Source organism: Crassostrea angulata, chromosome 1 (genome assembly GCF_025612915.1).
Source record: "Crassostrea angulata isolate pt1a10 chromosome 1, ASM2561291v2, whole genome shotgun sequence".
Taxonomy (NCBI): domain Eukaryota; kingdom Metazoa; phylum Mollusca; class Bivalvia; order Ostreida; family Ostreidae; genus Magallana; species Magallana angulata.
In genome coordinates, this window is record NC_069111.1 from 47988192 (window position 1) to 48089666 (window position 101475).

At 33.6% G+C, this 101475-nt stretch overlaps 10 protein-coding genes, 1 long non-coding RNA gene and 1 pseudogene across 18 annotated transcripts; 10 read left to right on the forward strand and 2 right to left on the reverse strand.

Moving 5' to 3' along the window:
• The first annotated feature begins 898 nt into the window (after positions 1-898).
• On the forward strand, positions 899-14917 carry LOC128180832 (pyruvate dehydrogenase (acetyl-transferring) kinase isozyme 2, mitochondrial-like). Of its 4 annotated transcripts, none has more exons than XM_052848999.1 (13): positions 899-1206; positions 2777-2915; positions 4738-4809; positions 5174-5237; positions 6710-6830; positions 7082-7165; positions 7459-7536; positions 7891-7958; positions 8100-8198; positions 8688-8795; positions 10759-10815; positions 12644-12757; positions 12983-14917. In XM_052848999.1, exons 1-13 carry the CDS (start codon positions 1104-1106, stop codon positions 13172-13174), a joined length of 1299 nt encoding a protein of 432 aa, XP_052704959.1. In that variant the 5' UTR covers positions 899-1103; the 3' UTR covers positions 13175-14917. The 4 variants fall into 4 exon arrangements, with proteins under 4 accessions (XP_052704959.1, XP_052704974.1, XP_052704952.1 ...); XM_052848992.1 differs by lacking the exon at positions 899-1206 and adding an exon at positions 1775-2050; XM_052849014.1 differs by lacking the exon at positions 10759-10815 and having other exon boundaries at positions 908-1206.
• Positions 14918-15059: 142 nt separating this feature from the next.
• Positions 15060-18578, forward strand: LOC128180816 (toll-like receptor 4). Of its 2 annotated transcripts, none has more exons than XM_052848979.1 (2): positions 15060-15135; positions 15750-18578. In XM_052848979.1, exon 2 carries the CDS (start codon positions 15758-15760, stop codon positions 18257-18259), a length of 2502 nt encoding a protein of 833 aa, XP_052704939.1. In that variant the 5' UTR covers positions 15060-15135; positions 15750-15757; the 3' UTR covers positions 18260-18578. The 2 variants fall into 2 exon arrangements, with proteins under 2 accessions (XP_052704939.1, XP_052704931.1); XM_052848971.1 differs by lacking the exon at positions 15060-15135 and adding an exon at positions 15485-15588.
• Positions 18579-19886: 1308 nt separating this feature from the next.
• Positions 19887-22572, forward strand: LOC128159708 (uncharacterized). The gene is made up of 3 exons (XM_052822893.1): positions 19887-21085; positions 21241-21499; positions 21855-22572. Exons 1-3 carry the CDS (start codon positions 20813-20815, stop codon positions 22256-22258), a joined length of 936 nt encoding a protein of 311 aa, XP_052678853.1. The 5' UTR covers positions 19887-20812; the 3' UTR covers positions 22259-22572.
• A 2087-nt stretch (positions 22573-24659) lies between these two features.
• On the forward strand, positions 24660-28925 carry LOC128159678 (toll-like receptor 4). The gene is made up of 2 exons (XM_052822852.1): positions 24660-25303; positions 25804-28925. The coding sequence occupies exon 2, from the start codon at positions 25852-25854 to the stop codon at positions 28453-28455; it is 2604 nt and encodes an 867-aa protein (XP_052678812.1). The 5' UTR covers positions 24660-25303; positions 25804-25851; the 3' UTR covers positions 28456-28925.
• Positions 28926-30083: 1158 nt separating this feature from the next.
• Positions 30084-40897, forward strand: LOC128159685 (toll-like receptor 4). Of its 4 annotated transcripts, none has more exons than XM_052822870.1 (2): positions 30084-30222; positions 37772-40897. In XM_052822870.1, the coding sequence occupies exon 2, from the start codon at positions 37837-37839 to the stop codon at positions 40411-40413; it is 2577 nt and encodes an 858-aa protein (XP_052678830.1). In that variant the 5' UTR covers positions 30084-30222; positions 37772-37836; the 3' UTR covers positions 40414-40897. The 4 variants fall into 4 exon arrangements, 3 of the variants coding, with proteins under 3 accessions (XP_052678830.1, XP_052678822.1, XP_052678837.1); XR_008240173.1 differs by lacking the exon at positions 37772-40897 and adding an exon at positions 31734-32089 and having other exon boundaries at positions 30085-30307; XM_052822862.1 differs by having other exon boundaries at positions 30085-30307.
• Positions 40898-43849: 2952 nt separating this feature from the next.
• LOC128162680 (toll-like receptor 4) lies at positions 43850-49000 on the forward strand. Its single transcript, XM_052825943.1, has 2 exons — positions 43850-44907; positions 46273-49000. Exon 2 carries the CDS (start codon positions 46341-46343, stop codon positions 48933-48935), a length of 2595 nt encoding a protein of 864 aa, XP_052681903.1. The 5' UTR covers positions 43850-44907; positions 46273-46340; the 3' UTR covers positions 48936-49000.
• Positions 49001-51566: 2566 nt separating this feature from the next.
• On the forward strand, positions 51567-58386 carry LOC128162674 (toll-like receptor 4). Its single transcript, XM_052825929.1, has 4 exons — positions 51567-51818; positions 53672-57828; positions 58060-58155; positions 58338-58386. Exon 2 carries the CDS (start codon positions 53742-53744, stop codon positions 56346-56348), a length of 2607 nt encoding a protein of 868 aa, XP_052681889.1. The 5' UTR covers positions 51567-51818; positions 53672-53741; the 3' UTR covers positions 56349-57828; positions 58060-58155; positions 58338-58386.
• LOC128162691 (complement C1q-like protein 3) lies at positions 58217-63357 on the forward strand. Its single transcript, XM_052825955.1, has 3 exons — positions 58217-58643; positions 62392-62612; positions 62827-63357. The coding sequence occupies exons 1-3, from the start codon at positions 58385-58387 to the stop codon at positions 63112-63114; spliced, it is 768 nt and encodes a 255-aa protein (XP_052681915.1). The 5' UTR covers positions 58217-58384; the 3' UTR covers positions 63115-63357.
• A 1593-nt stretch (positions 63358-64950) lies between these two features.
• LOC128161559 (carbohydrate sulfotransferase 1-like) lies at positions 64951-67787 on the forward strand. The gene is made up of 4 exons (XM_052824872.1): positions 64951-65207; positions 65444-65531; positions 65865-66069; positions 67004-67787. Exons 1-4 carry the CDS (start codon positions 65205-65207, stop codon positions 67770-67772), a joined length of 1065 nt encoding a protein of 354 aa, XP_052680832.1. The 5' UTR covers positions 64951-65204; the 3' UTR covers positions 67773-67787.
• Positions 67788-69991: 2204 nt separating this feature from the next.
• Positions 69992-88051, reverse strand: LOC128188459 (uncharacterized; annotated as a pseudogene).
• LOC128188462 (uncharacterized) lies at positions 78698-79524 on the reverse strand. The gene is made up of 2 exons (XR_008244158.1): positions 79239-79524; positions 78698-79007 (listed from the first exon to the last, which is right to left on the reverse strand). It is a non-coding gene; the product is annotated as an uncharacterized LOC128188462 (long non-coding RNA).
• Positions 88052-90102: 2051 nt separating the features above from the next.
• On the forward strand, positions 90103-97555 carry LOC128193231 (uncharacterized). The gene is made up of 3 exons (XM_052866575.1): positions 90103-90467; positions 95333-95482; positions 97007-97555. Exons 1-3 carry the CDS (start codon positions 90224-90226, stop codon positions 97186-97188), a joined length of 576 nt encoding a protein of 191 aa, XP_052722535.1. The 5' UTR covers positions 90103-90223; the 3' UTR covers positions 97189-97555.
• The last annotated feature ends 3920 nt before the right edge of the window (positions 97556-101475 follow it).

The window sequence follows — 101475 nt, forward strand, 5'->3', positions numbered from 1 at the left end:
TATAGCTTCTCCATTATGAAACGAACAATTCAAACAAACTGAAAACAATCTTTTGCAGTAAAAAAACTCAGGTGATGAGTAACGGTGTCACGATTAATAAACTGGAGATAACAATCTGATACATATATTGCATATACTTTTACGATTCATGAAACTTTAAGATCTATACGTGAATTGTAGTTTACAGATTTATCAATAAAATCTATTTGTATATGCATATTGCAAATAAAACAAATATAGTTTCAATCATAACGGTCTGTAAACGATATAGATTAAAACCAATAAACCTAGTTTATCGACTGAAACTACGTGTATTTTTAGCTCTTTTTTGTGAATTTGGCGTGCCAGGGTTGTCAGTTATTTTTTTTTCTTCGAAATTACATCAAATTGATGATCAATATGTGACATCTGTAATAACTTTAGTTCTCTGTTGTTTAAATTTTGTATAGAAGAGTATATATATCTATAAAGAACACCAGTAAGTTAAAATGAATCACGTGGTTAAGGATAACACATACATGTATACATGTATTCTGTTATATATCGATTTGATTCGATATCGATTTAATTATATAATACTTTGTTAAATTAATGGTCGCCACCTGAAAAATACGAATTAAAATGGTAACGTTTAAAAAATTACGACTATTGCCTTGTTAATTATTTCCCAATAGAATTGGAGGTTGTTATAATTAACTTTTCTATGATAGAATAAAACGTTAGACAAAGGCCTATTTTAGTTGTATGAGCACCCCTCCATACAATAGCGCTGTCATTCCTCATTTCAAAATAAATGCTCCTCCTTGTGGACTTTGAACTCGACAGTTTAGGAAATTTAAGGCGAAGAAAAAAATCGTTTCCCATTTTCTGATTTCTTTACTAATAAGTAAATCGAATAATTCAGAATGTATCTTCTAGGAAAATAATTAACGACTATTCAATTCCATACGACATCAAGTTTAATGCGGTTAAAAACGGTGTACAAACTAGATTTTTCCACTCTGGAATCCAATGAATCACGTGACTTCTTGATCGGGGGTCATGACATGTTGGTTTATTCTTAGTTCATTTTCATTGAGGAAAGCTTGTGAGACGGCATTTATATGATGATGAAGTTTCGGAAATTCCGATGTCTACTCCATGCAAGGCATCTTCATTCCAAATATGTGCCTGTGCCGTTGTCAATGCAACAGTATTTGGAATTCGGTAAGTTTTTATTTAGGTTTATAACCCTTATCTGATTATTATGAAAACACAGCTGGTTGAGACGTTCTATTTAGGTCGTTATAGGAACAACAATTCTTGAATGAGAGTTGGATTGTGTTTATTTGGATTTTTATTTCAGTTTTGTCCTCCGTATCAAATTGAATCTTGATTGCGAAACAAAGAAGAAGTTGCATCGCATCGGCGAAATAAAAATGTTGACCTCGGTCTGACGCCGGGAGGTGTGTTCTAAAAAGCCAATCGCATGCTTTATTCGGTTTATTTTCTCCATGACGTAATATCTTGCAGAGGACTGGGGAAATTTTCAAAAAAAAAAACCTATTGAACATTTCATGTTCTTCTGTACTTACAACGGGTCTCCAAGAACCAGTACAACTTTGGGTATCAATAAGATCTGGCGATGACCGGTTTTTTACTGACCGGAATAGACGAATGTTTACACACAACAATAAAATATTATAAAATAATTCAGGTTATACACATGTATATATAATTAAATTTGGGAAAGGTCTATAAGAACAAATAACTGATACATGTATACAAGAAATGAAAAAAAGAAGAATACGACAGTCGTTGAATCCATGCACCCATTGCTGTCATTAGCCGTGTCGTATATTTGTTATTATTTGGCCTTCAGTCAAGCGAAACGCTGAACAAATCTAATATTAACTGTGCATGTTTATACTGCATAAGAATAGTGTAGTAATGTTAAGAGCAGGAGTTTTTAGGAAAATATTTGAAGGGGTCAGGTGGATGAGCCATGTTGGGTCATCCAAACCCATGTACAGACCATCTCCTATGTCTCTCTCTGAACTCCTGCACTTTGGTGAGTTTTACAGCTGTTTTGGGCTGTTTTGTTAATCTATGCATCTTTTTGCACACGATTATTTGGAAAGTATTGTTGAGGCATCTGTTCACTTATCCATGTAGGCTGTTTTCTGTTTTATGAAGTCCAATTTGTTACTACATGTATTAAGGCAATATTTTTTTCAGTTTTATGTCCATAGCATGATTGCTTTTGATTTAAATTGTAAAAATTATTTATAGATAGAAAATGTTTATGCTATGTCAAAACAAGTATAATAAAAATAAAATGAAAGTAGAAAATTGTACTGTATTGTGCATCATAATTATTCAAGTTCTTAAAATATGAAAGTTCCATACACTACATGTACCATATATCATAGACCAGCTGTCAGTTGAAATGATAAATATAAATGATGGATCAGACTGGGATTGAACCTGGTCCCCTAAAATCTCTAGACTAGTCAGTGCTAGGTGCACCTGTACTAGCAGCACTGTCTGGTCATAAGCGATAAGTTCATCTGGCCATCACAAATTTGGAAATTAATATTAATTCCATTTTATCCCTTTCTTAAAATATTGAACTCGAGACATGATCACATAGCATTGTTATTTATTGCAGACTCATTAAACTGAGAGAATCTTGATGTTATCAAGGAATGACCACCAAGATAATGATCGATAGACTAGTCACTACAGTGTAAGATTTTCCTTAATCATGTTAATGTTTTCATCATAATACTTGCAGGGCAAAAGAAGTGTGAGAGGAAATCTTTTCAATTCTTGAACGATGAGATCCCTATCCGATTGGCCCACATTATGAGGGAGTTTGAAGATCTCCCAAAGGAACTACTGACCATGAAATCGGTCAAGCTTGTACGTAGCTGGTAAGTTGTTTGTTATTCAGCCCGAGGACAACTGAGATAGCTGGTGTCATTGTAAAAATATGGGTACATGTACTTGTTATACTCGTTCAAATTTATAAAGTTTCTTATTCAGGTACTAAGCTGGCAAGTTATTCGCACTGGACGCTGATATAGAGTGTCATTGTAAAATGTAAATATACTTGAATTAACTGGTAAATAGATGTGATGGGTAACGACCTAAAAACTAATACGAGTTGAATAAACTTGGCAAAACCCCTAGAATTTGTTGTTTTGCCAAGTAAAGGTATCCTAGCTATCTGGATATCAGACGTACAAGACATGCAAGTACAGCAATGAGGGGGCATTGTAAGAGCAACTCTATGTTTTGATGAGTTCATCTGTCACAATATAAAGATACCTCAAATCTGTTTACCCATCACAATATAAAGATACCTCAAATCTGTTTTGTTCTTCAATAAGTACTATATTTACATTTGAGAAAAGATTTTTATATTAAGTAAAAAGTTTATGATATTAATTAATAGACTTTTTAATTTAATGATGGTAATTTTAGATTTGACAGTGCTTTGTTAAAAATAAACTTTACACAGAACTTGAGCATTATACTAGTACACACATATTCAACAAGAACATTTCTCTATGTATACGCCAGCACTGTAAACAGATTCTTGTAAATGTGCTGATTCTGAAGCGTAGGCAGGTACGATAACAAACACTGCTACATATCTCTGCCTTATCATGATTTTCCTTGCCACGTTTTATATTTAGAAAATGTGAGAAGAAAATGTAAGGGTAAAAAAAGAAAATTGAGCTAAATCTTTAATAACACTTTTCACTCAGCCTCAATTAAGATCAAAATTTTAGGTTTAAATATAGAGCAGAGATTATAAGACTGCATGATTGAATAATGGCACACCAGCAATTTTTTCTTGAAATGCATACATCTGATACATGCTCACACAGACAGTTGTCAAGAAATTTTTGGGATGTGTTTGTGTGGTCACTGAAGATTGAAGGTACTTTAATTTTACAAAATATCAAGAAAAATGCACACACTCTCTAAACTTATAGTATATACAATTCCACTTTTAAGTAAAGTTCGACTAGCGGAAAGATTATTCTGATAAAAAAATTAAGTTACAAGAATTATGGATGGAAATTCTTCCCTTTCATTATCATTCTTTAATGCGTAGTATTGACAAAGGCATCGGTTGCATAATTTGAATGTCACATTGGGTTTATTTGGCAAGCTTTCAATTCTTACATGTCTCTTAAATAACTATCTCTGGTACATTTGTTATTCAGTGCTCGTTTGGTCAAAATTGATTCTCTCCTGCGTGAGCAAGAATATTGATTTTTCTATATTGGTATTCATGTAAACTTGAATTTAATTTGTATAATATAATTATGCAATGTGTGTTTTTTGTTCTTAAACTTTTGAGAAGCATCGAAACTGTTCTCATCTAGCTTGTACTAATTTCTCTTTTATAATGCAAAATATCTCATTACCTCTGAACAATTTACATGTATAAAGAAAAGACTTGTTTCAGTTGTGCTTTATTATTCTGCATTAAATTAAGATAAGGATCAAATACAATAAAATTTGATTCAAATTCTCAAAATAAGGTTGTTTTGTGTTAAACATAAGATGTACTTTACAAAATGCATAAACAGACTTGAACCTATTGGATTATTTCTTTTTTGGTAAATTTGATTAAAATGCTGCGAGTGAGGTCTTTTGTTGCACATACCAGTACATTACATGTATATAAGGAGATGAATGAAGCAACTCTATATAAACTTATTGGAGATTTCTTTGTAGGTATGACTTGAGCTTCAAAGAAGTACAAGCATTTCAAGACAAGGATCCTGATGATAAAAAAGTCTTAGCTGAGTAAGCAAACTTTGTTCTTAATGATGGAAATGAAAAGAAAGATTTATTAATCAACTTATAAATTAAAAGGAGTATTTCAATATTCCATATTTTTGAACTGTGCTGTATGTAGCTTTAAAAGTATCTGGAAGAGTCCTGGTTATCTTGGTATAGTAAACATTTATTGAATGATTGTAATTAGAATAGTCTCTCTCAGTTCTTTGTTATTGTTAAATCATTTTCATGTGTTGATGAGATAGTTTTGGCACTGAATCAACAAATGAGGGGTGTATTTTCTGAAAAATGCTTTAAAAATGCCATTACACAAACAGCAATTATTGATGAAGAAGTAAATTGTATCATGTGAAATTTTGTTACTTTACAGTTTCTCAAAAACCATCCAAGACATTCTAAATCGTCATTCCTATGTAGTGGAAACAATGGCTCAGGTAAACTTGTTTACTATTTTATAAAAGTAGGTCATTTTTGATGAGATCAAAATGAGAGGTGATAACCTGCCCTCAGAGTAACCCTTTAAGCCTATAGAATATTTGTTTATTATGTCCAGTAAACAGACAAAAACTTGAGGAAGAAGATAGCAGGCTTTATTTTAGGATTCTTTAAGCTGATCAAGGAAAAATGTCCTTGATTTCCAGCTGAAATGATGGATTAGATAAAAATGCTTAAAAAATTTGTACGTCAAATATCACATGTACTTAAAACCAATGCTGGTATTTGAACAAAATCTTAGGAAAATGCTATACCGATTAGTCAAGTTGAGCAGGAAGAAAAATTTTTAAACTAGCGTTATATACAACAATTTGCTGGTTGAGTGTTAGCCCCAATTATGTATATACTGTCTGATTAAACATTTAAAGATTAGTAGCTGTGTAGAAAGTAAATAAATTGTACAGTATTTAAATATAATGTAAAGTTAGAGAATGATCTCCCTGAAGCTTGTCAAGTTAATAGAAAATGTGATTGATCTGAGCTTCATTTTGGTATGGGCTCATTTTATCAAAATGTCCCTCTTTCCTAACAGTTGAAATACAGTGTTCATGCAATATCTCACACAGTTAATTGTGTATCTCACACACATATTTCATTGTATTGATGAATCATTTATGGTTGCTTGTAATACCAATCTGGACATCCTATGCCATTATTTCATTCATTAATTGTTATAATCATGATATTATTTTGTTTTAAAGTATGCAATATCTCGCACAGTTAAATGCATAAATCCCATACATATATTTCATTGTATTGATGAATCATTTTGCATATGGTTGCGTGTAATTCAAACCTGGACATCCTAGGTAATTTAATATTTCATTCATTATTTGTTATAATCATGATATTATTTTGTTTTAAAGTATATATGCCCCCTGGGGACCCTTGATTAAATAAATATACCCGGCAATACATATCAAGATAGATTAAATGAAGTCTTCGTTAAATAAAATGTGACAGACCTCTGTGTGTCAATCTTATCATTTATAAGATATCACAAAAATATTTTCATTCAACGAAAAGCATGTGTATGGGCTAGCACACAGTATCACCCACATGTATTAAGCTGCTGTAGTGAATTCATCATCATTACCCTACAATACGGGTCGCAGCAGTAAAAAGCAAATGCGTTGTATCATTTTAATTGTGGACAACTGTAAATCAACTTTTATTTGCAACAACTTTATTTTGCCATTTAGCAGACATCAACTGTTTTTCGCAACCAAGCCTTATCTATAACCTTGATGTTATTACTCCCATAGGGCAAAGATTGGTTCCCACCAAGAAATATTTGAAATGATGATGCTCTCATGAATGTCTTTTTCCTGTACATGAATAACAGTTGGTTTACAGTACCGGTATTTGGCATAGCTTTTATCATGCTTATTGGATGGATTTTAATCTACAGGGTGTTATAGAAATGGAGGATACTTATGGAATGGATGATAAAATTTCAGAGAGGATACAGTATTTCTTGGACAGATTTTACATGAACCGAATCAGTATACGCATGCTTCTAACTCAGCATGGTAGGTAGCCAAAGAGTGCCCAACAAGTTTTTAACATTGCGCCACAGTCTTTGATATTTTCAATCTCGCAGAAAGATCCTCACCACACTTTATTTTATTCATGGTTATCCATTTTGATATTTTTATGTATGAAGCCAGTCAACATTTTTAAACCTGAAGATAGTTAATTTACTATTTTTTAAAGAAGAAATATGCTGATAAATGTATTCAAGTAGTACTGTTGACAACCTATTATCATTTTGTACCTTTAGCTGCATTGTTTGGAAACATTTCAAACCATCCTCGACGTATAGGGCATATTGATCCCAACTGTGATGTCATAGAATGTGTGTCAAGTAAGTACAAAGATTTACTTAGATGTGTTGTAATGAAATGTTTTATCTTAATGAACCTATCTATCTATAAAGAACACATAATTATATACACACACACATTAGCAAAAACTGGTGATTTTTTTTCCCATTAAGAGAATACATGTAATAAAAATTGATTCAGAAGTGTATTAAGGTGCCAATCCTAAAGAAAAAAAAACCCAGCTGTTAAGAGAAGTTCTAAAGCTAATATCTGATGTTGCATGTTTGTATGATGTTTGTTGCTGTAATTGGATGGCCACCTGTTTTACTTGCAGATGCTTTCAAAGCGGCAAGACATATCTGTGAACATTATCACATGCAGGCACCAGATCTGGACATTGTCACAGCTGAAGGTATACCAATCCTCAAAACATTTCTATGTATTATAAACTTATAGAGGTTAAATGTCCCCAAAGACTGTATGTCAAGGGTGACAATAGTTTTGATTCGCTATGGGCAAAAAAAGCATAGTACATGTACATGTAAATATTTCACGTTACCTAGGTTAATAAGCAAGTTTATTTGTCATAATATAACATAGTAAAAATGCACAAGTACATTATAATAAACATGTTTAGATTTTTAATTAGTTTCTAGAAAAAAGAGATTTTTTTAATATTTTTTTTTCTTTGAGAATGTTTGAATGTTTTAATTTTGTTTGTAAAACTGGTACACTGTAGTAGTCTTTGAATATTTTGATATTTCAGGTTCCAAAATCGTTGACTTTGTATATGTACCCAGTCATATAGAACATATATTATTTGAAGTTTTTAAGGTATGTAAATTTTTTAATAAATATTAGCATGATTAGCGACTGCATTAATAATTCTCAAATATATTTTATAGCAAAATATCAATTTGTTCTTGAACAAGTTTGGCTGCTAACACCTTAATAAAATTGTTTGCATCTCTTCAGAATGCCATGAGAGCTGTTGTAGAGTTTCACCGAGACAAAATGGAGCTGCCAAAACTAAAGATTATTGTAGCAAAAGGACAGCAAGATCTTACTATCAAGGTATTTCAAAATTCTTAAACAGAGAAAACAACTACTGATATTTCCTCACTTATTGCCTGAAATGTTTATGTTCAATCCAGATGAACTTAATGAAAAATGTTTGTATTTTATTATATGTGAAAAATGAAGCAGTAGGATCCAAAAACTGAGGATCCATTAAATCATCCTAAAAATTGTGATATGTAGATGGTTTAGCTTCATGATTCTGTGTGAGAAATGAATTGTTATGGTTCTGTATGATATAGAAGCATGGTTTTTTTCATGGATCTGTGAGATATCTAAATACTTTTTAATCCACAGTTCTAAGTTATATGTCAAAAGGGGTTGATTCCAATTTTAGTTTTTTACATGAATGGTTATGATATATGATACACTTTTCTGTGTGATTTATGAATGGTTTTGATACACTTTTCTGTGTGATATATATGCATTGTTTTGATACATGGTTCTCTGTGATACATGGTTTTGATACACTGTTCTGTGTTGTAGCTGTGTGATCAAGGAGGAGGAGTTCCGTACAAGGTTCAAGACAAGCTGTTCCAGTACATGTACTCTACCGCGCCCCGCCCCCAGTACACAGGTCACGACTCACCATTGGTAAGTCATCAGGGACATGGTGGTAAAGCCAGGCACCCACCCGCTAGTATGCAGGGGCAAATCCCCTTACCTGATCCAATCACTAACAACAAGCTTTAAAGCTTCAAAAGCTTTGACAAGCTTAAAAAACATACAACCTTGTATGATTTCATATATCATGTAGGAGAGCATGCAAAATGGTAAATGCATGAAAAGAGCCAGTAGTCTGATTTGTTCCTTGCCCATTGTCAAATACAATAAGTTTTTCAGCTCCTGGTAAATATTTATGTACATGAAACTATGACCATGCAACACATATCTTTACCTACAATGGAATGATGACCCACCTCTTATCTCCTAATGGAATGATAGTCCTGACACTGACTTTGATTTCCTACATATCCGCTGTGATCTGTACAGGTGGGGCTGTGATTGTGGAATCAGATCAGTTTATATAGTAACCCAGTCTCTGCTATGAACTACTTTGCTTCATATACCAAAGTTAAAGACAATATTGATTTACAATCCAAACTATCACTTTCTCTAATTAGTTGGCAGTGGACAGAAATTTGATATACCAAATTCAAATGAATCAACTAGAACGGTAATACCTGACATTGTAATCTCAAAATCCTTGACACATAAATGTATGTCTCTGTCACACAGTGAATTTAGCATAATGACATAAGTGACCTGGCAAATACAAGCACTTTCATGGGAAATTGGATACTTTTGAACTGTTCATCTTCTGAATATTACATTATTAATTTTTTTGCTGAACTACGCAATCAAATTGATATTGAACCGAGAGCAGGTCTATTTTGGGGCTAACAAAATTAATTGTTATTCCAAATTTTGTAAGTTCATGAAAATATGTTGATAAGTTGTCTTAAAGAGATGAAAATGTTGTATATAAATCATATATTAATTCAGTTGTCCTATTTAACAGCTAGGCTACACAATTTTGACATTGCATAAAGTGTTTGGGAATATATCAAAATATTATATAAATTTGAAAATATATAAATGTGCTTTACACTGCATTTTAATTAATTGACATCTTTTGTTAGAGCAATTTTCTGAAATTTGATGATAGAAAATTTAAACTGAACTTGGAAACTTTAAGATTAAATCATAACCTTTGTTCAATGTGGCATTTTATGCTTGTTAAACTGTCTATAAATACCAGAATATGAACTGTTCTAGCTAAGTTACTGGGTATGCTTCAAAGACAAAGAATGTGTTAAATAAAAAAGTAAAAAGCATTCGTGTATAGAATTTTAATAAAATGCATGTGGTCTGAATGTTGCTGCATTTTGAGCAGCTGCCATTGCATTGTCATTAATTGGTGAGCATGATGGCTACCAAGCAAGTTATGTCATTGATAGAGTCCATGTGTCCAACACTGTCATGTGTAACAGTTGCTATAGTACACACAATGCACACCCACAAAATGTTTGGTCCACAGTCAGGGTACGTCTTTAGGGGAAGGGGTAGAGCACTCTGTCTGTCTGATAGATCTTGGTTTCTGTCCTTTTGTCTGAGTTATGTAACCTTATTGGTTTGTTAGGTCCCACTAAGGTCCACTTCATCAATAGTCAGATGTTCCTTGATAGCTGAAATAAAACCTGTAGTATACATTAGTAGAATGGATTTAGTTTTTAAAATAAGTAGATTTATATTATAAGTGGACAGACTAGTTATCATTTTATAAATTATTTCTGTTGAATATAGATTGTCTTGTTTTATAGGCTAGATATTGCCCCATATATTTCAAGTGGACAGACTAGTTTGGCTTTATCAATAATTATAATTGTGAATTGTCTTCTTTAGGGTAGATATCACTCAATTGTATGAAGTTTCTTGTTGAGGCTAGATATCTCCTCAATTGGTTTTGGTTCTGTTTTACCATGTATTTATTGGTCCATTTGTTATCTTAGACGGGTTGTTATGCAAATCTCAGTCTTATTTCATGTTGTTATAGGTAGGCTATATGGATATAGACCGATTTGCACATGATAATGGACCAGCAAGCTTAATGGTAAATGCAATCATTTCAAATTGAAGCTTTTTTCACTTCAAATGTAGCAGTCATATAAGCCTGGATCTGCTTTTATCACAAATCTTCCCTCTTATTCTAAACACTTGGACTTTAGAAATGAACATCCCTCAGTGCTGTTTGATTAAAAGATATATTATTACAATTACATACATTAATAGCTGAATTTAAACAAGTTTAAAAAAGCTGAAGAGAAATTAAACGTATTAAAGTCAGTGGTACATTTGCTATGATTTAAAGGTGCTATCACCCTTTTACCCCATAACTTTCAATAAGGGGTTATGTATAGTCATTTAAAATTATTTGTAAAAAATAAAATGAAATGAAATTGACAGGTATAGAAAGCCATGAAAAAAATACACAGTTACTTGAGAAGAAATGACTTTTGTTTTTTGCTGAGGGGTGTCGCATTTTTGAGTTTCTGTATTTTGATATCTACATTGACATCGCTATTTATTTGGGTTGATTTGATCTTACAATCATACAAGTGTAGTGTGAATGTTTGTGTGCTGTTTATAACTTGTACACTCTAAATTGCTTACAACTGCAGAAAATTTTCATACTTCCATAATTTAATTCTAGTTGTAATACCTCATTTGCATTTGCACTAAAAAAAATATATCAATATACCTGATTTTACATTAAATTATATGTATACATCTAGAAAACATTTTGCTATGCATGTCATGATTTAATCTTTTTCTCAAAATAAGAGCATTTGTTTAGTTTTGATTTATTAAGGTGGTATGGGACATCTATTAATATTGATGTGGATTAAAGTACCGGTACATTATAATTAGATTATTTTCACCAGTTTAGATTTTTCAAATTTTACAATTTTTAGTAAAAAATAGCTTTTAAAATATTTGGAGAGTTAAAAATTGTAAAACCCGGAGTGGGATTTGAACTCATGGCTTACAGATTTAAAGTAAGCCCTCTAATCCACTGTACTACGCTGTTAGGTGAACAATATTTGGAAAGAAACTACTTATATTAGTTACCCTTCATTTTATTGTTTATCTCAATAAATAATAAGTCACACCATGGAGGTGTCCCATACCACCTTAATCAATTCATGAATAACTGTTGTGTATGGTACTGCAGGTTGTTAATTGAATAATGGAAAATCCACTGTAAAACTGAATGCTTTGTATTTGAATGTATTGCATATTTTGTGACACCTATATTTGAACTAAAGGAAAAAGCTGATGTTTCTTCATGTTAAATGCACTTGAAATATTAAGCAAAAAAGAGTCATCATTAGAAAAGGTAAAGATTTCAAGAATGCTGACAATCCAATTATTAAGGAGGAAATTTTAATCTTCAGCTTTTAAAAGCATAAAACAAGCAGGAAATAGAAAACTGTACACAAGTTATCCACCAAGGCCTATGCTTGTACAGAATGGTTCTTTAATGTGTGTTTCCTGGTGATTTTCCCCATATCATAGAGGAAAACTTCCCTATCTGTTATTCACACCTTGACACGGTCTTATTTACCCTGCACCTTTTGACATCTGTCAGAAGTGAGGCCAAACTGGGGGAATGGGTCCATTGTTTGTGTATAGATGGCAATGCACATTTAGATAGTGCTTTATGGTGGCTTTATATATATGGAGGAGGATACACTGTACTTATTGCTATAAATCAGACATTTCTCATTATCAAAAGTTGATTAAGTTTGACTCATTTAGTATAGAATAAGATTCCATATTCTTTTCATACGTTCACCGGTATAAAAGTCAGATACTATAGTAACTACAGTGTTATTAGTCAACTGTTTGGCACTGACATTCTCTGTGCTTTGTTGTAGGCTGGGTATGGGTATGGACTTCCTTTGTCCCGTCTATATGCCCGGTACTTCCAGGGGGATCTAGTGGTCAGCTCAATGGAAGGCTACGGGACAGATGTCTACCTGTACCTCAAGGTGAGTCTACTAAAAATCAACCATAGCTTTATGTACTTATTGGAAATTTTTAAAACTGCGATTTATTTTTTTTTTTATTTTTTAAATCTTTAATCTAGGATTGCACAAGATTTGTTTCAATGATGAATAAATTTTTTAAATAGCATTTATTTCAGAGTCACTTGAAGAACAGACACATTTGTATATATATCATATAATTACTTTTACATATTTTCATTTATACAGGTTAATTCATCAGAGGCTAATGAATGTTTACCTATTTACAACACAACTACCTCAAGAATGTATGAGGCAGAAAAAGTTGTTTCCGATTGGTCAAGCAGCACCACTTGGAACCAATCAATTCGCACGTACTGTACAGCAGTGAAATCAAAGCAACCAATGATAACAGACAAGAGTATTATATCAATCCAGTGATATGTTTGATATGTTATAATATATGATGATGTTTAACCTCAATGAAGACAACTCTTGAGTGTGTTGTACAGTTTTCCAAATTCAGAATTTATCACTAGTACATGTAAATGTGTTTGTTCAATAGTATGACCATGACCTTGCTCTTGGAGCAGTATCTGTATTAATCTGAGATTTAAAATGTTACTGTACATTAAAACATAAAACATTTCTAGTCATCCTATCCTATCTGTCACAAAAAAGCCCAATAAAACGTTGTAATGAAGTGTTGACAATTCCATTAGAGAAGCAAACTACACTATAGATTGGTATATGTTTTGCAGATAGATACTTGTATATATACATATAGAATGATTGTTAAGCTGCCAATGACTATTTGGACAAATAGTACATATAACTGGTACTATAACAAATGATACTATGTACCTCAGGTATAACTGATGGCTCAGTAACAGGTGCCATACATGTTTCTTTGGGTGCATACATTGGATGCTTATATCTACTACACAAAATGTGTTGTGTAATGGTGTCCTTTATATTGCGTTTGTGTAATTAATTTTATGCCATATCCCTTTCATTTTGACTATATTTTGAGTTCTGTTATTTATTGATGTTAACAAGGAGAGGTCAGCTTTGTTGATAAATTATATTGTTTTTATGATGTTTATTAGATAGATACATGTACATGTTCTTGCAAGTTGAAGTCAATCGTGGTAATATATCATTTAAGCTGTTTTTATTATGTCAAGGCAAATCCAGTTTACATTCAATGTGCAAACTTTGTCAAGAAGGAAATATTTTTATCATGTTTGCGAGAGCCTAATCTTTACTCATGGTATGAGTGAAGTTTCTGACTCTTGCAGTGTATGCTTTATGACTGACAATGGTACGTACAGAATTGTTGAAAATTAAAGCATTTTGTGTAATTGGCTTGTTAAATGACGCCCTTTTCTTGTCCTGCTAGATTTACTTGAAAGGTATTTTAATTAGATGTTTTATAAAGAAGGCAGTTCTTGTCATGCTAAATGAACAAAGATAGCATGTTATTAAAAAAGGTATTTATGTATAACACTTTTATTGAAATTGTTATTGTGTTTCAAATGGTGCATTGCTTGAAGAAAGTAGTTGTTACCCGATCTCATATATCCTATATTGTAAATGTATTGATGCAGACACATCATGAGTACATGGAAGTGCAATTCCTCATGTAATAATATTGTAGACACTTTTTCAAAAGAAACATGCTGCTAAATCAGTTATTGTCACAAGTCCTTCAGATTACAATAATGTGGAGTATCAAAGGAGCAGACAGTAATTACTAAATTCCTCCTAAAATAGAAGATGGTTTATGCTAAAAAAAATTCTTGTTGCCAGTTTATTTCACAATTTCTCCTTCAATTATTGCATTTGTATTTATTTAAGAACAATTCTTCAAAGCATCAAACTAAAAAATCATAACTTATAGTTTTTATTTTTTAATAAATGCAGCTATTCATTATGGTTGGAAAAGAAGTTGACTGTCATTTTATATCTAGAAGTTAATGTGTCAATTGGTCCTCGATCAAGTTATTAATGACATCGTGTGACTAGTGCGTCCAACTGATGGTGATTTTGCAATCATTTTATTTTAAACCTGAAAGGTATAGAAATAATTTAGTACACATTTTTTGTGTATCTGCTTTATCTGGTTTTGTTGTTTTTAATTTGATTGTTGATTCTACAGAAATAAATGATATATTATATTTTTTTTACGTTTGTGTTTCCTGGTAATAAATATAGAACTCATTAGGAAACATAATCATTTCATTGCACAGTCGCCAGCTGAACAATTTAGGAACTTGTTTAAATTTGTCATCAAATAATCTGCGTTCATACTTCCCTCTTTGATATTGTTAGAAATGAAATGCATGCCATTTAGAGAGCTGTTTTCAGTCAAACTGAGATAAGTAGAATGATGAAATAAGGTAATTTTTTTATATAAACCACTTCACTATATGGAAATTGAATTTTATTTATACTTTATCAATAACAGACTGACCCAACATAGGGTGTATGCTAAAGAAAATCATTTTTGATCCCTGTCCCCATAGTTGTAGTACAGTCACCTTACTCTTAAAGACTTGATCGTGTGTAATGAAGTGAAAAAACAACGTAACTTATTGTAATCACCGATTTTAAGAGATGAATACGTTCATCAAATACCCGAGTTTGCTTTATCATATCTTGATAACTGACCGCCTGCAGTTGAGCTGTAAAATTTTTTACCATTTCTTCCTGCTTCATTGATTAAAACAACATTTCCATAACTTGAGTTATTTACAAGTGTAGCTTCATCTCTTCCGTGATACACGTGTTTGTTTAGTTGTTTTTTTGTCTGTACATGATAACTGTACCCGAGGTGTTAAGCCATGCAATAGGTTAAGTATTCACTGATGAATGCATTTATTAATTTGAACCTTGCTTGATCATAAACCGAGTTTGGGCTTCTCTTTGTTGGTTAACAAAGGAAATCATTTCCTTTTTTCATCACAGTGATTCATTAGGATTTTTATAATACACTCTATTTCTTGTTTAATAGATGTCTGAATGCCAGTTTTAAGTATGGATTATTTACTTCCAACATTGATCGTGCTGTATTGGACAATATCAATTGCTCATGGACATAAACAAAAAAGTTGTTCTTCCGAGAAAAGATGCAAATGCATTCAACTTGCTGATCAAACCTGGAAAGCTATTTGCTCGGGTTTAGCCCTATATCAATTCCCAACATTCCAAGAAGATGTTTCGGAGATAAACCTCAACAATAATTCCATTCGTCATTGGAATGCGACTCGCCAATTTCCATTCTACCTCCGAGAGCTTTCGATGCAGAAAAACACCTTATTCTTCTATGGTATTTCAGATCTTTCTTTCATTAAAGATCTTGTCAATCTTAGAGTTTTGGACGTTTCCGATAATGTGGATTATGAACGGGACATGGGATACCCTGCAAAAGACTTTCGGCTTCTAAAAGATCTGACAGCACTGTACATTGATGGACTAAGGCTTGGAAATTTCAATGCCAACGAATGGAATTTAACTAGTTTAACCAATCTTACCATTGTTGACCATTGCTTCTTTGTTAGACTCGACGAAGGTTTTTTCAGCGGGTTGCAAAATCTAGAATATTTGGTGATTAATGGTTGTCCCTTGTTAAAGACAATCGACGAGGGCGTGTTTAGTTGGCTCCCCTTTTTGCATACCTTGGACTTATCCTTCAATGAACACCTGAAGTTCGCTCCCTTTAAAAACGTGTCTCTCGATTTGCAATCTACCAAAATTCAAATTCTGAAGGCCAAGAAAGTGCATTGTACTTTTGGTATAGGAAATCTCTTGCGAAGAGATCATATTATAAACTTTCAGAACACCTCTATCACTGAATTGGACTTGTCAAGCAATCGTATAGAGATGATGGAGAAGGATGTTCCCAAATATCTACCTTCTAATCTTACAATACTAAACGTGTCGGACAATCAGTTTACCTGGGGACTGTACATGTTATCTTACACGTTTCTGAGAAATCTTCGAATCGCAGATGTCAGTTTACAGTATTCCTACAGTTTTAAAAATATAAATGAGATGGGCTGTGAAAATTCTTTAGACTGTGGCGACACGACGTCCGAATCGTTATTATTTTCTGAAGATGCCTCAAACCACCACCAAGCATCCTTATCCAGAAAAATTAATATTTCTGTGTATGTACCCTGCAAACTCGAAAAGATATTTTTTCATTCAAGCAAGTTTTATTTCAACATAGGAGAAGTTCATGTCAGGCATAATCATATCAAGGAATATCATGTGAAGAACAATTTTTTCTACAGTTTAATTGGGCCTATGTATGGAATGGAATATGCAGAGTATGTAGATTTCTCTAGAAATTTCGTGAAAAACATCTCTAAATCTTTCTTTGACACTTTTCCAAATCTTACGTATTTAGATTTGAGTAAAAATTTATTAGGAAACTGTTTAAACGAGAACGTTCAATATGACCACTTTAAGTCCCTACAAAAACTCGTAGAAATAAGACTTTCATCGAACGAAATATCAACGCTTCCGAGCAAACTACTTTCAAATGCTGTCTCTTTGGAGATATTGGACTTAAGCTACAACCTGATATCAAATTTTACTTTCACATTAAGCGTCAAGAGTCCACTAAAAATTCTCGATCTATCGAACAACCGACTGCGGGAAATTTCTCGGGAAAATATCAACAGTCTGGAGGACAAACACAGGCGCTTCAACCTAACATTGGATCTCTCGGGCAATCTGCTAGACTGTACCTGTGACACAATTCCTTTCATACATTGGATCAGAGATTCGGAAATAAATTTCCCAAATAAAAACTCTTATCAGTGCAAAATGTCTCACAACAGAAAGCGTACTTTCAGCGAACTAACCAGTATATTGAATGAACTTGGAAATGAATGCTCCTCCAACGCAGCGTCGATGACAATCGGGATAACGATGACCGTGATGGCAGTTATAATCGTCGGTATAACCACCCTACTTTATAGATTTCGATGGACTATTCGATATTTTTTCTATCTTACCAAATGGGAATTTCAAGAAATTATCAGCCCAAAGGAACAGAAAAGACAGAAAGATTTCGAATACTCTGCTTTTGTGACGTACTCGGAGAACGATTCGAACTTCGCAGAAATTGAGATGGTGCATCACTTAGAGGAAGAAGGGACACTCAAAATCTGCTTACCAAATCGAGACTTTAGCCCAAATGTTCGTACTTATGGCAGCATAACCCGTGCTATTCACAATAGCAAGAAAATAATCTGTATCGTTACAGATGCGTTTCTTGAAGACAGATGGTGTATGTACCAGTTACAGATGGCCGAAGAGGACAGGGTACATCGGGAAGACAGCGACTGCATCGTTTTCATTTTCTTTTCACCTCCATCGGAAGAAGATATGAGAGGAGTTGACCGATCTCTCTTTCTTGTATCACTCATTGAGCAGAGATCGTATGCGCTATTTCCAAAAATTGAAGCGGAGCGCGCCCTATTCTGGCAAAAGTTGGTTGATGTTCTTAAATGACAGTAACTTATCCCTGAAGTGTAAACTATTGCAACTTATTGTTTTCCCTTTACTTACGCTGCAATGGTTAAAAGACGTACGAAGCACAGACTTATTGATAACAAACCCTTACACACCTCCTAATGACCATAAAAATGAAATATATTATGATGTATATGGCTAATGAAATTTAATGTTTTGATTAAATGTACATGTATGCATAGTGCAATTATTTGTTGAAGATACTATCGATTTGTTTTCTTTACCAGCGGCAAATTGAATCTTTCAGAAGAATCAGCTTTATTAGTTAATATATAGTTTATTAGTGTATGAGACATATCATATCATACGGAAGCCCATTGGTGCCACGTAAGAAAAATATTTTATCTGGCGGCCGCCAGATAATTATTTGGCGGCCGCCACTTATTATCTGGCGGCCGCCACATAATTTTCTGGCGGCCGCCATATAATTATCTGGCGGCCGCCACATAATTTTCTGGCGGCCGCCACTTATTATCTGGCGGCCGCCACATAATTATCTGGCGGCCGCCACATAATTATCTGGCGGCCGCCACATAATTATTTGGCGGCCGCCAGATAAAACCTGGCTTCCTGATGCGTGCGCATGTTTTAATGGGAGCTTTTTAGGGAGTTGTGGATACACTCTAATTTATTAGTTTTAATTAATTATTTCTGAAACTTGACATTAAATATCAATTGCAGAGCTTAGGATTTTGAAAAACTGGTTGAGTTGAATGTATAGAAGACTTTGTTGATAGAATCTAGAATGAATTTTATATTACTTTGTGCCTTGTATTATATACGGAAGCCCGTTGGTGCCACGTAGGAAAAATATTTTATCTTGCGGCCGCCAGATAATTATTTGGCGGCCGCCACTTATTATCTGGCGGCCGCCACATAATTTTCTGGCGGCCGCCATTTAATTATCTGGCGGCCGCCACATAATTATCTGGCGGCCGCCACATAATTATTTGGCGGCCGCCAGATAATTATTTGGCGGCCGCCAGATAAATCCTAACTTCCTGATGCGCGCGCATGTTTTAATGGGAGCTTTTTAGGGAGTTGAGGAAACACTCTAATTTATTAGTTTTATTAATTATTTCTGAAACTTGACATTAAATATCAATTGCAGAGCGTAGGATTTTGAAAAACTGGTTGAGTTGAATGTATAGAAGACTTTGTTGTTAGAATCTAGAATGAATTTTATATTACTTTGTGCCTTGTATTATACATGTATGTTGTAAAAAATGGTATTCTAGAGTTGATTCTGAACTTTTAAAACTGAACTTGACACCAGTTCAGGAAATCTTAACATTAAAAAACCATAACTTGAGAGGAATTTTATGTAAACATGTATAAGTAAAGGAACACACTGCTTTCTATGTGTTTTAATTTTGGTTCAAGTATTTACCAACGCAGATTAAAGCCAGCTTTATTGACCACGACAGCTAGTACATGCAATATTATCACGAGAGCAGATCCATCTATGACTTAATAAGGATAAACTAGGATAAGTGTGTACTAGCATTCGTGGCCATAAAAACGAAACTATTTAACTGACTGTGTTGTTAAACTCATGAAAGGTAGTACAATAAAAAGACCGTGATCGGCCACGGTCTCTCTGGGTAAATCAAAGTACTGAGAGTACTGAAAGGCGGGGTCTTGGAAGTTTGAATTTGTGATTGTTCACGTTTTCCTCCATTATGTTCGAAAAATTATGAGTTTGAATTAGTTGTTTCAATCTACATGTAGTACTGGTATTGTACCAGTTATCGACTAAGACCAGTTATCGGCTAAACTGAGAGTTCGGGATTATAGTGCGCGACTATCCGAGATTTTTTTAATTTGGTCGTCTGCTCCGAATAAAGAAACGTAAGTTTGCTTGAAAACTTTCTTGAATATCCTGTGAACATTAGCTTAAACGATCATTGTTTACCTGTTGATTTACATCTTTGCACTTTCAGCAGTGGGGGAAGTGACGTAATAAGTTGAAAATAGACTATGACTTCTGTAATACGTTGTTATATATCCCTTCTTTGATTTGACATGCAATATCGATGCATACAAACAAAAGGAAATCGCTGAATTATGTAAGATTCATATCGCAGTTAAACGCCTGATTCGACAACCATGTTTGAATATTCAGTACGATTTTGTGTATTACCGCATGATACCAAAGTATTAATTTTATTTAGAGTTTTGTTTATGTGTCATAACCCTTACGACCTTTAGTCTGACCCCACAAAGGGACATAATTCAAATTACAATTTGCAGAGAACATAAAATTAATTGCATCGATAAAATCAACAAACCAGTACATGCATGCCACTCTATTTAATTAACTTGAACCTGCATAAAATGCACAGTTATCAAACTGTTTTAAAGGTAATGAAAGACAATAGATATTTTTTTTAAAATTGTAATTATATAAACAAAAATAAGAAAAATATATTAAGTCCCATATCCAATTCTCCGCCATCTGTATTGCCCCCGTAAAATAACGTTGCATTCATATATTTTAATATTTATTTGTGTATAAAAAAAAAGAGAAACATGAACAAAAGAAAAAGACACCAGTACCAAGAGGAATGCTTCCATCGGGCTGTGAGTGATGTAAGAACAAAAAAGTTAAATACTTATCAGGCTGCTCGAGAATACCAAGTGCCTACGTCAACTGTGTTTGACCACATAAAAGAAGAAAACAAGATAGAGAGATCAACGCCAGGTCCACCACGTATGCTTACCGAGGACGAAGAAGTGTCTCTATTAAATTACATTAAACATATGGGAACAAGAGGTTTCCCCGTGTCGAGAAAACTATTGAAGGTCTCTCTTTTATTCATAAAATTATGTTGCTAAAACATAAGTACACGATTTCTTAAAATTATACATTATTTTATACACCAATTTCTACTTTTGAATATTTTGAAGGGATCAGTCCAGTAAATTTTCTTCAATGTTTTTTTCTTAATTCAATTTAGTCGTTCGTGGTTGCAATAGTTAAAGAAAGTGGACGAAAAACATTGTTCAACCTAGAAAATGGTCCTTCAAAATGGTTTTTCAAAAGACATCCCGACATTTCGGAAAGAGTTCCCGAGGTGCTAGATAATTCTAGAGCTAGAATGTCCAACTGGACTGTCACGAACCAGTACTTCAATCTTTTGAATAAAACTGTTGAAGACTTGGGCCTTAAGGACAAACCTGCACAGATATTCAACTGTGATGAAAGCGGATTCAGCGGTACTTTAAAAATGCTGACTCATATTGCATGACTATTAAAATACAATTCCATGGACTAAAGAACTGAAGATAATTATACAATATATATTTAAAAGAAAAAGAAAAACTAGGGTCACACCAATTTAATTTCATATTTGTAGGACATCAGATGAAAACAAGTACTTAACATGGAAGGGGAAATTAAATAGAATTTTCAATTAATTAACATGATTTTTTAAATATTACTTTATTTTGTTTTCTTTAAATATGAGCGCGTGAGTCCGACGCATGAAATTAAATTGGTATTGCCGAGTGGATGAAATAGCGGTATTTACACATGTGATATTAAAAAATACAAAATTTCCCTCAATTACAGGTAAAGAAAAATGTCGAAAGAAGGTTTTGGTTGGTAAAGGCACACATGCGTACCAGCAGTCAAATCTTGGACACTCGCATTGTACAGCGTATGTTTGTGTCGCAGCTGACGGCACGGTGCTTCCAACTTGCATAATCTTTGAAGGAGGTCTGCCCCACAGGAATTTTACGGACGGGATTCTTCCAAGCTGGTTGGCGAGATTTTCGAGTTGTGGTTCAATAATATTTTTCTGCCGCACTGCGGAAGTAGGAGACCAGTTCTTCTCATCTTCGACAACCACGATTCCCATATCTCACTGTCCCTTCTTAAAAAGGCAATGGCTAACGACGTCCATGCCATGGGTTTGCTGCCACACACAACCCATATTCTGCAACCCCTCGACGTTTCCATTTTTGGCCCTTTGAAACAAAAGGTAGCATCACTTGCGGCTTCTGTTGGATACGTTAATCAAAATGCCATAATAGGAAAGGCTATGTTCCCAATGCTTCTGAGGTACAGAATCACGAATATATGAAGCAATGTAGATATTGTTTCTAATACCGGTACAATATATAACAGACACGTAGCATCGATTTTGAAAAGGAGGGGGGGGGGGGCGCAGACTCGCCAAAACAATATTGACAAATAATAAAAGAATGAATTTACAACATCTATAAACCATGAAAATCCTTATCCGTGGGGCGGGGGGGGGGGGGGTGATCAAAGGGAAAATCTATAAGTCGGACGGTATCTGTTATACAAGGTTTATGGAAACTCCGAAAAATCTCAAATTGTTGATTTGTCTACCGATCACAAAATAAATAAATATAACGATTTAAATTATATACCTAAATATAGTTCTTTTGATTTTCCCGGTTAGTTGTAGTTTTTTAAAAATTTTCTTGGGGTCTTATTTTACATAATATACTGGTACCGTACCAGTTATCGGCTAAGACCAGTTATCGGCTAAACTGAGAGTTCGGGTTTATAGCAGGGGACAATCCAAGATTTTTTAATTCAGTCGTCTTTTTCGGATAAAGAAAAGTATGTTTGCTTGAAAACTTTCTTGAATATGTTTTATACATGAGCTTAAACGATCATTGTTTACCGCTGATTTTACATCTTTGCACTTTCAGCAGTGGGGAAAATGACGTAATAAGTTAAAAACAGAATATTACCTCTTTGTGATACGTTATTATATCCCTTCTTTGATTTGACAAATAATATCAATACATATAACATGTATAAACAAAAGGAATTCATTAATTTCCGAGAGATTCGTAGCGCAGTTGAACGCCTGATTGCATAATTATGTATTGAATAGTGTACGATTTGGTGAATTACCGTATGATAATAAACGAATAATTTTATGAGTTTTGTTTATAATGTATCACAACCCCGACTACTTTAGCCTGACCCACAAGGGACATAATTCAAATTTCATTTAGCAGAGTATAGAATCAACATGTACAGGGATTTTTCTATGTCATTATCACGAAGCCGATAACAATACAGTAGATCGTAAAAACTAGGCAAATTCGGGGCCTGATAAAAATCACAAAACAAGATGTTTGCGGTTCTAAAAAATGATATAAACTAACAGATTGATAAATAAGGAGTTCAGTATTTAAAATATGGCAAGTTTTATCCAAAGATATCACGAAATAAGAAAATACGAAAAGAAAACATTAAATTTTAGCCGATAACTGGTACAGTGCCAGTACCGTTGTGTCAATTTTCTACAATTATGAAGAACAGTCCCGGTCGGGATTTAGCAAAATTATGACAAATTATCAGGCAATTGCAAAAAGCCGAACTTTAGCATACTACATGTAGATTAAAACAACTAATTCAAACTCATAATTTTTGGAACATAATGGAGGAAAACGTGAACAATTACAAATTCAAACTTTCAAGACCCCGCCTTTTAGTACTCTCAGTACTTTGATTTACCCAGAGAGAATGTGGCCGATCACGGTCTTTTTATTGTACTGCCTTTCATGTGATTTGGAATAAGAGTTTAACAACACAGTCAGTTAAATAGTTTCATTTTTATGGCCACGAATGCTAGTACACACTTATCCTAGTTTATCCTTATTAAGTCATAGATGGATCTGCTCTCGTGATAATATTGCATGTACTAGCTGTCGTGGTCAATAAAGCTGGCTTTAATCTGCGTTGGTAAATTCTTGTACCAAAATTAAAACACATAGAAGGCAGTGCGTTCCTTTACTTATACATGTTTACATAAAATTCCTCTCAAGTTAAGGTTTTTTAATGTTAAGATTTCCTGAACTGGTGTCAAGTTCAGTTTTAAAAGTTCAGAATCAACTCTAGAATACCATTTTTTACAACATACATGTATAATACAAGGCACAAAGTAATATAAAATTCATTCTAGATTCTAACAACAAAGTCTTCTATACATTCAACTCAACCAGTTTTTCAAAATCCTACGCTCTGCAATTGATATTTAATGTCAAGTTTCAGAAATAATTAATAAAACTAATCAATTAGAGTGTTTCCTCAACTCCCTAAAAAGCTCCCATTAAAACATGCGCGCGCATCAGGAAGTTAGGATTTATCTGGCGGCCGCCAAATAATTATCTGGCGGCCGCCAAATAATTATGTGGCGGCCGCCAGATAATTATGTGGCGGCCGCCAGATAATTATATGGCGGCCGCCAGAAAATTATGTGGCGGCCGCCAGATAATAAGTGGCGGCCGCCAGATAATAAGTGGCGGCCGCCAAATAATTATCTGGCGGCCGCCAGATAAAATATTTTTCCTACGTGGCACCAACGGGCTTCCGTAATATCATATATAAAATATGGGTTTTTAAAAAAAATCATTACCTCATATACATGTATTGACTTTAATGAGACAGTTCAACTTGAAATTATATCTATGCTGAAATAATATACTCAGATTACAAAATACTGTTATCTGTCGGGTATATTTGGAGGCGTGTAATAATTAATGCATCTGTGTTGACCTACAACATTATCCGCCACTTGTATATACCTAATTGGTTTAGGTGATTTTTGATCACAACTACATTGTCTACATTTACATTTAATTTGATTAAAAAAGAAAAGAAAAATACAATTACAACCAGTGAGGTATTAGATTGGCATATATATCATAACATTACGCTTTTGTACGTTGCATTAAAATGATGGTGTCAATTAAAACCAAGTTGACAGTATCATATTTTGATTGAAGGAATAAATTTATTTTAATTGGAGAGTGATACCTTTATTCGTCCTTGTTCCGCATCAAATATGATAATTATTTTTTTACATTCATGTTTGAAGAGGAAACCTAAGCCATCTTCTTCCGGGAAGAAAGATACAAAACTCAATCAAGGCAGAAACTGATGTACATAACCACGAAATGACAGTGACTATTGAAATTAATATAAGAAACAGCAGAGCAAAAGAAACGTTGGACTTTTGATCATATTTAAAGGTAAGACAAAGAGAAATTGAAAAGAGACCTGAGAGATCGTTGACTATATATACATTGTATTGATATAATTTTATTTTGCAAGATTCTAAAAGTTCACCTTTCACGCCAGCTTCACACGGAAATTGATTTGATTTAATGGAACTAGTATATAAACTTAATTTTTCACCAATTCAAGAGTTCCACCAATCTTGTTCAATTTGACATTTCTGATGTTAATGATCCCTATAAAATTTGAAAACCAACTCATAATCCAATTATCAAGGGTTTTTTGTCCATATAAGAAGCCTTCCTTTCCATACCAAGATTTTTAAAAATTGTCAGAGTATTTGCTTTTTCATGATGATTACAATGTCTCAACAATTTTTCGTAAATGACTAAGACAAAAGTGGGTTTTGTCAAAACTTTTAAATACTAGTAGATCAACGGCCTATGAACAAAGATGATTCCTTTTCATTGCATATAACTTAGTTTCAAATTATCTTACGTAAATGTATTTTCAGATCAACATCAAGAATTCGTCATGATAAACATACAACGACGTCAGTGAAATGGAAAATTTCACAATATTTTGCATAATCCTTTTATTCGCTACTGAAACGGTTCAAGGACTTATTTGCTCCAACGAGGAGAAATGCAATTGTACTCGAATAAAGAATTTCTTCTTTGAATTATATCACGTGGATTGTTCCAACAAGGGACTGACTGAGATGCCATTCAATTTCACTGATAAAGACATATATAGCATTGATTTATCACAGAACAATATACGGAAGGTTACAACGACTAAATATTATTCTAGAACGTTAAAACAAATGAACTTATCTCACAATGCATTAAGGAATCTATCGAAATACAGTTTTAACTGGATTCCATACCTTGAGGTGTTAGATTTGTCCTATAATAATCTCACAATGTCCAACACAAGTCTACCCAATTTAGTATTCCAATATCTGAATAACCTAAAGGTCCTCAACTTGTCTCACAATGACGTCATCGATACAGACCATTACAATGCAGAAATATTCCGGCACACTGAATCTCTGGAGACGCTAGTCATTGACGGCTTGCGAAATGGCAACTTTGATTTAACCACATATTCTAATAGGTTTGCTCCATCATTTCATCCACCTGATGATATAAAGTTGAAAAATTTGACGACTCTCGTAGTGTCTGGACGAAGTGACCGCAGCAAGTGCCTAATCAAGCATCTGTCAAAAGGCTTTTTCAAGAGCGTTCCTTATCTGAAGTACTTGGACATGTCTGCTTGCGCAATCCGATCAGTCGATAATGAAAGCTTGTTGCTGCCAGAGCTAGAATATCTAGATTTGTCCTACAATGAACAGTTATCTTTTCACCCACTTCAAAATATTTCTATACCGCAAACACTGAAAACAATGAAATTGGACAAAGTTCATTGTACATTTGGAATTGGTACCTATGTGACGTCCGATATGGTAAAAAATTTTCTGATCAGTTCTATAGAGAATTTATCTTTTAAAAGCAATAGACTGGAGACGGCTGTAGGCAATGTTTTTAATTATCTACCTCAAAATCTAACCAGTTTGGACGTGTCGGACAACAGACTGACCTTTGGTACTTATGGTTTTTCAATCCCTGTTTTGAAAAAATTGAAATGTTTGAATGTACAAAATCAATTTTATCCACATTTTACAGACAGGAATGGTGAGAATCTGGAGGAGTGTGACGATACCTTCCTATGCTCAACTTCTCATCCAGGTGAAAAATACCTTGCCGCTGGTGCGGGTTTTGCGAATTATCACTCAAAAGACTACGTGTTTTACGTACCTCCAAGTCTGGAAACAATTAATTACTCTAATTCTTCACTAAATACAGTTATCCGTCAGCTTAATATAGACCCGAACAACAGTGTAAAAACCATCGATTTCAGTCATAACTTTTTTGAATGTCTTGATGGGCCGATTTACGGACTACACGAAATTGAAAAAGTTGATTTTTCCCATAATTATATATCTTTTTTATCGCCCATTTTCTTTGAAAATAGTACAACTTTAAAGAACTTGAACTTAAGAAACAACTTGTTAGGAAACTGTATGAGCAAACCAAACTCGACCTATTTCGGAAATCTCTGGAATTTGACATTGTTGGACCTTTCATCCAATGTTATCCGCTTTGCAGCTCCTGATATTTTTGAAGGTCTGGAATCCCTGGAGATATTGAATCTAAGTTTTAATTTACTCCGAAATGTTTCATTTAGAATGCACCAGATGCCTTCTCTGAAAACATTAGATCTTTCTTCTAATGAACTTTTGCCATTTTCTGACGCTACAATTCAAATTCTGGAATCGAGACAACAAACTAGTCGACTGAAAATTATCCTTACAGGAAATGAATTTCAGTGTACGTGCGACTCTCTTAATTTCCTCAAGTGGATGCTACGAAACAAAAACACTGTCATTGTAGATTATTCATACCTTTGTCGAAATATGAACCATGCCATCAACAACAATGATGGGTTGGACTTGATAAGTAAGATGCTAGATAAGAAATGCGACGATTACGAAGAAATCATTGGTGTAGTATCTGGACTTTTTGTTGTTTTCTTTGCGTTCATTGTTGGTGGAGTTATTCATCGCTACCGGTGGAAACTTCGATACTTCTATTACATGTCAAAATGGAGCGCTACCATGTCACACAAATCCTATGGTAGAGTATACGACTATGACGCATTTGTTTCTTATGCTGATGAGGAGAAGGATTTTGTCATACAGGAAATGACGTCAGAGCTAGAGGAAGTGTCAGACTTGAGACTGTGTCTCCACGAGCGAGATTTTACACCAGGTATATCAATCGGCGAGAACATAACCAAGGCAATATGTAACAGCAGAAAGGTTTTGTGTGTCGTAACAGAGAACTTTTTATGCTCTCAGTGGTGTATGTATGAACTAGAGATGGCCCTCACAGACAACAGGTACTCCAGAGACGATCAATCGGTTTTCCTTATCATGTACGGAGGACTGCCGACTGATAGCTGTAAAATTCGTTCATCGATCCGACTTATGTCTTTAGTGAAGGAGAACGCCTATCTAGAATATCCTAATGATGAGAGCAATAGAGCAGAATTCTGGAATTCACTTAGAATCATAATGAAAAAAATACGAAATCCTGTGTAATTAGGAGAGTATTGTTAAATTAAGTAGTAGCCAGTTCATGAGGATATGATCAACAAAATACCAACATGCTCCGTCAAAAAATTATCAGTAACAAAGTGTCGGTTTTTTCATATGTCGAAGCAGTTTAAAACAAATATATTTAATTCACTATAATGAACAATTGCACAGAGAATATAAGCATAAAAAGTGATTATTTACCATAAAGATTGTGACAGCTATTATTTTTGATAGGAAAACAATCCGAATGGAGTTTTATGTTTTTATTTTTAAATTTACAAATTAATGCATCTTAGAACTTACAATATGCCATTTTCAATACTAAAGTGAAAGAAAATTACATTTGTTGTTTAAAAAGCACTACGGAAAAAGTTACGCATTACAAGTTTATATGCACATTGTAAATACCGTATATATGAATAAAAATGGTAACATGAAAAACTCAATTTTAAGATGAATTGTTCTATGTTTTTAAGTAGGTATTGGTCATTAAAGATTCAGCGGAAAAAGAGATTTGTAGGTTATGTTTCCAAAAAAGAAATAGAATCAAATCGTTCTCTCTCCTTCTTTTGTACCGTGTGTACTGTAGAGTATACAATATCATCAAATCTTAAGATTGAACCTCTCAAAACGGTAAATCAAATTGTATAGATCTGAGTGTATTTGTTGTGAAAACTTCCGTGTTTCCAAGTAGGGCTGTCATAATTGGTATCAAATAGACAGATATTGATATGGCCCCTCTCTGTTTTAAATGATATATGTAGCTATGTATTTATAGATACTCATTAGATATATGAATATTGTTTCCTCTTTTGCTTTTAGTATAAATCAACGATGCCATATATAAACAGCTGTGTTTTGTGGGAAAAAAATCCTTTGTTAACTATGATTTAACATCTGCGAGAAAGGGGTATGGTCACCAGTTGAGCTGGCAATTTACTCTTCTGATCATGATTTCCATTTCTGATGACAATAATGCTTCATAAGGATGTTTCTAAGAATCAACCTAAATTTGAATATACATCATCAAGATATAAGCAATATCGAGAGCTCACAACTCTATTTCTTTCATGTAAGCCGACAACTTCAAGTCGAAGTTTAACTAATTATTAAAAACTACCCTAGAAACATTTTAAACATTATGAATAAAAAAACTTAAGTTTCAGCTAAAATCGTAACCGTAGCCCCTCTAAGGAGGCGAATTATATTGCTAAAAGAATTAGCCAGTCAGGTTCCGCTTTTAATTAATTAATTTTATCATAATGGTCCAACTTATAAAAAAGAGACTAGTAATTTTTCAACCAACAAAAAGTTGAGGTAAAATGCAAGAAAACACCGTTTAATTATCATTTATTATGACCTATAACTCTTTAATTAAAAAAACATGAATTCATACTGAAATTCCTAGGGTAATATTTAAATCGACACAAAGCTTTATAGGCGACTTTTTAATCTACATCTATTCTTTGTCTTATACTTATTACGTGAGCGTGACGCTTGCATTTCCATTTTAACGTACATTTACCACATTTCCTATTTGACCAATCTATGAGAGTATTGCCAAAATTGACAATATCGCCGCTTAGTAAATCTTCCTTCTATATACAACTACGTATTTCCTGGTATGATAGATACAGACATCAGATTTTAGTTTTGTTTAGAATTTCAATCAAAAGAAACATTTGAATGGAAGCCTAATTTGTTAACCAATTTAATGCCATGTGTGAGGAGGACATTCTTTGAAAAGGAAGAAACAAAATACAAAAACAGGTATAAATCTGCCTTCATGATTTTAAACTGTAATTGCAAAAGAAGAGGCGTTACATAAACCAACACTTTTATAGTTAAATAAAAGGTAAGAAAAAGAGTAAGAAAGAGATTTTTAAAGTCATTATTGTACATGATTATTAAAAACGCAATGTAAACTTTTTTTGGGTGAACGGCTGAATATCAATTCCTACTCTAAAAGTCTACAAATGCATGAATGTAGTGGGACATATTTGGATCTCCCGTTATCACCTTTTCTATTTCTTTATAAAGAACAGGGGCATGTTGGTTTGTTTTCTTTGCCATCCTTTCCAACTTCTTTCACAGTCTTCGCTAGCCAAGGGTTTCTGATCCGCACCGCTTCTCACGAACGCGGTGCGGATCAAAAACTCTTGGCAAACGAAGATGACTTCTTTCGATCTGTCATAACTTTTATATTGTACTTTTTGAACTTAAATAATTAATACTACCTTTAAATGTGGCTTTCACTTATGCTCTATTCTTAAGTGTATTTCAAATGAACTTAAATCATTAAACGTTTGATCAATTGTGCTAGTTAGGGATACGCGGATATATTTGGTATGTAAGTATTATCAGAAGAACAAATATTTGATCAACCTATCGACATGAATTCATTATACATAACCACTTCCTCATTCCGTATAACCAGGAAGTTAATGACCTCGTCCATGATGAATAAGTCTGAAAGGATCTATTGCAAATAACAAAAAAATTGACCTTTAGGGGAGATGAGTTTCCCATAAGAAATCGATCTTGAAAATAAAAATTTTTTTTGGTTATTTAAGACACCGTTATTTACTATCGAACATATTTCTAAACTTTTCGAATTTGCATTTTGAACCTATCATATTGCTCTTGCAATTCTATTATTAATCTTTAAAGTTGGCTAAAATAGCATTTTCTCGGCGGAATGGTATACTTCTGCATGGTTTTTGAGCTAGATAGGACCGGCCTGCTCCTAGATATTTTGATAGGTTTTGTTCAAAGAAATAAATTAAGATAGAATTTTCTTAGAGGCATCCTGGTCCTGGGTTCGAATTTTGAAAATAAAAAACCGACAAATTTCGGAAACTGATTCTCATCGTAGTGGTCTTTATTTTCATCCAAAGATGTACGTCTTGGATAGCACAGGAGTTTAAAGCGCTGGCTATGCCACACATGATATTATTTGTGCCCTGGTTCGATTCCATCTGTCGGCATACTTTTTCTTTTTTAACATTTACGGCATTTATTAACACCGTTTTATTTTTTTATGCAGAATTGTGCATTTTGTAAATTAAACTTTGAGCTACTTCCTTAAATGCATATTTTTGAATGAAAGATATTGATGGAAAAAGTATATACTTTACTACATTTAAAAGTAATCAAGCGGAACTATACACTAGTGTAAGCATGCTTTATTTGAGAACCAGAATAATTCACTCTGTGTAACTTGAAACAGGTGCCAGGAAAAAAAATCATGCCTAGCAAGAATTGTTGCATTTGCCTTTTAGGAACATCTATAGGAAATGGTACAATTGTGGGAGAAGTGCTGCAAAGTAGATGCAGTTCGTACTTTGCATTTGGGATAATGCAGGAGGAAGACTTTATAATTTAAAAAGGGATGGGTCAGTTGGAAACTCATGTAAAAATAGAAAAGCCTCAGCAGGATTTGAACTCTCTACTTACAGACACGTAGTTAACGCTCTTACCCATTGTGCTTCACTGTTGGGTGACATATTTTGGGGGAAATATTATATTAATACTTTATTTTATATTTGAATAGGGAGTAAATCACAATATGCAGGTGTTCTGTACCACCTTAAGACTGAAATGTGTGCTTTTCATAGTTATTTACCTAATAAAATAGTGTAAGGGGTTTTTAAGAATAAAGTTGTGAAAATACATGCATGTTACAAATAACTGATTTTTGTTTGAAGTTACGTACACAACACAGGTCTAGTTTTCCCCAGCTCTTCAGTTAGATGGGTTTCATGTGATATACATCATAACCGGTTTGTGTTTTCCATATGCAGAATGAAATAAATTAACATGCATAAATGTTTCTTTTGTGATGATCAGCTAAAGGGATTCATATTGTGCTCTAATTGGATTATCATTATCACCCCTGCGATTGTTATTGTCATTTAAAATTTAGACCACGTGGTTTTATTTGACCCTTTCAGTTTTGCAGTAAAAATCATGCCTAGTGTTTATTGTCTAGTTCATAGAATCTAGGTACTATAGTAGTCAATTATTAAATCTAGAGGTTTATTGATTTTAAACATTATCTTCATTAATTGGTGGATAAAATGTGTTCTAGAAATAAATGTAAAAATACAAAAAAAAATTGTTGTCTGCTGTTGCAACAATTAACATGCTAAGTAGAGATCCCCCTGAGGATTAGTTTTCGATCCGCGCCAGACCTAGTAATAGCATCAATAGTGAAACAGACTATACTATTTTATGCAGGATGTTTCTTGAAAATGACCCGATATACTAAGTTTTTATGCCAAACAGACATCCATTATTTTTTTAACAAACATGGTATTGCACACCACAAACATCAAACATGGGATATGATTTTATTAAGCCACGCAATGTTTATATTTTCAACCACTCATCACGTGGTTGAACACGAACGATAACTCTGTTCTGAATAGTATCGTTTAATATAAAAACCGCTAAATGGTGAAATAAGACAAACATATTAAAAGAGTTTCATTTTTTAACAAAAACCAAAGTAGAATACGATATGAAAAACGACCAGTACTTATGTAGTTTGAGAATATTATCGGAGCACTTATACTTCCGCTCGAAATTTCTCAGGAACTGAACAAACTTCGATGAAGTCTCGTGAACTTTCATTCGAGCTTCTCTGGATTTATTACATACTTAGCAACGATTAAGGAAACATTCCGAACACATTCGCAGGGGTGATTATGATGTTGACCAATATAGGTAAGCATAATACATGTAGTAGCACAATTTTAAGAAACACCGGTATACATTAGCATTACTTTCACTTTCCAAATAAGTGATCTTCCTTAGCTAGTATACTGTATCATCATCTTTTAATATTTGAATAAGCTTATCATCGTTACCTATCCTATTGCATGGCATTTTAATTGCAAAAGTTTTTTTTTTCATTTGTCAGACTTAACCTAAGTTGACCCCATATTGACCCTGAGACAATTTGTGTATTACATGTAAGTAAGTGTACAGACTTATCATGTTTATATAAGTTATTATAGGAAGGAAGGAGTAATTCTTTCTTAATGCATTATGATGTATCAAATACAATGTAGGTCACGACACTATGGGATTGTCCGAATCACATGAAACAGGAAAATACCAAATATCTTCAAAAATATTGAGTTCCCAAACACTAAACAATATATGTTGTTTCTAATGCCATTATGATGCACCAAATGGTGTATTTACATGACTCTCAGGAGTTATCTTTCCACCACACTCACACCTCTGTAATACAAAATGATAATATACTTCGCCTCTGAAATATGAAATTATAATATATTTTGATAACTTTTGAGATCCCCATCCCTATATATTATTTATTATTGCCCCTTTACATGTAAAATTTAGTTTATCTTAAAGATAAATTAGTTTATCTTAAAGATAAAAAAAACCAATTTCCAAAATCTTATTGTTCATCTACAGAAAAATACCAATAAAGAAATGGTTTAAAAATTGCTCCTGTACAAATGTAAGAATTAAGAGACACCAAATCTTTGGAACCAGGTTTAATGGGGGTTGGGGTGGAGACTAAAAATTTAATTTTAACCATTTATTGTGACCTGTAACTAGTTTATCTTGAATATTAGTTATTGGTCCCCAGGTAGAAAATAAGACTTCTGATCATATCTCAACATATCATTTGTCATTTATGAAAAGTGTAAATGTGACTTTTTTATAAACTTTTTTTATAAGTTTATAATAACTTATAGACCCCAAATTATATTTTGATTTTAATAGACCACTTAACAATCATATAGATTTTTTTATTTAAAGAAAAAAAATGTCAGTTTATTTACAGTTAACGAGAGATAAAAAAAATAATATCCAAAGTTAAGGTGTGGCTATTCATTAGTTCTGGGATCTAGGTTTTTTTTTATACTGATAAACGTCAATTTTCTGCAACTATTTGACTCCCTGAATGAAATTTAAATTTTCAAAACCGTACTGCACATTTATAGGACAGCCCTTTTAATATCCAAAGAAATGACATAGCTACTGCATAAGTTGTAATAGAAATTCCGAGATACATACCTTTTTACGAAAAAATCATTTTTTGTTGCCAACTGATCCCCTTGATAAAAATAATTCATGACACAACATGACACCCCAAATCAAACTCCAAGACTTCAGTTTGCTGGTTTATAAGATGTAAGAGCACTTTAAGAAATAAAAAGTGATAGACGGACTAACCGACAAACGGACCGGGGTAACAACAATATTACCGAACTCTCTATAGATAGTGTGGGCGTAATGAATTGTTTACGCAGAATACAAAAGTATTAAGTTCTACTGAACAACTATGTGATTGTCTGCACCAATCATATTTAACCCGTTTTTGAAGATACAATATGAATTGTTCAGGTTAGAGAGACAAGAAAAGAATGAAATAAAATTGGTATTCAGTAGATGCGAATACATATGAATGAATTTGTTCTTAAAGTTTATTTAGGCTTTATTTAGTATCTAACTTGATATTGTAATTTGAATACACAATTTAAACAGTATCAAATTCAAATGCTTTAGAGACTATTGTCTCTCCCGTGTAAGTGTATCCATAACTTTTTTACGAATTTTAACGAGAATACACATACCTTTCAAAAAAAGTACAATTAAAATCGATACAAGAGAAAAAAAGCATCCCACTCCGGTATACTTTTAATTTTTGGTTGTGTTTTAAAACTTAAAGAGGGGCGTTTTAAAACAAAAATCAGGACTTTTTTCATTCCAACGAAGGTTGTTGTGGTACAAATGTATCTATTGTTTTCGAAACATTTATCAACAAGTGGCGGAAGCAGAAACTTGGGACAGAGAATAGAATCAGATATACATGTTTAAAAATGTAACTCTCTGCATATTTGAACAATTTATTGCGCTTCGGTTTCAACATGCTGAAAAGCAGAAATCAAATGTTTAATATGTTTTATCAAAGTACAAGGTGTGAGAATCTTTTTTGGGTATATCTATTAGTGGTTGTCGTGTTCGTTAAAGAAAGATGCGCATAAATTGAGTCCTTTGCATTCGTACAATACATACTGAAAGGAAAAATAGTCATTTACGTAGTTGTCTTTATTTGTATAGATGACTATTCAGCTGTTGCGAGTATTTCCATCTCGGTGTACGGATTTTCTGCATTCTGTATATTTACATCACTTACTTTTGCATGAATGTAATGCCGTTTTTGGAAGTAAAATTAGGAATCAACATCAACATTTAATACGTTTATTGTTTATTTAACTTGTCACAAAATATTCTTGAATAATATTGAGAAAGATATACAGTAGAATCATTTTATTTCTTGGGGGCCAATTTTCGTGAATTGTGGTTTTTTTTGCATATTCGTTGGTATGTAATTTCGTGGATGCGTCAGCTTTTAGTTTCAGATGGTAAATTAAATCTTTTATAACTAGTTTTCGTTAAGGATGTAAATTCATGGGCGAGGGCTACCCACGAAAACAACGAAAATTGAGCCACTACAAATTCTAATGATTCCACAGTACATATACATACTGTATATGGTTGAATAGTTAGAATATATTCTTTCTTTTAAAACTCATATTGATAAGCAAAACCTCATTTTTCTGTGTCACTCATACGAGGGCCAATCAAAAAATACGAAGACTTTTGTCATAGCTATGTTACTTAACGTCATATCATTACTAAATTTGGTAGACATACTTAAGCAATAGTTTCAAACAATTTGCAAGAAAAAAAGTTAACAAATTTCTTTATTTCTAAGAATTATTTAGAATTTAATCCTACAAAAATGAGGTCACGGCGCACGGTCAAAATTTGTGTTATGTCAACAATAAACCATATAATGTTGAAAGTAATTTCTCTATAAATTTGGCTTAAAACCAAATTATATTGAAACTTCAAATTTAGTATAGTAATGGTTTTCTATGTACCAAATAATGACGGGATATATTGTTTTGTCGAACAGATATTAGTAACTTAAGTCAGAGAGCCCTCTTTAGAATTGACTAAAAACATCGACGTCGCCGGACGTCACGGCGCAACAAGAAGTACAAATAAAATGGATTTAACTCAGGAAAAAGCCGATACAAGCTGTGAAAATGCTTAATGGTGCAAAAAATAAGTCAACAATTATTTGCAAGTTTGTGGTTAACTGTAATAAATGTTGTGGGGGTGGTGGTCATTGTATTTTGCATATAAAACAGTCCGAAAGAGAGTAGAATATCTGTAAATATTTGGTCAAAAACGAAGTAACGTCAACCGACGTTCAGGGTTATCCTTACTGTAAACTAAGATCTACACGGTTAGAAAATGAAAACATTGAAGAACTAACTTATGATTCTCGAGCAAATGTGTGCAAATAAGATGTTAAGTGGTTCAGTGCCATTTTAAATTGTCAGAAGAAAGGCACAAGAGATTAAGCGTGATATAAAGAAGGGGTTTATCTATAAACTGTGTGTGTTTAGCTTTGACGTCATGTTTTGAACGTTACCGTGCGCCGTGGTGACAAAACATGTTGTTTTTAAAAAGGGGTAACAAAAATACCGTTTCATCAAATGGAATAAAACTTCGCATATCAATAACAAAAGTGTTGGTGCACAGATAAATCTGTTAAGTATGACTTTCATGAAAAATATATGATAGACAGCCACATTGTCTTCGTATTTTTTGATTGACCCTCGTATTTACAAACAATTGACTTTGGCCCATTAAGCCCTAAAAACTGTAAATATATATCGTACAAATGATTTTTAGACATTTTACCATACTATGTTTCTCTTACTAATCTAAACTTATTCTTAGACAAGTCAGTAAGTGGAGGAATTGAAGAATGCTAACGTGTGGCATACATTTATAAACGTTTTCAACACGTTTAATCATATCAAATGTTTTTTTTTTCTCAGTATTTGGTTTTATTAAGGAATAAAGAATCATTCTTTGAGTATTATGAGGTGATAATTTTGGTCGGGGCGTGATCAAATCCAATCAAGTCCGAAGAGCTTTTTGATAGATTTGATCACGTCCCGACCGAAATTATCACCTCATAATATTCAAAGAATGATTCCTTATTACTTATATTTATATAGTTTTAAGCCATCGTACGATTGAATATTTAAATATAAATAAGCAAACCCCGCTGGCGCCTCAATTTGGCGTCATTTTAAGTTATGGGTTATATAATAAAAAAATCGATACGTAGTGTTATTACAGGCTAAGAAACTGGAAAATGTAAATATTAGCAGATAAAACCAACGTTATGATTATTATTGTCTACATTTGCTACCTTCTTTCATTTACCATGTCTTTTTTTTATTTTTAGATCATGGAAAATATTGCACAGAAATAATTTTTACAAGAATAAAGAAAAATTAGTTCGAGTGACAAATGGCACACAACATACATTATTTGACAATTTTCGTTTGCATTGTTAAGTTCTTGAAAGGACCAAAATGTACGAATGAAGAAAAATGTAACTGTACAAAATTACCGAATTTTAAAGAACTGTTTCACATGGACTGTTCCAATAAAGGATTGACTGAAATGCCAATTCCTTCCATAGACTTTGAAGTTTATAGCATTGATTTATCTCAAAACAAGTTACGGAACGTTTTAATTACTGAAAATTATTCTAGGACATTAAAACAATTGAATTTATCTCACAATGCATTAAGAAATCTATCGAATAACAGTTTTAACTGGATTCCATATCTTGAAGTGTTAGATTTGTCATATAATAATCTCACATTATCCAATACAAGACTTCCCAATCTGGTATTCCAATATCTGAGTAACCTTAAGGTTCTGAACTTGTCTCACAATGACGTCATTGGTACAGACCATTACAATGCAGAAGTATTCCGGCACACTGAATCTCTGGAGACGCTAGTCATTGACGGCCTCCGAAATGGCAACTTTGATTTTACAAAACATGACAAAAGGTGTGATCGTCCACATAAAGATACAAGCATATATTTGAAAAAGTTGACAACACTTGTAGTTTCAGGACGTAGAGAGCGCAAAAAATGTTTGGTAAAACATCTGTCCGCCGACTTTTTTCAGAGTGTCTTTAATCTAAAGTATTTAGACATGTCTGTTTGCGCAATCCAATCAGTGGATAAAAAAAGTTTGTTGCTGTCAGAGCTACAATATTTAGATTTGTCCTACAACGAACATTTATCTTTTAAATCTTTTCAAAATTTGTCTATACCGCAAACTTTGAAAACACTGAAATTGGACAAAATTTGTTGCACATTTGGAATTGGTACCTACATCACACAAGATATGGCCGAATTATTCTGGAAGAGTTCAGTAGAATATCTTTCACTTAAAAGCAATAGACTGGAGACGGCAGTAAGCAATGGGTTTAATTATTTACCTCAAAATCTAACCCGTTTGGATGTATCAGACAACAGACTCACTTTTGGGGCCTATGGCTTTCCCATTCCTTTTTTGAAAAAATTGCAAGTTGTGAATATGCAAAATCAATTCTATCCACATTTTAATGAAAGGTATAACAATTTGGAAGAGTGTAAAGAAGGCTTCGTGTGCTCCTCTCGTCCAGATGGAAATAACTCTACCTCTGGTTGGAATTTTGCGAGTTACCATTCAAAAGACTTCGTGTTTTACGCACCTCCCAGCCTGGAAACAATCAATTACTCTAATTCTTCACTAAATACAGTTATCCGTCAGATTAATGTAGACCCGAACAACAATGTAAAAAACGTCGTTTTAAGTCATAATTTTTTTGAAACTCTTGAAGGGCCGATTTACGGACTACACAAAATTGAAAAAGTTGATTTTTCCCATAATTATATTTCTTATTTATCACCAGTTTTCTTTGGAAATGGTTCAACTTTAAAGAACTTGATCTTAAAAAACAACTTATTAGGAAACTGCATGAGCAAACCTAACTTGACATATTTCGGAAACCTCTGGAATTTAACATTGTTAGATCTTTCATCCAATATAATCCGCTTTGCAGCTCCTGACATTTTTGAAGGTCTAGAATCACTGCGGATATTGAATCTTAGTTTTAATTTACTGCGAAATGTTTCATTCAGAATGCACCAGATGCCTTCTCTGAGAACATTAGATCTTTCTTTTAATGCACTTTTGCCATTTTCCGACTCTACAATTCAAATTCTGGAATCGAGACAACAAACTCGTCAACTGGAAATTATCCTTTCAGGGAACGAATTTCAGTGTACGTGCGACTCTCTTAATTTCCTAAAGTGGATGCTACGAAACAAAAACACTGTCATTGTAGATTATTCATACCTTTGTCGAAATATGTACCATGCCATCGACAACAATGATGAGTTGGACATGGTAAGTAAGATGCTAGATAAGAAATGCGACGATTACAAAGAAATCATTGGTATTGTATCTGGACTGTTTATTGTTTTCTTTGCGTTTATTATTGGTGGAATTATTCATCGCTACCGGTGGAAACTTCGCTATTTCTATTACATGTCGAAATGGAGCGCTACCATATCACACATATCCTATGGTAGAGTATACGACTATGACGTATTTGTTTCTTATGCCGATGAGGAGAAGGATTTTGTCATACAGGAAATGACGTCAGAGCTAGAGGAAGCGTCAGATTTGAAACTGTGTCTACATGAGCGAGATTTTACACTAGGTTTATCAATCGGCGAGAACATAACCAAGGCAATATGTAACAGCAGAAAGGTTTTGTGCGTCGTAACAGAGAACTTTTTGTGCTCTCAGTGGTGTATGTATGAACTAGAGATGGCCCTCACAGACAACAGGTACTCCAGAGTCGATCAGTCTGTTTTCCTCATCATGTATGGGGGATTGCCGACCGATAGCTGTAAAATTCGTTCATCGAAACAACTTACCTCATTAGTAAAGAAGCACGCCTATCTTGAATATCCTAATGATGAGAGTGGTAGAGCTGAGTTCTGGAATTCACTCAAAATTAAGCTAGGGGAGTAACCGTTTTCAGAGTTTTGGTAAACTTTATTTATAATTTTTGTAAAATCTAAAATTGAGTAATGGCTAAAACCCCGATCCCCACATATAAACTTTGCGGTTTTTACTCTTTGTTTATGAACAAGATGTTAACTTTAACAATCATTCGAAAGGCTATTTGTTGACAGGTTGTGTGTGGTTTAACTGATTTAACTTCGTCATTAGATGTAATGGCAAATTCATAAGCAATTTAAGAAAGGTGCAAAGGTTGCTTAGGTATTTGTGTAACAATCGAACCACTCAACAAACCATGGCATATTTGAGAAGCTTGGTAACCCCTGAAAATATATTTTGCGTTGACGTGTGTGAGAACAGATATTTGGCACTTCTTTTAACAGTAAATGATGTGTTTTTCTGTGGATTTTCGAGATCATCAAACTTTGCAGACTAACCTCTACACTATGACATTATACAGATGTTTTGTAATAACTGATTTATATTAATAAAATATGTATAGGTAATTTCAATTTTTTTGTTTACAGAATTTTGTCTCGACGACATCGGGAAAGCTTCAATATGTGTATATATAAAAATATACTTGTAAAAATATCATATTATCCAACCCAAGCATTTACATTCTGGTATTTTAAAAACAACTTAAGTATTGCTGGGTTGATGAAGATTTCATTCAAACTCATAAGATATATTTACATTGCAAAATTAATATATTAATATAATGTATTCCTGCAAGCTTTTGCACAGTAAACATTGACCTACTTAACATTTGCAAAACAGTGTCATACTAATTAGTCATTAGTACACACTTCCTTATTGTTGATAATACTGTACAGGTACATAAATATATTTACTTCCATCAAATACAAAGGAAACTAAATTAAACACTCATAAAATATCTTATATTTTTGTTGTTTTCATGACAACAAAGGAAATAATATAAATAAAACTAAGAACTGTTCATACCAAACACTTTATTAAGTTTAAAACAAACAATTAACTTTTTTGTCTTGATTTGTTATTCAAGATTTCCCAAACAAACCCTTTTGAGTCCTCGTCCTTCTCCCCAGAATGAATGCGCCTGATTTTATATGATATTATATTAATATTATATTTAAAAAAAAAATCTAACTTCAAGGATACTTTTTTGTCATTTCCTTTTACAAACAGAAATTCAAAACATAAATATTAACTTTAAAACAAAATTTATAAGATATACCTTTCAGAAAGTTGAAGACACTGGGTCATTTGTTTTATTTAAAAAGACGGCCTATGAATATAAGATGATTTTTAACTGAATAAATCTTGTGTTTGAAAAAAACAACATCATGCCCAATAGGAATTTTTTCACAATCATTATTTTCTTCCTGAGACGACGGGGGTTACAACTTTTATTTATATCAATAACCCTTTACCTAAAGGTTTATATTGCATAGTGGTTTCAGAGAAGACGAATGTACAAGAATACATATAGAAAAACGTTGGGTCAAAGGCATAGACGGCACGCTTGAACAAATGGTTTAGTTTTTCCTCAATGGTCTTTGGGCACTGTTTTAAGGTATATACATTTATGCCGATTTTAACGTTGTTTTGGTATGTTAGAGACTTGACCCAAACTTTGTCAATTTGATGATCTACATAAGTTAAAATTTCTGCTATTTATACAATTCAGTTCAAACGCATTTAAAAGTATTGATGATAATTTCCAATTAATTTATTCACTGACCCGTCCGGTAAGTAAATACTCCAGTTTTAATACTCATTATCACCTAAACATGTAATGTTGCAAGCATATTCAGTTTTACTATGTGAACAAGAAGGCGACACAAAAGCGTGGTCGGCATGCACGTTTGTTGAGTTGAACTTACTTTATTGACTAATAATGCCAAAAGGATTGGACACAAGTTCTAAAAACTTTGATAGACCTTTCGAATTCATAATCGAGTTATTCTTGAGTCGAGGGGCCACCAAAAGGGATGATATTGACGTTTTGTTTAATTTATTCTGTGATCAGCTATGAATTCAAATGGTGGTATATTGGTTTATCGATAAAAGTTATTTTTTTGTAACGAAAGTTTTGAAGGAATAATTTTTTGAGCGTCAAAAAAGTAATTTCACTATCTAATTATGTAAACAAAATTACTGTGAATCCTCCCCCTAATCACGGGATTGTTCTCTCGATTACTTTTTTGCGGTCATACGCAGATTTACACTTCCGTGATTTGCTTATGAATATGCATTTGAACATTCTCATATCTTCTTACATAAAAAACCAGAATATTTAATTAGTAACAATGCATAACATTGCACATCCATCACTGTCTCCTTTTAATACAGATCATCACACTGACACAGTTTAGATCGGGTTTCCAACACAGAAAAACAGCGCTAAAAACTGCAAACATATCTTTAAGTGTATGCATTTGAGACTATTATTAAAGAATATTTACATCTACCAAGTATTATTCCCTCTTTTTCTTACGGAAACGTATAGTTAATTCATTTAAATTTTAGACCACGTGGTTTTATTTGACCCTTTCAGTTTTGCAGTAATAATCACGCCTCATGTTTATAGTCTATTTCTAGAATCTAGGTATTTTTAATCAAATATAAAATCTAGAGGTTTATTGATTTTCAACTTTATCTTTATTAATGGGTGGATAAAATATGTCCTAAAAATAAAGTGATTGTGATAATACCAAAAAAAGTAGGTTTTGTCTGCTGTTGCAACAATTGATATGCTTCCCCCGTGGGATTAATTTTCGATCCGCGCCTGACCTAGTAATAGCATCAATAGTGAAACAGATTATATTACATGTATTTTATGCAGAATGTTTCTTGGAAATGGTTCGATATACTAGGTTTTTGTGCAAAACAGACACCCATTATTTTTCTAAAAACATGGTATTGCACACCACAGGCATAAAACATGGCTATGATTTTATTAAGCAACCCAATGTTTATATTTTCAACCACTCTACATGTGGTTGAACACGAACGATAACTCTGTTCTGAATATCATCGTTTAATATAAATAACCGCTAGATGGTGAAAGAAGACATACATTTTTCATGTTTCAACATAAATCGAAGTAGGATATGATATAAAAAACGACCAGTACTTGTACGTATTTTGAGAATATTATCTGAACACTCATACTTTCGCTCGAAATTTCACAGGAACTGAACCAATCTCAGTGAATACTCGTGAACTTTCAATAAAATGCTTTCTTTAATGATTCATGCAGGTTATGAATGTAGCGATCATTGCAGAAAAAAATACATATTTTTCTGCAATGTCGCTACCTTCATATCCCGAATAAATCACCACAGAAAGCATTTTATTGTTTAACTAATGTCAATCACAAATTTGCAATGAATAAGCAGAACGTGCTGAAAAAAACTAGTTCTTGTTTTTATGTTACAGCACGGGTAAGTGTTTTCAATTAGTGCCGTCATATGTGCTGTTGTTGAAAGACGTTACGAAATCTTGAAAATTTCATTTCATTTTTTTTCCCATAATTTTCCAATTATTCCATTAATCAGTATAAACACGTTTTTGTTAAGTGTATGTTGGTAATTTTCATAAGAAACATGATTCCCAGATATACTATGCTCTTCAAAAAAAGGCCTCGACTTTAGATATCAATATACATGTATCTGCATAATTGCAGAAACATCCGCTGTTTATTTTTAACTATACCTTACAGTATTAATTAAAACACAATAATGATATATAGAAAAGGAGTATTTGTTTGTTTGTTTGTTTGGTTTTTCTACTTTTGATGACAATATCAAAAGTCAGGTTTGATGAGAAATATTCACTACAAGAACAGTATTGGCAGCAATGATAATTTTAACTAGGGAGAAAGAAATAGAAATTAGCATTGTGATTTATATAATTTGACATCTTTTTTATATTTAATAGTAAACTTAATATTGAATTACGATTAACGATTACTTTTTATTACAAAACTTTTCATAATAATTCTGAATTCTATGCACTCAACCTCTCTAACACAACATTCTTTTCCTACCCCGGGCATCTTCCAAATTACAGTGTAACCGAATTAAACATGCTGTGTTTTTTGTGCATGTGTGTGTTAGTGCGTGTGTGTGGTGAATTTATATTTCCGTGTTAGCATACGGTACTTCCCATTTGATTTAGGAGCGAATTCGATCGACAATTAACAAATCAATTTTGCTCCTGATACGCTCATTACAATACTATATCCTTATGTACCGTACTAAGTATTTTCCTGTATAAAATGATTCCAATAGGCAATAATCTTAGGTTTTTTTAAAATGCTCAAAATTCAGTTTTGAATTTCAAGGAAAAAACATCAATCAAAGGAAAAACCTTTAATTTTAGCACATGCAATAACCGTTTGAGAAAAGGGAAACCTTCCTTAAGGAAGGAACGAAATAAAATAAAAAAGAGAGGTGAAAAGTTTTTTCTACGTTTACAAAGGCAGTGGTTTAAAGACGTAACTAGATGCCGAAGGTAAGAAATTGATACCTCGTGTTTTTCTTATTATCAATGAACATGAATCAATATACATGTATGTTTTGGATTTGAATTTCAAAGTCTCATGCCCACATCACACGGCACTAACTTAATGGAAATTTCATTTCCAAAAATCCAACTATTTTAATAATGTTTTGTAAATATAAATAATGGTTAAGTCATGCTTGTAAAACCCACATCTGCGAGGACCGGGTTAAAATCTGATATGAGCTGTAGGCTATATTCATAGATATGCTACAGCATACAAAGAAGAAGTTGGTGCATAAAGTATCAAAGATATCATGAACGTAAATAAACAAGGAATTAGAAGTATATCTATGAACATGCGCGGATCTAGAGGGGGGGGGGGGGGGTCGGGGGGGTCCCGACCCCCCCTGGAAAATGAAAATTTATTAAATTTACATAGTAAAATTATCGCGAAAATATGCCTCGGACCCCCCCTGGCAAACACAATTATCCTTCGGACCCCCCCTGGAAAAATTTTCTGGATCCGCGCATGATGAAGAGATGTCGTTATAAAGTATATATGAATAGATATATTGTTTTCAATTTTCAACCCAATATGAAATTCATATCAAGTCAATAAATAATACAATTTCTTTTTATTCAATATCAACTTAATTGATATCAAATTATATGTTGCATGTAACATTGCACGGTATTTGTGGGAACACATTAAAAGAAAAGAAAAGATTCGGATAAAAAAATTCCACTAACTTTAATGTTTCAGTTAAAGAAACATGGCAATAATTTTTGTCAAAACTTATTTTTCTGTTTAAATGTTTACAATGCTTCTGTGACGCATTTCTAATAGTCAACCAAAATTTGAGTGTCAGTCGTCGAGTTTTAAGCGGGATAGAGAGCTCACACTTCTTTGTTATGTGAACAAATCAAATTCATGTTTTCGTTTACATTTTGAATGTTGACGAAAAAACACACTTTTTTAACTAAATTAAATGTCACCGAAACTCAAAAGTGCTTTTTTTTGTTCAAGACAAATTAGCATGAAGAAAAACCAACTTAGAAAATAACTTTTATTTGTATATATTGAACCAATGTAAATAAGGACATGGCTCGAGCCTTGTTTACATAACATTACATAACTCTACGACTGACACTCAAATCTTTGTTGATTATTAGAACTGCATTACTAAAGCATCGTAAACACCAAAAATAGAAAAAAATAACTAAGATCGTGAACCAGCCTCCTTAAATCAACCCGCTTAGGTAGTTTTTGTTCCCAAACATTAAATTTCATTCGCAGAAAGATCTTTACTTTATTTTTGTACTATATAATAATAGTGAAAAATATGAATAAATCGTTGTAACAATTTTTTTTAGATCAACAAAGAGAGCAAATACTTCATGAAATGATACAAGATTAAGACAATTCAAGTATTGAGTGACAAATGGCACATTGCATTCAGTATTTTATTATCTTTTTCTGCTTTGAGGAGTTCGCGCGAGGAAGATCTTGTTGCAATGAACAGAAATGTGTTTGTGCTCAATTAGAACACTTTAAAGAACTTTATCACATGGACTGTTCCAATAGAGGATTGACTGAGATACCAATTCCTTCCAAAGACACCGAAGTTTATAGCATTGATTTATCACGAAACAAGTTACGAAACGTTACAATAACTAATCATTTTTCTAGAACTTTGAAACAATTAAATTTATCTCACAATGAACTAAGCATCCTTTCGAATAACAGTTTTAACTGGATTCCATACCTTGAAGTTTTAGATTTGTCCTATAATATTCTCAGATTGTCCAACACAAGTCTTCCCAATCTGGTATTCCAATACCTGAGTAACCTAAAGGTCCTGAACTTGTCTCACAATGACGTCATCGGTACAGACCATTACAATGCAGAAATATTTCGTCATACTGAATCTTTGGAGACGCTAGTCATTGACGGCTTGCGAAATGGCAACTTCGACTTTAAAACAAAAAATAAAAGGTGCGCTCCATCATATGTAACAAACCATGACACAATAGAATTAACCAAACTTACAACACTGATAGTGTCCGGACGAAGAAATCGCTCCAAGTGCTTAGTTACGGATCTGTCAGCAGGCTTTTTCGACAGTGTATCTAATATCACGTATTTAGACATGTCTGGTTGCGCAATCCAATCAATCGGCAGAGAAAGCTTGTCGCCTTTATCACATTTAACATACTTGGACGTGTCCTATAATGAACAACTTTCTTTTCATTCCATTCGAAATATTTCAACCCTCAAAGGTCTAAAGACACTAAAACTGGACAAAATCCATTGCACATTTGGCAGGGGTATATACATAACAGAAGATATGGTACATGCTCTCCGAGATACTTCCATAGAAAATATTTCCCTTAAAAGCAATAGAATAGAGATGGCTGCACGCAGTGTGTATTACTATTTACCTCCAAATTTGACAAATGCAGATATCTCCGACAATAGATTGACTTTTGGAGCATATGTTCTTACGGCTTATGCTTTGAGGAATCTTAAGTTTGCTAATCTAAGCGGTCAATCATCATCCCATTTTACCGGTAAAACTGATGATTTTATGATCTGTAAACACGCGACGGTGTGCTCTTCATTAAGTACGCAGCATACTCACCCGGTCCTTAATCGGGAAATTTCATTGTTTCGTTCGAAAGAAGGCGTAAAACTCTACCTACCTCCCCATCTAGAAACAATAGACATTTCTAGTTCATCACTGAGTTCGAATATTCATGTACTCTATATTGACCCGAATAACAATTTGAAAACAATAAATTTTAGCCATAACTTTTTTCAACATCTCGGGGGACCAGTCTATGGACTACAAAAAATTGAAACATGCGATTTTTCAAATAACTTTATTTCTTATCTATCGCCAGATTTCTTTATATATTGTACCACGTTAAAATATATTAATTTCAAAGGTAACTTGTTAGGGAATTCGATGAGCAAATCAAACGCGACTTATTTTGTACATCTCAGAAATTTGACATTTTTGGACCTTTCATCAAATGTTATTCGCTTTGTTTCCCCTGACATTTTTGAAGGTTTGGAATCTCTGAAAACACTGAATCTTAGTTTCAATTTACTTAGAAATTTTTCATTTAGAACGCACCAGATGCCTTTTTTAAGAACACTAGATCTTTCGTTTAATGAACTTGTGCCATTTTCCGATTTTACAATTAAGTTCCTAGAATCAAGACAACGTTTGCAGTCACTGAAAATAATACTGACAGGAAATGTGATTCCATGTACTTGCGACTCCCTTGATTTTTTTAAGTGGATGCTTAGTCACGAAAAAACTGTCGAAGTAGATTATTCATATATTTGTCAAAATATGCATTCTGTAGAAAACAGCAACGACTTGGAATTGATCAGAAAGATTCTTATGAAAAAATGTGACGATTACGATGAAATTATTGGGGTTGTGTCTGCACTTTTTGTTGTGTTCTTTGCGTTTATTGTTAGCGGAATTATTCATCGCTACCGGTGGAAGCTTCGATATATCTATTACATGTCAATATGGAGCACTACCACGTCACACAAATCATATGGTAAAGTATACGACTATGACGCTTTTGTTTCTTATGCCGACGAGGAGAATGATTTTGTCATACAGGAAATGACGCCAGAGCTAGAGGAAGTGTCAGACTTGAGACTGTGTCTCCACGAGCGAGATTTTACACCAGGTATATCAATCGGCGAGAACATAACCAAGGCAATATGTAACAGCAGAAAGGTTTTGTGTGTCGTAACAGAGAACTTTTTGTGCTCTCAGTGGTGTATGTATGAACTAGAGATGGCCCTCACAGACAACAGGTACTCCAGAGACGATCAATCGGTTTTCCTTATCATGTATGGAGGATTGCCGACTGATAGCTGTAAAATTCGTTCATCGATTCGACTTATGTCTTTAGTAAAGGAACACGCCTATCTAGAATATCCTAATGATGAGAGTAACAGAGCTGAATTCTGGAATTCACTAAGACTAATAGCTGGGAAAAAACCTTAATGATGATATTAAAAACTGGTTTTTATTAAAAATTAATTACTATTTAGAATATCAGACTTAATTCGTTAATTAGTTTTATGCAAATTATTGAACATTCTTAAAATTCTATGTTTATGATATCTTGAAAATCATTTGGGTGGGGGGGGGGGGGGCAGCCCCCCTCAAACTTTTTTGCGCAGGAAAGATTTTTTCTTAAATTTACATACAAAAAATTGTATTGTATTGACATTGAATTCCCCCCCCCCTCTTTTATGGGCCCATGTAAAAAAATTGAATCGAATAACCAGTGAAATGGAGGTTATAAAGTTAAAGGTATACTTCCCCCCCCCCCCCCCCCCCCGGATTAGGATTTTGGAAAGTCATCTTTTTGTTTGCTTGTCAAATTTTTTTGGATGAGTTTCCCCCCTCACCACTTTCAAAAACGAGGCAACGTGCCTGTATACACAATGTTACTTTTTTATTATAGAGATTTCACGGTTTATTTTTCTTTAGAATTTCTCTATTTACAATTAATGAAGTGATTAAATTGTTCATGTTATGGTGTTAAAATTCCCACTTCTGATTTGTTGGCATGTAGTTCTCTATTGTCCCAGTCCACCTGGCTGAACTTAGGTACCGAATTAGGCTGGGGGTTATCCTGTGATAGACAGAAATCCCAACCAGATGTGAAGGGATGCCAATAGGTCACATCTACTATGCACCATGAAAACCGCAGAAAACTAGAAAAAATGATTTAATTTTAACGTCTTCATGTTTACCAATTGAAGCATCTAACTCCATGTCAAAAATGAGGAAGATTAATTTCCGGCTAAATTGAGATTTCAACATTAAGTGGGTAAAGCTTGTGCCATCAGATAGCTGATGAACGAAAATCGATCATTAAGAAATGAATACAAGAAGATAAAATGCAACTGAAATTTATAAAACCAAGCGGAACGTTTTTGTTGATGTATTTAATAAATCTAACACCATTGTTTGGGCTTCACTTCCAGATAAAGCATAATTTTTCCCCAAATGATTAATGCTTTCTTTCTTGTTACAATTAAAAGGACTTTTGTATACTTGAATAGGACTAAAGCTTGCAACTATATTGAATAGCATGAGTTAATATGATAATTGTTTGACATAAAAAACAAAAACATTTCAGCAGCCCACATATGTTTCTACAAGCCTTTTTTTTCAAGCATTTGATCCTCATTTAAATTTTGTATTTCAGACTAATAACTTAGAGATACTCTGCTAATTAAAATATTTTTCACCCATATCCTTTAATTTTTTGTCATTTAATAAAGTGAGGTATAGTTTCAAAATATATCTTTTGTCATTTTACCACATAAAAGGCGAACAATTTAAAAATAATTATTGGTGAAAATCAAATTTACCTGCATTAAAGAGGGTCCCGATTAATATAACACCCAAATATATATATATTTTTTTACTAATGTAGATTTTTAAAAGTATTTATTAATTTATTATTGTATATTTCATCGTTTTTTGTCAAAGTTGATCCTCATAATACATTATTTCAAATCACATTTGACAAGAATGTTGTTGAAAAGGTGAGTTCTCGGTGATTATGACATATATATATATGACATATATATATTCAAATACAAGTCACAACATCTTTTACAGCCAAAAAAGTAATAATCCCGAAAATATTAATAAGAAGTAGATAATGAGACCATTCTAAGCTTATACTTTCTTAAGTTCTGGAATGCGTTTAAGATCGTACCTGCTACGCAGGGCTTCCACCGTAGCAGCTTCAATGATGAACGATCCTCTCCGCCACTGAGATATTCGTAGCCTAAATTTTAAATGCTAAATTCAAGATTGGTACATTTGTTTGTTCATTCAGTAAGTTATATATATTTTCGCTTAAAACTAACAAATTATGTCGATGTAATAAGTGTGTATTTGAATATTTCCAAATTCAAATCAGAGACATAGCGGCTAAATTAGCAATCCGTTCAACAGACCTATATATCCACGACTTAGCGGCTATAGGCTAGCTCCTACGATCTTGAACGCAGCCTTGTAGACACAACCACAGCGTGTACGTAGAGCAGCAAATTACTTCCTATAACTTAAAATCATCCATCTCGGTCAAACGCAAACATTCAAACATTTTGTTCATGTTTTACAGAAAAGATGTACTCTTCCACTTCGTATGTCTCACTATAGTTCTGTATCTGAACATCATATAACGTATATACATGTATTTATGTTTTCCAGACTGTACATATTATGTTTTAGATTGCTATTATTATCAGAATGAAATGATGCGTTTTAAAGTGCTGAATACTGAATAAATTCCAAACGTGGGAAATTTCTCCTCTGTAATTTTCCTGCACACTTCATGATGTCTCTCAGGTTACAGTGTACCTCTATTTATCCAACACTTCTTCCGTGTTTGTTTGCGTTATCACCAACTTTATCAAATTAGCACAGTATTCAAATAAAAAATACTAAATGTTTTTATTGCTCCTAGTACACTACTTTAAAAAATTATCTCAATCCTTGTTCATAGCATTTCCCTGTATTTTGATACCAATATTTATATAAACTCCATAGGTCGGTAATTTAAATCTATGATTAGACATTAATCAACAGCTGGAGAGAACCCTCCCTCATATTACATGATGAATCAAGTCAAAAACTTGTTTGTTGAGTGATCTCTTCAAGAGGGAAGAAATAAAGTCCAGACAAGAGAGGTGATGTTACGAATTATCAAGTCACCGTGTGTTTGTTGGGCTATCTCTTCAAGAAGGAAGAGAAGATATGGAATGCTGTCAAACAATATCCTGAAAAGTAGTAAAGATATTAAAAACGGTGCAACAACATCATATGAAGCAGACAGCTGGATCTAGTTAAAGACTGAAGGTGAGAGACAGAAATGGAGAAAAAATCCGTGAAATTTATTTATTTATAAGAATATTAACATTTCTATTGTGTTATACAGTAGATGTTGGTCTTCACTTTGTCATATCAAGTGGAGAAGGCACTCGGACAAGGTCATGTCAATGCAGAGAACAAACTATTGTTTTACATGAAACAATAATTTTCTAAAAAATAATCTAAGATCGCTGTAAAAAATTCATTGCAATTAAACATTTGAAACATTATTCTGATACCGGTCTCTGAAATGCAACCTAAGTTGATATTATTCAGTAATTGTATTATCATATCGTTTGTAAAGAATTAGTAAAATTTGAACAGCTTTTACATCTTGTTGGTAACTGGATAGTACGTAATATACACCAGAATTAACATCTAAAAAATCATTTAATACTTCATCTACACGTAACCAGATCGGCAAAATATAATCAATAATATAAATGTACAAGGAAAGAAAACAAACCATGAAAACTAGAATAGCACGGACTCTGACTCTCCCGCCTGATCATAATAGCTAGGATTAAGGAAGCTGGATGGTAATTATAAACAAATTAACATTCAGACCTACCAAACATTTTAAGATATGATTTGTTTGAGAAACTATAAACCTATAAACTATTACCTAGTAAAGAAAAATCTATATATTTTTACCTTTTAAGTTTTAGTATTACTTATATTTTATATACTTAATATAGAGCTCTTTTTCTAAAGGAGATCAATACAGTCTAACAATGGCTACGACCATCGAGCCCTCTAAAAATCAGAGAGGATTCTCGGATCAGAGTATACTTAAAATAAATGTCAAAAACAATGACACTCCTATTATAAACAACCATTTTAATGTTAAGCTGTTACACATTTACCTCATCATATAAAAATATTTTATATCAACATATATTGATCGATTAAGTACACTTAAAGTAATTAAACTAGTTCGTTTATAGAATATATGTTCTTTCACTTATTTCTCTCGTCTTTTACACGCATGTGTTCATTTCAAGATTAAAAGAATGTTTTTTAAAAAAAATAGAAAAACTTTGGCGAACGTAAAAATATAAAATTGGTATTACAATGTTTATTTCAAATATCAAAACATTATAACAGTTAATCACAAATCTCGATTGCAATATTTAAGTGGTCCCCTTAATGCAAGTCTGTAGGTTAGAAAATTTATGATAAGATCACAGGGACTAGTCACGAAGTTTTTCACTTTTTAATACTACCACCTCTATACAATAAAACACACAAGGGAGGAATCAAAACTCGAAAAAATCGCTACCTCCCGATTTCGGTCGCGTCGTATTATTTTTTTTTAACGTTAAACCTTGCACTCTAGGTACCAATAGATCGGGGAAGGACTAGTTTTTAGAAATACCTGCAAAATTTAAACATCGGCAACAATTTTAGAAGTACTAGTGTTTACGCATTTTCTTCCAGTTTACGCTCCGGTAAAACGATCAGCTGTGGCGCTCTCATTGGTCAGTTTAATGTTGATCAATATAACTCATTCGCGGACTCGTATTTTAGAAGGATATTCAAACGATATTCAAACGATACTTTGATGCAAGAAACATAATCACGTCCTTCTGAATGTCCAAAGTATACATCATATACTCATCGTGTTATAAGAACTTCTTCACTCATCATTTGAATATCTTTCGAAAATACGAGTCTGTGTACGAGTTATCTTGATCAACAAAATTAGCCAATGAAAGCGCATAATTAAATTTGTTGGGCGACAGCTGATCGAAGAAAGTGTCATCGGAGCGAAAACTGGAAGAACATGCGTAAAAACTTCTAAAAATAAAATATTTATCAAAAATTAATTCTATTCTCAGATTGGTCAACAAAGACATTTCACGGAAAAAGACAAAACTTGGACAGAAATGTATTAAGGATTGAGTGAAAATGGAACATCCAATTCATTGTCTTATAATTTTTCTATGCACTAATGCGTGCTTGCTTGGACTATCTTTATACAACGAAGAAAAGTGTAGCTGTTTTCCAATGAACAATTTTCGACAGCTTTATCATATGGACTGTTTTGGAAAGGGACTGACCAAAATTCCTTCTAGTTTCACCAATATAGCAGTATATAGTATTGATTTATCCCATAACAAATTACAAACGGTTATGATTACCAAAAACTATACCAGAACTTTAAAAGAATTGAATCTATCTTACAATGAATTAGAAACCCTGTCTAATAGCTCTTTTAAATGGATTCCCTACCTCAAAGTATTGAATTTGTCAAATAATAATCTAAATTTCTCCAAAATCAGTCTTCCAGATCTTGTATTCCAATATCTAAGTAACTTAGAAGTTCTAGACTTGTCTTTTAATGGAGTGAAGGGCCCAACTCATTATAATCCAGAAATATTCAAATACACTACATCTCTACGAATTTTAATCATTGACGGCCTGCAAGAAGGCAATTTCAGTTTTACCACAAATGACAAAAGGTTTTCCCCATCACATGATTTACATCATGATACATATATAGAGCTAACTAAGCTGACAAAACTTATAGTGTCCGGACGAAGAAATCGCACGAAGTGCTCGATCAAAATCCTGTCTGAGGGTTTTTTCAAGAGTGTTTCTCATCTGCAATATTTAGACATGTCTGGTTGCGCAATTCGATCAGTCGATAAAGAAAGCTTGTCACTATTATCAAATCTACAATATTTAGATTTATCCTATAACGAACTACTTTCTTTTATATTACTACGAAATATTTCACTACCCAAAAGCATGAAAACGCTAAAACTGGATAAAATCCACTGCACGTTTGGAATAGGAACGTATCTTACACATGATATGGTCAAGATATTCCTGAATAGTTCCATAGAGTTTATTTCTCTTCGCAGCAATAGACTCGAGATGTCCATAGAGAATGCATCTTCTTATTTACCCCCAAATCTGACCTATTTAGATCTAGCAGACAATAAACTAGCATTCGGAAGGTATATTCTTTCCGTGAAAGGCATGAAGAGTCTAAAATTTCTGGACCTTCAGGAACAACATTCGACACATTTTACCGGAAGAAGTAAAGATTTCATGGAATGTTACAACTCCGATGAGTGTTCCTCAACGCCCCCGGGTCGATTCTACTCCGAGTCTACTCAGGCATTATCAAAGTATAATTCTCAAGGTTATAGATTTTACGCACCTCCTCTGTTAGAGACTTTGGATTACTCTAGTTCTTATCTTAATTCGGAGATAGGTAAAATTACCTTGGATCCAAATAACAGTGTGAAAAAAATAAATCTCAGTCATAACTTTTTTCAAATTCTTAGAGGACCAGTATACGGACTCTACAAAATTGAAACCGTTGATTTTTCTCATAATTTTATATCTAATTTATCGACAGTTTTCTTTGAATATGGTACCACCTTGAAATACCTTAACTTCAGCAGTAACTTGTTAGGAAATTGCATGAGCAAACCAAACTCGGCTTACTTCAAAAATCTTTATAATTTAATGTCACTGGATCTCTCCTCGAATGTTATCCGCTTTGCAGCTCCTGGCATATTTGAAGGCCTTAAATCATTGGAAATATTAAATCTTAGTTACAATTTACTGAGAGATTTTTCAATACATTTAAACCAGATGCCTTCATTAACTACCTTAGATCTTTCTTTTAATGAACTCTTGCCATTTTCGGATTCTACCATAAAGATCTTTGAATCGAGACAACAGAAACATCAAATGAATGTTATACTGACAGGAAACGAAATTCCATGCACTTGTGACTCATTAAATTTTCTTCAATGGATGTTACGATGCAGAGAGCAAATTACTATAAATTATTCAGATATTTGTCAGAATATGCATCGAGTTATTAAAAATAGCAGCGACTTAGAAATGATCAGCAAGACACTAGGAAAGAAGTGCGATGATTACGAAGAAATCATTGGTGTGGTATCTGGACTTTTTGTTGTTTTCTTTGCGTTTATTATTGTTGGAATTATTCATCGCTACCGGTGGAAACTTCGATATTTCTACTACATGTCAAAATGGAGCACTACCACGTCACACAAATCCTATGGCAGAGTATTTGACTATGACGCTTTTGTTTCATATGCCGATGAGGAGAAGGATTTTGTCATACAGGAAATGACGTCAGAATTAGAGGAAGTGTCAGACTTGAAACTGTGTCTCCATGAGCGAGATTTTACACCTGGCAAATCAATCGGCGAGAACATAACCAAGGCAATATGTAACAGCAGAAAGGTTTTGTGTGTTGTAACGGAGAACTTTTTGTGCTCTCAGTGGTGTATGTATGAACTAGAGATGGCCCTCACAGACAATAGGTACTCCAGAGACGATCAATCGGTTTTTCTTATCATGTACGGAGGATTGCCGACTGATAGCTGTAAAATTCGTTCATCGATCCGACTTATGTCTTTAGTGAAGGAGAACGCCTATCTGGAATACCCTAATGATGAGAACAATAGAGCAGAATTCTGGAATTCACTAAGACTAATAGTGAGAGAAGCCGCTAAAGCTGATTAACAAAACGAACAGAATAAAAATCCAATAAAATATCACGGTGATATGTGCAATAGTCAAAAACACTGTTGACTTTTTTTGGAAGAGTTAAATGATATGTCTAAAGTATTGCCTGATTTTTCCTGTCCTTAAATTAGTCGTTTAGAATGACAACTGTTTGTAAATTGCAATCTATTGTTTTTTGCACCTGCATCTTGAAGATGCTCTGTTATTATTTTTAGAAATATTATTTTTTTTCATAATTTTGAAATATATTTCAACGTATTAACATTTACGCATGTGGTCAGTATGACATTTATCCAGATAAACTATATATCACGTTTTGTCTTGCATTTAATAGAATACAATTAATGATTCAACAACCGATTTCTTTCCTGAACATTGCCTTCAATTCAGTACTTCCATGGCACTGGGAACCATTCAAGTTAAACGATTCCTCAATTTAAAGAAATAATCTACAGTGACAAAAAAATAAACACTACAATGAAGCTCAAAATTATGCGAGAATAAAATATTAAAGATTAAAAAAACAACAAAGTAGCCATCGAGGCAAAAACTAGTCAAGTAATTTTGAAATTGTCTTGTTGCATATTATATTACCATGATTAAATACTTCCTCTTTTTGTTGTAAATATCATTTTAATATTAATGTGATAATTCTACAATTTGTATGAAGAGAATTCATTCTAATCATTCTAATATTCATATAAAAATTGTACTATTTGAGGTTGATAATGAGAAATTTGGAAATGAGGATTCATCAACATTGATATATATTGCTTTCCTGCAATGTATGTATTTGTCAAATAAATGTTTGGTTTAATAATTATTGGTGCTTATTATTTTGATACGATTACGTTTTGATTTTAAACAGTCTTCATTCACTAATTCAACAGTCAATTTCATCTTGGCATATAAGGTGGTGGATGCGTTGATTTACACGTCGATATGGAGATGTATCTACCATTAACTCCGTCGATATTAGCAGAAGATTCTCGATGGAGTATATAAAAAGATGTGAAATGGGTGATAAATGAAATAATGAAATTCATAACTAATTATTTTGTATTGGATGAAAGGTAAAGTGAGCGTGACTCCTCTGATTCATTTCATTGTAGAACATTATTGTGAAGATTTTTCTGGAATAAACTGCATTCATTGACTAGAACATTTTTCATCCTTCAAGGCCGCACTTCTCCAAGAACGGTTTTAGTCGAAGCTTGTAAAACTTAATACGACCATTTAGTTTAACTTTGATCTGCTTTCAGCTTTGGCCATCCAAAAGTTGCCGATCGATTTCAGGATATTGTGGGTCTTTACAAATTAAGAATAAACGTCAGTTAAGTTTGTCAATAATCAGAAAATTTACGATGTAGCTAGCATAGATTTTACGGTAAAAAGTCGCCCAAACGTAAACTGTAATTATATGGAAACTTTTTAAAAATCACACTGGCTTTCACAGAAGAACACAAATGTAGCGCAGGTAAGATGTTAAAAGTTATACTCTGAATTGATATGCTCAAATAATTTAATCATGAAACATTTATCTCTTTGTTTTTCTTAATTGAAAGAGCGAATAAACTTTTGGCAATTTCTTTTAAATTCTTACTGCGTTTCAAAGACGTTTTTTGAATTACTGAGAACAGTCAATTTTTATGATGTTGAGGATAAAATTCCTTGGACATCACTTATTATTTTCGTTAATTTTTTCTAGTGAAAGCAATTAGTTTCCGTACAGAAGTAATGGAAAATGGCAATAAAGAAAATAAGCTTGCATTAGATGACCTCTTAAGGACGTAGACAATCTAGGGTAATGCACTGTTTCTGGCTTCGCGTATTAAGAACCGATCAGAGAAGATTTCTCCCGCTACATTAGAGCTACGATTTATACGTTTTTGCATTTATTTGGCCCGCTTTCTTGACAACGATTGTAATTTCCAAGATGACCACAAATACAGTTCTAATAAATCGTGAGAAAATCTTCATTTTCAGTCTCTACAGGTTACTATTTGGCTTCATTTCTTCCTTTGGTCTAAAAGATGAAGTTTGAAGTTCCGCTTGCTTTGTTTGGATTGGTTTGCGTTTCCTTCACCGACAGCAAAAATAAAGGCGGTGGATTGAAATCACGTCTTAGGAACCAAGGGACGTGTCGCTTGGAAGTGACGTGTGATGACGGCATATCCCTCCCTCTCAAGCTCCCCTTAAGAGGTCCCCGAGGGCCCCCTGGTACCCCAGGACCCAAAGGGGACAGGGGCGAAAAAGGAGATAGGGGTGATCCAGGGGTGCCTGGCGATTCAGGTGAGTAAATAAGCTTGATGACATTTGAACATGACGTAAATATGCAACATTCTTTCCTTGAATCATTTAAAAATTGTACGAAAGAAAACTATTGTAAAAGAACAAAGCCCGATGCAAATAGTGGCTCTCCCGTTATTGTTAAAAGTAGAAGTAAGCATTTACTGCTGGAAGTAGGATTCTGCATAGCCGTTAAATGAACAAACGGACAAAACCGGAATGAATCTTCGTACGATCAAACAAAAAATCTAAATGATTTAATGAACGAGTTATAAACTTTCCGAATAAGTTTTAGTACGATATAACAATTTTTCGAATTGTTTTTAGTATACGAGGTAACTAATAACTTAAACCACTGTCGTGTATCCGCGCCGGTAGTGACGTGTTTGGATAGAGTGAAAATGGTGGTTCCGTTTGCTTCTTGAAAAGTTTTCGTGTTATTTAAGGCATACATTGTCTACTTTTACATGAAAAAGATCGTCAGATATATTTAAAAGTGTATAAAATCTTTAAAGTTCTACGAAGTTTATGTTAAAATTATGTAAATAAGCAGTTTATGTCGATTAATTTTGAACAACGGAACAGGTTTGGATGACCTTGTTTTTCAAAATAGGAACGGTTTGGATACGCATCTGATACGGTTTGGATGTAATTAATATGTGAGTGTAAACAATTCCTTTAATTTCCCCTCGCGAGCGGGATATAGCATCGCTACTGTGCGATATACATGCCCTCATTGAAAACATGCTTTCAATGTTATGGATATCATCATGTGATAGACATATACTATAAAGTCACATTGTTTAAAAAAATAAACATACACGTTAAATACTTGTGCATTTAAGCCAACAGAACTTAATATACCGTAATTTGAATTTAAATTTTACACACGCTCCAAGTAACTTGCAATTGGCTTATAAAGATGACATACAGAGTGCTTTACAAATATGTTAAGTCTGTTGTATAATCATTCCATCGATATAATTAATTTCGAAAGATTCAGCCTTACCAAAATCTTTACCGACACAAAAACACATGTGTTTACGACAGTTTCAATTGTTATGCTTCTATAACGTTATCGGCTTTAAACGTGAAAAAATAAAAGAGATCAGTCAAATTCAGAATTATACCAATTTTAAAAAATGTTAAAGTTTGTAAAATCAACTAATGATACAAATATTTTTTTTTCTCTTTTAAAATTGAAACGATATAATATATAGATGCACTGCACAGAACAAACCGTGATAACGTGGATTTTTAATTATTGGTATCCTGATATGGGTTTCATGAAAATGAAAATATAATCACTTTTGATACAGAGTATTTAACTTATCAAATATCATACTTGCATGTCTAATTTTTTAAATTAAAAATTGAAACGTTCCCAAACAACTTTTTAGTTTTGCAACAGCCTAACAACTGCGCTTTGGCAAATTTTTAACTATGAATTTTTTATCATTATACTTTCATGTTAAATACTAACTCGGGTTTTGTACATTTTCTGCAGTAACGCCACCTTCATTTCCCGCATGAGTCACCAAAACTTCTTGATATACATTGATACATATGAATCGTTTTGATTTTCTGGTGAGAATTATGATTGAATAAATGTACATATAAAATGGCTATGTTTACTTAGGTCTCGACATCACTTGAATTTTTTGGACCAACTATTTCTAACAACAGAGTAAATATATGACTTGGCAGACATCTATGGTACTTCGTATTATACATGTATCACTGGGGGTGAAATAATTGTAGAAATTTCTTTGTCTAGCGATGTACAGGCTTGGTGTTGAATGAAAACGAGGCTCACTTTCATAATATTATTACCAAGCACGTTCTCCGTCCAACGTACTTCACGATTATATCATTTCAGAATAACTAAAAAACACATCATATAGTCGCTTGCCATAAAAGTAGAAGATAGTTGTCTGTTAAGGTGTTAATATAATGTATTGCTTTTCAGGTTAAAGGTGAAAATCTTTTTTTCCTTACATTTTATTGTGTACCTCATGTTTCAACTCATATTTTCTTTATAATTTAAAATTAAAGAAAGTAGTCTTTTGAAATGTTAGTAAAAAAAACTTGATATAACTATATTTACATTTTTCAGTGTTTTTTTCATGTGATAACACTAAGTATCAATTTGTTCATATTCAGTCCAGTAAATTCAAATGACGTTTGCTTATTCAAATATTTAAAAGTACAATTGCTTTGAATTAAATTAATATAAGTAATAAGAAATCATTCTTTCGATATTGTTAGGTGTAATTTCGTTTCGAGCTTTATTGGGTTTGACCACGCCCCGACCAAAATAATCAACTCATGATATTCGATCAAAGAATGATTCCTTATTTGTTAAATAATCAATTTCTGATCAATTATATACTAATACATTTGTATACCATTTAATCAGAGGAAAAACATGCTTGTCTAAAGAAATGAACTCATCCAGTTTTAGTTCCCTTCGAACATGTGGAAGTATTTTGGTTTCATCACATTTATAAAAATGTCGAACAGGAAGGAATTCATCGTCTGTACATTATGTTCTTTTTACCTGACTTAAAATACATCTTTTGCATGCTGTGTAATTGAATGACCCAATATTTTAAAAAAAAAAAAAAGATGTATCTTCGGCTGCACACCGATAAAATGCAAACTGCTCTCTTTATGTCTAAAATATCAAAAATGCTATAACTTTAAATCATTCAAACCGTACCATTTGCACAATTTATATATTTTAGCATCCAAACCGGAATAATTTATTCATCCAAACCGTACTACTTCTTTAGCAGGTGCATGAAGTTATTGCTATTTTTATACATATTAATGTATTAAAAAAAATTGGTTTGATTTTATTTGGTTAACTTAATGTTTTAAATAAATTTTGGCTGCTTCAGATTTTTAGTATGTGTTATATTATCTACGTAATCTAGAAATAGTTCTTGGTTTTAGCGTTAAAATGACACGTTAACGATTGATTTTTCTACAAATAAGTCGTTTTTATTAACGATGAACAAAAATAACGCACACTCTTTTCAACTGCAAAACCTTCAGAAAAATATAAACGACTATTACGATATTTTAATTAATATTTACCTCATTGACGATAGAAAAAAGGACACAACACTCATTGTTTTTGCAATGGATACGCCATTTTCACATTATCCAAACATGTCACTACCGGCGCGGATACACGACAGTGTTAAACCGCGGGAATTAAATTGCAAGAAAAATCTTTTAATTTTTTACTTTCAAATCTCTGCAATACTTTATCCGATTTTAAAACAGATTTCAGATTTGATTTCAGCAATGATAAATTCTACATATAACACTAATTTATTCATGCATTTTGGTTTAAAAAAAACCTGAAATTTTCAAAAAATCGGATCTACTTTAGGTTTTGGGCAAAAATGATGACCGAAAATTTAAAACCCCTTGTTTTACCTTTAGCAAACAAATCCTGTCTTGTACTCCCTCCCCCTTTCCTAATTCTGTGACTGTGTTTACTGCACTATCATAGCATATCCACTAAAAAAAAAATCAAAATTCGTTTACCTTTATCTTAACAATAGATGCTATGTAGTAATGCATTACCAAATTGCTGCAACGCTGTCGCACCACCTAACCTTTTAGTTGACACCGCCAGTTAAATGTACATACAATATGTTAGAATGTATGTTTAATATGCCCAAACTATTTTTTCTAAATCTAAATTATGTATAATTCGTTTTCATTTTATTTGTAGGTAATTCAACATCTGTAACGAGAAGTCGTGCTCAGAGAGTGGCATTTTTTGTTGGTCTTAACAGCAATATAAACGGCGTCCAAAATGATGAAGACGCCAAGTTTGAAAACGTCATCACTAACGTTGGTGATTGTTATAACCCTGAAACTGGTCGATTTAGGGTACCAGTTGACGGAGTGTACCAGTTTAATATTGCTGTAGCAGCTCAGGGAAGACGTAAGGTATTGTTCTCACAAGGAGGGCGAATGTATGACCTCAATCTCGTTAGAACCAAACATTGGTCTTTACTTCCTATATTTTGACAAATGATATTTATATTCACAAACCTACGAACATTTCAAATACAATTAACTCATTGGTTGCGCGTGATATCACTCCTTAATACTTTCAAGATTTGTATATTAGTACATTAAGACACGACATACGTATCTTTAGGCTGCAGTGGATCTAGTGACGTCACTTCCGTCCCCTTTCTCTCGGAACTCCACACTCTATCCCGAGCAGACTACACAGAAAGTGAATTTGATAGAAGTTCCCAGGGAACAGATGATTATAAGAGTGTGGGCGGAGAGTATACCACTGTGGTCCACAGCGACCAACACCGCCATCTTGAGTCTGCGCCAAGGGCAGGAAGTATGGCTGCGCATACTGCAAACAGCATCCTATCTTCATGGTTATATGTATTCCTCCTTTTCGGGAACTATTTTGTTTTCTGATGATTGAATGATCACCGTCCTTAGATCTCGCATAGTGTAGTCTGAAAGAGGTCTGAAATGCTTCTGTCAAGAGATACAGACGAACTGTTGCTGCTTTAAAAAATTTCTGAAAATACAAATTAAAGTGTTGTTGATAATCATATTCATTAACCACTGTGTTGAAAAAAGTTTATTTTAGAAATGCTTTTGTGAACAAAGTTGTTAAAAATTAGTTTCTTCTTCAAGAGTGAGTAAAGAAAAGTATGTTCAAACCAAAAAGTTTTTTTTTTCGAGTCGTTTTAACAAGAGCTTGAATTTCGGTGGGATGTTACTACATGAATCTAGTTTGCTCATCAAAACAAGCTGAATATGGAACTCCTAATAAGAAAGGCCCATTAATAGTTGTAGACTATCAAAATCTGCTCTGTTCTGTGAATTTGAAATATACAGACCTGTCCCCGGTGCCAAAAAACTTACATGAGGTCACTTTTGATCTTTTTACAGTGAGACTGGGATCAAAAGTGAGCTTGTCTAAATTTTGTGGCCCCGGGCCAGGATGAAGTCGGACAAGTGTCGTTGCTTTCGTTGTATTTAATTTCTTTATCCAATGACTGGACAGTTAGAGCTTGTTTTAAAATATCGTCGTTTTACCCATTTGGTTATACTTAATGTAAGTTTACGTTAGCGGCTTGCTAGACTCAGTCGCATCAAAGACATGCTGCCGCCACAACACCGCATGCGGTTGAAACAGTGCAACTGAATTAAAAATGGTAAACTTCAGATCGATAAACAGCTATTGTCCATATGTATACCCATTGTTGAAATTATCCTTATGTTTGAAATGAACTTGTAAATCATATGAGAGAGAGTAGAGAGAGAGAGGGGGGATCTTGGCTGATCTTGGCTAGGCTAAGCGAAGTAAGGCTTCATTAGATTTAAAACAAAAGGTTCCTCAATTTTCTTGTTATAGCTGCAGCCAAGTTTTACTTATTAGAATGCAAGTTACATATTTATTTTTATTTAACTACTTTCATCCACTAATATGAAAAATGTCCAGATTATCTGTTTTGAAACGCCCCCTCTACCGCTTCAGGTTTCAATACACATCCAAAAATTGAAAGTCTACGGAGATTTTGCATTGCTTCAGCCATTAATAAGCCCGGATGATAACGTTGAAAAATTGCGCGAGGTATCCCGAGTACTTCCGAATGGAGAAAAGATGTTAACATTTCCCATTATAAATCTCCGTAAGAAATGTGTTTTCGTTCCAGTGAACTTTTATGAGTGAAAAATGATAATTGTTCAATGAAGATATCTTGAATAAATTCCCTTTTATCGATTTCAACTGTATTTCTTTCACAGGTATGTGTATTTTTATTAAAAATCATCAAAAAGTGATGGAAGAAATAACTTGAGACAGACTATAAAAACATTTACTGTTGCTTTTACAAATAGACCTCGATGCGAGTCTGAGTAAGGAAGAGGCGAAGCGACGGGCGCCTGAATTTAGCAAGCTGCTGACAAAAAGAAGACTGTCACCAAGTGGGAAATTAGATGATATTTTGAAACGAGCTCCAACTTCGAGAAGACACTGCCTTCATCAATTTTGAGTTTGTCACGCACTGCCCAAAGTCCAATCTCCGAGTGAATCTCGTCAGTGTTAAAACAACTCTATGAACTTCATTTCCATGAGTCTAATATGTTCATGACGTGTAAATATTATAAAGCGCGACTCAAAAGTGGAGTTGTTCTGTCGGCTGATTTAATATTGACTACCTATATTATATTGACTACCTGATTGTTCTTTACGTCTGACGTTCTAAGCTTTTATCAATCTGTCAGTGGTTTAAAGTCCTTGCTTTAAGAAACAGTTTTCCCGATTGTCAACTCGTTATAGGCCGTTTAAACACCCTAGATTTAGATTTTCTTGAAATTTATTAATTCTAATAGGAGAGTGCGTGTAGATCAAATCAAAGATTTCTCCTTTCGTAAAAATCGATTACTGAAGATAATGAAATATGACAGCAAAGAAATGTGGATGAATTAATCGGATTGAGACTTTCTCCTTGTAACAGCTTATTTGGCAGAAAGTCTTATCGGCATGGTCAATGCAGTACGATGGTAAGTTTTTATATCCGTCTAAAGGAAAAATCAAAACGAATAAAGATTATCTTTATAAAATGAAGGTTCTTTTGAGCATGGTAAAATTTTAGATGTACTTAACAAAGTTTAAAATAGAACCATTCAATGCATATCATCAATTTCTCTCTTTCTTATTCTCTCTCTCTCTCTCTCTCTCTCTCTCTCTCTCTCTCTCTCTGTAATTTTAACAGCATGCAGTGTTTCATTATTTTCAGCTGAGAAATCAGTATTACCTGCTTTTTTGTCTCTGTACGTTTGTTATCGCAACATTGTTCACTTACGTACTACAGCGGCATTGCTACAGTAAGATATCAATTCATTTATCTGTTTTCACCGCTATTCTTGTACACGTCTATTCCGCGGTCTTTCATACATGTTCTGTGCAGAATTTGCTGATAGATAACGAAAACACGATTTTACATTTTTGGTGAATTAGAGTATATTATAAACATCTTGTAAATTTTTATACTATATTCTGCAAGAACATTTTTCAGGTCAAATCCATGTTACCAAAAAATAATTTAAAGATGTAATTTCATTTTACAAATACATTTTATTTATATATTTCAATGTTAGAGATTTATGAAGTTGTTTTCTTTCATTAATATTGTATTTATGACTTTCTAATCTATCAAGACTGCCCATTGCTCAACCATCGGGCCTCTGACCCTGACCCGACCTTGATTCTGGTCTTGACCTATTTACGCAGTGGCTCGACCTTGACCGGGGATATTCTACAGCAATCCCCAAAATCTTTCTACATGTACGAACCACTTCGGTCATACAAATCGAACATCTTTTTAGACGGTCAAATCTGCAATATCTTCACAATGAACTGTTCGTGAGTATCTTCACTATTGCTTACCAAATGAATCGTATGTTAGTTTATCATTTTCATACAAATATCAAATCGAAAGGAACCTTACTGGATTTAATCCACAGCTTAACTAAATGATAGCCACCATCAAAGTCAAAGAATGATACTTGTACTTATATTTTTTAATCGTTAAATGATGGCATGTTAAATAGATATATCGACGCCTGTCTGTCTCATAATTAAATATATGACAAAAAGACTTCAAACTGAAATTTATATGTTTTAGGTACATCTTAATTTGATTTAAATCCCTATTTTTCTAGCGACAATAAGAAAGTAAGGAGCGGATCGAGCTAGGATCTGAGGTGCATTGTCGGTGCGACATTTTATTAAATTCCAATTACATTTTTAACTATTTTAAAATATACAAATATATTCAGTGTAAATTTCCCCTTATATCTGCATTGGAAATCTGCGACGTTTAATTTCCTGTATACACACTTGGTATTATCCCGGCCGTGAGCACAAGTATAAACGCCATCACGTGTTTTGAGTATACTTGTATTTATCATTATACATGTAAGATAGAGTTAAAGGTTCAAACTTTCATAATTAATTTGATATCATATAATGTACTAATGAAAAATAATCGTGAAATCGTATCTATTCCTTAAAACGATTTTCGACAAAAATTATGGCACTATATTTTTAGTCATGGAAGCGAACTAAACAACATGTTTAAATTATGGCTGTTCCATCTATGTTTCATATCCCTGACTATAAAGAACGTATATATATAAATGGTCTTAAGGCGGCGATATAGAAATATTTCATACAAATAAACATCAATATCTGTTTCAACGTTGAACTTTTGTTTTTTCTATTGTTTTGTTTTGTAGGCTCTAATTCTTTGGACCATGTAAACTTTAATTTTCATTTGTCGTGATTAATGTTTTAGAAAACACAATACGGAAAAAACATTAACAGTAATGGAGGATCTCTTTAGATGTCGTCTGCAACAACATAAACTGCAGGTTCTTCTTCCGCGCAAGCACAGTGTCGCCGTGATGAGTGTTATACCTTTCTGCAAGTCAAGACCCGGATTTGACACCTGTATGAAGAAACTTCAAACGCTTTGTTATCAGTCGCAGTCTATTATCTTGAAAACAATCCGACTTTCTATGGAAATAATGCCAAGACTTTTGAAGAAATTCCCAGGTCTCAAGATTGTACATTTATTAAGGGACCCGCGGGGAATTATTGACTCTAGAAGACGTGGAGGATTCCTCCGAAACACTGGAAAAGCGCAAAGTTCTAAAAGTCTGTGTACATTAATTAGAAAGAACGTCCAATATTCCAAAACACTGCAAAAACGGTTTCCTAACAGCATCACAACCGTCTTATACGAAGACATAGCAAAAAATCCGGTGGATTTGTCAAACAAATTGTACAGGGATTTAGATTTGGAGTATAGTGATAATTTTAAAGAATGGATTTTCAACCATACTTCGGCGGGAACTCCAAATAATTCGTATTATGGAACTGTCCGATCAAATTCTTCAAAAACGTCGCAATCTTGGAGGAAAAGGTTAAGTTTCAAAGACGTCAAAATAATTGAAGACGAGTGCGGGGATGTGATAGATTTGCTGGGGTTTAGAAAAGTCATTGACGTTGAAGATCAGAAAAATACCGATCAAACTCTGAAAGTGCGTGATGTCGACCTATAGGTGAAATTTTATCTCCATATATTTACATTTTCCAGTGTCTTTGCCTGTGATAACATTACGTATCGATTTTGAACTATATAACCCATAATTCAAATGACGCCAAATTGAGGCGCCAGCGGGGTTTGCTTATTTATATTTAAATATTTAATCGTGCGATGGCTTAATATAATATAAATATAAGTAATAAGGAATCATTCTTTGAATATTATGAGGTGATTATTTCGGTCGGGGCATGATCAAATCTATCATAAAGCCCTTCGGGCTTTACTGGATTTGATCACGCCCCGATCGAAATTATCACCTCATAATACTCAAAGAATGATTCCTTATTCCTTATATAAATCACTGCTGTGACGTCATTCTTGTTCTAGCAGTCTAAAACTTTACCTTTGGCAGTCTCATATTAGCTACTGAGCTTACCATTTATCAGATACAACTCATAATATCAATACGTCTTGTTCTTTCAAAATCAGACTGTCTCGGGTAAATTCATCCTAGGAACTCAGATTTTTTTCATTAAGAAGTGTATTTGGGGTATATATCCAATCTATAAAGTACGAGAGCCACATGATGGACATCTGGATACTGCAGCAAAATTGAATCAAATTGAAATTCTTGATTCCTGTACTAGCCAGACTTGTTTCAGGTTTTATAAACGTTAACTGCTTGCTAGTGTCTCTTCAATATCGAAAAATCCAAGAGAGTTGTCATTGAAATAACTAACTTATAGCTGTTGTATGTGATATATATATGTGAGCTGATATACCATGGTTCACCTCTGCCAAATCGGCCACTTATGTAATATTCTTTAAATAAATTCTAATATCTCAATTCTTACACATAAACACCATTCAAGATTTCTAGAATATGTGTCAAATTTACTGGAGTATACGAATTTCAAAAGAGCACCAAGCAGTCAAAGATTACCTGCAAAGAAAAGGTATGACTCCCGGTGAAAAATGATGGTTTGGACACTTAACGGGGACACCCTCTCAGCCAGGGACAGCACAAATCACAACGACTGATGACAATCATGGCGTCCAAAATTTTAAGTATAATTTAGTTGAGCCTTTCATGGTAAAATTTTGGATGAAGAGAAGCTCTTGACCAGCGTAAGATGTCTGGTCACTTTGCTTTTGTTGTGGAAGCTGAATCCGCCAAATCTGGCTCTTTATGGAGACGCCATCAGTCTTTCTTGCCACACCTGGTCCTAATTAGGGTCCCGCTCTGCGGGCGCCCTATTGTGATCAGTCTGTCCGTCAGTCCGCCCGTCCGAGATCTCTTGTCCAGAAAATATCTTTTCTCCCCTTTGCCCAATATGGCTCATGCTTCACCCACAGAGACCCTTTGGGTTAAGGGTGAGCAGTGACCTTGAACCATGCTTCTAGGTCGAAGCTGAAGGTCATAGTAGATTTATTTGAAAAATCCTTGTATGGAGCATATCTTCTCTCGCCTTGGTCCAATCTGGCTCAAACTTCACTGAAATAGTACCTATGGTCAACGAGTGGGCAAGTGACCTTGAATGAAGTTTGTTCGTCAAGGTCATATTTGATCATGCAAAAATTCTATATTTCAGAGCATATATATTCTCCACTTAACCCTATTTGGCCCATACTTCTCATAAACAGAGCTTTTGAGTAAAGGATGTGCAGTGACCTTGAACCAAGTTTCAAGGTCAAATGTGAAGGTCATAGCAGAATATGGAAAATTTCTAAGTTATAGGGCAAGGTCAAAGAAAAATTCTCTGAAATGCTTTTCATCCTATAGTCCATAATTTAAGCGGGGACCATTAAGAAGGTCACCATCTCAATGTTGTGTAGTTACTTTTTGTTTCCTGAACTAAACTTCCATCCACCTGGCTGATGTGATATTAAACGATGTGGAAGAGAATTTTAGAACCCGTGGCCAGAACAACAATAACTTTAATTGTACATGTGATACATGTAGGTTTTCAATGCTCTAGCGACGTCATTTTTTTTTTTTTTTATCTTAAAAATGTTGATAAATTTTTATTTTTGGTCCACTATGCTCCCCATAAACGTTTATGGGGAGGTAGAATACCAAATGCCTTTGGATAGCAAAGATGTATTTATTCAATTCCTGACAATTCAATGACACTGGACTTTATCTTCAAGTTTGTCCAATTATTGTCCCCTTTTTTATTAAGGTTGACTGCCCATTTCTATTTAGTGAAAACCAGATATACTGTACCAATAAACAACATTGTCATCTTTTATTATCACAAAAGACACCATAAATTAAATTACCAACTGTTTAAACAAAAAAAAAAACAAACTAAACACTTAAAAATATGTAAGCAAAGGTTCAGAAACATTATCTGAATACAGTTATCTTCTGTGTGTTTACTGAAGATAATTTGTTAGGGAGATAATTACAAAATCTCACACTTCCACTATGAAACATGAAAATTGTTGGTCCAAAAGCTTGCATTAACCACTTTCTGGTTGGTTAATGTGGAATACATTTTGTAAGCCTCTCATTGATTGGTTGTTACATTTGCTGGGTAGAGTTCCCATTCCAAGTGGCATTTTCGTCGTCATCATCCCTCATGTCTGCCAAACGTCGAACATTCCCGTCACCCCGACTGATGGGTCGCCTTTGGTAGGCTCTACAAATTCAAAAATTCATTAAAAATTAATTTAAAAACTATGAAAAAGTGTAATTTCTCTTCATTCCATTTTCACTATTTTATAAGAATGTGATACATGAATATTGATGAAGTAAATTCTCTTATCAAACAAAAAATACATATTTCATAAATTATATATATGATGAATGAAAAAATACTGTGCAAGCCAAATACATGTGGTACAAAAAATATGTTTAAATGCTGGCAAATGTTTTTGATAAACAAAATGGCTGCCATCATTGTGCGAATATTTTTGTCCCAAGTCTGTAGTTTATTGAGGAAGTACATTAATGTCTGATAAAGGGTGGATGGTATTAGGTGTGTACTTACGTCTGGGGTCTGTCCCTCCGTCGTGTGGACTGAGATTCATCGGGAGTTTCTGTTGCGTCTGGAGTGTCCTCGCGCTTTGGCTGGGATGATCTTTTGTCACCAAACAAGAATACACGGATCATGTTCCACAGAAATAAGAACGGAGCAAAAAACAAGGCCAGGATTCCACCCCCATTGTTTCCTTGCTTGGATATCACAGATGGTTTTCCCTGAAAATGTTTGTCAACGATGATAAGTTTTTACATCTCTTGCTAACAAATCTCATTTGCATAAATAATCCTTTCCTTTTGTGATAATTGAAAAATGTGTCATACATATATTACACAAATATGCCTTCTTCATGTATGAAATATATGATTTCAAGAAATTTCATCCAAAAAGGTTATATTGAGCAGTGTCGCTTTAATTTGGTATCATTAGCGAAAAGTTACTGTAAACGTATTATATTTGGCGTGTACGATATTTTGTGGAAATTAGTTTTTGAACAAGTTAGCGTAGATTTGAAATAGTGCATTCTTGAATGTGACTATTCTTATAAATACATCCATGTCATTTAGCGAAGTCGCATTCCGCCAAAAGCGCTAAATAGAATACACAGCCAAATGTAGTACGTTTACAGTAATTTAAATATATATGTAAATACACAAATATACTGGTACCATACATTTAATATCACTAAGGAAAGTATATAATATATAAAAATATAAAATGAGTTTCAAGTAACACCAAATTCAAAAGATGCTGACAGGTGACAAAACAATTTTTTCTTCATAAATCTTAAAACATCTTTGAAAAAAATTGAACAAAATTAACTTTTTCACATGGGAAAGAGAAACTAAGTGTTCACACACCGGTACAGCTATCAGTACTGCAGAAGGGGCCAGATTTAGAGACAACAAGGTCTGGGAGAGGTCGTCTGTGGTGAAAGTTCTCTTGGGATAGACTGTGGATAGGGTCACATCAGAGCCGACATGCTGTATAGTGGAAAACAAATATAACTTGGAATGTATTCAACTTTAATCACATCTCCCTCTTTTTTAATACATCAATATCTAATAAACCCTCTGAAATTTTTTAAATTTGCAAGACCAATCTTCAGGGATGACTTAAAGAAAATGTATATGTGGGTGTGCAAACTGTCACTTCCTTAATGAAATGTTTTCAGGAAAAGTTACAGTATCATTTCTTTTTTATGTCTATGGGGATATAAATAAATAAAAATATATTCCCAGGGTGTTCAAGTGATAAATTCCCATAAAGCTCATACAGTACATTTTTTTTTTTTAGAAAGATTAAACTTTTGTGATTTATTAAATATTAGAAATAATCTTTGTATGTGGTATACATGCACAAAAAAGAAATTGAAAAAGGTGTCATAAATAGCATTTGACGATATAAAATGGCATTTGACGATATTCAAAACTGCCTTGTTCTGATAAATTTTGCAAATGAAAATTTCACCTTCACTTCTTTCCCCTTTTACTGTAATCATGAAATCTACATATATTGCCCCATATGAAATTAGAGGCGTGTTCAACAGAGCGCTCGTTGTGTTGCAGGTATATGAAATTTTGGCGAGCGCTCGCTCTGTTGAACATGCCTCTGATGACTTGGGTTACATGAATAATTAAGTTCAGCAAGAGTTATCCTACCTGAGAGACAACTGAATGCACACACTGGAGAGTGTCGGAGGAAGGGAATGAATTCAACAGAGAAGTTCCATCCGGGAGTCGCACTTGAATTCTGGCTGTCTCCCTGAAAATAATTAGATTTCATTATCAAAGATTATTTCATTATTAACTCTTTTGTCGATTATTAAATTTGAGACCCTTTCTAAAATATTGTAGTTGTAAGAGTGCACACGAAAAACTTTCTGTAAAAAAAAGATATACTTTAAACCAAGAATTATACACATAATTCTTTTTTTTCAAGAATAATTAACGGTAGTTGAAAACAGATCACCGCAAAAAAGCAGTCATTTTATTAATTTCTTAAAAAACTGACTCTGATCCAAGACAATAATCATCTAAATGCAGAACTTGCTTGCAGATACTTATCGCACATACACAAGTAGTACTTGGTTTACAGTTCATTGCAAATATTTTGAGTATTTTCAAAACTTGTCTTAAATTGATTATCTAAACAATCCTCTACATTTTCTTGGCTTCCTCCTCCGAGGACTGTTTCTGTCTGGCCGCGAGCTTGGCCTGTTTCTTCTCTTCCTGCGCCTGCTGTTGCTTCTCCGTCTCTTTTTTAAACCGCGCAGCTCTTTCCTCCCTGTCAATGTAACCCTCACAACTAAAAATCAAGAACTGTACAAAGTTCATGACTTAAAAGGTTTTCTGAATGTTAACCTGAATGTCCATGAGATAAATGTACCGGGTATGTGACATTTTTATATCATAGGACATGGTTCTTATCATGTATGGCCATTACCTTTCTTAGTAGTCATAGTATTCAAATACATTCAACATTGAAAAGCTTTATCACTGACAATTAGTTGACTGTTTTTGCATGCAATTCACTTATTGTTTTTTTGTTTTCCCTTGGACTGAAATGTCACATTTTCATTGGTTTAAACATAGCATGTGATTGCCTCATATATCTCTATATTTGTTCTTTGAGAAATAATATTAGGCAATATGGCCGTCATTTGTCGACGCTTCGCTTACTCATTTCAACATTTCATAGTATTTCATACATAAACCGCATGCCGTAAGTTCTTAAAGTATCTGGAGTAGTTGCCCTTTGAAATTCTTTAAAAATTAGAGTAGTTGCCCTTAGAATATTGACGTCACATTGTTTTGTCTGGACAGAACAAAAGGGCAGTGTCGAAATTTGCTCAAATCTCTGCAGAGGAAAGGCAGAAAACATTTAAAATTGAATAGCAACAAAACATTGTAAGTAAACATGGGTGAAGCAAAGATTTTTAAAGAGTATTTGAAAGGTGAGATTAAAAATTTTGAAGAGTTTAAATGAGTTAAATTGGACGAGATGTAAGGCATCTTGTACATGGCTTTGCGTAGATCATCGCTATTTGTGAATAAATATGTCGCTTGATAGTCCTCGGGAAAACAAAACACTTATTAGGTTAGTTACTGACTCACTACAGAAATATATTGGGTTGATCAATCTCATAGACGGCTCGGCTTCGCCTTGCCATCTATGAGATTGATCAACCCAATATATTTCTGTATTAAGTCAGTAACTAACCTTATAAGTAATAACAGCTTCTGTTTGATAAGTGTGTCTAATTTTCATTCTCTTACGTCAGCCTATCTCTGGGTATCCTGTCACTAGATTTCATCTTTCTTACATTTCTCTTTATCTACCTATTTCTGGCCATCTGTACCTTGATTTCGTCTTTCTCTCATTCTTCACTTACTGTAGACGTATTTTTTTCCACGGGGTCATAATTCCGCGGAATCACAATATCAATTTAATCCGCGGGTAAAAATTTACGCGGATTCTTTGAATGAAAAAAAAAATCATTTGAATAATTATTAGTTCTGAGCGATTTTCATTACCTAGAATTTGTCCAACTTTGGACTTAAATTGTAAGAACTGTTCACAGTGAACAGTAATTATCGGTTGTGCACTGGTCGGTAGTCATTAGTTAGCCAGATGTTACGATGCTAGATAAAATCGTCTTGTGATCTTTATTAACTGTCGATTTATGGGTTCACATGTCGTTTAAATTATGAGTTGATCAGTTTTATCAATTAAAAGTCAGAGCACAAAGGGATCTAAAAATTGCAGTAAAAGCACGGGTCTTAGCGTGTAGTAAACTGGGTCATTGAAAGACAGACCCGCTTGGGGCTGTTTGTCGTCTGACACGTGCCGTTACCGTTATCTCAACCTGGGAGAATTTTTAATTTCATGCAAGTAAATTTACCGAAAATTCAAATCTTTAGGAGATTAAATTATTTATTATGTAAATTTTCAATACAAATTTGTTTGACAGTTTTTATAGATAAAAATGATATACATTGGGTACACGTATATGCAAGTGTTCTATAATGTAGTAACTTCCGATTATCCTTATTCATGTAATGCAATTTCAAAATTTCATTCCAAAATGCACAAAAAGTACACTGGGAAAAAATTCCGCGGAAAATTTGTGCCCGCGTTCATAGCGTAAATTAATACCACGCGGACAAAAGTACGTCTACAGTACCTGTCTCTGGCTATTTATTTCTCCATTTTGTCTCTCATTCCTCTTCACATACCTTTCTCTTACAATCTGTTCCTTGATTTCACCCTTCATTTATTCATCTATACATACCGGTGTCTTGCTATATGTATCTTGATTTTGTCTTTCTTTCACTCCTCTTCACCTACCTGTCTCTGGCTATCTGTTCCTTGATTTTGTCCCTCTGTCGTTTCTCTTCAGCCTTCTCTTTCTTCAGCTGATCGACGGTTTCCTTCATCTCCCTCTCCTTTTGGAACTCTTTCAGTTTCTGTAGGTCTCTCCCTAGTTTTCTTCTTTCTGCTTCCTCTTGTTTCTCTTTCTATCATGAAGAACATGTAAGGTTATGTGATACCACAGTGTATTAAATTTATCAAATGTTTTCTTCATTTCCATTAAACTTATGGATACTATTACTGCTTCAAACATCAAGAATTATTACATAATTTTGATAATTTTTTTTTAAATGTACCGTACGTACTCTGTGTTAATGTTTTTATCCTGCATCTATATCTGAAATGTTTAAATTATCTGTCCCAAAACATTACAATCACAAATTATTAGATTACAATTTACATAACATGGTTTTCTTTGATTGTCAAAATCTTGATTTTAAGAAGTGTCCATTCAGCTTATAAAATCCATTTACAAGTATTCATACCCCTACACATTTCACATCAACACCCAATCACAAGCTTACGGTTCTGTAGCTTCAGGTACAGTGTACTTTCACTATTATTGAATTTCCTTTTATAATACCTCTTTTTCTAGCCTCTCTTTTTCTGCTTTTTTCTGTTCTAATTTTTCTTTTACTCTGAAATTAAAAAAAAATTCATAAAGTATGATGTACAATGCAGCTCCAAGCAGATTACCAGAAAAAGATCTGAATTCAATGCTAAATTTTGCATTTATCTAATCCTTGCACTTGATTATATACAAAGCCTCCAATTTCATGCTAAATTTTTCATGCTTTTAATCTTTGATACATATACAATGCCCCCAATAGATTAACATAACATAATAAAAGAAGCTTCATTTCCTAGTCCACAATATATCCTGCTAGGCTGACCATTATGCAGCTAATATATTAGAGATAAGAGCAATGTTTACAGGCATGATTTATGTCCCCTTACTTTTGTACCCTCTCCTCCAGTGGGGGTTTGTCCTCTGTGTTGGCCTTGGGCTCTGTGGAAGGCCCGGGCTGGGCCCCTTTAGTTGGGAGGTTAGACTGGGCTGTTCCAAGTTGGTCATTGTGTAGCTGTAAAATACCCCATAAAAACCATTCATTTTTTATTAGGTATAAACAATCTTCCTAGATAGTCTGAAATGTATCTTCTTTTTTATTTACATGTCAAATATAAAAATGCAAGTAAATATTTTGAAATTCACATTACAATACCCTATCATGTGATAAACTATTTAATTTTACAAAAACTATAGAAAAAAATTCTTAAGAAAATAAAAAGGTTTTTATGCGGTATTTAAGCAAGCTCATACCTTGAGAACATTTTTCAGGACTTGGATGAAGTCCGGCGTATCTTTGTGTCCGGCTGTTACTTCAATGGGGGCTCCATTGACCCCAATAAAATACGTAGAGGGGACTACCACTACTGGGTCTGATTATTGTCAAGGGCTTACAACATGTACATGTGACAATCAAAAAATATCAGAAAAAGAATTTTCGTACTTAATGTTGCCAGTCTTGGTAGAAGGTTATCAAGTATTCCTTCCTTCCCTATACTATGTACCAGTACGTGGGTAGTCCCAAAATAGCGTTATTCTCTTAATTGAATACACAGGAAGATGAAACTTGTGCAAAACAGGGTTCAAGTAATTTGCATTAAAATTATGTTTTGATGTCAAAGATTGTATAAGATTAAATTATTACAATGAAAGCATTCTACATCATAAATTTGACATGCGGTGAATTGTTAGAAATGAAAATTTAAAAGCAGCATTAAGAAATAAAAGGGTTTAGCAACTGGAAATTATTGACATTACACATTGTGCAGCCTGGCAGAACTTGTCCTTACTAATTTTTCTTTTTCTCCATAAATAAATAAAGCACTGCTTTGATTTATGCTGTATTGTTTGACAAAGTGTCATGGAACAAAACAAAGTTGTACTATAAAATATCAGTAGACAGATTCAAAAGTTTTGAGATCTATCTACATAATTTTGGGACAACCCTCCTATACATGTACAGTTATACAGATATATTGTGAGCACTTTGATAAAATGAACCCTGACGAAAAGCTCATATGGCTAATAAACAATGAAAACATTTACAATCTTACTCAAATATGTAAGATGATTCAGGACAATGGAATATGATTTTAACAAGACTTGAAGTGTACCTTGTAGCATTTTATTCAACTTATGTTTATCATTTTACACTCACAAGCTGTGTTGACTGCATGGGGTACAAGACTGACTGTCAAGTTGCTAACACTGCACTGACTGTTCAGTAGGCCTTGTCCCTTGGTGCCCCTTGTAGTCAAGACAACACTTCAAAAACTTTTGCTCCTTTAAGCTGGCCTGAGTGCTTAGGGTATAAGAACGCACAGATACGGCATAGCCATATGCTGCAATAGGCACTGTCCTCTGGTGCCCTATGTGGTCAGGCCAACAAAATACAGTTTTCACCTCTCTTTATAAAATTCTATACTTCCACTCACTTTCCTACCTTGAAAATATATCCCAAATGTATAATTATATAATATGTCTACATACAATTGTATATGAAATACAAATACATATCGGGGGCTGTATATAATGTGTCTGTATCAATACTAATGTATTGCTTTAAGGGATTGTGTATTTACAGCTGTTTCTTTCTGTACTTACAAATACCGTAATCCGGTGAATATAATACGCAGTAGTGTACAATACGCACCCCCACTTTGGGCCTGAAAATGGTGAAAAAAAGCTTGTTGGGATGTATAATACGCATCAAAAAAATTGACCAAACGGTAATCTTGAGTATCACCAAAGCAGTTTTACTTTGTATGCACGCTCAACTTCATCGCGAGAATACGCTACCGGAAATAAGAAAAACACAATATTTTCTTAGATACGGATTCATTGTAACTAATACATCGCAGTTATATCTTTATTTCGTAATCAATGTTTTTAATAGACCTAGTATTAAATATTCTACCGTAAATAAAATCAACTACTTTTAACAAGCGTGATATAATTGTTTAGTCATTACAATCCCTGTGAAGTGAAAAACGGACGATGTACAGGTATGGAGATAACGGACCTACATCCCAGATAGCATGACTACGTTGGGCCAACGTTGGCCCTTAGTTGTTCATTACGTTGTACCAACGTTGGCAGACTACGTTGGGCCAACGTAATTTTGCTCATCGGCCCTACGTTCGACCAACATGTTGGGCCTACGTTGGTCCAACATGTTGGACCAACGTAGGGCCGATGAGCAAAATTACATTGGCCCAACGTAGCCTGCCAACATTGGTCCAACTTAATGAACAACTGAGGGTCAACGTTGGCCCAACGTAAAGATTACGAGGAAAATTACATTGGCCCAACGTCCTCTGTCAACGTTGGTCCATCCTAGTAAACAGGTGAGGGCTAAGTAGTGACAACGATCAAACTTTCAATGGCTAAACGTAGCATGTCGGCACTTATTCAATGTAATCCCAATTTAATTTCAACACTCTTGTTCAATTAATTCCTGTTTGCTGTTTGGCTATTAAGATGCAGGAGTTCAAATATTCTATGCAACGAAAACATAGTATACAGATTTTATTTTTTCTTAGTAAAAATTTACAATACATTTAAACACTTTTTAGAATTAAAAAGAATCGCTAGCATATTTCTTTGTCTATGTAAATTCCTTAGTAACAATCGAACTGTAGGGTCTGATCACTGTCCGGGTCACTGGCTTCAGCATGTTCAGTGGCTTGGGTTACCTCCTTGCTTTTTTTTCTTTCTTCCCTTTTTTCCCTTCACCTTCACGGTCTTTGAAAAACGGAACCCGTCCTTCCCTATCTCTACATCTGTTGCAGAGGCACACAGTCTGTTTTTTTTCTTACTGCGGCTGAAAATGTAAATTTTAGTTGTTATTTTTATTGTGCAATATGAATTAACGTTATCTGTTATACTGTAAAGGAATGTATAATATGATTATGAATGCTTCTATATTTTTTTAATTTAACTCATTGACAATTCAAACATTATATAATATAAAGAAACATTGCACAAGCATTCGATTTCTTGAAAGAAAACTATTACTTACATAAGTTAATATAATAAATTATCATGTACTTACTTTTTGTAGCATATATATCCCCAATCTTCTAATGTATAATTCGTAGAGTAGAAAAAACACTATTTACTATAGGTGTACACGCACAACGGTTGCAATATATTCAAAATAAAACGTGGCAGTTTTGACCATCCTGGTTATATCAGATAACCGATCTCCAAGGAAACTGGCCAGTCCCATGCTGTGAGTAGCACTGACCTAGATACTTGGGCAGTAAAGGAGCTCCGTCTGCCTCTTAATTTCGACACTTTAAGAATCGTTATGCAATAGGCGCTCCAGCTACACGTGTACATACAGCTCATCAGATTTATATAAACAATAAACATCCCTCAACAACAGAGCAACAATGGCCAACATCTATGACTCAACAGTTTTTAATAATTAAGCCCAATACAATTTACAATGCTCCACTAAATTTCTCAAAAAATAAAAAATTCATTGTCGGGTTTAAAATCTAACAACGAACCAACGTTGGGCCAACGTTTGACAGTTTAAAACTTTTTATATTAATAACATAAGTTAACTATTTTTCAACCCAAATTACTGAGATCGATATGCATACAATGTATCATGATGATGTTATGTATTCCAAAGTAAGAAAAATAGATTAAACTCAACTAGTTATGCATACAAACTTTTTAATTAACATGTTCATGTGTTAAAACATAATTAAGACACTATAAATTCCTTATAATTGCAATCAAAATTAACAGAGCAAATCACATTATTTACTCACCTATACCTTAAATTTTTGTGGTTGTGTTTATGTTATCTGTTTGTTTCTTTTAACTCTGTCATAATTCGTAGCATGTAAAAATAATGACCCAAAGTTGGCCCAACTGCCCATTTCCAACAATTAAATGAGATTACATGTTTTACCTACGTTGGCCCAACCATGGCCCAACAATGTTACGCCAACAAACACTTAGTTAGAATTCATGGCATGTTAAGATGTTGGCCCAACGTCAGGCCAACTGCGCATCACCAACAAATATAGATCATATGTTTTACTTTTGTTGGCCCAACGTTGGCTCAACATTGTTACACCAACAAACACTAAGTCGAAATTCATGGCATGTTATTATGTTGGCCCAACGTTGGGCCAACTGCGCATTACCAACAAATATAGATCATATGTTTTATTTATGTTGGCCCAACGTTGGCTCAACATTGTTACACCAACAAACACTTAGTCGAAATTCATGGCATTGTAAGATGTTGGCCCGACGTTGGGCCAACTGTGCATTACCAACAAATAGAGATCACATGTTTTACTTATGTTGGCCCAACGTTGGCCCGACGTTGTCATGCCAACAAAGCAATCAATGTGCTATGAAAGATGTGTAATAATGTTGGCCCAACGTTGGGCCAACAATGTGTGCCCAACGCCAACCATCGACCAACGATACAACCAATTACCAACGTTGGCCCAACGTAGTCATGCTATCTGGGATGTAATTAAATTCTTAAATGACTCCGATCAAAGTGATCAATTAGAGGCCTGGAACATAATAAAATATATGCACAAATAGTTGTGTTGTGTATAGTACACATAGCCTAAGGGGGTGTCTGAGATACCCAAGGTGTCAAGCGTTAGAGGTGGGGAACCACAACTGATTCAATGGCTTCAATTAACGGAATAGGTTATAGAATCATTCATATTCATAATTATTTTCAATAAATCAATTAGCATTAAATGAAAATGGTTAAAAATGAGCCAAATGATGTGTAAGCTGTTTTCAAAGATCGGCGTCAAATAGCACGTGGCCATCCAAGTCCGCATTCTATTAATAACAGCTGTAATGGCGGCGTACACGGAGATAAAGAATAGGCAGTTCAAATTAATTTTTAAAGGCCATTTTGAAACAGTTTATTTATTAACAGACTTAAAGTGTACATTTTCTTTAATTACATGCTATAACAATGATTTCCTAAAGGGGTTACATAGTAATATATATGTGATAATGAAGGAATATTACGATGTATAGCGGGGTATCGGTTCTGTCTGTGAACAGCATAGGTAATACGGCAGTATGATACCCCGTGCTTCAGCTAGGAAAAAATATGCCCAAATCCTATAGGGATGTATAATACGCACCCCTTTCTGAAGGTAAAAAATGCTGGGAAAAAAGTGCGTATTATATTCACCGGATTACGGTAAATGTATATCCTTGCATGCATGTGTATGACAACTTGGTTTGTGTTATATCAAATGTACCTCCCATTGTAACTTACTATGATTACTTAACCCCCCCCCCCCCCCCCCCCCCCCCGGAGGGGCCTTGATTATTGAATATCTATAGCCCAGTCACATAATAAACTTATAATATTCTACACACATAAAGGATACAGATCTGTGAGAAATGTGCACAATCATTACTGTAAAAAAAAAAGAAAAAAACATTCTTTAAATGAAAATTCAAAAACATAATTAGTTTTTTATGACATGTAGATTTCAAAATAAACGTGCATTTGTTTCACACCAGTTAAACACTTGCATGAATTCTAATTACATGTACATGCACAAAATCTTTTTTTCAGAGACATTTACATTCTTCATATACACATGTAAATCCAAGGAAAGAAACTGTCACTATGTAGTATGTAATCACACAAGTTGTCTCAACTAACTGTGAGCACCCTGTGTTCTCTATGACAAGTAATGAGGATAGGAATCACTAACATAATGTTAACTGACTTTGTTTGCTCGACTACTTTATTTCATGATTGACCAAAAACAAAATGACTAAAAACAATTTTTTCCATGAATAAGTTTATAGATATTCCTTAAAAAAAAAAATACAAGAAACACTTATAAAGAGCAGATTTGCAGTGATCAAGAAAAACATGATTGTATTCTTAATAATGAAACTCTCTGAAACCTTCAAAATGTTCATGCATGTGAATAAAAGTTGGTGTACAGTACATTACCTGTTTGCTGCCATTTTGATAGCAACACATCCACCATTATTGCACAAGTTCACCACCTCAGGATCATTCCAAACTTTGTCCATTTCATTTGTCAAGTCATTCTGGCCTATAAAAAAATAACAATAATTTTGTAACAGTGACTCTATAAGACTACTAAGCATATCAAAGTTTGAATTTTATCACATTTTTATGTAACGGGATGGGAGAAATAATGATTGACCCATCTGGGATTTGAACCTGATATGACTGCCCCTAAATCTCTTAACAGGTACTCCTTGAGCTATCTAGCACCCGTATCACTATCACTTTCCTCCCCCTGAAATGATCATCACCTTCAATGATAAACATCTAAGGTTCTTTCCTCTGGCAAGAGATAACCAGTCAATTCCACGGGTTGGCACTACTGTACCTAATGTAACGGGATGGGAGAAATAATGACAGTCACAGACCAGATCAGGAATTGAACTAAAGCCCCTGAATTTCTACTCAATTGTTCTACCCATTGAACTTTCTGGTGCTGGTGATCAAACAGATCTGACTGTCTGATGGATAATCAATCCTTGCTACGGCACAAAGTTAAAACATTAACTTTCAGATAAGCCTGTCGATCATAATTGCATAATCACATAGTTGGCAAAACTCAAAATATAAATTAAACATTAATATTAATTATACAGTAACATTTAAATATAAGGTATTGGTATATCAACAGAGACACTTGAAAATTTTGCCGACAACCCCCCTCCCCACCACTTCTGGATATGACATCAGATCTAATTAAAAGTATGGAATTCAAAAAGTTGCACCAACCGTATACATAAACAATAAACACAACTTTCTGTTGTTTTGATCTCTGGATGGCATCAGGTATACTACCATTAAACCAGTTCATCTTAAATTACGATCGCAAATTGCAAATCAATGATGATGTTTTTAGAGAAAGTGAAACCGGAAGTAGAGTCATCATTTAATTTTGCAAACAAGTTGTACTGATAGTCTTCGCTTCTTTACCTTATTTAATTTGTCCCCCAATATCTGTTCTGCAACATATTCAATTTTTTGATGAATGCCATTATTTCAAGACTCATAGTGTCTTTGTTGAAGTGTTGAAGTCAATTTTTTGTTTTATGTGTGCATTTCTGCAGTACTATTGGGAAAACCAACCAAATTTCCATTAATATTTCCTGCTGTTTTGAGTAAATATAGATTACATGTATTATGCTAAAAACAGAGAGATATAGAGAGATTAACAGAGAGAGGATAAAACTATATACATAATATTATGTATTAGTAATTGTATTTTATTATAATATTGTCATTAGTAGCTAGGTTTTATCCATTTTATACATGTAACTTGTGTAAAATGAAATTGAAATGTTCTGCATTTATAATTCACTGTGCATTGCATCACTAAGAGACCATATATTACTTCCTACAAACCATGCCTAACCCTTTAATAAAATTAGATTTATATGAATTGAACAGAAAAGTGTATTACAGCATTATAATACTTCTAGCAAATGAGTCAATAAAACAAAATCTCCTTCACTTTTTTCTATAATATAAATATCAAGATTTTTCTGATTAATATATACTCTTGGTGTCTATCAAAAATATGCAGCATCCAATTGTTCAAGGATGCTGTTATAGTCTATTTCAAAATAAAATATATTATTCCATATACGAAGTAATTGAGTATTACAATAGTTACTAAATTATAAGTGTTGGTGATATTTCTTCGTAGAGAGTTTAGTTCTTCACTGCAGATATTTATGATACTATTGCATCTGATATCTTTGCCTGTATGTGTGGGAAAGTCATAAAACATGCATAAAGTTCAAACTCAGATACTGTGTAAGATGAATTCTCAGATAGCATGCTTGCCATAAGTCTTAATAACAGATCTTTTTGTTTTTTATCCAATAATGATTATCTTTAGAAAATCAATAATAAAATTTTATGTACAGAAATTTTATGTAGTACATTGCATGTGCAAAATAGCTATTAAGGAAAATTTTCCCCTATTTCATACAGAAAAACTAAACTTTAATGCCATTTAAAGAAACCAATACAATAAATTCCCCGAAACCACAGCCTCCCCCCTTTGTCGATGTATCATAAATAACAATTGAAATTGTGATTCATACAGACTGGAACAATACTATCAACCTTGCCCATCTACTAGTAAACAGTGGGTAAACAATGGATTCGGTGTTTATTTGATAAATTTTAACACAAAAAAAGAACAAGAATTAATCAAGCAGACACACCGACTTCCAATGCTAGTACTTTATACATTGAGAGTTTTAATATGAAAAAAATGATTGATACTGAACAGAATTAAGTTTATCTTTTATTATAACAGCAAGAACGCTTCATTTATGCTCACTTAAATAGTGTGCTATGAAGTCATACTTGTCACTGGCCAACTTGCCACACATATTACAACACCGAATATCCATTTTGTCATGCATGCTGCGATGAAGATGATACATTGCTGCATCTTGAAATATCACACAGCAATATTCGCATTTGTACACATCATCCCGCGACATCATGTGCGTAAACAAATCCTCGTTGGTGAAATTGACTAAACAGATTCTGGAGTTAGTTCCAATAGATGATGGACTTAGAAGTGTAGATGAGGGTTTATTACACAAGCTGTTGTAACGAGCCATCAATTTAGAGTTTTTACTCATGGCAGAAAACAGCTGGGTTTTCTGTGGAGAAGATGAAAGACTGATCTCGGAACCAGACATATTGCTTTCACTTGTGACACTGGCTCCGTCTCCAACATCAGCCTCGTCTCCAGAATCCTGATGACCTTCGGTGAAGGTCATCTCTTTGTCATCACCTTTTTCCTGTTTAATGCTCTTTTTTCTCGACTTCTTTGGTTTCGATTCAGAGCAGCTGCTTGGTTCTGAGAAATTGACACAGTCAGGTGGTAGAGCAATCATGTCTGTGTCCGGTGATCCAAGCTGAGAAGTCTTTCCTATTTTATCTGTGCCATCTTCTGCATTATCAGAAGAGCCCACAGAACTAAGATCTTCAATACTGAACCGGTTTACAACGTTGGGTTTTCTTCTGTGACTAGCTGCTACTGGATTGACTTGGCTGACTGAATCAGATTTTAACTCCGTGAAATTTGCACTAGAAAATCCTTCCATAGAAGGAAATTCTGAGGATGAGAGGTTGGATAATGGTGTCTGTTGCTCATTGTGGACGTCTCGCAGATGTTGTTCCAGCCGTTGTTTTCTACAGAAGCCCAGACTGCATATCACACAGTAATACGGCTTTTCTCCAGTGTGAGTTCTCTTGTGGGAATTAAGATGTGAGGACTGCGCGAACCTGTCAATAAAACACCAGATCAGTCAAAACATCATTAGCAAGAACAACATACATACTCCCTTCTGCCAATTTTAATACATCATCAATAAGGAACATTCTTTTTCATCACACAATTTGAACTCTCACATTTGCTTTTCAATGCCAAAATGAAAATGAATTCATTAATGTATTGAATGTAAAAATGAATATCCAAGTTAGTGGATTATTCGATAGTGTGCGGAATAGGCTCAGTTATGCCACACTCCTATACACTGGCGAGTGGATTAACCCTTTAGCTCAGTCATTTTTTACAAAAGGGTCATGAGTTTGAACCTAGTTGTGGTTTAATATCACCCTTATATGTTGCCCCCCCCAAAAAATAAAATAAGGATGGCATATTCAGTCAAAATATTGTAACTGGTTAGTCAATTTGTTTAGGCTGATTAACTGGTAAATTGTGCATGTGTTATTGTTAATTGTTCATTATTAATGTGATTTTACAGAGATAAAGAGGAATAATACAAAATTCAGAATGTTAAAGAATATAAAATAAAATTATCAGGCCCTGTGCAATCTCTTGATTGAACTATATATAGCTTGAGAAAACTATATAGCATTCATAAGCTAAGCAGAATAGCTTGAAAAAGCTAAATATCTGAAAAAACTATTCAGAATTGTTTGGTAATTTTCTTAAATCTGTAACATTATCGACAGGAATAAAAAGTCTCTAAACTTTAAAAAAGTAATGGTTTTTAGCTTGAACTGTTCTCTAAAATATTGGATGTAAAAATCCCTCATCAAACCACATCTCCTTCAGAGAATTTGATGTGACTTTGAGATCTAAAGTTCTGGGACTACATGCATTTGAAGCCATAGATTCATGACCATTCATGACTACAGTACTTCTTGTCGTTCTTGAAGGAAATAACAAAGCAATACAGTTAACAACTTAGCGTGATAATTGATTGGTAATAACTGAGATTATACCACGCCTTGTCGCACACAAGGCAGTGTATAGTGGTTACCTGTACAGTTAGCCAAACAATGAGTTGTGCTTTTTGCTAAAAAGTGATCAAAAGCTGAAATGGTGAAACTAACTTTGTTTTTGGATGCTATTTGAATAGTCAATAGTACATATACAAATACTAGTAATCATGCACGTAGAACGATTTTTCTATTTCTTACAAAATAATTGTTGAAAAAATCTACATAAAATAGCTTAATCAAGCTATTTAGAATAGCTAAAATGAGCTCCATAGCTAAATTTTTAATCAATCTACAAGTACATAGCTATACTCTGTCCCAAGAGTCTGCTTCCACCACTTTTTGCATAATATCTCGATAATCATACCTTTGTGCCCAAACTACATCAATTCACAGGAATGAAAAAAATTCCAGATTATCCGTTTTGAAATGCCCCTTCTACCGCCTCAGGTTTTACTACACAACCAAACATGCATTTCAAAAGACATAAAAGTACCCGTGATGATAATGTTAAAAAATTGTGCAAGGTGTCCAAAGTCTTTCCAAATGGAGAAAAGATGTAAACATTCACACTTTGAATCTCCAATGCTTGTTTTCGTTCCTGTGAAATCTCCAATGTTTGTTTTCGTTCTTGTGAAATTCTCCAAAAAACACTTAACAGATGATGTATGATATCGATGAAGAAGTCTTGGATTTTTCCCTTTAATTGATTTTAATTGTACTTCATTGACAAGAATGGTTATTTCAATTAAAAATCATCCAAAAATGATGGAAGCAATAACTTGGGACAGACTATAGGCCTACATCAAGCTATATTGCTAAATCAAGATATTGCTGATATAGCTGATAATTTTATAAGCTAAATAGTGACCTCTTTTGACAGATGTGACAAGCATAAGGTTTTTCCCCTGTATGGGTACGGCGATGGGTGGTCAGGTGAGCTTTCTGGGTAAACCTCTTGAAGCACACATTGCACTGGTACGGCTTATCTGCCCCCGTCAACAGCAGTCCACTGGTATCCATTTAGTGTTGCTGTCAAGTCTGATTGTCTTGGACCTGAAATCATAACAATCATGATTAATTTTCCTCTAATCAGAAGACTTGCAATTCAAAAAAGAGACTGCTCCAAGGCAAACTGCATGGTACACCCCCCCCCCCCCCCCCTCCTTTAGATGAGACTGTACAGTCTCACATACATGTGTATAATATTTGGCACTATTAGAATCAATAGGCATATCTACAAACAAGCAAAGTGCATGTTTGTTGCATACGTAAGTAATTCATTAAATGGTTCATTGAGTATATATATAAACAGTATGTTAATAGTGGTAGCATTATTAAATAGAAAGGGAAATTTGAACATCGATAGGATCAACATGAACCAGAACATATTCTCACAGAATTACTAATTTTAAAATGAAGCATTCACTACTTCACAGCCTTTCCGTGTTTTTTACCGTTTTGTAGATGCTCAAAACATTCTTCTAATTTTATATCTTGCATGTAAAGAATTAAACAAACCGAGGCACTTCCGAGGGAAGTAGATCCACCAAACTTCCGAATGAACAATGAACAACATCATCGATGTCTAAAATCCAAAACGTTCTAGGAACAATCTATCCGGAAAGAAACACGAGCATATGAAAAAAATGACCAATTTGATAATTAAGCTTCTATAGAGAATGTGCATCCATGCCATACCCAATTTCACAGGGAAAAGGCACAACCCTTTCATCTGTTCATATGTGTCCCATGTAAGTCTCTCAATTTTACAAATCATTTCTTAATTTTAGATATCTAAATATCAACGGAATTGTATATGGAATACAAATAGTTATACATATTGGGGGCTGTATATGATGTGTCTATAACAGTACTAATGTATTGCAATTGCTTTAAGGGATTGTTTATTTACAGCTGTTTATATCTGTATACCCTTGCACATGGGTATGACAACTTAGTATGTGTTATATCAGATGTATTAATTGTACCTCCCATTGTAACTTACTATGATTACTTAATAGTACAATATTTATGAATTTCATCCATTATTTGTTATAATCATGTTGTTTAATTGTTTTAATGCATATCCCCCACCGAGGGCCCTCGATTGGTGAAACATATCTATATCTATAAAAAGATAAGGATCTCAATTAATTTCCCGTCAATCACCCCCGGTGGTCTTAAATCGGAGGGGGGGGGGGGGGGGGGTCCTGTCCTCAAGTACATGTACCTGTGGTAATTGGTACAGCCAATGACAAAAAATGACAAAAAAGGGGTTTTGGACGTGTATCAAGCTAAATCTAACTCTGAATAACAAACTTACTGGTAAATTGCGGACGCCGGTAGACTAAGTACATTTAGGACACATTCATCTAATAAAGAAAATCAATGGGCGTGAATAATTATGGTGTGCGCACGGCATAATATGCCGTGGGTACGATTTATGATTCCGAGTCCCTTATTTGATACATTAATTGAGTTTGGGATGCATGTTATTCATTCCATACACCGATCGCGATATAGTATTGCATTGTATTTAGAGGGAAATCATGTACCATCGCCAAGGTTCAGGGTTAGACACAAAATCACATATCGTCTAAAACTATTAGAGATCCTATATGCATGGGAGAGAGCGAGCAATTGACTTTTCTCCTTCTATCTGGAGATGGATGAGTTACATCTTGTGAGATAAAAATCACATATCGTCGCAAACCATGATAGATCCTATATCTATAACCCAAATCAAATATGCAATATCATGATCAAGGGGAAAACTACAAAAAATAAATAAAAATAAAAATGGTATAAATTAAGCTACGTGTACCGTTATGCAGTATAAAATGTATCTTGTATTATTTTACGTCATATTTGCCACATAGTTAACAGTAACGAAGCAGCATGTTTGACATACTAGTAGATTCTCCGATTAAAAAGAACTAGAGAATTAATTAAATTATTCATGGTATAGTTTGCGTGGAGTATTTGATATACTCATCATTAAAATGAAAACATTTCTTTTTTCGGTATAGTGACTATCGAGATCTTCATTTCTTCTAAAATTAAGCACAAATTTAAGTGTTATGCAAGTTTAACCCCGAGTAATAGATAATAAAAGTGACATGGAAAACCCATATACTACGGTCGTTCATTAAGAAGTATATTTTTTTTCCATATATTTAGCAAAGCTATTTCGTTTGCAACAGAGGGAGAGATATCATTATCATTGTAATAAATCGTTCGAACGAGATATTAAGTCGTGTGCTCGAGATAATAATTTAAAGTCGAGTACATGAGATAATAAGTCGCGTGTATGAGACAATACACGTAAGTCGTGTACATGAGATAATAAGTCGCGTACACGAGATAATTAGTCGTGTACACGAGATAATAAATGAATGGGCCATATTAATCCTGGTCCTTCATCAAATGACAACAAAAGCAATAAGGGTCACCTATTCCCTAGAGGTAACGATGTACCGAATTTGATATCTGTCCAGAAAAAGATCATAGGTACTAGTAAACAATATTTGACCTATCGAACGACTACGCCCCCCAACCCGTGTGGCCTTGAAGGTTTGAACATTATGTATTCAAGCCATCAATACTGTCTTGACATAAAAGCGAGATTTAGGCGGGGCTAATAAAAACTATCACTGTTGAATTCCGTTACCCTCGAGCGAGCTTTCTTCACCTGGGTCTCAGTGTGAAGAACTATAATAGACAGCAACTGCCCTAAATATATCATGGCGATCGGAGAGACGTTTTCTTCCTCCACAGTGTTTCTGAAAATCTGCTTGGTGCTGACTCCATTGCAAACCCTTCTGTACCTGATAGGATTTTCCAGCTACCACTGGGTCACCCGGATAATATCCATTAACCCCTATGAGGCTACTGGGATAATTTTAGGGACTCTGCGCACCACCCAGGGGCTATGGGGCGGTTGTATACAGGATGAATGCAGTACCGCCGACATAGAGGATGCATCAGGCAAGAACTTTCCTGTATCAAAAATTATTTAAAAAATTGTTACATAATATGTGAAATGCATTTCTAGGCCAAATTTGATCAACCAAACCAAACTCCAATGTTGCGAGGTCACGTTAGGGTCAATGAATCCAGGTCTTAGTGTTTGTAGAATTCTCCTTCAGCTTGGGTGAAATATTGTGAGATATTTTTGTAAACTAAGTAATATATAGAGTACTTTTTAACGAGTGTATCATCAGATAACAGACGAGGGGGCTTGTCCCCGAGTCTGATATCTGAAGATGCACGAGTTAAAAAGTTACTCTATATGTTTTGTATCGTTGTTTTCAATGCACTGAGTTGCCCGTGATCTATCAAAATTTTGTTATGTTCCATTTTATATGACCAATGAAAAAAGAGCACGTGATTCTAGAAGTTAAGCGTAATACATTTTATGAAAGTTCCATCCACCTCGCCCTTTTAAGCAAAAATGCCGTGGATGACGGTTGTTATTTTATGCTCTCGCAATTCTTAGGATATAGTTTAAACCGAATTCCTTAAATAAATTAGGAAACCTGAACATTCACAATCTGTTGATATGCATCTCCTGGAAGAAGATCCTAAACAGAATCACTGGTTACGGCGCTTTGTGTTAGAGGTACAAAAACTTTTTGTTGCGAAAGGAAAACATTAAATTTGAATTTTCTTGATGAACATGACGACCTTATTGTCGTTTTCCGCAAAGTTTTAAGGGAATTATTACCAAAAAGCTCAGGTACCAAAGTGCGACAAGTTGATTCGATAATGCCAGAAGATGAGGAAAAAATCTGGACTCGTGGAGTACACCGGATTTAGATAATTGTGTGTTTCATTTCGAGCCATAATTAAGTGGCTGTTTAAGCAGTAAAAAATGTTTTCTTGTAATAATTTTTATAGCTGCTTAAAACATTTCACAGAAACTGGTATGTTCTTTGAACTTCATGAAGCACATGAATTTGTAAATGATAAATAAAATTTTCTTATTTTTTTGCTACTCTTTATTTTTTTTTTAAAGTGTGATCTATCAGAAAAAAAAGTGTGATCTATCACAGATACACCACATAAAACTGTTGTGTATCAAGAAAAAATGAATTGCTGACATCAAAGGAAAAGCTCACAAACAATGATACAACTTAATCTAATGTTTGTTCTATGTCGATATATGCTCATCTACATGTACACATGTAAACTATTCAAGAACCAAGCACAGGGGCTCGGTTGTCAGACACTGAAATTTATAACAATTTATTCCCGAAAAAAACCCATACATAAATGGTCATTCAATATATGTTCTATGGTATCGAGATAAAATCCGCCGTTCAAATCGTGGAACCAAGAACACTCTATCAGATAGCAAATCTAATTCAGCTGTTTTATTTTATTATATGACTAGAATTTGACCCGTGCGTGCACTGGCTGACATATTGCATAATATTATGATATCGGTTATTCACGAAATAGATACATTGATACACCGTATTGTTGACATTTACATAACCAGGCTTTAAGCAGCTGTTAAGCCTACAATAAAGCCAGTAATTTCACTTCACACTGCTTTAGTTAGAATAATCTAACTGTGCCTCGGAACAAGCCTTCACCACAGTTAAAATGTACCCGTAATGAAACAAAAACTCGATAAAATTAGTCAAGCTGCATTGAAAATGACAGTCAAATCATTCATAACAAACCAGTATTACAGTATTTGAGGCTGTAAATACCTTTCATCTAAAAATTTAATTCATATTAAAGAAGAATTTGACATTTTTTCACCTACGTTTTTGGGAGTTAATTTTAATCAACTCCTCTATGCAGTTACTCTGGCAAGCCGAACGTGAAACAGTGTTTGGACCTAAGCACAAATCATCACCGCTGACAAGACGTAGATCTTGAAAATAATAAAGTCGTTGTACTGTATGCTGTACCATTGTTTTTCAAAAGAAAAGTATCTATAAATACCTTGAAAATAGTAAGATTTTATATAGAACGAACAATTCAATTGTTTTTGTAGTTGCATGTAATCCTACGCTAGAGTTCAATAAAGTCTCGTTCAACTAGACGCTCGGCTGTCTCCGCAAATCTCCGACAAGCAGAGAGTCTCTCTTGGTAGTCGGAGATTAACGGAGACAGCCGAGCGTCTGGTTGAACGAGACTAGAGTTCAATATTGCTTGGATCCAGACGTGTAGAATTTTTAGAAACATTTTGATTACGGAAACACAGTTTGATGGAATTAATTCTATCTTTAAATATTACACAACATGATTCATATGGGGTTTTCTCGAAATTCTTGTCAGAAAAGTTCGAGAATTCATATTACAAAAATTTGATAAATTATCGTTGATTTTAAAATAGATAATAATCAATAAAATCAACTCCCGACAGTACTTCAGTACTTTGATTATTACTCTACACACACCATGTTGACATTCGGAACTCTCGGAATTTTTCATATTAGATGCACCGAGTTAGAGTTATCTCTCGTATTTTCTTTGATGAACAGAATATAGTAAATTTTCAATGAAAATTTACACGTATCGGTTCTGAGTTTATCCATACAAATTTGATATTGTATAAACATAAACTAAAGAGCCTCCCGTGATTTAGCGTGAATGTAATACGCATGCGCAAGATTGTAAATCCCAAAAAAAAAATTCACATGATTTCCGGATTTTTAAAAGGAATTTTCGTTGATTATTAATAAGCGAAGCTTGATCGTATGGAACGCCAAATTAACATATATTCAAATATTTGTACCTATCTTCAAATAATTGTACCTATCTTCAATTCAATTGTACCTATCTTCAATTCAATTGTACCTATCTTCAATTCAATTGTACCTATCTTCAAATTGAATTAGAGATAGGTACAATTCAATTATACCTATCTTTAATTCATTTGAAGATAGGTACAATTGATTTGAAGATAGGTACAAATGCAATGAATTGAAGATAGGTACAATTGAATTAAAGATAGGTACAATTGAATTGAACCTATCTTCAATTACTAAAATATTGGCAATAATGAATACTCCCTGTATAGTACGTCATTTCCGTTAAAGTCTTTTCATAAGCAGACTAGGTTTTAAATACAGTTGTAAAAGATATATAGTATCTACTACATCTAGTATCCAAATATGGGCCCTAGTATTACTATTAAGGAGGGATGCCACATCCAAATTTTTATTCATAGATCTTTAAAATATTCCTATAAAGTTATGGTTTCAGCACCTAAAGGACAATATCAGGTCTTAATTATTTTTGTTATACTTTCATGTTAAATACTGAAATCTGATTGGTTAAGACGCAGTTCATAATCCGTTCTATTACCCTCAGCGTTAGCAACGCACTTAGCAACGGGTAACATTACAAATTGTTACATGTGCGAAAATTATGCGCGTACGGTTCGCTGTACAATTCACGTAATTCCTATATAAAAGCAGTAAAATTTTCTTAAAAATTCAGACATTCAGTATAACAAAATAAATAGTGCCTGTTTGGGAGGATAACAGTTGAAATTGACACCCCTCGAAAACCATTGTCAACCTCCGCTTCGCGTCGGTTGACAATGGTTTTCTCGGGGTGTCAATTTCAACTGTTACCCTCCCAAACAGGCACTATTCATATAATATGATTTTTTTTCATAATAAATGAAAAAAAATGTTTCATTTGTAAATAAGATGATTTAAAATTAAAAATCTGCTATTATGAAATGCATCATATGAAAATCTATTAAATATAGTTGATGCTTCCCTCGTTTCCCTCCATGTTGAAATGTCTTCAAGGGAGCGTTCATTATTTTCAACAATACATAAAACGAATTGAACCTAGGTATAATTGAATTGTACCTATCTTCAAATCCTTTGTAGATATGTCTGAATTGAACCTATCTTCAAATCAATTGTACCTATCTTTAAATGAATTTTACCTATCTTCAAATGAATTAGAGATAGGTATAATTCAATTGAACCTAGGTATAATTCATTTGTACCGAGGTATGATTATTTAGAGATAGGTATAATTATTTACACCTATCTTGAATTCAATTGTACCTATCTTCAAATAATTGTACCTCTCTTTAATTCAATTGTACCTATCTTCAAATGATTTGAAGATAGGTACAATTAATTGAAGATAGTTACAATTATTTGAAGATAGGTACAAATGTTTGAATATATGTTAATTTGGCGTTCCATATGATTGAGAAATAAATAAAAACACATTGGTAATCTTCAAGTACCAATGGTGTTTAAAATACGGAAAACAAAAGACAGAACTCTTCTGATTTCTTCGGTATTAAAGCCCAAAAATTCGAGTCTATTATTTTATTATAGTAGTATAAATTGAATTTTAGCTCTCTGATTAGCTCATATCCAACTATCTCGAAAAAAACCCCTAAGAACGTTATGTTCACCTGCACGTAACCTAGGAGGTCAATATAACTAGAATCTTCGCTTGATAACATGCAGTTTATTTGAAACGTCTGTGTCAATTCGTTGCTGAATCATAATATAAAATAATAATTGCTGGGTTTTTTTTAGCTACCATCGAAGTACAATAATTTACCTCGCCTCCGACTCGGTTAATAATGTATTTCTCGGGTAGCTAAATCATCGGATTGACCTAAAAAAACCCGCAATGATTGTATAGTACATTGTATTTATAAAGAAGAAATAAAAAAGAGCTTTTGACACAGATATATATATATATATATATATATATATATATATATATATATATATATATATATATATATATATATATATATATATATATATATATATATATATATATATATATATATATTAGTTAATGACAATATTTCATGTAATTGAGCTTTCTTTTTTTTTTTACAGAAATTCTACACGTGACAAGACTGTTTGCAACGCTTGCTCTGATCGGGTTTGTGGTGACCACTGTTGGTGTGTTTGTCTGTCTGTTCGTGACACATCTATCACAGAGGCGGATCCTACACATTTTAACGTTAATGGTGGCGACTGTAACAGGTAAAGAAATAAGGAACACAGGTTTTTTTTCTAAAAATTCTTCTGATTTAGTGCATATATATTGTATAAGCATTATATCAGCCTATTCAATGAAAACCAAAACTTGAAAATTTAAGAGGTTGTGGTTCAATACTGGAAGTTATTTATGGTTCCTCGACACACCATAATGTTATGTGATAGATCGATAAAGTTTCTTTTTTGAAATATGATTTCACAAAACAGAGACTAATATCGGCTTTCAATTATTTTATATGATTTTTAGCTCCCCTGAACTGAAGGTTCAAGTGAGCTTTTCTGATCACCTGTTGTCTGTCCGTCTGTCTGTAAACTTTTCACAATTTTTACTTTTTTTCTAGAACCACTGGGCCAAATTTAACCAAACTTGGTACAATGCATCCTTATGGGAAGGGAATTCTAAATTGCTAAAATAAAGGGCAAATCATTTGTAAAAGGGAGAAGATTGCGAAAATGCCAATTTTTAAACAAAAGCTTGTTTATACCGGTAAAGTGAAGATTAAAAATTTTAAAATCGTGACAGCCGGACAAATATTGGGGCCCTAAGAGGGGTTTTAAGTTTAACATAGAAATATATAGGGAAAATGTTTAAGAATCCTCTTCTCAAGAACTCCAATGCTACAATTTGTGATATTACTATATAAACATCCTAAAATAATGTAGATTATAAATTGTTAAAGAACAGTGCCGTGTTGATATAAAACATATTTAAAAAATTGCTTTAATTCCCCGTAACATTTAAGCCCTGTTGAATACTTCTGATTTACATGCACGCTTGGATTTACCAAAATTAGCATACAGTTTAAAAATCGAGAATTTTGAACTGCATATACATGTAGATAGTCTAAATCCGGAAATAACGTACCGAACCTACTTGAATGGTGTCTATTTAAATCAGAGGGAGGAAAAATTTAAATCAATATTATTCTGTTAGTGGATCGATTGACGCATTTGTTGAATAATACTTTATGCATGATTTTACGTCTGGAAAAAAAAATCGAATAAAGCTTTGAAGTTGCATATTACTATAGTGATCAAACAAACATTCCTGGCCATAAAAAGTCGATGGAAAGCGATTTAAAACGTGTCAGTGTTTTACAGTGAGCACATTTTACAAGACTACATAGAACCCACGTGACTGTTTGAAATAATTTATTCCATACGTGGGTTCAAACTTGGGTCACGTAGGTAATAGCTGTCACTTGCCATAGGAAAAACCTTTGAAATTTCATACGTTTTTCATATTTTAGGTACAAGCCTAATGTTGTACAAATTTCATATTTTCATAGGAGTTTTCTAAAGGTATAATGCGTCTTTTGTCTTTTCAACAAGTTTGTAAACGGTTAGGCTAACAATGAACAAAGGCTTTGAATAAAATGCAAGTTCTCGATTTACTATATAAAATCAAATATAGTAGGATATGTTAATTTTTTCAAAATATCGATCTAATGCTCCATTACAATTACTAGAATGTGAACTTCAAACTGAATATTTTTCCTTTCCTTCTAGGTGTGTCTGTGTTGATTGCAGTGTTGATATACGGGTCACAGTACAATAACCCCGAAACCATCCGAATAACCGTAAGCGTGGATCTTGATTGGTCATTTGGCCTGTGTGTGGCCGCCCTTGTTCTGGATATTATCACCACCATTTTGCTTGTTTTAAACGTGGTCAAGAAACCCAGGCAATGATCACAGAAGAAGACACGCAGCATAATCAAATTCTTCGCCGTTTTTTTCTCTCTCCCATAACTGATGTAACTTTATGAATGTCTATCATTATATCATCCCTGTTTTTGAGCTATAATTCATTATATTACAAAGTGTGCGTATTGACCGTTTTAACCATTTATATCTATGAGAAATAAAAAATATACCTCCATTTGAAGAAATACTCTTTTAAAGAAAATTGTGCAGAGAGAGAAAGAAATAATTTGAACACTCATTTCTTTACATTAAATTATTTGCATATACATATACTACCGAGTAATTGTTAACACACTTTGCATGCAAATAAAAAATCAATTGGATTGAAATAAAAACTTTCTGCATATAAAAATTATGATATGGACAGGTACTAGTAGTTGGTCGCACAATTTGATAGTTGCAATTGAATATAAATTTATAATTTCATATACTTTAGGCAGTTGTTTTAATATGGGGTTGTCGATATTAAATAATCTTGATGTTTAAGCGAATAAGTGTTGGGTTTCCTTACATCAATTACGAATTTCTTGAAGATATTATTTAGCAGGCTCATTGATCATTCTATATACATGTACATTGTACTAGTAATAGGAATTGTGTTCTTCTTCTATCTGATAATTTATGGCGGATTTTTTTTAATAACGGGGACAAATTGGCGTTTAGAAAATAATAGCCTAGTTACGGACGTTGGTACATGTAGATGTACATACATGTATTTTGATTTCAGATATCAAAATTTATGCCTAAAAAAGTTGTTGTGTTTAGGATAACCCGACCTAACATACAAAAAATGCCCTGATCCTACCATTTTTAGATGTCTGTTTTTATCCGATTGTGAATTTTTTATTTAAAAATCCGTTTTTAAATATGTCACAAACATTCTTAGGATTCATGCAGAAAAAACATGATAAAAACACAGGGACCAAGCCTGTTTTAACATTAATTTCAATGTAACCATAAATAAAGAAAGGGGTCGAACTCTGACCAAGATAAAAAAAAACTACCAGCTCGCTTCAAAAACCTAATAAATCAATCATTTTTTAAAACACTCGTAATATGCTTGTATTTTTTTTTTTTTTTTTTTTTTAGAAAAGTAATGTCTGAGATACATTCATGCCGAATTTCAAGTTGATGGGTCTTAAAATAGCGGAGATATACGTCATTATTCTCTCGAAGTCGCCAGTTAATTTTTACTCGGACATTTACCGGTCCAGGGCTCACGATGGGATTTTGCCTATGACAACAGCAGTATTGCAACAAGTCGAGAAACATTCGCATTAATCTTTTAAAATCTCACATCATACGTATGCTACTTACATCCTTAAATTCCGATAAAATTCCTTAAATTCTCTCCAAACTGAACTTTTATTCTTGGCCCCTGTGGATAAAAAAAAAATCCCTACCTACTTAACCTAATTTTTTCATCAGTGTTACCCTAAACACACAATTTTTTAATACATGAATATTAATCTTAAATATTTGTAAAGGACACATATAAAGGAAAAGCATATTCGTGAGAGAGAGAGATCTCTCTCTACATCTTTATGAATATTTTTCGGAACCGCGGTACAATCTCGATTGATTTGTTTTGCACAATTTTCCGACGATTTGTACGTACATAAATATTAACGGTATTATACAAGGTCTTAATCTGCGAAGTATATCCGGGATGTTTACATCTACTCATCTCCCTACTTGAATTAAAGAAATCTATAATAATTGTTTTCCTAGAAAAAAAAATCACACATATATTTACGAATCTAGGTCAGATTCTTTACAGGTGGATGAAATCAGGGTAACGGATGTTAATCTTGTCAGAGTAACATTTTATTCAATTGATACATTTTAAAAAATAGTAAAATTCACTTAATCAATTTTCTATTTCAAATTAAAAAGAATTGAATACTTAAAACATTGAAGAGAAAAGACAATTTGTAATAAAACTGCTTAAAAATTGCTTTGAAAAGATAACAAAGTATTTCATTGAACACTACTTTAAGTAAACCTTCAAGTAATTGTCTCAATAAAGTATACGTAATGCATGGTTCATGATTGAATACAGATTGTTAGGTTTGATAAATCCGTTAATCAAAAAGACTGGTACAAATTTGAAGTGAAAAGTAACGGATGTTAATGGAAATATAAGAATAGTATATTTATACAATAATAATATATATTAATGGAAAAAATACAAGTTAACAATGTCTTGTAACAGTAAAACAGTTTCAGTTTGCCAAATAAAGGGTTTGATACAAAAATCAATTAAAAAAATTAAGATTTGCATTAAAACATTTCACTTTTTTCAATATTGATTGACAATATGACTTGTATTTGTTCTTGAACAAATATTGGAATTTTAATATATATATTTTTTTGGTTTGGCTGAATGAATGAATAAAGAAAATTTTAGCAGATAGCGGTGTACATTTCATTGTTTCGCATGATATTTTCAAATCATAATTTGGTAACAAATTTTAAAGCATGGGTTTGTTAACCGCAAATAGTTAATGCTATTGGTTATTCATCAACCATTTCTTGAAACACTGATCAATAGCTTTGATTTCTGATACTTGAAACATCCTTTTGCTTTTCCTTTTGCCTGGAGCTCGGGAATACAAAACAAAATTGCGTCATTTGTGATCCACAATGCATCCACTTTGGTTGGCCATTTGAATGTGTCATTTAGTTTTCCAGCTTTTTTTTCCATAAGCTCTCCTTGAATTTCTTTATCATTTGAGTCCTTCTCTATGATTTTTCCAATGTACAAATTATTTTCGTATACGCCAGAGATAAAAACTCCAACTTCAGCGGGAACATTCTCCCATTCTCTATCTTTGTCATTGTTCTCCTCATCTGCCACGCCATCAAATACGTCTTCTTCTTCTTCTTCTTCTTCAGTGTTTTCTTTCCTCACTCTGTGTAAGTTACATCCTGTGCATGATGTCAATGTTACATCGATCAAGCATTTAGAACAATTACATGACATGTCTCTAATTGCAACATGACTTGTTCCTACAGGTTCGGCAGCATGGGCCTTCATGGCTCCGGACACAGTAACTATATTATCACACTTGGCTCTAACATCTCTATCGCATTTATCGTAGTCCTCTTGTGATATGTAAAAGTATGAAACAGTAGAATTATTTGAACAGTTCTTGGCCCAATCAAAAAATCTTCAGCGATTTGTATTGTCGCCTTGCTCTGCTTGATGGCCATATCTACTGACCTTTTTACACTAGCCCCGAGGCCGTCGCATGGCCCTTTCCCATGTCCAGCCTCAAGGTAGTCCAATTTTGCATGAATTCTTTCAAATTCATTTTGAGGGTTACACAGTAAGGTGAAAATAGTCTTGTTTTGATATTGGAACGTCGGTGAATCTGTCAAGTAATTAACTTTTTCTAACTGTGGATACTTTTCTTTAATTAACGGAATCAAATTCCTAAGCATCGCTATTACATGCATCAATTGCGTTGTGACAGAGAAAACTCGACACTCCGACCATACTTGCATGGAAATGCTGTGGCTTTTCGGGAAATAAATAACACGAGTCTGAAGCGTTATCATTTCCGAGTTCCACTAGGCAGATTAAACTTCCTCGACAGATGAGCAGTTAAGATTCTCGGCAAAGTCCATCCTAACCAATACCTCGCCGGCTTTCAAATTTTCCCTCAAATTTCTCACCTCTGCATACTGGGTGTTTACTCTTTTACCATGTTCTCGAAATTCCAATGAAGACTTGGTAAACTCTGTCATAAACTTATCTTAAGTTTCTGCAGAACTGCCTTAACCTGCCTGCATCTTAATTTTTGAAGGTCTTTAACCTTTTTCCACTCTGTGAATTCTATTTGTCCTGAGGTTATTCTATTGCTCTTCTGTAGAACTACTCTCTCTAATTTCTTGTTCGAAACGATGATTATGGCTTTTTTCTGCAAAACATGCACCTACCTTTTGCCTCAACTTCAAAAGGGGCGCTACAGCCGTGCTGATTGTATATCAACAACTAAATCTTCTACCACTCTAAGACTATCATTCGTACACTCTGATATGGTATTCATTTGTTATTCCGATCTGAAACAAAAACTACAAACCTTGAGCTCTGATTCATTTAAAAGGTTTGATTTGATAAAGTTATCTGGATTGACGTTCATATTGAGTCCAATATTCTTTAGAGCTCTGAGTCTTAGTGACATATTTTGGTGGCCCATATAAAAGCATATGTTGAGCAACTGAAGAAGCTTACGAGCTTAGTATACTAGTACGTTGGATGGAGTC

Excerpts from the sequence above, each read along its gene's own strand:
- LOC128162674 (XM_052825929.1), top strand. The coding sequence starts at position 53,742 with ATGGAACATCCAATTCATTGTCTTATAATTTTTCTATGCACTAATGCG.
- LOC128162691 (XM_052825955.1), top strand. The coding sequence starts at position 58,385 with ATGAAGTTTGAAGTTCCGCTTGCTTTGTTTGGATTGGTTTGCGTTTCC. Across the intron at positions 58,644-62,391 it reads AGGGGTGCCTGGCGATTCAG|GTAATTCAACATCTGTAACG; the intron begins GTGAGTAAATAA and ends TTTTATTTGTAG. Across the intron at positions 62,613-62,826 it reads CAGCTCAGGGAAGACGTAAG|GCTGCAGTGGATCTAGTGAC; the intron begins GTATTGTTCTCA and ends ACGTATCTTTAG.
- LOC128159678 (XM_052822852.1), top strand. The coding sequence starts at position 25,852 with ATGGAAAATTTCACAATATTTTGCATAATCCTTTTATTCGCTACTGAA.
- LOC128193231 (XM_052866575.1), top strand. The coding sequence starts at position 90,224 with ATGGCGATCGGAGAGACGTTTTCTTCCTCCACAGTGTTTCTGAAAATC. Across the intron at positions 90,468-95,332 it reads CGACATAGAGGATGCATCAG|AAATTCTACACGTGACAAGA; the intron begins GCAAGAACTTTC and ends TTTTTTTTACAG. Across the intron at positions 95,483-97,006 it reads AATGGTGGCGACTGTAACAG|GTGTGTCTGTGTTGATTGCA; the intron begins GTAAAGAAATAA and ends CTTTCCTTCTAG.
- LOC128159685 (XM_052822870.1), top strand. The coding sequence starts at position 37,837 with ATGGCACACAACATACATTATTTGACAATTTTCGTTTGCATTGTTAAG.
- LOC128159708 (XM_052822893.1), top strand. The coding sequence starts at position 20,813 with ATGAACAAAAGAAAAAGACACCAGTACCAAGAGGAATGCTTCCATCGG. Across the intron at positions 21,086-21,240 it reads TGTCGAGAAAACTATTGAAG|TCGTTCGTGGTTGCAATAGT; the intron begins GTCTCTCTTTTA and ends AATTCAATTTAG. Across the intron at positions 21,500-21,854 it reads TGATGAAAGCGGATTCAGCG|GTAAAGAAAAATGTCGAAAG; the intron begins GTACTTTAAAAA and ends CCTCAATTACAG.
- LOC128161559 (XM_052824872.1), top strand. Across the intron at positions 65,532-65,864 it reads ACTACAGCGGCATTGCTACA|ACTGCCCATTGCTCAACCAT; the intron begins GTAAGATATCAA and ends TAATCTATCAAG. Across the intron at positions 66,070-67,003 it reads ATCTTCACAATGAACTGTTC|AAAACACAATACGGAAAAAA; the intron begins GTGAGTATCTTC and ends TTAATGTTTTAG.
- LOC128180816 (XM_052848979.1), top strand. The coding sequence starts at position 15,758 with ATGCCAGTTTTAAGTATGGATTATTTACTTCCAACATTGATCGTGCTG.
- LOC128162680 (XM_052825943.1), top strand. The coding sequence starts at position 46,341 with ATGGCACATTGCATTCAGTATTTTATTATCTTTTTCTGCTTTGAGGAG.
- LOC128180832 (XM_052848992.1), top strand. The coding sequence starts at position 1,900 with ATGTTTATACTGCATAAGAATAGTGTAGTAATGTTAAGAGCAGGAGTT. Across the intron at positions 8,199-8,687 it reads AGCAAGATCTTACTATCAAG|CTGTGTGATCAAGGAGGAGG; the intron begins GTATTTCAAAAT and ends TCTGTGTTGTAG. Across the intron at positions 12,758-12,982 it reads ATGTCTACCTGTACCTCAAG|GTTAATTCATCAGAGGCTAA; the intron begins GTGAGTCTACTA and ends TCATTTATACAG.